General features: G+C 43.9%; 2 protein-coding genes and 2 long non-coding RNA genes across 6 annotated transcripts; 2 read left to right on the top strand and 2 right to left on the bottom strand.

Moving 5' to 3' along the window:
- Positions 1–1,723: 1,723 nt before the first annotated feature.
- Positions 1,724–2,917, bottom strand: LOC311315895. The gene is made up of 3 exons (XR_014630682.1): positions 2,783–2,917; positions 2,285–2,440; positions 1,724–2,049 (listed from the first exon to the last, which is right to left on the bottom strand). It is a non-coding gene; the product is annotated as an uncharacterized lncRNA (long non-coding RNA).
- Positions 2,918–3,672: 755 nt separating this feature from the next.
- Positions 3,673–19,502, top strand: LOC311315922 (EEIG family member 2-like; the record flags this gene model as incomplete). Its single annotated transcript, XM_084446645.1, has 10 exons — positions 3,673–3,818; positions 5,698–5,818; positions 6,006–6,035; positions 6,550–6,663; positions 7,464–7,510; positions 11,797–11,999; positions 12,185–12,401; positions 16,729–16,865; positions 17,418–17,481; positions 18,065–19,502. The coding sequence occupies 10 exons, from the start codon at positions 3,673–3,675 to the stop codon at positions 18,105–18,107; spliced, it is 1,122 nt and encodes a 373-aa protein (XP_084302771.1). The 3' UTR covers positions 18,108–19,502.
- Positions 19,503–25,883: 6,381 nt separating this feature from the next.
- Positions 25,884–27,257, bottom strand: LOC311316277. The gene is made up of 3 exons (XR_014630705.1): positions 27,208–27,257; positions 26,817–26,931; positions 25,884–26,338 (listed from the first exon to the last, which is right to left on the bottom strand). It is a non-coding gene; the product is annotated as an uncharacterized lncRNA (long non-coding RNA).
- Positions 27,258–36,472: 9,215 nt separating this feature from the next.
- On the top strand, positions 36,473–104,595 carry afg3l2 (AFG3-like AAA ATPase 2). Of its 3 annotated transcripts, none has more exons than XR_014630702.1 (17): positions 36,473–36,649; positions 42,343–42,442; positions 54,936–55,016; positions 57,270–57,409; positions 65,095–65,247; positions 67,334–67,408; positions 68,581–68,702; positions 69,428–69,701; positions 69,799–69,936; positions 72,534–72,687; positions 72,828–72,935; positions 80,052–80,177; positions 92,125–92,235; positions 93,339–93,454; positions 101,154–101,354; positions 102,552–102,685; positions 103,108–103,341. XR_014630702.1 is itself a non-coding variant. In XM_084446994.1 (17 exons), the coding sequence occupies exons 1-17, from the start codon at positions 36,557–36,559 to the stop codon at positions 104,049–104,051; spliced, it is 2,430 nt and encodes an 809-aa protein (XP_084303120.1). In that variant the 5' UTR covers positions 36,473–36,556; the 3' UTR covers positions 104,052–104,595. The 3 variants fall into 3 exon arrangements, 2 of the variants coding, with proteins under 2 accessions (XP_084303120.1, XP_084303121.1); XM_084446994.1 differs by lacking the exons at positions 102,552–102,685; positions 103,108–103,341 and adding exons at positions 103,517–103,711; positions 103,809–104,595; XM_084446995.1 differs by lacking the exon at positions 102,552–102,685.
- Positions 104,596–144,179: the final 39,584 nt, after the last annotated feature.

Raw genomic sequence — 144,179 nt, 5'->3', positions numbered from 1 at the left:
TATTGACTTAATTTGTCGATGGAAAAATTATTTTTCCGGACATATATCTTAGTTATAACGACACAGAGCTACAAATGCAGTTTTGTGTATATAGGTGGGGTAGAAATGACATTTCGAAAAAGAACGTCATGATAGCTAGCTGCTTGCATTGATCTCTGTGGTGGACGTTACGTTAGCTAGCTAGCCCAGCCAACGTTAATAGGCTGCTAACGTTACAGGTGTTCAGACGGCTCTTGCTCAAAACGTATTAATGTCATAGCTTAAATGTTATTATAGCTAGAATCAAGACAAACAGAGTAACATTTCCATGTAATATGACCATGATTGCTTAAGAAATGTATAAGAAATGTCGAAATTGTGATGAGTTGTTAAATGGCTGACCTAAGCCACCGAGCCTAACGTTACTTGAAGTTGTTTAAACAATTGTCTGTTCATTCCGTGATTTAAACGAGTTCAACTGTTCATATATCATATATTAATATATTAGTATTCATTGTCCCATAATACTTCTGGATGTATTACAGGGACCAACGACCACACCAGGGACGATGATCCTCTGGAGGACGGCTGCATGGGTGGCCCCCATCGCCTCTCCCAAGACCCCGTACCACTTCCACGAAGCGGCTGTGGCCTCCCCTCCCTCTGTGCTGACCCCAGTTCTGGGGCTCTTTAGGTCCTATGAGGTTAGATAACAGTTTTCTAGTGTCATACAAACTGTGAGTCCCTATCAATATATTTGCTATCATGTAGCCTGTAGATCAAAATCACCTTGTACATGACTACAAGGTTCTCTGTGTGCTTTATCCAGGCTGTCTCCGTCGTCCCCTGCAGCCCAGCTTCTAAGATGTAGGTCCTACATAAATCAATATTCAAAGTAAACAGACCGCTGGATTGCTTCTGAACAACAATGCATACGTTAGTTAACTTACTCCAAGCCTTTCAGCGTGGTGTTTCTCTTCCCCGTAAACAGGGAAGAGTTGGCCGTCCTCCAGAGGGAGGACCGGCTGATGTTGAACGGGGGAGAGAGAAGGCAGAGATGAAGGCTGAGTGGAGGGAGGAAAGGGGGTTGTTTAAGGAGAGGGAGGACCGGCTGATGTTGCTTCTAGAAGCCTCAGTCAAAAAAAAACTTTTATCTTGTTCCATTATTGTTTTTGTTATTTTTTATTAAATGTATTTTCTTGAATTAAATTGGTGTTTGTGTGTCATTCCTTGTAATGTATTCCCAGTCAAAGAACAAATGTCACTATACCTAAAACCAGTCATTAGAGTAAAAGAACATTCCTAATGGACATTGTAGTTTGCAATTAGGCATAAAAGACGGAACACACATGTTGGTTCACAATGCTTCATTGGAATTATTCAGAGACGGTTATGAAAGCATCACTGTTTAATGTGTCTGACTAACGACTACTTGATAAGGGAGTTACATGTCCAAAGCGCTCTGCGTGTTGTGTTAAGACCTTCCAAGTTACTGTACATGACCTGTACACATAAAGACAATGTGTCTGATGTGTAGATATTACACTTTGTTGAAATGTTAATACATCAAGAAGTAACCTTTACATGTATAATGGAAGAAACACAACCATAAACATTTCTTGGATATTTTTATTACACAATGGTCTTCAAATAATATACTTTTGACTTGTTTATATTTGGTCAGATCATTAGCTTTCCTTGCAAAAGGTACTGACAGAAGAACGCTGATCTGTTGTCTCCCCCTAAAATACTTAAACTGATTACTATGTACAGTGTTACACATAAATTTAAATACAAATACATTTAAACAAATGCCTCAAGGCTGCCTATAACCAACTGATCGGTGTTTAAAGCCTCAAGGCTGTCTATAAGGAACAAGGCAAAGCACACTCATGAACTGATAGACTGACTACTTATGGCAGGATGGGGGTAGTCGTGCTCACCAAGAGCTGCGATCCAGGCAGCTTGTGCTGGTGCTGATGCTGCCGCTGCGAGACACTTTCTGAGGCCATCTCCAGGGTTGGGATGATCTGCAGCAGCAGGACCATGGCCACCATCAAGGTCTTCAACCTTTAAATGGTTAAATGCAATTAGGGCTACTGTAAGTCGCTTAGCAGACACACAAAAGTGTCTGCTAAATAAATGACTAAGGTAATGCTGGACAAAAGTGTCTGCTAAATGACTGATGTAATGTTACCTCCAAAGACTAGCACCTGTGTGTGAATGACAAGACCATTGTAAAGGGTGAGTACTGAGAAAAGCTCTAAATGCAATGAATTATTATTGTTATTGCTATTATTAGCACCTCCATGGTCTTGCCCCATCCTCCTGACCATCACCAAGGTTCCTCTGTGTCGATTTTGACAATCTGAAGTCCCTCCTTGTGTCCGCGCCGTCAAAATAGGTCCTCAGCAGGGACGTGGAGGTTGACTTGGTGAGGACCTCTGTCTTCCATGTGAGCCTACAGGGGGAATATTATTAGGGCAAACTTTAACTCATTTGTGCGTATGGCATATACTTGTCTTTACAATATGATAATAGATAGATGTCATTATCTGTAGAGCTAAAATGTAACATTACAAAGCAGGCGTGTAGTGATGAGTAAACCCAGGTAAACTCAGTTTACCCACCTCTTTAAAATGAGTTGAGTTTTATTGTTTCGCTTACCTGCCTCTCAGAATCTATTTAATATAATATCCCTGGTACAAATGTAACAGTATAGCTAGCCCCAAGCCAGCACATGCGGGGCTATCAACTAACCTAGCTAACTAGCGTAGCTAGCAAGCTAACGTTCAATATTTACCTCAACTACAAGCATGTCGAGAAGATCTCATGACGGCTCTTCTCCTTGCAGCGTTAACACGTCTTCTCCTGGCGGCAGCAGCAGCCGCACATCCCATGACAGGAAAAGGCTACATTTTTGTGGATAATACACAAAATGATCACAGAAAACACATAATTGTACCACAGCTTCGCGGGAGTAAACAGTATCGTATCCCGTCACTTCCGCTGGATGACTCGAGTAGCATGCTGTATTTTCTCGCATACTACACGCGTTTTGTGGAACAGTAGGTACTATATAGTATGCAGTATGCATACTATATAGTGCCTACTATATAGCATGTAGCAGGTAGTATGCAATTCGGACACGGCCCAACTTGACCAGCTTGGAATTCAAGCTGGTCTATGCTGTTTTTTTCAGCAGGGCTAACAATGAATGAGTGAAAATTAATCATGTAGGCTAGGCTATACTTGACTGATGATTTTAAATGGCTGATGTCAGAATTCTAGTCCAATGTTGTGTTTGAAGTCTTCAAGTCTATAAATCTGGAAAATCATGTTGTTAGACTACACATTTTACGTTGTTACATGTGTCAGCACGGAACAATGTAACAACACATTATGGTCGAATGAAATCATGCAGCAGTTTAGCTAAACCAATCAGAATCACGGGGTGTATATTTATGAAGTACTTCCTCCCATTCGACGGTGGGGATTTCCTTCATTTCCGTCGTCACGAGATCAGCTGCCCGCCAGTAACAGCACATGAGCGCTGGGGAGGATATTTGAACTCTGCTTCAGTCACAGGAGCAGCCATGCAGAGAAGCAGAAGGGACCGACAGACAGCTGGGCTACTGCGGTAGTTACCATTCAACTCGCGCAGCTTTTTGCGACTGTGAGACGTGTAGCCTAATGTCTTTCATCATGATGAAGAAAAAGAAATTCAAATTCAAAGTCGATTTCGAATTAGATGACCTGTCCTCCGTTCCCTTTGTGAACGGGGTTATATTCTGCAAAGTGCGGCTCTTGGACGGTGGCTTTGCCGAGGAGTCCTCCCGGTGAGAATGTTTAATGTTATTTATAGCCTCTCAAGCGCGGCGAGGTGGGCACTGTCCTAACTAGACTAGCCTACTGTAGGCTAGCCTGCTAACTTGTTGACGGACCACCAAATTCAACTAAAACTCCTAATTACTTATGGCGGTAGGCTAACCTAATGAATGTGTAATTTTAAATGACTACCCGCTATTCAATTTCCTTCCAAACGTTGCCTTGACCGATGTGAATTGTTAACACCAACAAATATCCAATCGCAGCCCATGTCTAGCATATATCCATATAATAATCTTTTTAGCTTCTTGTGTGGCGAGGTTGTAGGCCTATTTATTTTACTTTTTAATCTCAGAATGTCATCTTCCCGTTCTGAAGCAGCTGATTACAGTCATTGAGTGGAGTGTTGCTCGCTGGTTGCATGCGGTCCCAACCCAAAATCTGTTTCATGGTGAATTTTGACCACTTGCAGGGACTGAGCAGTGCACGGTATTCATTCACTATCTCTTGGCAAGTCATAACCTAGGACACGACCTTCTCAGATGGCTGTATTCAGGATGCATGTCTTCTGGGAGTGAGTGTGCTTCATTCAGCCAGGGCGTTGAGACTGAGGCAGCAGGCAGATGAGAGATGTCGTCTGGACAGTGTTTGACCACTGGAGGAGGACATGGGCATAGTTTCATTATTATGAGTCACTCTGGAAAAGTGGACACACTTTGCCATGGCAACTGCCTGCATTTTTCGGTTTTAAACATACCATTAGGCTACGTTCTTTACCCATACTGCAAACCCCAGTGTTGTTATTATTTGAATTTACCCCAGTGGGTAAAATGTTTGTTAACTGCTGTGTTTTCAGGTCTATTTGAAGGTTGGTTGTTGTATTGTTAAAACAGTTTCCCAATACAACATGCATTTTCCATGGGAAGTACTGTAATAATAATAATAGATTTAATTTAAGAGACGCCTTTCAAGACACCCAAGGACATCGTACATGGGCAGATAAGAATACAGCAATAATACATAAAATAGGCATAAAATACAGTAAATATACATATAATATACAGTAAAATAATTGACGGGACATTAGAAGAATTGACAGGACAAGTTAAATAGAGGGGGAGTGTAGATATGTGGATAGGAGACCAGAAGAGGATGAGCGCAAGGAGCGGGAGGGAGTGTACTCATGGATGAGATCGGAGAGGTAGGTTGGGGTGAGGTTTTGGAGGGCCTGTAGGTAAGCAGTAGGATTTTGTAGTCGATACGGTAATTGACTGGGAGTCAGTGTAGCTGGATTAGAATAGGGGTGATGTGTTCGGATGATTTGGTGCGCGTGATGATCCGGGCGGCTGAATTCTGGATGATTTGGAGTCTGAGTAGTTTGGTGGGGAGACCGGTGAGAACGGCGTTGCAGTAGTCGATGCGGGAAGTGACGAATGTGTGGACCAGGACTTCAGTGTTGGACTGGGATAGGGATGGGCGGAGTCAGGCCACCCTAACCCTGACCAGGACTTCAGTGTTGGACTGGGATAGGGATTGGCGGAGTAGTGAGATGTTGCGAAGATAGAAGAAGGCAGTCTGGGTGGTGTTCTTGATATGAGGTTCGAAGGAGAGAGTGCTGTCCAGGATGACGGCGAGGCTTTTGACTTGGGTAGAGAGGGGGACATGAAATCCGTCGATAGCGATGTTAGGGGTGTGGGAGGTTATGGGCTTTAGTGAGAGTGTTTTTGGAGTATTAGCTGTAAGTTAATGTGTGTGTAATGCTGTCTGTACGTGCGTGTCTGTGCTGTGTGTGTGTGTGTTTGCTGTGTGTGTCTGTGCTGTGCGTGTGTGTGTGTTTTTGTGCGTGTGTGTGTGTGTGTGTGTGTCTGTACGTGTGTGTGTCCTCTCCAGGGAGCAGGTCCAGGCGAACTGCGTGCGCTGGAGGAAGATGTTCTCCTTTCTGTGCAAGATGAGCGCCAGCGCCGGGACCGGGGTTCTGGACCCATGTGTCTGCAGGGTCTCCGTGCGCAAGGTACCAACCAGCGGGGGTCAAGGTGTGGCTAACCTGGCCATGTTGACACTGCAAACACACTCATGCACACACACACACACACACACACACACACACACACACACACACACACACACACACACACACACACACACACACACACACACACACAGGTTGTGGATTGATTCTTTTATTTTCTCTCTCATAGGAATTGAAGGGTGGAAAGACCTTTGCAAAGGTAATGTTGTTCTCTGCCTGTCCTGAACCTGCAGTCCAGTCACAAGCTTGATTTGCTGGCATTTCCGACTGTGTACAAAACACACAGCAGCAGAATGCTTATCATAACGCCAATGACCGAGCCTGTGGTCCAAGGGTGCTTGAACACAAAGTCTTTGTTTCAGCTCTGAGTTACTCACCTGTGAAAAACGGAAAATAATTTGCCAATGTGTCCTCTGAGCTCGAAAGATTAAGGTTCTGAAGATTTGCTGTGTCTGGCTAGTTACTAATTGCTGCCAATATCTGTTCCGGTAACTGGTTAGTTACTAACTGTTGTGCAAACCAAACATTCAGTTTACTCAGTAAAAGTACAACGAAACCGGTAGACCTTTTGAAGTTGCAGATAGGGGCTTTCCACAAGTTAGAGAATCTTGCAACATACTGTAGAATATCATCTGCCACTGATTATATCAAGCTGTGAGTCACCTCACTTGGTGAAGAGCTCTGATGCTCCCCGTTCTCCTCCGCGTGTCCAGCTGGGCTTCACTGACCTGAACCTGGCGGAGTTTGCCGGGTCGGGCAGCACCACGCGCCGATGTCTCCTGGAGGGATACGACACCAAGAACAGGCAGGACAACTCCATCCTCAAGGTACCTCCAGAGAGGGGCTCATCTGGCTGGTAATGGCCTTTGGTACTACGGCTCCTAGATGTTAGAACACCCCTATACCTCCACAACACCAAAAATAATATAACTATCTCCTCGACGATTTCTTTGTGTGTATTTTTTTAAAGTTTGCTCACCTGTGGGCTACAGCCTGTTCATGGTTTTCTCAGCCAAGATTGCCAGACTAGCTACAGTAGCAACGCAAACGCATAATAGAGGCTGCTCCTCTAACATAGCCGCCAGAGTGTCAGTTCGGTCTATCTTTTAACTTAATCAGCAGTAGATACTGTAGTAGTGGGACATTTATTTATATGAAAAAGTTGGATATTAGATTATAACTAACTTTAACCCAGAAGCCTATAGGCCAGTGGTTGCTGTTTGAAGGGAAGGAGACGGAAAAGGGAACCCTGTGAGACTATTGAGACATGTGTTTGCTTGTGTCATGGCCCTGCCCCCTAGTCACCTATATTTACCAGAGTGAGTCAGTAAACAGTTGGTTGCTAGGGGGACAAACAGCAGCCAGTAGAGGATATGAGAGATTCTAATAGTCAACCGGTCCCACGTGTCACAGAGGACAGACCTGTCTAAGCCTAGTAGTGGAGGCCCAACACTGTCTGAGAAGAGAGGTTACCCTCTCCAAACCTTAACCTCAGCCTTTACAAAGAAACAAGACTGATCTCAGACCAGCCGACTTGTTAAGAGATCATGTTTTCCTTTAAGGGCAGGGGTCAGTATAGCTTGTGTTGACATTAATATTTCTCTCACCTCTTGTCACCCTGTCACAGGTTGTCATCACCATTCAGCTCAAGTCAGGAGACCCCTGCTTCAAAACGTAAGAACACAGTTTGCGTTTTTTCATTCATTCATTCATTCATTCATTCATTCAACACCAGCTAAAACCTTGGGAGCCAAACGGAGCAGATCCACACAGTTTGTTATTATAACTGGTCTGAATCATAATTCATGATAACTTAATTAAGGTATGGGTAGGTGTTGTTGTTCCAGTGTATCCTTCCTGTCTCTCAGTCAACTCAAATCCTGCTAGCCATCTGGGTCATATTTAGGCTCAAGGCAGTTTACTATCGTCTTATAGTTCTTAACTTTGTATGAACCCTCTCTCTATTTGAAGATTTGGTATAATCAGTTTGCCAGTTAATGTTCAACAAAAAATAGTTTTAACTTCCTGTAGGTGCAGGTGTTGTAAAGAAGAAATGGTGTGTGCGGGTGTGTGTGGGTGGGTGGGTGGGTGGACGCATGCATTTGATGAGTGTCTGGGCCGTCCTACTGAGTGTGACTCACTATGTGTCGGGTGTAGAAAACTAAAGAGTAAAGCTGAATCCCAATCTGAGTGCGCAAACCGCACTTGCGGCCCCTCGCACTTGTGGCCTGAGGCCTGAGCACTTAATTGACGTCAGCTGGAAGGGCCAGAGGGTGCAGGGCCGTGAATTAAATGGGACAGCACTCCCAGTTTCGCTCAATGCCCCTCCCACTTCGTTTTCATTGGCTGCCGCGTTCCTCTGACGCAGAGGCTGCTCTGACGCTCCCTTCAGCTCTGCAAATTGACCGATTGACGTCTGTTTTAATTTAATAATAATTAAAAAATTAGGTTGGGTGGGATATGTTTGCAGCATGTGGATTTCAAGATAAATGTTGTGTTATCTGCAAATGTCATCATTTATGTGTGATGCACTCGGATCATGACTCGGATGCACTCAAGCACTGTGTCACATGAGACGCGGTGGACTGTGGGTATTTTCTGCTCCTAAGTCCGTGAAATTGCGGACTTTCGGTAAGTGCGGTTAAAGTGCGCAAAATGGCGGCGTGGCGCACTTGTGGACCTAGCAATTCCGTTTTGGAACTACCCTGAGCCCTTGTGGACTTAGCGGGAACGCGCATGTAAGGCCACAAGGCCGCGAGTGCTCTGCACTTTCGCCTAAGTGCGCGATTTGGGATTCAGCTTTTGTCTCTGTGTGCCCTTCTCTTATTCTCAGTTTCTGTCTGTCTGTACTCTCCCTTGCGCCCTCCAATCCCATTGCAAATCCCCCGGCTCTACATGTCTGTCAGTTTGTCTTTAGTTTCTCTCTCAGTCTCGTCTCGTCTTGTAAACCATGTGCCTCCCAGGCTGTTCTGTGATGTCAGAGGACTGTTTCCTGTGTTACTTCCTGCTGCGCGGCTCCTCTGCTGACAGATGGGCTGATAACACCCGACCGCTGACTGATATGCATGAGGACGTGCTCCTCCAGAGAACCGGCAGAGACACTTCCGTCTGCTGAGGTTCCTGCTTTACATTTCAGAGACCGTTCCACCACAGCGCATGGCTCCATTCCAACACCCAGACTACCAACTAGGGCTGCACGATTATGACAAAACATAATAATTGCGATTATTTGCTTCAAAATGGTAATTGCGATTAATAATTGATAATATTTAACATATAATATTAATATATAACAACCAAAATGCTCCCAAATCACGGACGTGGATCCCTTTCTTGCTACTAACTCACTGACCTTGTTTTCGCTCATTTTTTCACTACTCGTGGCTGCGGGTACGCTTGTGACACTTGTCTTAACCTACTGCTATCTATTCTCAGTGAAATTGCTGCGCACAGCGCACTCAGCGGGAACGCATGTGATTGGTCAGAAGCATAAGCGCCTGTGATTCGTCCATGTCCTAGCACACTCAATTCAAAATTATTAATCACATTAATTGCGGCCTTTTGCGATTGGTTAATCGCCGAGGTCATAATCGCGATTTCGATTAATTCGCGATTAATTGTGCAGCCCTACTACCAACACCCAGACTACCTGTACCCAATCAATCAATCAATCAAGTTGGATTTATATAGCGCCCTTCATGATACCCAGAGCGCTTTAGAGTCCAGTATTCATTCAGACACAGTCATACCGGTGGTGGTAAGCTACATCTGTAGCCACAGCTGCCCTGGGACAGACTGACAGAAGCGTGGCTGCCAATAAGCACCTACGGCCCCTCTGACCACCACCAACATTCATTCACATTCATACGTTGCATGTCTTTATGATGGTGGGGGAAGCCGGAGTACCCGGAGGGAACCCACGCAGGCACTGGGAGAACATGCAAACTTCACACAGAAAGGAACTGGAACGACCGGGATTCGAACCCAGGCGAAAGTGCTAATCACTGAGCCACCGTGCAACACCCAGACTACCAACACCCAGACTACCAACACCCAGACTACCAACACCCAGACTACCAACACCCAGACTACCAACACCCAGACTACCAACACCCAGACTACCAACACCCAGACTACCAACACCCAGACTACCAACACCCAGACTACCAACACCCAGACTACCAACACCCAGACTACCAACACCCAGACTAGCAACACCCAGACTAGCAACACCCAGACTAGCAACACCCAGACTAGCAACACCCAGACTAGCAACACCCAGACTAGCAACACCCAGACTAGCAACACCCAGACTAGCAACACCCAGACTAGCAACACCCAGACTAGCAACACCCAGACTACCAGTACCCAGACCACCAACACCCAGACCACCGCATTATTTAGTACTTTATTTAGTAAAAACATTTAGTATGTCCCAAAAAATGCAGTTTTCCGAAAATACCAGGAGAATAGAACAGAATAGACAGTTTATTTGCCATGTGTAACACGTATGGGTACAGGTACATTGCACTTCCTGTAATCGCTTACAGTATCTTATCAGCGCTAATCAGGTTAGACCGGATGTTCTAGGACATCCAAGCCCCCAGGCAGCTTGGGGCAGTGAAGCAGTTTGAGCCTAGTGGCCAAGCGTGGTACTGAAAGTCACGTGACGTATTTGGGGCCAAAAATACTTTTCCCCAGACATACATGGGGAATGAAACACATTTTTCTGGGTATTGCTCAAAATCAAAAATGACTCAATGTTTTAAATCATTGGGTCCATTTTCTTCAGAAGTCACCAAGAGTTGACAGCAGTTTGGTCGGCGGCCATCTTTGTGCCTCATCCAGTTCTCTTAATGCATCCATGATGCCAGCAGCTGTTCCAGCTGTTCTGACCTCTGGCTGTTCCCCCTTTGAGCAGCGGAAGATCCGTCACATCAGCTGGGCCACTGGAAGAGCAAACAGATGACCGTGCATTGACAGTGCAATGATGAATTTGTGCAATGAATCCACTTACAGTAGCTTTGTGCAGCAATAGTATACTAATGTATTAATTATATAATGCATGCAACATGATGTACTTTATAAGAGCAACTACAGTTTGTACTAAGAGGCTTGTAAAAAGATAGAGTTTGCAATCTGGAACACAGCATAGCTGTGTTGGGAATCACTCCCTATTCACTATATAGTGCACTATATAGGGCGTCAGTCATTTTGTTTGTAGTGTCCGAATTCTCCACAGAATTTTCATTCTCTATATAGTCCGCTATTTATTACCGACAATTCACCTTGATTTCCAGGGAACAGTGCATGTACCCTACATTTTCTCTGTTCCCTAGGTAGTTCACTACATGGTGAACCCTATATAGGGAGTGAGGGAACGAGGGAGCGATTCCCAACACAGCTCATGGCTGCGTTCTGAATCGCATACTACCCTACTATATAGTATGCCAAAACAGGATGTAGTATGTCCCAATACATAGTATGCCACATGCAGTATGGCAAAAATACCAGGATGTCCTACTACATCCGGTCGTATTTTGCAGTATGCAAGTCAGCAGGCTTTTCTGGCTATTCTGACCCACAATCCTGTGCGCAGCGGAAATGTGCGTCACGTGCGAGTCCATGGTCGTGACAACTGTAGACGAATGTCGCGTTATGGACCGCGACGGATGTGGACAAATTTCAAGGCGCAATGTCATGACAAGGTAGTATGTCCCAATTAGATGCCTATTGCTTGCAGAGTACGTACTTTCTAAGGGCAGCTGTAGTAGGTACTGGTAGTAAGAAGTAGAAGTATGCGATTCGGAACGCAGCCCATGTCTCCATCTGAAAGGCTGTCCCTCACTGGTGATGCCACTGCTGCAGTCTCTCTGATATCATTGCTGCTCTCCCTCTCTGATGATGTCACTGCGTCGTCCCTCTCTGATGTCACTGCTGTCCCTGTGTGTCCCCTGCAGCCCCCCGTCCACGGCCATGACGCTGGGCTTCCAGCAGGCTGAGGCAGAGTGTCTCCTGGAGGACAGGAAGGGAGGGGACACGGCCACCCCCAGCCCCGCCTCCATAGACAGTCCCAGGAAGTGCCCGTCTGTCCCAGATGAGCTGATGCAGCGAGGACACTCCAGAACCTCCAGCTACGCCAGCCAGCAGTCCAAGATCTCAGGTACTCACTCACACACACACACACACACTGATTACAAATGTCCATCACATGAAGGGATGCATATACAAGGTGCCATTCATTTTTGGGGAGGTGCTTTGAGTCCTGAATGGTCTTTAGTCCTCGTGGGTGGTTTCTGTGTTTCTGACCGGCCAGGAGAGTCATGTTGTCGACTCTCTCTCCCATAGGCTACAGCACCGGTCACTCACGCTCCTCCAGCCTCACCGAGCTCTCCCATAGGAGGAATCCCTCCGCAGGCTCCGCCTCCACGGGCATCTGCAGCATTCCAGAGCCAAGTGAGCAGGCGGGGGAGGGGTGGGAGAGGGACCCCCGCGCCGGACCCCCGGTACCGGCACACCTGGCCCTCCCCATCAGGCCCTCGGCCTCCTCAGAGAGGCTCAGCAGGTACAGTCCCAGCCCTCAGAGCTCAGAGACCCCACTACGCTGCGGTCAGAACACCCTCACTATGCCGTCTTTGCTTGTTACACTCAACAGAGTTGGCATAATGCCGCCCGTGTATGATTTTACATTTCAGAGATGTGACCCTTTTTACAGGCAACGTTCGCTAGCTGTCAAATGAGACAACAAGCTGTAGTAGACAGACATGGCCCGAGCCCGGTATAAACCCCACATTGTCTTTGTAAGTTGGCTGTTTACAAGTTGGCTGTTTACAAGTTAACTAATTCCTAGTTGTTTGAATGACAAAAATCTGTTCATGCGGGATCTTGCTGAGTAGCTTCTTCCTTTCGCAAAGGACTCCCAACGTGAGTGTGGAGGCGTAGGCAGCAAAAACTCTACACATTTCAAATCCTAACCTTTGATTTACTGGTGATACATACATAATTGATGCAAGCAATTAACAGCTGGATTTGCGGATCACAGAGAAATCTGATTGACAGAAATCTTTTCAGAATCACGCAGGGGATCTTAATGAAGTGCAACATGGAAGCCAAACTGCGTGTTTGAATTCCAAAAAACAAGGATTAGCCTCCACTGCAATAACGAACAATGATCTAATTAATAACATCCAAAATTAACAATAATTAACTTTGGATAGCCTTAAAATAATAGAAAGATTGCGTCCACTGTAATTGGTTTCAGAGCACGCACAGGACCGATCTGACCAGCTTGGGCAGATGGGCTGCATAAGGTTAAAGATTATAATAGGCTTCATATAGGGGAAACACTGCAGTAAAAACATGGGGGCATCCAAAGTAGATAGACAGTGTTGGCTAGTCTAGACGACGCATGTTCAGCAGGAAATAAGCGTTCTTAAGGTGTGTTCACACCTACACATTTGATCCGTTTGGAATCGGACTATTGGACCAAAAAAGTTTGCTCCGCTTCGTTTGGAGAGGTGTGAACGCGTATTCGAACTCGGTCCCCGGATCAAACAACCGAACCATGGTCCGCCTACAAAGGAAGGACTCGGTCCACTTCGAAAGGGACCATGCTTTGGTTCGCTTTTGGTGTGAACGCGCATCGGACTATCCATAGGACCAACTGCTGGGACGTGGATTGACCCATAGGCTCCTGCCAAGAAAACATTCATATCATTTCTGATTAATTAATTGATTAATGGTACACATCTGTATTGTAAATCACTTTCATGTGATAATAATTTTATAACAAGTTCAAGATTGAAGAGATTCAATAACAATATGTAGGCTAGACTTTCGCAATATTTTGACTGACAAGGATAACTAGAGTAGGCTAGCCTACAACTATGGTTAGCCTACCCTAAAGCTTGATTAGTCCTACATGATGACATTTGACAGATTTGTTGAGTAGCCTATCTTTTACAATGTAATCAGTACATAAACTTTGTGAAATTGTAATAGAGATTTAACTGATCTAGTCAAAAAAGGATTTACCAAGATTCGCTCAAAAGGTTAAGTCTGGTTTATTGTGAAAAGCATACGAGCGCAAGGACTTCCTGAACAACGCAACAAGGGTGGTTTATTCAGCGAAGTGCCCGCTCTGTCTTTTGCTGTGCCTTATATGCAGTCAAACCACAGGTAAGGTGCTTCCAGGATGTGATTGGCTACTCCATTGTACGTCATATGAAATGGCAGGCGTGGCCAAGAGTACAGACATCTGACATGAGAAAAAGGCGGCAATTGGGGACAAAGGATGACAAAGGATGGTTATTCTGTTGTAGACAGATGGCCTCCTGGAAGCCATTTTGTATGTTAGCACAGCTATGTGAATATTTGGGGGAGGTGATGAATTACAAAAAAGGAGAGAGAGGACAAAGGTTTAAGGTGTTTGGATGTAAATTCCTCAACAAAATGGAGACACTGAACCACAATCAAAATGTGAGATTTCATTTTGCCCTGGTGCAGCATCTGGACACACAGACATATCACAAGAAATGGCGCTAAAACTGACTGATGGATCAATTGATAGATAGATTGATTGAAAGTTCCTAATCCATAAAATCGCTCTTCAAAAACATACTTAACCATCCACGTTACAGTTGTCTGGAGAGGACACTTTCTTGAAATCAGTAGCCTACGGCCTTAACGCACATCCCAGGACGGATATTGTCATCCTCTCAATCGAAAGGGGCATTATATCGTATTTGTATTACAATGCTGACATAATTCTTGTACTTGGTGAGTAGCGCAAATATTTGGCTATTAGTGCATCACTAGACCCTATAGAAAATTCAGATTGAGCTGTGGACACGTTGTTTGTTGGTGCGGGGTAAATGGATTCCAATAGAGGGGACTGGCATAGTGACGTTAAATGAAAAGCTACCTCCTGTGTGATGGGTACACGGAGAAGGTCTCGTCGGCATCCATCAGGGCCCGTATTCTGCGTCGGTACCAACTCCTACGACTCCTTTACATTGACAAAAGCAGCACACCTTCATAGTTTACACATGTCCAGATTCGGTCATTGGTCGCCGTTGTTATTTGGCAGACCACCAAATAATTAATTATTAAAGGGCAATGCTCGTTTTTGACAACCTGGACCTTATTTACGACATATTATAAGAAGTTTGACTCACCGAGATCACTTTGGTGTAGTCCGGAGGCCTGTAGAAGAAATTTAAAATCCAGCGCGAGCCAGTATATCCATGTAATGACGGTAGACGGGGCAACGAGAATGCAGTTTCTCAATCTATTTTCGGCCGCTAAACGGTTGTTTTCATCAATCAGATTGGATGAATCGACAGTTGAGATTCCTCAACGCGAGGCATTGTAGTGGTTTTCAAATACGGGGTCTTTAGCCTCTGTAATATGATCTTTACACGCCTTTCCCCACTTGCTCCAGCACGCATGCGCACAGGCCAGCGCGCAGACTGGCTATTCTCCGGCTCACATTCTCTGCGCTACGATCGGATTGTTGCTGACGAATGACGACGACAATATTCTCGGCACCAACAACGATCGTAGCGCAGAGAATGTGAGCCGGAGAATAGCCAGTCTGCGCGCTGGCCTGTGCGCATGCGTGCTGGAGCAAGTGGGGAAAGGCGTGTAAAGATCATATTACAGAGGCTAAAGACCCCGTATTTGAAAACCACTACAATGCCTCGCGTTGAGCAATCTCAACTGTCGATTCATCCAATCTGATTGATGAAAACAACCGTTTAGCGGCCGAAAATAGATTTTGAGAAACTGCATTCTCGTTGCCCCGTCTACCGTCATTACATGGATATACTGGCTCGCGCTGGATTTTAAATTTCTTCTACAGGCCTCCGAACTACACCAAAGTGATCTCGGTGAGTCAAACTTCTTATAATATGTCGTAAATAAGGTCCAGGTTGTCAAAAACGAGCATTGCCTTTTAAGTAGCGCCAGTATGGCAAATGCAATGCGCTGTTGCGGCTCCATTGTAATAGTGATTGCTTTTCCCTTGTAATTTTTCTAGCCAATAGATGAGCAACCTGTACGACTGCGTGACATTAGACATGTTTTGGTTCGATTACACAAATGACCTTGTGAACGCGAACCAGACCCAAAAAAACTGCAACAATGTTGCAACTTCACTCATTTGGTCTGGTCCTTGGTTCAGACTTTCTGGTGTGAACGCAACCTTACTGTGCGGCCTGCGAGTTTGAGATGGACATTTGATGGCTGTAGTCTCGCGGTCTCCTCGGTTTCCCCCTGGTTCATTCAAACTGAGAAAAGAGCACGTTCCTCCCAATTCTCTCCTCATTGGCAAATCATCAGAACGCCACAGCCCTGTCCCGCCATGCTAGCTGTCCGTTTTACCCAGAGGTCAGTTGGACTCTGTGACCACCTCCGCTGAGGCTGGAGGACAGAACTAAATAAGCCCCCATTCTACTAAATAAGCCCCCGTTCTGCGTTGCTTCCTTTTATATGGAACGACCAGCGGAATAAAGGCGCAACAATCCGTCTTGAAAAGGCTGTAAAAGAGGTTCGACACACACAAGCACACACAGACACTGCTATTTGGGCTGGGCTGTGGGCCGATAATTGTAACTGTATGTAGCCTAAATTATAGCCTGACTTAGATTCTGCTGCTTTTTTCCACGGAGGAGAATGTTTGTGAATGGAGCGGTTTAAAGATGGACTGCCTGGCTTCCTAAATGAACCATTCCTATGGACTTCTTCAGCTGGTTACAACATGTCCCATGTTTGACAATATTTCTAACCAGTAGATTCACTCTTTATCAGTAAAATAATCCACAATAAGCCCCTGATGTCCCTCTCCTGTGATCCCTGCTCCTCTCCTCCCCCCCTCTCTCCTCCCCTCTCAGACACTTAGTGAAGCAGAGCTCGGTGGAGAACCAGCTGAAGAGAGTGGATGCCACCAGGGTGGACGCTGATGACATTGTGGAAAAGATCCTCCAGGGCCAGGACTTCAGCCACGGCCTGCTGGACTCCTCCACTGAGGGTGGGCTCACTAGGGTCTCACACTTCAGCTCAGTAGGCTAACGAGGACAGCCTCACACTGACTGACATTAACAGGACTCTTGACCCAGACCAGGTATTTCTCAAGTCATGGAATGGTTCAAGGTGGTAACCAAGGTGGTCCTTTAACAGGCCCTGGTGGAGCTGTAGACCTCCTGTAACAGGCCCTGGTGGAACTGTAGACCTCCTTTAACAGGCCCTGGTGGCGCTGTAGACCTCCTGTAACAGGACCTGGTGAAGCTGTAGACCTCCTGTAACAGGCCCTGGTGAAGCTGTAGACCTCCTGTAACAGGACCTGGTGAAGCTGTAGACCTCCTGTAACAGGCCCTGGTGAAGCTGTAGACCTCCTGTAACAGGACCTGGTGAAGCTGTTTTTCCTGCTTTCACTACAGAGAAGAGCCAACTTGTCAATACTCACTTATTTATAGATTGCTTAGCAAACAACCATGAGCCATTTTCACAGCAGGTGCGTGTCTGTGTGTCTCTGTGTGTGTGTCTCTGTGTGTGTGCGTGTCTCTGTGTGTGTGTGTTCCAGAGGAGGGTCTCAGGCTCTTTGTGGGTCCTGGTGGAAGCACGGCGCTGGGAAGTCAGCACAGCAGGTGGGTGTGATTGCGTAACTCATCACATGTGTGCGGGGCCTCTCAACAGCCGGCGTTCCCGGCTATGCTGGTCACTGACAGGGCCAACGATAACAGACACTGAAATAAGATGGATATTTGTAATGTAACCCAGTTTCACATTTAATAGATGGCAATGCTCCATATTGACGTGATTGATTTATTACTGTAACAAAGATGTCTTTTAACATATCAAGCATATTTCTACCTCCTATAGATTTGTTCTAATTTCTGACTTTTTACTCACCACCAGGGGGCACTAATTCTTCACAAAATTCCCAACTTTTCTCACTTATTAGGGGGAACCTTAAGGATGTTTTTGTTATGAAGTATAGAGGGTTTTCACGGCCGGCCATTTTGGAGGTTTAAGCTTGGGGTTTATCAGGTTTAAGCTTAGGTTTAGGCTAACGACTAGATAGATCAATAGACAGATAGATGGATATCTAGCTATCTACATTCAGTAGCCTTAAACCTCCAACATGGCCGACTGATGACGGGCCGTGAAAACCCTCTACTGGGGAGTGTTTACTCTGTCAGCTGACCCGTGCTTGTGGCATTGTTTCAGGGTCGGGGCCGGATCCTACGAGCAGGTGGTCATCAAACGCTAGGAGGAGGGCAGGAGACTCAAATGGACCGGGTGTGCGGGGTGTTGAGCTGAGGAGGCAGAAGCAGGTGTCCCTCCCTCCCTCCATGCCCTGAGAGACTCTCCCTCCCTCCCTTCATGCCCTGAGAGACATGCGTTTCAAAGCGTGAACCCCAGCAGACAGATCAACAGCTCTTTGCACGACGGCTCTCCCTAGTGTTAATAGAGGGGAGCGGGAGAATGATGATTCCTCTGGCGATGGGAGGAGACTGTGCTGTAAACACCAGGCCGTGACGGTCAGTCTGTCCAGACTGGGACGTCTGTGGCTTCGCTGGCGTGTCGTCCACAATGCTGAACTAAGTTGGGGAATATGGCTGATCAGCTAGCTGCTGTACTCTTTCTATCAGAAATGCTCATATTTTTCAATGTTGAAAATTAACGGTTCAAGGTTATTGCTCGGGAACTAATGTTTTGATCTATTGTTTTTTTGTTGTTCAATTGCTGACGTGCGCTGTTTTAAATGTGCGCTTTTAAGACTGACACACACAGTGGCTTTGACTGATATACAAAGGGAAGCAAATGAGCTTTTGGAGCAAGGCAGTGAGTTGACGAGCTGGTTTCGCTTCTGTCCTTGACCTTAAAACTGACAATGGAAATGAACATCAGGAGATGATGTTACCTGGTAATAGGGCCCCCTGCTGTGTAAAGAACAAAAGAGGAAGTCACCTGATAGGTCTGTATCTATTCATCGGATAGGCCTGTATCTATTTATCTGATAGGCCTGTATCTATTCATCTGGACGACTGCAAAAGCAGCAAAGTGGTTTAGATTCTGTGGGCAGCTGTACATGATGAACCAGGGTGTGGCTCGGCTCCTTGTGATCAAATGATGAGGAGAGAGAAGGAGAAAGGCAGGGATGGATGAGGAAAGTGGATGGAGTGAGGGGGGAGGAGAGAGTGTCGACACCAGACAGAGTTGAAGGTGACCTTGCAGTCAGAGAACCCCATGCTGTTAGCCTGCCACAGTGTTTTGGCCCGTCTGGGGTTTAAGATGGCCGACCAGATCACAAGAAGAGTGGTTACAGCAGCCCTATTGTGGACCCAGATCACAAAACAAATGGTCCTTCTTACACGGTGTAGCGTACATTGTAAATGTCAAAATATACATGGACCAGGAAACAGAAATCCCCACAGACTTGGCTAAAGCAAGAAACTGATATTGAGCTGTGCTTGATGAGGGACGATTAACAATGTTAACTTTTCAAAAGGGAATTTCATAGTGAGTAAAGTGCTCATCTAACTGATATATCAGGAATTTTACCAACCACAAGTTGAAGTTCAAACGCAACCATTTTTATTCTACTGTATGTTGATGGAATTATTATACTGTTTGTAAGCTATTTGAATGATCTTGTTGAATTGAATTATGTTTGAAGAGTTTATGAGCGTGACAATACAATAATGCAAGTGTGGTCTCTTTCAACCACACTGATGGCATGGATTCTGTATGCTGATTCAGTCATTAAAGCCTACTGTAGTTGATACTGTATAAAGCAAGCTATGGCTGCCTCAAGAGCTATGGCTCATAGTTTGTCTTATACAGTATAAACTAGGCTTCAGTTGATCTGAAATGGAAAGAGAGAGAGGTGTTATTAGGTGGGCTAGCTTGTAGAAGCTAGCCCAACTTGTAATATTCCCACTATTTCTTTTATTAGGTTGGCTAGCTTCTAGAAGCTAGCCCAACTTGTAATATTCCCACTATTCTTTCTTATTATTCTAGTTCTCCCCAGTTTTTGTCTCCTTTATAACTTCTTCATACTTTGTGCTAGAAACTTCATTCTAACTTTAAAATGTGCACAATGTTTAGCTCTTTAACAGATGTATTCAGATTTTTGATATTTTTTATAGTTTTTTAGTAGTTTAACTTTTAATTGTAATTTTTGTGCCATTGAAACTGCTGGTGGAATGTTCAGTACCATTGTTTTTAGAGTGGTGGCAGCTGTTGCTTTGAAAATATTCACACACAAACTGCTGGCACTCCTACAGTTTTGAAAGCTCACACACATATATATACTGTACAACAAAACGTTCAGACAACTGTGCCGATTCATACAATGTAAGTATCTAAGCTGTGACTTATAGTTTTCGCTGTATGACGAATTGTTCAATCCTCCCCATTGAAACGTATGGTGCCGCACTTACGGGGGACTCACACGCTTGCGTTTGATGCGTCAACTTTGACGGATGGCGGAAGGCGTGTCTGCCGCACGCAACAACAACCAATCACATTGTCCAAAACTGCGCTCGCAACAGCCGAGTATATTCTCCGAACCTGCTAGCGCGAACTATTTTGAAAACCCACCCGGCTTTTCGTTTAGTGCCGTCATGGATGCTAATCTGGTCGAACGTGTGGCGATCGTTTATGCATTGTGGTTGAGGCAACGTGAACGTGGTGCCCGCAGGTATTGGGTACATCCTATCCTGAAAACAAACAATTCAAACAGCGATTGTCCTCCATCTTGGTATCGAAAAATGTGAAATCCCGCCTTGCGATGACGTCTTTCTCCGTCAAGACATCTGATTGGTCGGCAGCTCCGGCAACGCATCTGAAAGTTGAAAATGTTTTAACTTTCGACGCTAGCAACGCAACGCACCGGGACAACAACGGAACCAGAATGCCATTCGGCTGCGGCCATTGAAAGTGAATGGCATCCGTCAAAGTTGACGCAATGACGCTTGCGTTTGATGCCAACTTTGACGGATGGCGGAAGGCGTGTCTGCCGCACGCAACAACAACCAATCACATTGTCCAAAACTGCGCTCGCAACAGCCGAGTATATTCTCCGAACCTGCTAGCGCGAACTATTTTGAAAACCCACCCGGCTTTTCGTTTAGTGCCGTCATGGATGCTAATCTGGTCGAACGTGTGGCGATCGTTTATGCATTGTGGTTGAGGCAACGTGAACGTGGTGCCCGCAGGTATTGGGTACATCCTATCCTGAAAACAAACAATTCAAACAGCGATTGTCCTCCATCTTGGTATCGAAAAATGTGAAATCCCGCCTTGCGATGACGTCTTTCTCCGTCAAGACATCTGATTGATCGGCAGCTCCGGCAACGCATCTGAAAGTTGAAAATGTTTTAACTTTCGACGCTAGCAACGCAACGCACCGGGACAACAACGGAACCAGAATGCCATTCGGCTGCGGCCATTGAAAGTGAATGGCATCCGTCAAAGTTGACGCATCAAACGCAAGCGTGTCCCGGCTCACACGCTTGCGTTTGATGCGTCAACTTTGACGGATGCCATTCACTTTCAATGGCCGCAGCCGAATGGCATTCTGGTTCCGTTGTTGTCCCGGTGCGTTGCGTTGCCTGCGTTGCTAGCGTCGAAAGTTAAAACATTTCAACTTTCAGATGCGTTGCCGGAGCTGCCGACCAATCAGATGTCTTGACGGAGAAAGACGTCATCGCAAGGCGGGATTTCACATTTTTCGATACCAAGATGGAGGACAATCGCTGTTTGAATTGTTTGTTTTCAGGATAGGATGTACCCAATACCTGCGGGCACCACGTTCACGTTGCCTCAACCACAATGCATAAACGATCGCCACACGTTCGACCAGATTAGCATCCATGACAGCACTAAACGAAAAGCCTGGTGGGTTTTCAAAATAGTTCGCGCTAGCAGGTTCGGAGAATATACTCGGCTGTTGCGAGCGCAGTTTTGGACAATGTGATTGGTTGTTGTTGCGTGCGGCAGACACGCCTTCCGCCATCCGTCAAAGTTGACGCATCAAACGCAAGCGTGTGAGCCGGGCGTACGGGGACTCACACGCTTGCGTTTCATGCGTCAACTTTGACGGATGCCATTCACTTTCAATGGCCGCAGCCGAATGGCATTCTGGTTCCGTTGTTGTCCCGGTGCGTTGCGTTGCCTGCGTTGCTAGCGTCGAAAGTTAAAGAATTTCAACTTTCAGATGCGTTGCCGGAGCTGCCGACCAATCAGATGTCTTGACGGAGAAAGACGTCATCGCAAGGCGGGATTTTCCCATTTTTCGATACCAAGATGGAGGACAATCGCTGTTTGAATTGTTTGTTTTCAGGATAGGATGTACCCAATACCTGCGGGCACCACGTTCACGTTGCCTCAACCACAATGCATAAACGATCGCCACACGTTCGACCAGATTAGCATCCATGACAGCACTAAACGAAAAGCCGGGTGGGTTTTCAAAATAGTTCGCGCTAGCAGGTTCGGAGAATATACTCGGCTGTTGCGAGCGCAGTTTTGGACAATGTGATTGGTTGTTGTTGCGTGCGGCAGAAACGCCTTCCGCCATCCGTCAATGTTGACGCATCAAACGCAAGCGTGTGAGCCGGGCTGCCGCGTTCCAGATAGGATTTTGAGCCCCTAAGTTACGACTTCAAGTCACGACTCACGACTTCATAGCGTTCCAGGCAAACTGTCTGAATGCGTGGCATTCTGGATAAATGTAAACAAGCCGATATAGTAAAAGCTTGAGATTTGGCACATTGTCAGAGCTGGCAAGATAAATATTGTATGCCTAATTTCGCTATGCTAAGAAATCGTACTTTACATTTTATTTATTGACATCGACTTTTCGCCGTTTGCATGGTCACGTTCAGGTTTACTTTAATGTAAGCTAGCTAGCACTAGCTATCTCTTGTCAACATATTAGGGCATCATTACATACACATAGCAGGTTGTGGTGAATAATCGTTTGTATTATTTTGATTACAACGTACAAATTTATTTTACGTTGCCTTAAAGTTATCTTTGTCGCCATACCCATGGGGGCTGCCATCTTGTAGCCCCCGCAGACCGCATCCGCCACGATGTCGTACGACGTCGTACGACGGCGCACGGCGCTGTGTCCGGCTAGCCCCGCACACAGGCTGCGACACGCGACGCATTCTAGTGCACTTTAAAAAAACAAATCCCAACTGATCAGCCTTCGATGACAAACTGCCAACAACCTCGCAATGGGTAAGTCCATCTTATCATTTCTTCAAAAAAATAATGGTGATATTAGCTAAGCTATAGCCTTACAAGTGATTTCGTATCTTTTAGAAACAATTACGTTGATGCTGTATCAGCCACATAACCGTTGTTCTGTCTGTTTCACTAGGCAACATTGTGGCAAAAAATTGTAGCTAGTCTATATATATATAGACAGCCTGCACCTGGGCCATGTTTAATCTATAAACCTGTGTGCACCGTTTTGTTACGGTTCCCACTTTAACCCAATCAGCAGAGTGATTCAATCCACCACCTTTGAACTGTTTCAGTAAACGTTTTGGCTACATATTGTCGGGGCTGAACGCAGCCCTGGTGACTGGTGCTGTTTCTACTACCTCCATGCGATGAATGTAGTCGAAGATGATCGTGGCTAAAGATACTTTTCAAACGTGTCACCAGTTAACTAGCTAGCACTAGCTAATTTTACTCTACCAAGTTAGTATAAAGTTCATGGTCAAGACTGCCCAGTGAGTACTTTACCTGATAATCCCACGATTTCACCAATCTCTCGCCAGCACCGGTCTCTTCTTACGTTGTCTTTGTAGTGTTTGGACGTGGGGTCATAGAGCATTGGGTATTTCTGCACCTCTGCAATTATTTTCTCCTCCATTGTACAGCTGGGTGGACTAAAATAACCGTTAATAAAACCGTTATTTTAAAGCTACCCAAATGTTCTAAAGGCTTCACGTGAGATTCAGCATTGAACAGCTAGGTAATTTCAATATCCACCTGGATATGTAGCCTACACAATAGGCCTACTTAAAGGATGATATGATGATATGCTAGTTCCTATAGATGTAGGCTAACCTACATTTTAGCAAAACAATAAACACATGGAACAAGGACATGGAAGAGATGGGAATAAATCTAAAATGTTTAACTTTCAGTTATTAGCTTACTTTTAAATATATTTAATAGACAGGCATTGCAGGAAATCACATGCATTAATCCAAGTTGGATTACCACATGTGTCGGCAGCCGCATTCCAAAAAATAGAGCCGAGTCGAAATCAACCCGGGGCGACATTGTCGCCAGCTGTCGGCACGCCGCCGGTGTGCGGGCTTCCATAGGAAACAATGGGAGCTATTTATTTGGAACGTCGTTTTGTGTCGTGTCGTGGCGGTGGCGGATGCGGTCTGCGGGGGGCTTTAGAGGGCTGTGTGACGTCAGAGAGTGCAACTGGGAGTACATCGATCTGATACGAGTTCACGGGTGGGAAGTTACGGGTTTGACTGCCATTCCAGTATGGAACGCCAAATGGGTCATAATTCGCCTTGATTTTTCGCCGTCACCAGGCGTGTTTTCGTTGAAAAACGGCGTATTGGACGGCGCAAATCCTCGCAATGCGCCGTTTAATAAGCGCCTGGCGCCGCCAGGCGTCGGTTATGGTTAAATACGCCTGTCGCCGTCAGGCGTTTATTAAACGCCGCCAGGCGTCTCATAAGCAAATTTTTGAAAGGTACCGCCCACTGGCCTCTACGGTGACTCAGGTAGTACAATTTATCTCTTTCCTCCAGGCTTGTGATGTCTCTGTTCCAATCAGGCCATTATGGTCGTGAGTGTCATGTGACGATATGCTACTGTACACGTATTGACCAAGAAAGATGGCACGAAATAACTTTCTGCTTCACTGCAAAAGAACATTAAACGACTGCACACGTCTTCTACTTTCGGACAATATCCAAGCTGACAAAATCACTGTTTATGAATTTGCATACATAAATCTAGGTACGTTGGTCAACTGATAGTAGTGGCTAGTTAGTATTATGACATATTATGACAGAATAGTTATGGCATTATTCATGTTTTTTTAATTACTGTATGGGGGACATTTTAATAACCATTTATGTAAGATTTTGGGGACCTATTTCGATCGACCAATAGGCCTATATCAAATAATGTTCCCACTACAAAGTAGGCTAATTGTATTTCTCCATTAGGCTAGGCTACTGTAAGAATATGGGGAGCATATATTTTACTCTAGACTCAAGATATGTTTATTGGCTGTCTATTAAGACTTCAGGGGTAGCATCTATCGGCCAATATCCTCTTAACACTTTTTACCATCGATTTGATCGAGTAGAAGTACACTGATTACCTATGTTAAATGCAATTATAAGTCGTTTTGGATAAAAACATCTGCTAGATGATTGTAATGTAATATAATAAAAACAGCAAGGTCATTCCATTACTGATCTATAGCATGTTCTTAATGTCAGCAGTACTTTTACAGCTCCTTTTGTGAGCAATACTCTCCATGGGCATTTCAAGTAATGGTCCTCTATATTGTCTTTAGTAAGCATACTTTTGTCTGTGATTTCAGAAAAGGAATCATATCCTCTAACACTGTTACAGTGTTAGTCTTCGCATCGGGGGCTTCAGCAGTACCGGTCTGTGATTCCCAGTGGAGCCACACCTGGAGTTCCTGCATGTTCAGGGGGCGGAGCTAAAGCGCATCTTCCCAGAGGCCAACACCTGTATTATAACACTGAGACTGCCTATCCACACCTCGTATGAATTGTGGAGAGAGTACATGGAGAGTGGCATCTTACAATCTCCTCTCTTTGGCACAACACAGTTTGCCTTTTCTACTCTTCTTTTACCTTCCAGCCTTCCTCCTCCTGGGCAGGGCTCTATTAGTGTGTAAACATGTTAAAGCTGAGGCGTAGGTTATGTGTAATGTACCTGACCACAAGTTATGATGAACTGAGCTATGTAATGCTTAAAAAAATACTACTAACAAGGTTTGTGTGTTCAAGTTGAGGTGAGGTTTATTTTATCAATTAATCTTAATAAAGCAGTGTCAAAGATTTGAACAATTTTGGGGGATTTAATCAGAAAAGGTCCTCCTGCAATCTCCCTCCAGGTAGAACTTGGTGGCGGACTGGATAAGGTTATCTCTTTCCTCCAGGCTGGCGATGTCTCTGGTCCAATCTGGCCATTAGCACCCACCAGATCTCTTGACTCTATCATATCGTAGTAAATTAAACCATTAAGATGTTACAAGAAATCAGTCTCAGATCAACAGCTGTATTTATGGAATTACTGCTAGTACACAAAGTACTAAGTAACATATTATAAAAAAACAGAGTGAATAATTTTTCTAAAATATAGCATAAAACATAACATAAAATATAGCTCTTCCTTGATGTGGACCACCTTGTCCCAGGCCCACTCCAGGACACAGCGCAGGGTCACTACACCCTGCCTGATCTAGAGGCATACACACACACACACAACACATACAGAGCTCATTTTAGTGACAGTGACTGGTTGGCGGTGTGTCGGTGGTTTGTGTGCAGCCTCACCGTCAATAGTTTACGTAAGAAATAACACACGAGAGGGAGTGTGTGGTTATTGGCACGGCAGTGCTGCGGTCAGAAGCCCTCAAATGTGTTATTGCTTTTATGCAACAGCACTGCAGTCGTTACATTTTTTTTGTTGAAAAAGATGGGTTTATAGTGTTTGACCATGCAGAGCTCTAAAAGTTGAAGTACCTTAAACTGGGTCCTAAAACTGATGGGGAGCCAGTGTAAGGAGTCCAGGATTCGAGTAATGTGACAGGACGTTCTGGACCTAGTCAGTAGCCTTGCAGCAGGGTTTTGGACCATTTATGTGTGTGGAGGGGCATATATGTGCACATGTGTGTGTGAGAGTGTGCACAAAGTTGTATGTGGTGGGGCAGTATAACTGTTCAGGTGTGCAGGGCAGGTGTAGGCCAGTCCTCTGCTCAGGGTGCAGTCAGGGGGCCATCATCTCCACCACGCCGTCCAGGGACTCACCCGCTCTGGAATAAATCTCCCGCTCTGGAACATACAAGAAACACACACACACACACACACACACACACACACACACACACCACAATGGATACATCTAAGGATAAATCTGAGACTGTCTTCAGACATCCTTGACAGTTTACTTTAATTTGTGTACTGCTATTATGCACTGGCTGTACATGTTTTTTATTCTCCAATAAAGTCTATTAATCAGTCAAACAACGCTGGCCTTCACTACTAGCCCTGTAGAGTAGCAGAGCAGTTATATACAGGAGATAGAACTGGTCCGTCCGTTTCAAATACCTGAGAGCCAGGCATCTGGGCGTGGTACCAGCGGTTGATGTCAAAGACCCCAATGTAGGTGGAGGTGGAGGGTTTTCTCTGGCCATAGGCCTTCACCTGCCAGCTGCAACACCCAATAAAAAACAACCAATAAACAAAATACCACAACATCTGATAAACAACCCCCTTCAACGCTCTAACTTCCTCCCTTTCCCTCATAATAGGCATCACAGCGTATTTTTAGACTGAGACAATATATTGCATTGTATGTTTTGCTTTCTGAAGTCTCTGCAAATAATGAGGTGGTGATGATTAATTGCAAACTACCAAGAGACACAGAAGCACCAACTGTAACTTAACTTCAATATGTTTGTAATTGTTAAATGTAGACTATTGCTAGCTAATGGCAATCTGCCGGTAGGTTAAGTTTAGGCAAACATTGTATTAGCTATAGGCCTACTGTCTGTAGCCATCATTAGCTGACTAGTGTTCTAAATCTGTAGCTAGCTAGCTGGCAATCAAAGCTGTCTTTGCTAAATGCTTTTATTGAATCTATTTTCTATTAATTATTTTATCTTTTTTTTATTAAATGCTTTCGGTACTTAATGAGTAAAATAGTTCAAAGCTGGTGTAATATAATAGCTAGATAACACTGTAATATGTTATTAAAAGTAGCCTAGTGCACTTACCGTGTTCTGAAGTGGACCCTCATTCGGACAATTGTACTACCTGAGTCACCGTAGAGGCCAGTGGGCGGTACCTTTCAAAAATTTGCTTATGAGACGCCTGGCGGCGTTTAATAAACGCCTGACGGCGACAGGCGTATTTAACCATAACCGACGCCTGGCGGCGCCAGGCGCTTATTAAACGGCGCATTGCGAGGATTTGCGCCGTCCAATACGCCGTTTTTCAACGAAAACACGCCTGGTGACGGCGAAAAATCAAGGCGAATTATGACCCATTTGGCGTTCCATATTCCAGAGCATTTTCACGTGTAGGAGGTCGGAAAAACACGAGTTGCGGGTTGCCTGGAACGCGCCATCAGTACGTCTTTCGCGTTTCGTTCAGGGCGGGCCCAGCTGATTCAGTGGGCGGGCCTGGCCTCCAAATGCCCGCCCTTGGAGACGGGACTGCAGCTGTGGCCCAATGCCAATGTCCCCCCTAAACCCTCAAGCCCTGAGCCCTCACAGACTTATTGACGTCACCTGGTGAAGTGATCGAGTGCGCGAGGCTGCAAGGGCTCGAATTGGTATAACAAGGAATGGGACAGTACTTGTGACATCACATTACGTTGACGTGAAAACATATTTCTTACTATTGTGGGCGTGGGGCTTTTTTTAAATCAATTTGTAAATTGTACATGTTTTTCTTGTAGGCCTTCGTGTAAATTAATTTTGGCTGAGTCAAATCCCCTTTACATTATCAGAACTCTCTGTGTTACCCTCAAAACATTTGTTCAACTTGAAATCATTTCATTTTGTGGTCATATGCGATCGCATCTGCGATCAAATATCAACCCAACCCAGTATTTGTTAGAAGGATCGCATCGATCCTACATTACTGCCTGTGATTCTTGTTTGTGATGAATCCAAAAGTATTAACTTAAGAATGATAATATATTATGTATACACATTCCTGCACCTCACAACTCTTTCCATATTCATGTTGGAAATCTCAATTCAAAGAACACTGCACCGAAATGGGTAATTAATGTCATACTGCTTTTAACTGGGCAATCATATGATTTAGAGCAACAGAAATCGATGTAAATTATAACCATAGCCTACATATTTTTAAACAAATCACATTATACAAACCCATGGGGTTAATAACCCATACTTAAAAATAATGAAACCAAATTTATTATAAGGCTACTTGTGCAGATAAGCAAGTCCAGCTGAAAACATGAAAACATATTTTGTTCTGTAACGTGAACGTTACGGTTGGTTGATCTGTCCGTGCTTGTTTATTGGCTGTTCTTCAGGTAACCCCGTGTTTCACGTCACGACGCTATGAACTGTGGGTAATTCCCTTGGGCTAAGTCTGCAGAAATGCAGACTTACGGGAAGGGGGCATAAAGGGCTCGAAATGGCTGCCGGAGAGCCCTCGCGCACTTGCCGAGTTGACATTGGGACACCCCTAAGCCCTCGCGGACTTCGCGGGAGCGCGCCCTTAAGTCTGCGAGTCTGCAAGGGTGGACATTGGGGACTGGGCCTGCCTCTGAGGTGGCTAGAGACACACGGCCCAATCCCAAACCACCCCCTACCCACTCCCACTCCGCCACCGAGTGTCCCTCCAAATGAAGTGTCACTCGCAGCTGTGGAGGGCACTCTCAATCGAGGGGGAGGGTATATGGAAAGCCAAATGTGGGACGGACTCCCTACTCCACCGGAACCGACTGGGACAGGGCCGTCACCATGGCATGTTTAGTTGATTTATGGGAAAATATTGATGATTTATAATACAAATATAAATCACTATAATTAAATCCATGTATGATGAGAAATGGTCAAAAATCCAAACACAAATATGTTTTTGCAAATGAACTCTAATTAAATGAATATTATAACACTGTCCCGAGACAAATACATAAATAAATTAATAACTTACTCCCATGCCTCTTTGGCATCATTCCTTCTTTTGTGAAGAGGCATTTGCATATCGCAGCCTAATCACCTGCTTTGTCTGTTCCATTGTCCCTGTAAATAATGGAATATATGATGTACATTTGACGTAGACCTAGGCCTATTTAGATTTATTTTATGTCGGCTATGAATACAGGCTTTTAAGAGTTTGCTACAAGTCAAGTGATCTAGGGATAAAGTGATTGTATCACTTGGTTGTATCTTTTGACACCATATTCTGCGATTTTGTTTGATGCAGTGAAATCGGTGTGAGAAAAACAAATGTTTGAATGCTGTAAAATAATCTAAAATAATTGACAGTGTAGGAAGATGGAACTTAATTTATATGTGGTTTCCTGCGGCATCTATTTGGCACGTGCACTTCCTGCTTCGGCTATCGGGAGCTTGCACCGATGCAGGCTTGCTATTTAAGGGGTTGACAGCCCACTCGCACTCCAAGCGCACTCCGTGCTAATTGGTTTGGGATGGCCCTTAACATGGCGAAGCTCGGCGTGAACGCGCAAACGGAGGGGGAGTGGATAGGGCGAGGGCTTAAGGGGTGGTTTGAGATTGGGCCACGGTCTTCACTGTTGAAGGCAGGTGGGTAGCTCGGTGCGGCCTACACTGTCCAAGACCGGCTGTGACCCGAGGGTCGCCACCACACCACTATCCACGCCACAGACACCACAACTAAGACCATGTGTGAGCTACAGACACACAGGCCCAGTCCCAATGTCCACCCTTGCAGACTCGCAGACTTAAGAGCGCGCTCCCGCGAAGTCCGCGAGGGCTTAGGGGTGTCCCAATGTCAACTCGGAAAGTGCGTGAGGGCTCTCCGGCAGCCATTTTGAGCCCTTTATGGCCCCTTCCAAGCCCCCAGGATCAGCTTGGCGCATTGAAGCCACCATGGGCTTTCAGGCCAAGCCCGGTATTGCAAGTCACGTCACGGCATGCGGCCCAAGACCCTTATTTCCCATGGTTAGTGGATGATGATAGATAGGGCTAGAAAAGGAAAACAAATTTTTTCTCGGTATCATTCAGCATCAGAGACCAATCTAATCAATATAAACTTTTAATTCAATGGGGTTTTGTTTGTTTTTGAAGCCACCAATACCTGTAACGAGCCCATTTGAAACATGTGCTGTGCACGAGCCTCAGGGACGCTGGTCGCGCGTTCGTGAGTCCTGCGAGCTCGGGAAAGCACGTCACCATAGGAAGACCCGCCCTACTCTGCCTCTGATTGGATAGGAAGTCATGTAATGACGTCGGCTAACATGCTATGCTTTGAGCAATGAAGCTGCTATGATGATGCTAATCATAGATATGAACGTATGTCTATGATGCAAATGATCATGACGTGGTTACTTTAGGACATCGTTGGAAAAGATCTAGAGGGTAAGTGGGTCAATGTTGAATAACTTAGCTAACATTATCTAATGTTACATTTCTTTATATTAACATCAACTATATTGATAGGCTAGCTATGATAACGGTAGCTAATGCTAACGGCTTAGGGTTAACGTTAGTTAATGCTAACGTTACGTTCGGAGGTCTCATGTATTTCAATTTTAACATAATGTTGAGCATGATCAATGTGACATTGTTCATACATTGATTACAGTCTGTAATCTTGTCTGGCATTATTAAGCTATAGGGGGCTGATGCTACTATAGCATTTGCCACATTATACATCAAATTAATCAAGCATAGTTAGTGTTATTACCTGAAGGCATTATTACCATTGCAAGTAAGCATGCCATGTATATGCCATGCCTGGAAATCAAAGTAATAGTGTAATTCTTCCCCATCATAGCTCATTGTACACTGATATAATCATTCTCCTTGCCTTTGCTAATACTCATCTCTTTTATCAAACTTTGTGCTAGGAAAGAAATCTGGCTGTGATTCGTCGCTAGTGCTCATCCAGGCTGTTGTCATCTCCCGCCTGGACTCCTGCAACTCCCTACTTGCTGCCATCCTGCAGCGTTGGCCATCAGACTCCTGGAGAAAGCTGCTGCTGACCTGGTGTTCAACGGCCCCATGCTCTTCCACAAAACTTCCCTACTCCGTTCTCAGCACTGGCTCCCTGCGCTGTCCCATCCAGTTTAGGACAGTGGTGCAAGCCTACAGGGCAAATGAACAGCTCCCTCCGACCTCCAGGCTGTGGTCAAGCTCTGCTGCCTTGAGGTGATTGGTTCCCCAGTTGCTCCAAGCCCCCCTACGGCAGATTGTAACGGCCATGGCTCTTTTCTGTCCTGGCCTCACAGTGGTGGGAACTGTCCACTGATGTCAGTACAGCAGAGTCGCTGCCCATCTTTCGCCGCATGCTGAAAATTCACCTGTTCAAGATGTGCCCTGGACAAAAGCATTACAAATTAGACATTAAAAGCATTAAAACGAAATGTGAAACATTATATATATATATATATATATGTGTGTATGGAGCAATTGTTTTTAATGTCCGACTTTTGTCTGTGCTGTTCAGTAAATGTGCATCTGTCCTAATTTATTGTAGCCTATCTACTACACAACCTAGTTCAAATTTATGAATCTCCCGCGGAAGTCAGGAGGGTTGGCAAGTAGGCTATGGTCACTGCTCCCCAGTAAAATTGAATAATTGAGGGGTTACTTACAGTACAAAAAAGTACAGCATTTGTAGAACTCGGATGATACTACATAAATTGCCATGCAAAGCCAGAGACTGTTGCTTGTAGACGACAAGACTGCTGTAACCATTCAAATGTGGAGGCTACACTGCATTGAAGGTGGGTTGGCTTACTTGACACAGAACACAGAAAACGGACACCACAAAAAAGGGCTTAAAGCAGGTCCTAAACAGCAGCAGGTCTGGTTGAGGTGTGAACTGGTCTCCTAAAAATGGCTTGAGCTGTGAGGATAAGAGGAGGCACACTGTTTCTGTTATTACATTTCAATAATAGAATATGACACACAAAACACAAACCACATACATACACACATACACATACAAAGGCCCGTCTTGGTTTAAAGCCCACTCACCAACGTCAAGGTGCAAGCCTATCGAGTGGGAACACGAGACCAATCACGAACAGGACAAACTCAGACGGGACAACACAGCATACAAATAATCGAGGAATATACACAACATCTAAATATAAGACCTTAGATCCTGTATTCAGCCTATATCAGAAATAAATATCTGTATAATACGCCCCCCACACTCTCTCTCTCGCACACACACACAAAGTAATGAACGTAACTATATTTTATTATCTGATTATCTTCCCCATTACTTTAGTTATTTAATTCTGATTTAGCATTTGTTCTATAGTTCAATTAGTTTCCTCAAATATCCTAGTATATAATATGTTCTATTGTAGTTTGTCTTTTGTTTTGAGTGCTTTGAATATTGTGAAAAGCGCTATAAAAATGCATTATTATTATTATTATTATTATTATAAAAGACACAATGCCGGTATCAATATATAGAATATAACTTTATTGTATGACATACAGAATATTTTAACAAACAAATATCATATGTAATCAGTAGAAAATGCTAATGTGCAGATGTCACGGTTCATCGGATAAACTACTTTTCTATCGTTGTATTTTAGGACTAGGTCATAGGACTACAATCCCTTAACGAGCTGTCCCAGTGTATGACCCACATGTGCTCCATGGCCATGCGTCCCCACATTATTGTTTTTTTTAATTATATTTTTATTATCTGTTTTATTATTATAAATAAATACTTTAAAACTACCACTGAAGCTGTCTGTGCAAATTACAGTAGGCTAGGTATTTAACTATTACATTACTACAGCTGCTAAAGGCACATATTGTAGTGTTTCCAAACAAATTTTCTTAAACTATTGGAGACTTGGAAATAACAACTAGGCCTACATGAAGACTTTCACAGTTTCAGACTGCTGTAACCATTAAAGTTTGGAGTAGGCTGCATAAGCTTACACTTAACAATGCACACACACAAAACGCTCAAAAAGGGCTTAATACATACAACAAACTGATCAGGCTAATCATTTTTTAATGAAAATGACCACAAGACAACCTCCTGTGCATAGTTGAAATGGTAGTGGGATACGGTGATAAACTGGAGTGATCATTTGACAGCAATTATTAGCCTTTTCCAGGAATGGACAGAAATGGGATATTTTTAGAATAACAGGAATTTATTCACATACAATGTAAAGGAGTTGATGTGTAGCATGAAGATGAAACGATACACTGAGTTTGGGTGTTTTCAGTCAACGTTGGCGTTGACCGCTTCCAGCTATCGAATGGCCGACTGGTGTAAGATGGATAGCCTAACGTTAGAGAGATAAATGTAGGCTATGGTTATGTTAATAAAGCTAACAATGATGTTGTAACATGCATGCAGCACTGCCGATCTGATCTGAACGATTGATTCATTATTACCATGGATCGGTATTGGGATTGATCAAGGGCGAGTGTGAAATAGCAGCCACGAACTCAGCGGGTTATCCAAGATGCGGTAGCCGCGGCCAGAGCTCCTGCTGACGGGGAGTGAAGCTCTTCAACTCGCCGGTCACTGGCTCCCTGGAGGAATTTAGCCTGGCTGCAATAACGTTATCGCGAACGGAATGAATACCATCTACTAGCAAACAAAACATGTTCAATTATATTTAACCTGTTAAAACTAAGATGCCAGGATCAAAAAATAATTTCTCCAATTGATATATTTGACAAAAACAGGTTAATATGCAAGCCGGTTTTCATTGCTAAATCAAAGCGGGGAGAGCCGAGAGAGCCGGGAACGCGCGTCTACATTTCACATAAATGTGAACTTTTTCGTGGACGCGCGTCGGCCAGAGAAGCTCAACTGCGCAAGTCAAAAGTCACCGGAAGGCCAGAAAAGCACAACTGCGCAAGTCAAAAGTCACCGGAAATAGTCAAATGACTACAAATTTGCCAAGATGGCGCGGTTCAATAGGGCTTCATTGTTGATAGCGGCCAGTGAATGGAGTGGCTGTATCCAGTTTAATTAATACATCCATGGGAATTACCCACAGTTCATAGCGTCGTGACGTGAAACACGGGGTTACCTGAAGAACAGCCAATAAACAAGCACGGACAGATCAACCAACCGTAACGTTCACGTTACAGAACAAAATATGTTTTCATGTTTTCAGCTGGACTTGCTTATGTGCACAAGTAGCCTTATAATTAATTTGGTTTCAGTATTTTTAAGTATGGGTTATTAACCCCATGGGTTTGTATAATGTGATTTGTTTAAAAATATGTAGGCTATGGTTATAATTTACATCGATTTCTGTTGCTCTAAATCATATGATTGCCCAGTTAAAAGCAGTATGACATTAATTACCCATTTCGGTGCAGTGTTCTTTGAATTGAGATTTCCAACATGAATATGGAAAGAGTTGTGAGGTGCAGGAATGTGTATACATAATATATTATCATTCTTAAGTTAATACTTTTGGATTCATCACAAACAAGAATCACAGGCAGTAATGTAGGATCGATGCGATCCTACTAACAAATACTGGGTTGGGTTGATATTTGATCGCAGATGCGATCGCATATGACCACAAAATGAAATGATTTCAAGTTGAACAAATGTTTTGAGGGTAACACAGAGAGTTCTGATAATGTAAAGGGGATTTGACTCAGCCAAAATTAATTTACACGAAGGCCTACAAGAAAAACATGTACAATTTACAAATTGATTTAAAAAAAGCCCCACGCCCACAATAGTAAGAAATATGTTTTCACGTCAACGTAATGTGATGTCACAAGTGCTGTCCCATTCCTTGTTATACCAATTCGAGCCCTTGCAGCCTCTCACACTCGATCACTTCACCAGGTGACGTCAATAAGTCTGTGAGGGCTCAGGGCTTGAGGGTTTAGGGGGGACATTGGGACTGGGCCACAGTCTTCACTGGTGGGTGCAGGGAGATGGCCCGGATGTCTCGTCATCATGCCACTATCCACGCCACGGACCTCCCAACACAGCCTCTGAGGTGGCTAGAGACACACGGTCTTCATTGGTGAAGGCAGGTGGCTAGCCCGGCATGGCCTACAGTGTCCACGACTGGCTATGACTCGAGGGGGCGGAGTCTCGCCACCACGCCACGGACACCACAACTCAGCCCTTGAGTGGGCTTGAATGGACTACAGTGTCCACGACTGGCTATGACTCGAAGGGGCGGAGTCTCGCCACCACGCCACGGACACCACAACTCAGCCCTTGAGTGGGCTAGAGACACATGATCTTCACGGCTGGGTGCATGGAGATTGCCAAGAGGTTACAGTTTATCTTCCTGCTTTTGCTATTCCATTCAGCTGCTCAGCATTTACACGCATTTTCTGCAGGAAATGCAATTTTCTAGTTGCGAAATAGTGTTGCGTTTTCGCGAAATGTGTTTTCACTAAATGTTGTTGTGTTTTGGCGAAATGTTGATGTGTTTTGACGAAATGTTGTGTTTTCAAGAAATATAGTGTTTTTGCCAAATTGTTTTCACGAAATGTTCATGTTGTGTTTTTGCCAAATGTCGCTCTGTTTTGCAAAATGTTGTGTTTTTCGAAATGTTGTGTTTTGTGAAATCTCGTTGTACTTTGTAAATGTGTTTTGCGAAATGTGTTTGGCACTTCAGGGCCACCGTAGTGAGGAGCTAGTGCTAGCTAGCTACCTAGCTAACGTTACAGTTTTTAGACATACACCTACCCTTGGATACTGTTCGATAACACGGGGCAGGTGTGACAGAATGGCTCACGGATACCTTCGGTTGTCAAGAGGTTGCAAGAAGCTTTTCCAAATCCTACTGTCCCGAAATGTCACGACAAGCTGTGCACGACTGGTAAAGCGCTTTCTTATCTTGACAGCACAGTAACGTTAGCATGTTGCTAGACTAACGTTACGTCAGTAGGTCTAACGTAAGCTAGCTAGTTAGCTATGCCACTAGCGGGCAGTTTTGTATGACAGAGACTGTACAGATTACATTGACCAGAATGACTTACATTGACCAGAATGACTTGATTACCGTTAGTTATTAACGTTAGGTCTAGTGAGTCTAACATCAGCTACACGTAAACATTGACTCCTGATTGAAGTAACGTGAGCCTGCGCACGAATGGCTTAAGCTATTAGCTAGATCACAACTATCTATCTAGCTAGGCTAGTGTCATGAATAATTGAATAATAATAATAATAACTTTCATTTATATAGCGCCTTTCATAAAACCCAAGGTGGCTTTACATAGGGGCAGAACAGACAATGCTATACAACAACATTGCTGAGTGGCAGGTAATCATATTCTATATTAATTGGGTAGCAAGGCACCAGCTGTCCAGGTCAAACACTACGCAGGCCTGTAAACACTCAATTTAGTGTAAAATCAGTCCAATAAGTAACAGCTATAGCTTGCCTTGAAATAAAACGGTCCATTAGAATAACAAGCCCCTGATAATAAATGACCCAGCCTTATAGCTTAACCTCAATGGGGGTTGAGTGTAAAGCAAACTAACTGCCAGTCCATCTAACTTACACTAGTGATAAACTAGTGATCAACTCCATCAGATGGAGCCTGTGTGCCTTTGTGGAGCAGGTTTACCTTCAAACACACTTAGCAGTAAAGCTGGCTAATTTTTGGCCCTAGCTGTTTAACCCTGCCATTTATTCAACTCTGTCTAAAATTTTGAAGAAGAAAAGCCAGGGGAGCAGTTCTGTGAGAAATATGCCATCTGCCAGATGATGGTGGTACCACTCCACTTATATGAAAAAAGGGGACATGAAAAGGCTTAACTTCAATTACCTTCAACAACGTCTGCAAGGTCAACTCGTTGTTGCTGCTGACAGCATTGCTTCTAAGGTGGTCAACTGTATTGGGTCCCACAACTGGAATGTCCGCTCTAATCTGAGAAATCTTGGAGTCATCTTTGATTAGGCTATGCACCTTGACAAGAACATCAATTCCTTGACCCGTATGTGTTTTTTTCCACCTAAGAAACATTGCAAAACTAATACACTGAGTTAGAAATGATTATCCATGCCTTTGTCTCATGATCTCTCATCACGCTCAGATTATTGTAACTCTCTTTCTACTTGCCTCAGCAAAGCACCCTTGGACCGCCTCCAGCTGGTCCAGAAAGCTGCTGCCAGGTTTTTGACCAGGTCCAGTAGAACGTCTCATAATATTATTACTCCTGTCCTAGCGTCCTTGCACTGGCTTCCAGTTAACTTCAGGATCCAGTTCAAGGTTCTTTTAATGACGTATAGAGCCCTGCATGGTCAGGCACCTGTATATCTGTCTGACCTGCTCCATGCACACATGCTCCCAGCAGGTCACTGAGGTCTGCTGACCAGGCTCTGCTGGTTGTCCCTCACCAGGCTCAAGACCAGAGGGGACCGAGCCTTTGAGTCTGTGACCCAGACTGTGGAACGCTCTTCCTCAGGACTTGAGAGCTGTGGCCTCTGTGGACATTTTTAAGAAGCAGCTAAATATGCTTCTGTTTAGACAGGCGTATGCTTTTTAACCTGCACTCTGTGGTTCCACTCTTTGAGAGATGCTATATTTATAACATTCCGGCCCCCTCTGCATAGTAGTGCTCTAAGACTGCTAGATTACAGATAGTTAATTGTCTGATTGGCAACCTTATAATGTCTAGCTGTGCACCTAGGACTGGAATGAGGAATTGATTAGTTCTGATAAGATACTGTAAGGACAATGATAATAATTCCAATGTACCTGTACCGGTTATATATGGCAAAATAAACTTTCTATTTGGTTCTATTCTATTGTAGACTATATCTTTGAATCCCACAACCTATGCCACTGTGTCAACATGAGGATATTTAAATGAGGGTTATTCCATGTAATTTCATACACCCAAATTTGACTTTTATTTTGGTATGGGTCATATAATGTTCTGTAAATTAAGTACCTAATATCATATTTCTTTCTACTTCCTGATAATTATGATAGACATGAATTCCTCATAATGATGGTCAAAATCAACTCACTGATCCCCCCACCTCCAAGTAAGTAGCCTAAGTGAGTACATAAGTAGCCTTGAGAACCAGTGGTTCTCAAGCCTAGTGGCACATAGGGTAGGTGCCTGTCTCCTGATTCCTTAGCGTGGGGCAACTTGATGTACAAGTACACCCCCTGGACACGATGTTAGTCTGTCACTGGGATTCACCCCCAATCCAACCCTTGATTCTGCTTGCCAAGCAGGGAGGGATTGGGTACCATTTTTTACAGTCTTTGGTAGGACTTGGCTGGAGATTGAACCACCAACCTTCAAATCTCAGGGCGAACACTAACCACAAGGCCACAACGACCACTTTATAACATCAGTTCTCTATATTCAATAAGTAATATGGAACTGTGGTTTAGAGTATTGTATATTCATACTATGTAGGGTATTCCCAGTGAATATGGTAATTTCCCCCTGTACAGATTAATTAGTCATTGACATTTTGTCCCAACATACAGTGAAATAGTACCAGGTTTTGACTAGCAGATGGTGCTGTTCCTGCTATTAGATCAGGCCTAAAATGTGTCCAGTAAATGTTATTAAAGCTATCCTTTCACATTGTAATGATTTAGAGATGTATAGTTCTGGGCTATATATCCGGGCACACCTCCAGGAGCCATGTCACCGTTTCGTCATCCAAAACCATCAGGCCATGCATTCCGTTGGGTATCCGGTATATCGGACAATCCTGGATGACATGGTCTGCGGTTTAATATACTCTGTGTACATTGCATGTTTAATATACTCTGTGTACTGTCATTGGTCCCAGATTGTGTCTTTTTTGTTGTCCTAATCTAGCACAAAAGGTGCATAAAAATTCACCAGAATGCAGGAAAGTAGGCTGCGTCAAATAAACCCACGACATGTCCACGAAACCTGGGCCGCGACCCCAAATGTGCCCCCCAGGGGTGCTTACTGTCGGGCCTGAACATGTTATATGGGAAACACGGATGTGTCATTCAAGAGGCAGATCTAGCCTACTTCATGAGAGAAAGAGAGAGAGAGAGAGAGGGGGAGAGAGAGAGAGCACACCAGTTACAGAGCTTGTTATGGATGAGAAGCTTTTTCAAAAAGAAAAGGGATGACGGCACCAGGTCTCTAATGCAACCTTGGGTATCTCTAGTAAGACCTTGGGTATCTCTAGTACTGTAAGACCTTGGGTATCTCCAGTTGTAAGACTTTGGGTATCTCTAGTGCTGTAAGACCTTGGGTATCTAGTGCTGTAAGATCTTGGGTATCTCTAGTACTGTAAGACCTTGGGTATCTCTAGTACTGTAAGACCTTGGGTATCTCCAGTTGTAAGACCTTGGGTATCTCTAGTGCTGTAAGACCTTGGGTATCTCTAGTGCTGTAAGATCTTGGGTATCTCTAGTACTGTAAGACCTTGGGTATCTAATGCTGTAAGACCTTGGGTATCTCTAGTACTGTAAGACCTTGGGTTTTTTCTCTATCGAATCCCAAACAGGCAAAAACAAACAAATTAAATGACTGACTATTGAATCTGTACAGCAGAAAATACAGAGAACTCAAGAATGTCAGACAACTGATGGGATTGGTGTGGGGTTTCGGGGGTCAGTGCCATTTTTACCATTTAGCCTATTTGATTTACATTAGTCATTTAGCAGACGCTTTTATCCAAAGCCACTTACAATAATTGCATTTAACGTAGGTCAGTGTACTACTACTCACCAGAACTCACAAGCATATCTCCTTTCTAAACAATTGACTAAGAGCATAATTTAGTGCTGAAGGCCAAGTGCCAAAGGGTCAAGACGAATAAGGATATAAAAATTGGGGAAAAAATTAAAATGGCAAAAAATGCCAATTTAGGCACTTTCTATCTTTATTTGAGTGTTCTGTATACAACGCAACTAGTCTATCTATCTATCTATCTATCTATCTATCTATCTATCTATCTATCTATCTATCTATCTATCTATCTATCTATCTATCTAAAGGTTAAAAGGTTGTTATTGTATCCTTAACCCAAGAAAACAATTGTGTAATATAACATGAAAAGCTGGGGTAATTACCAGACTGTGTCATTGTTACCTGGAATTACATGCTGTTAGCCAGGAATGACACACTGCAAGATTTCAAAGTATTTCATTAGAGGCTGTCTCTGGAACATTTTTTTTTTCAACAATCATACATAGTATAAAGCACGAGACACTTGACCTGACACGCCAGATGTTTTGCTTCGCATAACCATCTTGGAACTCTCCGTTGTAAACTGTTTGGAAAAGGGCAGGTACTTTAAAAAATACTTAGCAGGTGATTAGATGAACCATCTCTCTATCACTGTTTATCATGCGCTAACTTCAACCGCTCCTCGCTGTCATAAACCCACCCGACGTAGCTGTATGAAATTCAAATTCCTCACAACCAACACTGATTGGCGAGATCGTTTTCTGATCTGGCACAAACTAATCTCTATGGAGAGTATCCAGACTGATTTGCAAGAGAATGTGAGCTCGTGAAATCAGGAAGGCTAAGAGACATTGGCAACTGTTAAAATTAGAAAAATGTTTTTTATTTATTTATTTATTTTATTTTTCATTTCAATCTTTCTCTCTGATTCCGATTGTTTATCATCCACTGATCCCTTTTCTTCCTGGCTGCAGAAGGAATCATCAGCCGTACGGGAGTTTTGGGCTTTGATTTGTGGTAGCTAGACAAAAAAAAGAGTATTAGATACAGGCTGCAATCACACTGACTCCATTACTTTAAAGGGATAGATCATTGATAAACAAGACAATATTCTCTTCTTTTGTATTACCTTGATCCAAATTGCTTTCTAAGAAATAGCCCCCACCATAATCTGACACATTGCTCAACAAAAAACAAAAACATCTAGTCATTTTACAAATAAGTGTAAACCTATTTTGATGTTAACATTTTTCCTTTTTACTGATCTGCGTTATCACTTCACTACTAAATCCCAATACCTTGCTCTCTTTTGCTCCAGAAACTCAGCCCTCATTTGTGGATCTGCCTTCTTCCTGGCCCTGAACAGTCTGCCTCTCTTTATTAGACAGCAGCATCTGGAAGGACAGAACTGACCATGAAACATCAAAAGCTATTAACTAAAACTTTATTAAATATTAGATTATAGCATTATTATTTGTTCCTTATTTGGACAACAACCAAACCAAAAGCCGATCAGCTAACTCCAGCTGTGTCCGTTGTTGTGCTTGATTTAACTTGCTAAATAGTTATGAATCAGGGAAATTAAGGTACCGATACTTAGAGGTGACAAATGTCAAAAATATAGTGGTGCAGCCAATTATTTCAATTGTGATGGATAACCAAGGGTTCTGACAGTCCGTGTCCCCCAAACAGTGGGCGGAGTCTCCAACTGAGGGCCGACTGGCTCTATGAGTATCTCATCGGTTGCTTCTAGAAAATATTTCAGAACAATCTGAGATGGTGGATGTCATGGCATGTGAAATGACTCATGAAGATCCTTTAAAATGTTCGTGCTGTACCTGATTTAAATCTGTCTTCCAAAAGGTCTCAAGCCAAGCAGATGCCCAAATAGGAATTGAACGATGGACTAAGATTGCCAGTGTCTTAAATGCCTTTCGAAGACTTTGCTCCAAACCCCCTAAAGGTATGCTTTCTTTTTCTTTTTCCTTTATCGTCTTAATTTTTATAGCCTATCTGTAGCACCAATTTAACCAGATTATGCAGGATTGCTAAAGTGAATGTGTCACTGTATTTCCTTACCACTTAATGTGATTGGCAATGAGCTGACATTTTCCTGGCCAGACAGCACTACTTAGCAAACATGGAGGCTAGATAATCCAATCTGGCACTGTTCCATCAACATTTTGTAAACAGTGAGGTACAGCCAGGAAAACTATTCACTTCACCAACCCTGCAGGTAGGGATGCGCATCAAAAACCGGTTCTTGTTGAGAACCGGTTCCCAGTGAATCGATTCCTTGGAATCGTTAGCCAAAATCCTTAACGATTCCGCTATCGATTCCTGTCGTTGCTGCGCATGCGCGATGACGTCGCACGCACAATGCCTTGTTTTGTTTTATTAGACCGCGGTAGAAGAGGCCAGCAACATGTCGTCGAGGCATAAAAGTTCAACGTCAACAAGATGACAACACGGCCACTTGCAATGCTTGCAAAAAACTTATATAATCAAAGGGGGGAAATACTACAAATATGCAAAAACATTTGGCCACACGGCATGCGATAACTTTGCAGGAATGTCCCGTTTTTGATGTGCTCCGGAGTGACGACAGCAGCGCAGCTTACGTTAGTGTAGTCGAAGGTAAACTCCTCCAGAGTCCCTGTCTATTGTAGTAGTGCCATTTGTTTAATTGTGTAAACCAGCTTTCACTATATGAATAATCTCCATTTCCATCCATGTAATTTAGATGATGGCGTTCAGAGTCAGGCTCGTGGTAGTCGGTCTGGGTCAGAGGCTACTTCTTGTAGAAGTAGTAGAATTGTTAATTCTCTGTTCAGTTCCATTTGGACTTCACTTGATTGTATTTGTTGCCAGTGGCCGCTGCAAGTTTTATTTTTGTCAGCTCAGCTCATATACCCTTTTTAAATGGAAGGAGCATTGTAATTTCTACTAGTAACATGTTAGACTGTTATTGGATTTAAAATTCAACAGAATAATTGTGTTTTATTTATCTTTTTCTATAGAAAAAATACTCATTTGTTTGTCAGTTTTATTTTTAGTTCAAGGTGAATACACCTAAAAAAAAAGCACTGTAATTGGCATGTTCAACGTATACGTATATAAAAGAAAATTAATCTTAATAAACCTGTTTGTACTCTTTTTCCCAATGAGCATCGATAAGAGAATCGATAAGGAATTGGATCGATAAGCAGAATCGAAAACGGAATTGGAATCGCTAAAATCTTATCAATATCCATCCCTACCTGCAGGTGGTTGATTTGCTAATATATCGAGAAAACAAATATTAGGCTTACATGTAGCAACACCTTTCATGCTTACTGTTGAGTTCATACATTATTTTTGTTGCATCTGTTTCAGATAGGCTATATTTTAATTAGGGCTATATTAGGCTACATTTTAGGAAGTAACTTGAAGTAGGCCTAACATTCTGAGAGGATTGGAATTGCTATTTTTATTGTCAATTTTTATCATTTTGGCACTGGCTAAAACGTCTGTGGCGGCACCGGAAAAACCTATCCTAGTGAGACCATCCTGATTTTGCAACACTTTCTGTTTCTCTCGCAAATCAGTCTGGATGTCCTCCATATAGATCCATTTGTGCCAGATTAGAAAACAATCTCACCAATCAGCCTTGGTTCTGAGGAACTTTAAATACAAACAGCTGCAGTACGCTGGGCGGGTTAAGATGTGACGATAGAGAGGAGCGGTTCAAGTTATAGCACGTGATAGACAGATAGTTCATCCAATCACCTGCCAAGTATTTTTGAAAGTGCCTGCCCTTTTGCAAAGTTTCCAGAGGAGAGTTCCCTCTGTAAACTCATATTCATATATTTTCTCCTCTTTCAGCTATTTAACTCAATAAAACTATGAGTTATGATGAGTTGTCTAATCCAATTTTGAGTGTAGTACTAGCAGTACTTATAACAAACACCTACTGCTTTTCACTGCTACTGCTTCTAACCTCAACTTCCATACAACACCTCCATAGCTACTGCTCGGCCCCGGAGTGGGCTATAGACACATGGTCTCCAATGAGGGGTGCCTGGGGATGGCCTGGCAATTACTGACCTGCCCCCCACAACCTCTGACCTGAGGGGGCGGAGTCTCGCCACCACGCCACTATCCACGCCACCGTCCCCACATCTCAGACCCTGAGTTGGCTAAAGATGCAGTTTTCATGGTTGGGTGCATGTGGGTGGCCCGGGGAGCAGTAGACTGTCCTCGACTGGCTCTGACCCGATGGGGCGGAGTCTCGTCACCACGCCACTATCCACGCCACTGTCCCCACATCTCAGCCCCTGAGTGAGCTACAGACACATGGTCTTCACTGTAGGGTGCATGGAGATTGCCCGGATGTCAGTGCACTGCCCCCGACCTGCTCTGACCGGAGGGGGCGGAGTCTCCCCATCACGCCACTATCCACGCCACGGACCTCACAACACAGCCTCTGAGGTGGCTAGAGACACACGGTCTTCACTGTTGGGTGCATGGAGATTGCCCGGATATCATTGCACTGCCCCCGACCGGCTCTGACCCGAGGGGGTGTAGTCTCCCCACCACGCCACTACCACGCCACGGATCTCACAACACAGCCTCTGAGGTGGCAAGAGACACACTGTCTTCAATGGTGAAGGCAGGTGGGTAGCCCGGTGTGGCCTACACTGTCCATGACTGGCTCTGACCCGAGGGGGCGCCACCACTATCCACCACACCACTATCCACGCCACAGACACCACAACTAAGACCCTGAATGAGCTACAGACACACAGTCTTCACTGGTGGATGCATGGACATGGCCCGGATGTCATTGCACTGCCCCCGACCTGCTCTGACTTGAGGGGGCGGAGTCTCGCCACCACGCCACAGACAACACAACTCAGCCCTTGAGTGGGCTAGAGACACATGGTCTTCACGGGTTGGTGCATGGAGATTGCCAAGAGGTCACTGTACTGTCCCCGCAGGGTTGTGACCCAAGGAGGCGGAGTCTCGCCACCATGCCACTATCCACGCCATGGACCACAGAACTCAGCCCACGTGGGCTAGAGACACACGATCTTCACCGTTGGTTGCATAGAGATTGCCCAGAGGTCACTGTACTGTCCCTGACAGGCTTCCAAGCTTTTAAGCTATCTGCTCCATCATTTATTCCATCTTTCAGCTTTGACAGTATTACTCTATTGCTCATGTTTGAAGCTAAAGGCTCAGTTCAAGGCTTAAACTACTCAGGTTGAAAAGTGTATACGTATTTAAGTTCTTAGCTTATTTAAGTAATGCATTTCCAGTTCTGCCAGTTTCACATTTCAGCTAAGCTTCCAGGTTTCCCAGCTTACAAGCCTTTTAGCAATACATTTCATCATTTATTCCATGTTTCAGCTTTGCCAGTATTACAGTTTATCTTCCAGCTTTTGTAGGAATGTATTTAAGTTCTTAGCTTCTTTATGTAATGCACTTCAGCTTCCAATTCTGCCAGTTTCACAGTTCAGCTAAGCTTCAAGGTTTTTCAGCTTGCAGGCTTTTCAGCGTTGAGGATTTTCAGCCGTTCAGGTGTGATGCATTTGACATTTCAGATTTTTCACATTCATGCATTTTCAGCAATGCTTTTGCTATTCCATTCAGCTGCTCAGCATTCACACGCATTTTCTGCAGGAAATGCAATTTTCTATTTATTATTATTGGGGGCCAAACAGCGAAGCTGCGAAGGCCTCCATTGTTCTTGTACCTTTTCTTATTATTATTATTATTATTGGGGGCCAAGCAGCGAAGCTGCGAAGGCCTCCATTGTTCTTGTACCTGTTCTTCTTCTTCTTCTTCTTATTATTCATCTTCTGTCATTGGAGTCTATGGCAGCCCATAGAACCGTATGGTAAAAAGTTGTGAAAATTGGCACACTCATTCATGACAGTCTTTATACCAAGACCCATGTCCACAGCTCGAACCCTCTAGCGCCACCAACGTGTCAAAGTTGGAGGTGCGTTTGCACACGCAACTTTTGACCTGTAAGCCCGATTTTCAAAAACAAGGTACAGTTGGATTCCAAGCTCAAGCCGAGTTCAACGCACCCTATGACATCATTTTCCGCCATATTGGATTTCCCGCCATTTTGGATTTTGTGAAAAACACTTAAAATATATCTCCTCCTAGGAATTTCGACCAATAAATAATTTCATAGCGGCAAGGTATTATAGAAGTTTATATAAGGTACGAGACATCACAGTATGCTGAAATACATACGAGGCCTATGCCTACTACAGTTCATGAACATTGCACGTTGTTCGTGCACGTTGCAGCACTCATGAAAGTAATGCAAATGCGTAACATAGCCTACACAAGGCATCGCAATGTTCTAAGATAGTACAACACTAATAATAAAATAGGCCTACTTAATACAACAATAACCGTAGAAGTGACCACAAAAGAAGGAAGTGATTTGCTACCTCTGGATCTTGTCGAGGGTCAAAATATCATGAGGATTTTGCTCATAGACTATGTCAATGTATGCAATACCATGTACAATATATAGAATATAATACAAATAATATACTAGTTTAAACTATAGGCAGAGGCAGTTATAGCCTAGACTACAGCTATAGCCTAGCGATAGCCTAATTTGAGAGATATGTTCGTAATAATTAAATTAAATATAGATGGAAAAAAGATGCGTTAGTTAATGTCTGGATATAATTCGCAATAATGAGTGATCTTTACTCATGGCGACTATGTCGATTTTGTCAAAATTAAAAATAAATGCATAAATAAATAAATGACTCAACAAATGACCAATAAATAAATGAATGAATAAATATGCACAAAAATAAATAAATGAATGAATAAATGCATGCAGTAATGTGTAAATACATTAAATTTGATATAAATGTATAAAATTATATATTTTTTTATTGTTTGATTCATTATGTCTTGCATTTATTTCCATATTCATTTATTTATTCATTTATTTATTTATGTATTTTTTTCCACATTCTTTTCCACATTTATTTATTCTTTTTTTGCTCGCTCCTTATATGCTAATTAGGGGGCTGTCCATCATGGTGATCCCTTACTCCCATTGGTTAATCAGTATCAGAGTGCATAGATCGACTGTGTATGCCTGCCGTGGATCGGTTGCATAGCAACTACAACGCAACTTGAAGCTGCCAACGATTTTGCCAATCTTCCGAACTGATGGTAAAGTTAAGCTAAAGTTATACATTATAACGCTATAAAGTCAATTATTTAAAAAAGCAACAGGGAGTGATATGCCTTCGTAGTGTACTCCTTGTATGTATAACAGTATAGCACTGTCACAGGTTATACAGTAATAGGTTTACCGTATGTGTGCTGTACTTGTATTGGATGTTTTTGACATGAATATAGGTCCTTCAGCATCCATTTTGAATGTGTAATACAAATATTATCCTAAGTGTCTCCACGTTTTAATGCAACTATGAGACAATAAACAATAAATATATATTGCTTATCACTGTCCTATCCTTTGTCCTTTTTTGCTTTATTGGGGGATATTCATGGAATGTTCTCAAAACATGACCAACCTTCTACATGAAGGTAACCAAACATGTACTGCTAGACCAAAAAAGAATTCCCTAAGATCTGGGGGTGATATTTTGGCTGCTCGGTACCTCAAAACAACGTCTGCTACATAGGCAGTATTGATTAGACATGTAGAGAGGTGACTCCTTAGAGACCGAGTTTTACTGCTAGACCAAAAAAGAATTCCCTAAGATCTGGGGGTGATATTTTGGCTGCTTGGTACCTCAAAACAACGTCTGCTACATAGGCAGTATTGGTTAGACATGTAGAGAGGTGACTCCTTAGAGACCGAGTTTTACAGTCACAGATTGTGGTCATCCTAATAATATCCAGTAGCCTAATGTTCTCTCCCTGCTTTGCTGGTGTCATACACCTTACACAAACAGGTTATTGTGAATTTACCCTGGCCAGGGCCCCGTACTACGAAGCTCGTTCAACATATCCAGGATAACTTTTCGCTATCTCGGTCGAGTAAACCGGACAACCGCAATCACGGATAAACGGTATTACGACGGTGGCTATCAACTCGTTAAGTCGACCCAGCTGGTCAAATCTAGCTATGAGCGCGTTCATGGTAAAAGGGGAGGTATTTGCTCAAAATGACCAATCGCATACCTTAGTATGGGTATTCGGACATGGCCATGGACAAGGCAAACAATACGCATAACCAAGTTCCGTCCACCGTATTTTACACAATAGGAGTAATAATATAGAAATATGAACTATAGGCGCAACACAGTAGCTACTGCCAAAGGCAGGAAGGAAAGCTTGAAAAATACTGCCTACATTTTATCATTATCCTCCACATGAACACGAGTAGGCTAGATCATTGGGCTATGCCTATTCTTATGGCATGTAAAGCAATTGTAGCCTATATCAATATATCTTAATTCAGCTGCAACCCCTAGACTGGCAGGGGACGCTTAAATAAAGCAAATGTAGGCTATAGTTTTTTATAGTTTCAGGTTGGAGTAGACAATGTGAAGTCTCTATACAAGAGGAACTAGAGATAAAACAGGCTATTAAAAAAAGTGAAGCTCGAGGTGGAGAAGTAGGCTATTTCATCGTCATATCGTATAATGTCATTGATTGTCAGGCATTGGTGCTATCACAATTCAATTAAAATGTAGCCTACTTGTTCCTAGGTACGGGAGGCTAGTCTAATAAATCAACATTAAGAACCTCTCGCTGTTCGCGCACAGCAGATTATTGTTTAATTCGCAAACTTAAATTCCATATAGAATCTATATGCCTTTTTCCAAGTGAATTGATCGGTCAGCGGGCAGTGCTTCATACGTTTTGATCCATAATCTGGAATTTAACCTGCCCCGCTTGGCAGCATAAGTTACAACGGCGATATAGCAAATAGCATAAATAGCATATAGCAAATAGCATATAGCAAAAAAAGTGAACCACCTTCGTAGTACCGATAAACCAGGCTTGAACCTGAAGTTTGAAGAATTTTGACAGGTTTGGTCCTCCATAATTTTGTATGGATCCACACCTCTGATCAAACTTATTTTTTCTTCATATTGTGATGAAGCCATACTGCGCTCAGCTAAACTAGCTGTTGCCCCATCTTTAAAGCTACTTCCGGGGTTTATGAATAAGGCCTGATGCTGCGTTCCATTTGTATCGGATCTCGGGATTTGGTGCCGGGACAGAAACAGAAACAAAACGCAAAAAAACCCAAGTTAGCCATTGTTAGCAATATCAGTTGATGACAATGAACTTTGCTATTTTGCACATATGACTTAACAGACATCACGTCTTGACCGGACGTCAGTTGCTGAGAGATACTGTAGATATGTGTTCATAATAATTAAATTACATCCAGATGGAGAAAAAATGTGTTTGAGAACAAGCTAATAATAACAATAAAACATTATTGTATAGCACCTTTCATACAGATAAATGCAGCTCAAAGTGCTTTACAACAGAGCATTTAAATTAAAGAAAGTGAAATTTAATGATGCAATGATCAGGCTTTCGTAGACTATAGGAGAAATACACTGTGAGCCAAGCCTGCTAAATCTGCTTTAAGACGCCACCTGGCGGTGGTGCATCACGAAATGGCACCCGTCTGAAATCCCACAAGAATTCTCATGGGATTTCCCTGTGAAATGCCGCTATGGTGAAATGCTGCAGCATTGATAAGTGCTAGAAACTCCCAACAGTACAAAGTTTGTAGGGCTGCTATTAAGTCATTAAGAGGCTGACTTTGTAGCAGGAATATTGGTTGCGAACGGTAGCAGTACCATTTATATAGGCTATTGCTATTGTTTGAACGAGATCTTTTGCTTTCCAATGGTCTAAAAAAATGTTCTATTGACTGCCTAACTCACCAAAGTCAGCTGTTTTATTCCCTTGACTTGACGAGCCAAGCATGCTGGCACACTGGTGCTCTGTCAGTGCTGTCAAAAGCGCGTATGGACATTTTTTTTTGTTTTTTTCTTCATCTCAAATGGTGAAATGATAAAACAGTAATACCATGTTTGCATATCATTTTCCTAAATAGGTAGGCATATGCTTCTTGTTGTTTTTTGGGAACAAAATTCAAAGGAATATATTGCATAATTTTTCTATATCTGCGCTGTACTTTGTTTGACAGGACTCTCCCATCATCAAAACACCAAGTAATAAACCAGGCCAGGTCCAGCCTGGCTTATGTGCGTGGCTGGCTTGTTTCTGTTCAGGACCGGTAGGAGGGAAGCTAGTCATGCCACTGAAATAGCTGAATTGAAATGACATTAAATAATGTCTGATAAATTAAGATAGGTCTTGTCGCTTGGACACATCAGTTCCAATGCTTTCAATGCTAATCCTGCACAATAAGAGCGAGATAGCCAGTTAGCTCATGAGCTCACAACAACTAGCAGCAGCTTCCATAACATTAATGGTAGCGGTCAGTGGCTGAAGCAGTTACACTGATGATTCCTGTAACATTAGCTATTTTGCTGCAATTGGTTCAACTTCTGTTTATGGACAAAGGTAAGGGATAAACCCAGATAAGCTAGTGGGCCTACAGCGGGTCCCTGATGGATGAGTTGGCAGACCTCCGGCGGAATAAAACACAAGGCTAGCGGACCTACAGCGGGTCCCCGATGGATGCTTCACCAACATTCCACCGGTAGTTAATTGTCTATATCCTAGGCCCATTGGCCTGGGGTCCGTGGCGTGGTGGCGAGACTCTGCCCCCTCGCGTCAGAGCGGTTTGGGTGTAGTGCAATTACTTCCGGGCAATCTCCATACACCCATTGGTGAAAACCATGTGTCTCTAGCCCGCTCAGGGGCTGAGTTGTGGAGTTCATGGCATGGAAAGTGGCGTGGTGGCGAGACTCCGCCCGCTTGGGTCAGAGCTGATTGAGCGCAGTACAGTGACCTCTGGGCAATCTCCTTGCACCCACTGGTGAAGACCATAGGTCTCTAGCCCACTCAGGGGCTGAGTTGTGGGATCCTTGGCGTGGATAGTAGCGTGATGGCGAGACTCCGCCCCCTAGGGGCAGAGCTAGTAATGGACAGTGTACCTCTCTCCGGGCCACCCACCTGCCCCCACCAGTGAAGACCCTGTGTCTCTAGACCACTCAAGGGCTGAGTTGTGGGGTCCGTGGCGTCGTGGCCAGACACCGCCCCCTCACGTCATATTGGGTCGGGGGCAGTGAAGCCCTCTCCGGGATACCCACCTGCCCCCACCGGTGAAGACAAGTGTGTCTGTAGCCCACTGAGGTGCTGAGTTGTGGGATCCGTGGGGCTGAGTTGTGGGGTCTGTGGCGTGGACAGTGGTGTGGTGGCAAGACTCCGCCCCCTCGCGTCATATTGGGTCGGGGGCTGTGGACCCCTCTCTGGGCTTCCCACCTGCCCCCACCGGTGAAGACAAGTGTGTCTGTAGCCCACTCAGGGGCTGAGTTGTGGGATCCGTGGCGTGGATAGTGGCGTGATGGTGAGACTCCGCCCCCATCAGGTCAGAGCTGGTCGTGGACACTGTACCTCTCTCCGGGCCACCCACCTGCCCCCACCCTCACCCCCACCAGTGAAGACCCTGTGTCTCTAGCCCACTCAAGGGCTGAGTTGTGGGGTCGAGACTCCGCCCCTTCGTGTCATATTGGGTGAAGACCGTGTTTCTCTAGCCCTATCAGAGGCTGATTAGTGGGGTCCATGGCGTGGACAGTGGCGTGGTGGCAAGACTCTGCACCCTCGCGTCGTATTGGGTCTATACCAGCCATCACCAACAGGCGGGCCGCGGTCCGGATACGGACCCAGAAGCCATCCAATCCGGACCGCGTCTATAACCCGATAAATCAATGAGAATTTCTCCCTTTGGACGGAGCGTAGGCAACTAGTTTGAGCCTGTGCAGCCTTTGTAGCATATTACGGCATTTGTTTACTATCTCACGCGCCGCTAGCCAATCGTATCTGCGTGTTCATTGCCTGACGTCAAACAGTCTACACGTGACAGCCTAGCTATCGTTAACGTTACTGTTATCAGAGCGATTCCTTGCTAACATTAGTTGGAGTTGGACACTGCATGACGAGAGAAACTTAACGACAAACGAAGAGGGTTGTATATTCATTCTCACCACGGGTAGCTCTAAACCTGTTCGTCTCATATATTTCAAAAGCTACCTTGTTTTTAAATGTAGACCTAATTTTACTCAAGATTATAGTAGCCTACTTTTTTGTGTGTGTGTGTTGGCTGTAAGCCAAGAAGAGGGAATCCTATTTGTCGCTCCCTTCCTCCTTCCCTGTTGGCGTTGTTGACCTGCAGTTCTGTTGCTACCACAAGAGGCAGTGGTCCCAGAACATCAAAAGAAAAAGACTCCACAGATTTCCCAGGTCAGCGGTGGCCGAGTGGATAAACATGAAACTTCACTTACCTAAGCAAATCCTTGGTGTGGACATACCAAAGTACCATGACATATTTCGTCAATGGATGTTATAGAAGTTATGTAACGAGCGTGGGTCATATTTGTTAATTATAGACCCTTTTACAGCCTAGTCAGCACAAGTATGCGCGTACATTCTTGAAACAGTAGCAGAGGAAGACAGACGAAATCGCCATTATTAAGCGTATGGACTGGATCGCGTTTGCGGTGCCCATTTTATATCAGGTAAGTTATTTTGACTACCTGGTTTCACTGGAATGTCTGGTTGAAATGTAGCCCTTCTCAGTCCCGTTGACGCATTCCGCTCGCTCATGCCAGACAACAGTCCTTTGCTGGTCCATTCACTTTGCCGTCAAAATAAATCGGTGTCGGCCTAGTTAGGAAAGGCGCTCATATTTACAAGTGTCAGATAAACATGAAACTTCACTTACCTAAGCAAAAGTGTCTATTTTAACAAATGCTGGGTTGAAGCTTCAAAGCACCGCCACCTCCACAGAAGAAGACTACCTCGGAAAAATAATTTCACTATTTGTTAAAATAGACCCATTTATTACAATTGACCTTTCAAGTCTGCCTACACTTAGGTTACTTAGCTAAGAACCATTTTAATTACAATTTACTTCTAAGGGCCAATGGTTTACTTTCATATCTTCATATCAATATAATATCAAGATCGTAGTAGATGTCCAAATAACCCACTGTGTCCTGGATCTACTTACTCACCACCTAAAGGGAAGTTCAAAACAGCAAGTCATGACCTTTATCTAGAAACAAAAGTTTAACCCATTGCAGCAAAATGGCACAACATTACAGGAATCATCAGTGTAACTGTTTTAGCCACTGACCGCTACCATTAATGTTATGGAATCTGCTGATAGTTGTGAGCCCATGATCTTACTGGTTATCCTGCTCTCATTGTGCTGGATTAGCATTGGAAGCATTGGAACTGATGTGTCCAGGTGACAAGACCCATGTTTATTTATCAGACATTACCGACCTACCAGTCCCGCACAGAAACAAGCCAGCCAACACACATAAGCCAGGCTTGACCTGGCCTGGTTTAATAATCCCTCCTAAATGTGAAATCCCTCCTAAATGTGAAGTGTCAATAAACAGGTTGAAATATTGTTGAAATGTAGCCTACTTCATTTGATTTTAAAGTAAGTTGGTGACCATACAACTGAAGTGAACAATATTTTAACTTCCATGTGTATTTCGCAGTAACATACTTGCTGCTATACAATAATCTTATAGGAATGCAAGGAAACAAATCTGTTGTGTTGAGGGCATAAAAAACGCATGCATCACCACCGGAACCTGGCTTGAGGCCACTTTGTCAAAATGAACCTCTTAGAACTTTACTTGATTACCCCTGGTCTATACTATAATAAACTAAATAGCCTAACTCAAATACTCATTGAATTGCTGAAACTGAACAGGGAACCACTGTCTACTATCTAAGCCTGTTGCTGCCCTTCTGTGGCCAAAAATGGTAAATGCTCTTGTGGTAGAAACATAGAACTGCAGGTTCTGGGACCATTGCCTCTTGTAGTAGCAACATAGAACTGCAGGTTCTGGGACCATTGCCTCTTGTGGTAGCAACATAGAACTGCAGGTCAACAACGGGGCAGAGGCAGGGAGTAAGCCAGGGAGGGACTGCAAATGGATATTTAATACCCTAGGTGCGCTGGCTTGCAGCCATGCACAAAAATACTTTCATGGTTAATTTTGATGAGGGATTTTGCCTATTTCTTTGCTTATAACTTGTCTATCTGGGGATAAGAGTAAGTGAGGAGGGTCATGGACTGTGTGTGGTGGGGGGGACATATCTGGCGATAGCCCTTGTTTAGTACCTCAACACCCTTGGCACACTGCTTGGCACACTGCAGTTCTAGTGTTGAGGATGTCTAGGGTCAGGGTTATTGCTGACCCTTTCAGTTGTTTGGAATTTCAGTGTTGATGCATGCTCTCAAATGTTAATGTCTCAAATGTTATTCATTCTTGTTTTAGGATTTGAAAAGTACTTTCCTAATGGTAAGAATACTCCGAAGAGCAGTGAACCGGACACATCCAGTGGAAGTGCATCCAAAGGTAATTTTGATTGTGTGTGTGTAAGTCATACAGAGGGTTTGGCCCCTAATATGGTAGCACAAAAACACTTGACGCTATCATCAGTGGCTATTGCAATAGGCAGATGCAACAGGTACACTCATCACATTTTGGTAATTCAAAGTATCCTGAAGTGAGTGGAGTTGTGTCCAGTAAAGGGGTGGAATAATTGAATGACGCAGCGCAGGTTAAATGAAAATGACAAAATATCTTCCACAATAATGATGATGTATTTGAGATTAATTTTTGATAGTTATTTTTTAGTCCATTTTCCTCTACCAACAAAAACACAACATATTTTTATAAAATAATAATAATAATTAAAAAATATATAAAATAATGTATATATTTGGAGCTAAATGATGTGCAAAGAAAAAAAATCCTTTGTATTTTTGGGAGAACGTCAACTGATAGCTCCACAAGAAAAAAAACAACACAGGCAGCCAATCATAGCCTACAGCAGAGAAACAAACACGTGGCTGATACTTGTTCACGGCTCCTCCCACTCACAATGATGACCTGTGAAATAGTAGGCTACAATACAGTATTTTCAGCCTAGAGTCAAGGTAGTTTGTGGTCTAGGCTAGCTAGCCATGGTTAGTGTAAAGGCTTTTACTAGCTGGCACTAGATAAGCTAACTAGCAACTAATCCTTGTTGACCTGGCACTTCATCAGAGATTCTTGTCCTGGCTTAGCTAACGTCAGATAACTGGCTCCCTACTCTAAAGTAGCTAGCTACCATGGAATACTACGCTTAGTTAGCAAGCTTCTAGATACTAATGTAAGGTCAACACAGAGCTATCTATCTACCGGTGGTAGTTAGATTCATGTTGTGCATCTCCGTGATACAGTAGTGCAAGCTATTTTAGATGTTAGCTAGCTGGCAATCATTTTTTCCTGTCGAATGGTCAGAAGATGTTGAGTGCTCGGAAGAGTGGGTGGGGGACTGGTCTTTGCTCTGCCTGGTACTTAAATGGATAACACAGTGATTGAATGTGACACATGCCAGTTATCTTTAGGTAACATGTCAATGACAATGTTTAGGGCTGTACCCAACTCTGAGTTATGTGAGTCGGAACAGCTGTCAAACTTTAAACTCAAACTTGCAGGCAGCACAATAAAAGATTCCTATTTATGAATCATCTAACCCACATTGTCCATCTACTTCGGATGCCCCCATGTTTTATGCAGTGTTTCCAATAGCCTACATTATAGCTAGTTTCAGCTTGTTAAAGGTTGTCTCTCTGCTAACATCAGCTAACGTTAGCAGAGTGACAGTGATGGAAGAGTTTCTAACTATCGCTAAGGTATCAAAATATGCAGCTAGCTAACGTAGCTTACCTGAGGCTGAAGATGTTTCAGCAGTCACAGTCACAGATGTGCTTGCGATGGAGACAAGGGATGAGGAAGAGGATGCTTGACTAGATCGGGTTTTAAGCCTATCGAACTCACAACAACTCTGTCTGAATATTAATCCTGTGTATTAGAGGGTGCTTCATTAAATTGAAAGTATTTCCAGATTAAGCAGCAGGCTTTTTATTACATATTGCACTGAGCCGAGTTGGGATCAGTTCTGACTAAGTGTAGCCACACTTTTGACCGTTTAGGCACCATGATTCAAGATGTCTGCTCATGCTAGATTTAGTGAGAGGTATCTGCTTCACGCTAGTTTTTATGTGATTTATAAGTACTGACGTCATTCAGTCGGTGCCAAAAAAGCACTGCAGTTCAGTATACAGCCCTAATGGGAAGAATCCAGACTGATCGTAATATGTTACTATGTATATAGTATGTAGTATGGAGTACAGAGCCTTTGATTTTTGGGTGTGGGTACCCATAAGGCCATTGAAGAATGGACCATGTCGCTATTTGCATCTCAGCATATGCAAACACTTTGAACTATGTGTGCCGATGCTGCTAATTAAAAAAAGTAAATAAATAGTAATAATTATTATTATTATTATTTTTAGAATCCTCCGGTCGACCAAAATCAACCTCGACCTCTCCAATTATCATAACAGTATAACGAAATTGAAATGTATAAAACCACATGGAAATCTTACCTCTTGCTGTAGCTTTAATGTAGTATGACAGATCATTCCGATCAAATTTTGTAGAATCATTGTGTGTAATGAGTAGAATAGGGAATAATACACAGCTGTATTATTATTATTATTGTCTGTAACAAAGCGAACTCTTCTGCTCACTGAATGGTCATTGTCTAACTTTACTCAGAGGCCAAGCAAACCTATGCACAAAGAGCCACTGGTAGATCTGGTGGTGGAGGAGGAAGTGGGGGTGGAGGTACCTCAGGTGGAGGAGGAAAAAGAGGAGGCAGGAAGGAGGAATCTACCTGGTATAGCCGACTTCAGAAGGTGAGACATTATACCAAACTTATTGGGTTGGTAACTTTTTATCTAGAAGTCACCAATTTTACATTAGTTAGCCGTGTTTGACTTATTTTTCTAATTCCATTGAAGCTTGAAATTGAGAAATGAAGATCGGGTTGTTTATTTTTAGGGATGCCCGAATATTGAATACCAAGTACAGTGGGATTTTTTCATTTAATTTAGCAAATTTTTGTACCCACATTATTGTGTCTGTCAGAAACCTTGAAATGTTTCCAAACTGCTGACCTGTTTGCTGCAATTATTATGGCTAGTTACGTTTGACAGTCATCACTGAAAACACTTTCACAGAACAGCAACACATCATTGCGTCATCAAAAAACGTAAACTATTCGTATACATTTTCTGTCTTTTCACTCATTCGGCTGAATACCGAATGTGCTTTTTTACTTGTGCTTTTTTACTTGCATCTGCTTCTCTACATGACACATGTGCATGTGTAGCATGAGATTTAGACCAATCAGGAGTCACCAATACTGTTGCACACCAGTACTAGGGGCAGACATGAGGAAAGCATGGCTGGCTTTAGACAGCTCTATCTCAAGAAGTATAATGTCGCAGCTTAGATATTTGCACTGTGGGAATCCTGCAAATGCATACATGTTTTCTGTTTCATTTAAATGTTGACTGCTTTTGACTCCCAGAGAAAATCAGTAGAGATTGCTCATAAACCTACACCGCTTACTTCACCACCTGGGTGTGATTTTTGATCATTAGCCTACTACACCACCATGGCAGTATATAAAATGTGTCACCAGAGGAGACAAAACAATCAACCTCTGCTATTGCAACTTGTATAGCTGATCAGAACATCATACATCTAGTCCCTACCTACCGCACAAAATTACGAAGGGAGGGAAAAAAGCAGGTTACGGAGTAATGAGGAAGTTATAGAGACCCTGCGAGCCTGTTATGAGTGCACTGACTGGGGAACACTCACCGATGGGGCGAGTCTGGAGGAGGCTATGAACATCACTGGCTACATCCTTTTCTGTGAATATATGATTGTCCCAGCTAAAACTGTTAATGTATTTTCAAATAATACATGGATCACAAAGGAACTGAAAAACATACTCAATCAGAAGAAAATAGCCTTCACCTCGGGCTGCTAGTGGATTTCAGGCGTGACCAACCCGCTGCCCCGACTGGAGGTAAATGTCCAAACAATAGAGCGCGCTGAGGAGTATAAATATCTTGGTACTACCATCGATCACAAGCTCACCTTTAAGACCAATGGTGAGACCAGTAAGATCACCGGGCAGGAACAGACAGAAGCCACTCAGCAGCATCCATACCAAACGGACAGTGAATAAGGCCTCACAAATAGCTGAAGACGCCACACACACCCTCCATACCTACTACAACCTTGTGCCCTCCAGATGCCCCTCAGAACCAGTTAGGCCACATCTAGATTTGTATGTACCTCTATCTGTCTACTGAGCTCTTAACCACCAACCCCCACCCCTGACCCTACTCCAGGAAAATGACCCAAGGGGGGCGCCACAGAGCCACCCAAACATTCACCTCCAGTAATGTTTTGGTCATTTTGTGGGCTCAGGACCACTTATTTCTCCAGGCTAAAAATAAGCGCGGGAACTCCAAACTCCGAAAGGGTGCTCAGAGAGCACAGGGCTCCGCCCATTAATGCATTTTGTTGGTGTAATCGAGTTGAAATGGTTAAAGTCACTCCTCAGTATAAATATAGCACACTTGCGCCAGTGAAGAGTAAGCTTTTATTGGTGTAACTGATTGTGGTGTTTATGAGAGGTGGTCATGTATGAACACAACTGAACATACTTGTGTACTTGTGTTATTTTTTCAATATGCCATTATAGACAATAACAGAAGACATAAGTTACAAAACTATATACAGAAATTAAGTCCTCTGGGGTGTAAAAAGGACGGTACTAGCCCAGTGTCCGTGTCTCTGGGAGGGGTAGAGGGGCACTAGCCCAGTGTCCATGTCTCTGGGATGGGTTCTAAGTTGTATTATGCTTCACCCCTCCATCGAGTTTCGTGAAAATCGCTCTGGTAGTTTTTGTGTAATCCTCAGATATTATTTTATTTTACATGCATAGAAAAATGATAATATTGGTTGCTTAAGGGGAGACACCCCAGGTGAATAGGAAAAAAAAAATCCTTAATAGGTATCACCATCAAACTCCCCCAGTTTGTTAGGTACATTAAGGAGCATCTTTTTTGTATTACAAGTTTTCTGAAATCTTATGGATTAATATACAAATTAGGCATTATATGCGTATTCTTGTTTCATTTTGTTCACATATCCCTATTCAAAACTTTGTCCAAGGGGGATTTTTGATATCTCTTTTCTTCACTTCAGAAATCAGAAAATACTGTCAACAGTCATAAAAAGACCAATTTTCGCCATGTTTTAGGGATAAACTGTTATATAAATCAGGCTATGAATGAAATTTAAAAAATCCCCCTTGGCCAAACCCTTCAGAATATGGATTGGAACAAAATTGGAAAGTTAGGTGTATGTAGGTGCTACTCAAGTGGTGGTCATTTTGAGAAAACGGGCTTTGAAAATTTGTATTGTAAAAAACCATACATTTGCATTGGAAACCAATATTTACAAACACAATATCCAATCACATTATTAGTAACAACATTACACAACATCTGAAAACACAGATGTTCTATCAAATCTGAATAACACAGCATGTTGTGGATTCAGAATAGTCCAGGAGTAGACATTTTGTATAGAGAAGCAAGACCTGTTTAGTTGGAAGCCCACTCACCACGTCAAGGTACAGCCCACGAGTGGGATGTTAGTAAGACGAGACTAGAGACGAGACAATGTTAGTACGGAAGAGAACATTCCCTTTTAGAAAGCTTGTATTATTTTGTTAAACAGATCATGGACAAAGATAGACACATTTGACGAGGACATGCATGAGAAAACAGATTATCTAACCTTTTGTGTTTTTTTCCAGTGTTTAAGTGTTTTACATGGAGAAAACATGAATGAATGAATGAATGAATGAACATGAAGAGTAAGCTGATTCATAAATACACAGGACAAGATGTGGTAAACAATGCAGGGTAAACACCAATAGAAGCTAAATATAGATTGCCAAACAAACAAGTGATATAACCATCGTCAAAAGCAACACCATAGGAGACATCAAGCTACGCCGTCATAGGTCTACAGAGTCACTCCTCAGATGGCACCACACTAGCTAACCACAAAACTGTTCTAGGCAGCTGGTTTGTAGAACCCACTCAGCTGCAGTCCACAAAACTGTCCTAAAACCACAATATGTTCCTGGTGCGCATGGGGTTGTCATCAGTGAAGCAGACTACCCCATATTGCCGCCTTCGTGTTGTCCACTGAACGCTGGTTATTGAGAATTATTGTAATAATTCTCAATAACTGTAATAATTTTGTAACATTTTGCATTTATTGGCAGTCAGCTTACCTACCTCTGGGTCAACATCTGCATATGCCTGCCTAATCTGCTCTCTGCTTCTGTGCAAGAACTCCAGACCTCTCTCTATTTCAGCAACTGAAATTAAAACAGTTTATTTGGTCAGTTTATGGATGCATGTAGAAATGCCACAGGTAGAGAGAGGGAGACTACTGTGCATATGTATAGGCTTCTGATATTGGCTAGAGAGAGAGAGAGAGAGAGAGAGAGAGAAAGAAAGATGGAACACGTTTCAATAGCCTACCTGTCACCCTCTTGTCATGTTTCTGATACGTTTTCAGATGAAGCCCTGGGATCCCTAACACTTTACTAATCTTTTGGAGAGCTGCATACCCCAACCCTAACTCGTGCGCTAAGAGGACCATCCTCACATTGACATCAAATGCAACATCATTCCTAGTTGTATCATGAAGCCGAGTCGATGTGTATACACTTTTGCGATAGCCATTTCTCACAAAAACTGCACTCTAAGAGCAAAGTACTACAGAACCCACTATTCTGAGGATCTATGTTAATTTTAAGACCAGTCCCTGCACAATTAGGACAAATCAACCCAGTTATCAGCTCATTCAAACGCGCCGCATCTCTCTGCTGCTCACTGGACATGCTAACGCTAGCCTCATCTCCCTGCTGCTCACTGGACATGCTAGCACCGGCTAATGACAACTTGCACGAATAGGCACTTTTTGTCTCATAAATGTAAACCTTTCCATTTGTGACCGCCGCTGGTAATTTGGTCCTCAACTAGGCAAAGGTCATTTTTCAGTTTTTTACAGATTATGAAAGTGCAGATTGTAAGCTTTCAAATGAGGTCTCATACATTGAAATCTGAACATAGTTGAAGAAGATATGCTTATTTGAATGCTAGTACTGCCAAATCAACTTAGCTGAGAAATCCTCCTCCAAAGTTCTCCAACATTTTCACACCTCTGACTGCCAGGTAATGGGCGTGAACAATAGCCTGGTAACCCCACCCCCAGCCACTCCCCCACTGGACGATCTGTCATTATCTGTCAGAGTGGCTGTCAACTTGGGGTATTAACTGAGAGTGGCTGCCAAGTGGGGTGCTCTCTCACTGATGACCCCACACTCTTTGTCAGTATTAATCTTGTTCTCAACTGCATTCACAACACAATATAAGATGAAGTTCAAATGTAACATTCTTTATTGTCACATACATGATATAAAGTACAAGCATAAGTAGTAAAGTGTACAAAAAAAGGCAACAGTCTAAGTGTTAAAGTGTACAGTCAGTTGTCTGTTTTATAGACAAGGTGCATAGTGTTCATTGTGATCAAGTGTACAACAAAGTAATAACAGTCCCCAGCTCAATACTCAAGGTAATAACAACAGTACTCAGCTCAGTATTCAATATTCTGACAATGCAGTCTGTGCAAGTGTGGGCAAGTATGTGCAAGAGAACAAGCAACGGTTCAGTATACAAACAGGAAAAGGCTGTGGCCTTTCTCCTGCAGTGCTGTCCGTCCTGATGATCTGCAGTGAATCTACAAGCGGACAGTCTTGTTCTGAGCTGCTGTGGAGTTTGGCGGGGGACATGTGACGTCTCGTCCCTCATCAGAGCAGAACTCTCTGATCTTGTCAAAGTGATACGTCTGTCTGGCCATGTTCAGTCTGGGTGGGGCTTGCACAAGAAGACCTTCTCTGGGGGGCAGGACATCAGGCTTGCGCAGCAGCTGAAACTCGACTGCCGGTGCATCACGGTGTTCTCTGGCCACAACCATGCCAGGTCTCTCAGCATCAAAACTGCAATAGAATAGAAGGAAGAAAGTACATTAAACTATTGCCCACAGTATTGGCACTCCATATAGATAAAGGCAGCTGGCTGGATATTAGCTGCCTCGCTAGCTAGTTTAGGAACAAAGGGCTTGCTCACTAGCTAGCCATGTCCCTGTGCTAGGCAGCTGGCTGGATATTAGCTGCCTCGCTAGCTAGTTTAGGAACAAAGGGCTAGCTCACTAGCTAGCCATGTCCCTGTGCATGTTAGCTAACGTTAGTTAGCTAGCCTTTGTTAGTGCTAGTGCCTTTGTTATGATAGCTAGACTTAGTCACTTGTTTAGAAAGGAGCTACTGCTAAACGACTAACATTAATGTAATGTAAACAGCACAGATAGTATAAAGATAGCTTTCCCCAAAGCAAAGCAGAATGCTTGGCGGCAGACAACAGTGGTGTGAATCTGGTACGTCCTTCGACGCAACTTTCGCTTGGTAGCAACTTGCTTTGTTGATACAGTCATCTCTGTATCACAGGTCATCAAGAATAAAACTCCGTGTACGAACGAGTCCTGCTCTGCTGGAGTTTTAGCTGCTCTTAAAACTCTTTCCATGTCCTGGATGCCATCCCCGTCTATTCTTTAGCAAAAGCTGTAGCATCCATGGTTAAACTTGGGACTGAATGTAAACAAAGCCGGCGTGTTGGGGAAGGGTGGGGGGGTGGAGAACCCGGAAGCAATAGCCAATGAAACCAAATCATGCTAATCGATCTGCCCGCCCCCAAACCCGACTCGAAATCAGCTAAAAACGAGCTTAGTTTGCAGACTAATTATACGTATTTCGTGAACCTAAAACTGTTGTCTGTTATAGTAAGTGGGTTCTTCACAACTTCAACTTTGGTAATACAAAAAAAAAAAAAAAACTTTTTTTAATTTATTTTGCCCCCTAGCGCATTTCGGGTTTGCCGAGTTGCGGACCAAATCACCAGCCGCTGTCACATTTAGTTTCTCTTGTTTTCTGTTCAACCTTGCGGGCAAACACTGTTGTCGTTGTTGCTTATTACGTTTAGAACGCTTTACAGACGGCATTGTTTGGATTAGATATCAGGAAATGGAAATGTGTCACATGACGCGCTGAACCAATCACGTTCTCAGAAATCAACAACAGCCAATGAGATTTCACGCTTAGCATCAAACCCGCCTTTGTATTTCCACGATTGGTTGCTGATACAAATGAAACTATCAGGTTTGGTTGCGATAACATTGCGCTTGAGAGAGAGACCTTTCTAATGATACCTCACATGAGCCGGTCCAAATAACGCCCGCGGTTCGGCTCGTTTTGAAAGAAGGCTACCTTTTGGTGATTTTCGGAAGAATCTACAGACGCAAACGGGCTAAATAAAGTAAAATAAACATCTAAATGCGTATTTTTGATGTTTTATTTCCACTAGTATGAAAGAAGACATGTTATGGAAGCAAACTAGCACAAAATCTCAAATTTGACCAAGGCATTGAAAAACGATGTTTTCACCTACCGTGTCTCCCCTTAAGTGTTTTACACAAAGTACAAAATGGCGGGAAATCCAATATGGTGGAAAATGATGTCATGGGGTGCGTTGAACTCGGCCTGAGCCAAGGAATCCAACGGTGCCTCATTTTTAAAAATTGGGCTTACAGGTCAAAAGTTGCATGAATAAAAGCATTGCCAACTTTGACACGTTGGTGGCGCAAGAGGGTACGAGCTGTGGACATGAGTCTGGGTGAGGAGACTCAGGGGACTTCCTGAATGAGTGTGCCAATTTTCATAACTTTCTACCATACGCTTCTATGGGCTGCCATAGACTACAATGGCAGAGGAATAATAATAAGAAAAGGTAGAAACTTAATGGGGGCCTACGCAGCTTCGCTGCTTGGCCCCCAATAATAATAATAATAATAAGAAGAAAAGGTACAAGAACAATGGAGGCCTTCGCAGCTTCGCTGCTTGGCCCCCAATAATAATAAGAAAAGGTACAAACACAATGGTGGCATTCGCAGCTTCGCTGCTTGGCCCCGAATAATAAAGAATAAATATTAAGAAAAGGTACAAACACAATGGTGGCCTTCGTAGCTTCGCTGCTTGGCCCCCAATAATAAGAAAAGGTACAAGAACAATGGAGGCCTTCGCAGCTTCGCTGCTTGGCCCCCAATAATAATAAAATAGAATAACTTAAGGTGCCTACACAGCTTCGCTGCTTGGCCCCCAATAATAATACCAACAATTACAATAGGGGCTTCGCACTTTCAGTGCTTGGCCCTTATTAAAAAACCTACTATGATCATGCACAGCATCTGTGAAGTGATGCATAATGGCTTTTAAACCCAACATATGTTGTGTATCTAGTGAAAATTTCACAAGTGGTTGTAAAAACATGGTGGATCTCTAACTGGTATTATCTGTGCTCCTTCCCTCCCAAACTATCATCCACAGGGTGATATGCCATGGGATGACAAAGAGTTCCGTATGTACTTTCTAAGTGGGGCAGCTTTTTGGACAGCTGTTACCTACTACTTCTTCCTCCGAGACGGGGGCAAAGAGGTCACTTGGAAAGACTTTGTCAATAATTACCTCTCGAAAGGAGTGGTAAGTATTTCAGTTTTCTCTTAGTCTAGAAATGTGAAGTGTTGTGTGCCACAATGATGCTTGCATTTCATTAGGTCTAGTCTTAGCTGCTCCAGACTAGAGGTCTTCACAGGTCCAAAAATTAAACCCGTTCTGAAATGGACCACTGGCTTTCTTACCCAAACCCGATCCGCATCCTTTTTTTTTTTTTTTAAATAAAGAGACCCGGTCCCTAAATGGACCTGAGGATAGTCAGGACCCAGACCGAAACGGACCTGAGGACAACCAGAACCGTGCCCTAACAGATAAGATCCGAACAGACCCGACATAGAGATTCCAGCAGCAGCATGCACGAAACGGTTATAGCAAAAGAGCGATAATGTAACTATTGATTTAAAGGAGTAGTAAAGGGAAAATGCATGTTTAGCCCTGTTTTAAGGTTACTTATGATCATATACAATGGTTCAGATCAAAACGTTGACAAAACTAGCACTTTTGAGAAAGTCTGATAATTGCTCTACCACCGTTTAGGTCATACAATGGATGGGCACCTTGAAAAATCATTCAAAAACATGTTAAACTCTCAATTTCAAAGAAGAAGCTCACCGAGGGGGTAATTGGGGTCCGTTGGTGTTCTGACATCAAATTTGTCGCAAAGTATGATTCCTGTAGGGTTTTATTGATCATTTTATGAAATCCATTGACTTGTATTGAAGCGACCGTTGTAGATGTGTAGATCAATCTGCAGAGGGGATTCAGGAAGCGGAACTACTTATGGTAGCTATTGTTATTGTTTATGTTGCTAGGCTACCTAGTTTGCGGAAGTTTACACATGTATGTGCTGCGACTAAATAGTACTATGCTAAATATTTAAAAAAGCCTTTCCAGATGTACTAGAATCTTACTTTATAGCGAATTATATGTCAGAACGCCAACTAACACCTCGGTGAGTTTCTTGTCTTTGAAATTGAGAGTTTAACATGTTTTTTAATGATTTTTCAAGGTGCCCATCCACATCCATTATATGACCAAGACGGTGGTAGAGCACTTATCAGACTTTCTCAAAAGTGCTAGTTTTGTCAACGTTTTGATCTGAACCATTGTATATGATCATAAGTAACCTTAAAACAGGGCTAAACATGCATTTTCCCTTTACTACTCCTCTAATACCAATGTAATTCCAAAATAAGTAATTTATTTGTTTCAAATGGAATATTTTGTTTATCGAAATAATTACCTACAAAAGTTAAGAAAAACAGCAGAGCTCCTATCAAGAAAATCTAGTGATGTTTTTTTCATAAGGAAACATCTTTTGCGCAAGTCATCCAGCCATAGTCCTACTACAGCCTTTCTAAAGAAAGAACTGAAGAAATCTATATCTTATATTAGGCTAATTAACTCAGCACTGGTGATAATCGATCACGTTAGTCTGATTACAGCATTTAGATGGTTATATATAGGATGATAACTTTAACGAAAAGCTGCTACTGTAAAGTTCTCACTTAAACAGGTGCCAGAGCTGGTTTGTGTGGCTTTATGCGCCATGCAAGATGTGCTCAGCAGTTTGGCTGAAAGATGTGCTCATTTCCAAGAGAGATTACCAGTAGTTTAAATGTCTCATTTTAAAACGGGATTAAAGATTTGATATGAAAAAAAGATGATCGATTTCAGATGTGTTTACCCGCGGCAATGTATAATAAAACCCAACTCTTACCTGTGAGACATGCCAATATTTTGGAACCAACCCGCTCGGGTATCTGGTACGGTCTCAGGTTTTCAGGTTTGGGTGGACCCATGAAGACCTCTACTCCAGACTAGTAAATTCCACTTACTGTACCAGCAGGACCACAAGAAGCTGCTGGGAAATAAATAGCCAATAGTTCCTCTCAATGTCTGTTTGCCATTCAGTCACCCACAAAGCTGCCCACATCACTCGTATGATGTGAACAAAACAACACTCCTCTGTCTGAAGCCACACCATAGATGGTGGAATAGGGGAGAGTTAATGGCTGCTATAGACTGGCTGATATAATTGAACAGACGGAACTCCAGATCTTGTATATCTAAACGTATTCAGCAGGTAACTTCCTGGTTCTTCTTTCCACAGGTGGACAGGTTGGAGGTTGTAAACAAGCGCTACGTAAAAGTAGTGTTTTCTCCTGGAAAGACTCCTGTTGATGGAGTAAGCTCTTGTTTTGTTTTTTATATTGTTATTGTTATACTGTTTATTTTCATACTGGGTATGTCAGTATATATATATATATATATATGTGTGTGTGTGTGTGTGTGTGTATATATACATTATGTGTATATGGAGAAAGGTATTGGGACACCTACACATCACACCTACAGGAACATTTATGACATCCCATTCTAAATTCATAGGCATTAATAATCAATCAATCAATCAAAGCTTTATTTGTGTAGCGCATTTCATACCCAGAGGCAACACAATGTGCTTTACAGAGAACAAGGGAGGTGGGCATACGTCCAACCCCTACATATTCCAGAGGGAAGCAAAATAATAATAAGGTGTTGGTCCCCCCTTGCAGCTATAACAGCTTCCACTCTTTCCACGCTTTTTACAAGATTTTGGAGTGTGTCTGTGGGAATTGTTGCCCATTAATCCAGAAGAGCATGTGTCAGGTCAGACACTGATGTCGGACGAGAGGGCCTAGCTCACAATCTCCGTTCTAATTCATCCCAATTATGGGGTTGAGGTCAGGGCTCTATGCGGGCCAGTCAAGTTCTACCACACCAACCTCACCCAAGCATGCCTTTATGGACCTTGCTTTGTGCACTGGGGCAGAAAAAGGCCTTCCCCAAACTGTTCCCACAAAGTTGGAAGCATAGAATTGTCCAAAATGTCTTGGTCAGCTGAAACATTAACATTTCCCTTCACTGGAACTAAGGGGTCTAGGCCAACCCCAGAAAAAGACCAGACCGTTATCCCTCATCCACCAAACGTTATAGTTGGCACAATGCAGTCAGGTTCATGGCATTCGCCAAACTCAGACTCAGACTTTACGCCACTGCGTCCAATGCTTGGCATTGTGCTTGGTGATGTACAGTAAGGCCCTCTTATCCAACATCAGTGTCTGACTTCACTCGCTGTTCTGGATGAATGGGCAAAAATTCCCACAGTATATATATACATATACACATTATATACAGTGTTTCCGCTGGTAAGGTTTTGCCGTGTTGTTTATTTTATTTTTCATACAAAAAATAATAATACAAATTAGCCTATATTAAGTCTTAAATGAAAAATCTTAAACTTTCTAAATATTTCTGCCTAAATGCACTTTAAAAACCATGATAATAATGTCTATTACATATTTTCTGTGTCATCAGTATGTATGGTTCAACATCGGTAGCGTGGACACATTTGAGCGCAATCTGGAGACGGCCCAGTCTGAGATGGGAATCGAGGGGGAGAGCCGCCTGCCAGTGGTCTACTCCTCAGAGAGTGATGGGTAAGACTAACCAGCCGCCTGCCGGTGGTCTACTCCTCAGAGAGTGACGGGTAAGACTGACCTGTTTCAGCCTCTCCTTATTTACACGGTCAGAGCTATGGTAACGTGTGCTTCCTTACAGAAAATCTCTAAGAATTATGGGTTAGTTTGGTTTTATTTCGCAAGATCAGGATGGTCTCACGAACTGTGCTGCGAGCCAACGACTTCGCTCTCCTCTGCCTGCGCTGGGAGAGGGGAGGCAGCAGGCTACTGCAGCCCACTAATAATATTAAGTATGCAAGAGAACAATAGTGTTCTTGCTTTCAGCAAGCACACTTATAATACGTGTGCAAGAGAACAATGATCATGAAGGAGGAAGAGGAGAAGAACAATGACAAATGCATGAGGGTCTCTGCCCGGACCCTAAGAATTTAAAACTTTTTAAATTAAACAATCTTTAAAATTATGTGTCTAAGAGAACGTCCACGTTCTTGCTTTCAGCAAGCACACTATTAACAATAAGTATGCAAGAGAACAATAATGTTCTCTTTTTCTGTGTTTGTATCCCTTGGGAGGTGTTTGAAGGTAGCTGCTGTCAGCTTGTGTCTAGTATTGGAATAGCAGGTAATATGAATATGCATGACGACCCAAACTTTGTTTCCAGGCTCAGGTAATTTGGTAGCGAACAAGGGGAGGAGACATTTATGGACTAATGGGATAATAACCAATCTGTTCTCTACCACCAGCTCCTTCCTTCTGAGCATGCTTCCAACGGTGCTTATCATTGGTTTCCTGCTCTTCATGCTGCGGCGGGGGCCAGCGGGGGCAGGCCGACCAGGCCGAGGCATGGGGGGTCTCTTCAGCGTCAGTGAGACCACTGCAAAGGTGCTGCGGGATGAGATTGATGTCAAATTCAAAGACGTGGCTGGCTGCGAAGAGGCCAAGCTGGAGATCATGGAATTTGTCAACTTCCTGAAGAACCCCAAGCAGTATCAGGACCTAGGTGCAAAAATTCCCAAAGTGAGTTGAAAGAGGGAGCTCAAGTTTATCAACTTGTCTCACTGCATCTAAACTTGAGGGGAGGTACCATGTAATACCCTATTTTCTCTGTCCCCAGGGGGCCATCCTGACTGGACCACCTGGGACAGGGAAGACCCTCCTAGCCAAAGCTACTGCTGGAGAGGCTAACGTCCCTTTCATTACCGTGAATGGCTCAGAGTTCCTTGAGATGTTTGTTGGAGTCGGCCCTGCCAGGGTAAGCCACTCCCACCCAATAGCGCAGCAGACCCAATACTGCACCGGCCCATTTCAGCTCAGGCGTCATAAACCGTATTTCCATATAGTTCATGGGCCGACCTGGCCTGGCCTGGCGCTGTCTGACTTGGCGCGTCAGCCCATCGCAGCCAGGATTTGCATTCCCATTACGACAAGGAAATTCCGCTTGAAGATGCATCTTTAACTGATGACACACTGATCATGTTACACTGTACATGGAAACAACAACAACTACAGGATGAAATTCACACAGGTCTTGGTTTTAATTTGAGATTTTGTTTATTTGTAATTTACTCACAACAAATCTTCAGATTGACAGCTAGTCATGTGCAATAGTTTTTATCCTACACAATTAAACACAGATGCAGCCTAAAACCCCAGCCTAACACCAGTGCATTCAACAACAAAAATACTTTACTAAATAGACTGCACTTATATATAGTTTTCAACCGAAGCGCTTCTCATTCACCCATTCACACACACACATTCACACACCAGTGAAATAAAAAAATATTTTCATAGCGCATTATACTCAGAGATGAAGGGAGGGGAGCTGGGGCAGAGCTAATGGTTCGTTACAGAGGGGGCAGGGACCTCATACTGAGCCCCTATAGGCTGTAAGGAGATGCAAGACAGATCCAAAGGGAAACTTCCGTAGACGGAGTGGAAAGAAATGGAGATTGCATTTAGGTGTCCTATTTCAGCACTATGGACAGTGCCATGGATTTATCAATAAAAGGTGGTCTGCTGATATTTAAGCAACGCACCTGCTGATAGGCTATTTCAGCACCATGGATTTTACCCAATCCATCCATTAATTTGCTCAAACCTCCGTCAGATAAAGGATGAAAATATGGCAGGCTAAACTAGCAGGCAACCAAGGATAGGGGGACGCAACTGGGTCATGGGGTAATGTAATTCTCCTGAATTCACCATCAAATATCACCATAAAAGTCATGAGGTTAAACAAAGTTAAACAAAGTGTCTAACACATTTTGTGGTAAAGTTTGGGTCTCTTTTAAGAAATATCTTTATTACACAACACATTGCACAGTAATGGTTATGGGGCGGCTGTGGCTTAGGAGGTAGAGCGGGTTGTCCAATGAACGCAGGGTTGGCGGTTCTAATCTCGGCTCCCCCTGTCCACGTCGAAGTGTCCTTAGGCAAGACACTGAACCCCAAATTGTTCCCAATGAGCAGGCTAGCACCTTGCACAGCAGCTGCTGCCATTGGTGTGTGAATGTGTGTGTGAATGGGTGGATGAGAGGCCATTGTAAAGTGCTTTGGATAAAAGTGGTATAGAAGTGAAGTCCATAATGGGACCTGCTTTAAAGGGTCTGCGTGGTAATGGGTATGCTGCGTTATTGGGCGGACATGGTTTGATGGGATCACCTGGCACACATTTACCTGGCCTATATACTTAGAAAAGAATGATAATGTTATTTAGTAGGGATGCATGATATATCGGCAATCATATCGGTATCGGCCGATGTTAGTCATTTTTTTATATATCGGTATTGGTCCAATGTGCAAAACAGGGCCAATGTAAACAACCGCTAATTATTTCTGTCTAGCTGCTGTTGTCTGTTGTTTTTGAGAGGAAACAATGTGATACATTTATGATTAATCGGCTTTTCCAAATGTTTTGGAAATGGAGAATGTTCCATGTGTTTTTCAGTATGTATAACATTTGATTATCATAGAAACTTGTTTTTATACAGATCATATCAGCATGGGTAAAGATCTCAGCTCTAATTCATCCATGTATCTGTTCGTAACATGAGATTAAGACCAATACCGTAAGGCAGTAGAGTAGAGATTGCTCATAAACCGGTTACCTGTTACATCGCTTATTTACAGTAACCACCTGGGTGTAATTTTTGATATTTCAGTAAATCGTGGACGACTGCCCTATGGCGCTCTATAGTTAACGTTTGGAAGCTTGCCATTCTTTCTAGATAATTAGCTTCAGACAGTATACTGTAGTGTCTTCTACTGTATGCAATTATTTATCAGTTCCCAACAGCACAGGTATGTGTAGCTATGTGTTCAGTTGTGGACAGTGGCTTTCAAGTTAGCTAACTAGCTACTGTCGCTCGCTGCTACAGGGTACCGCTGCTGTCAAGATTCTTTCAAGCACGTACACACATCATACTATAAAGGAAGTGAAGGAAGTCATGGCAAGTGCATATTTAACGGGCACTTTTCACTAGTGCTTCAGTGCAATTCCAGTTGTCAGAAAAGAGGTCCCTGATTGAATTACCCTAGTGTCACTAGTGTGTACAATTTTAAGAATTGTTCCAGGAACTGGAAAATAACTTTCCCAACTCTGAGGTGACCAAAGGGATTCCCATAATTATCCATCCCTGAGATCGAGTGTGGCGCATGGTATGACAAAAAAGTCAGTGCTAGAGGGATTTTTCTCATTCACTTATCATTAAATAAATTGGATGGTGTTTAATGACAATGATCTACTTTTACTGACAATCTGCTTTTAATCAGCTTTAATGTTAATGATTTAGTTTTTTCCCCTCCAGGTCAGATGTAATGATAATGATGTGTTTTTTTGCCCTGCAGGTCAGAGACCTGTTCGTCTTGGCCCGTAAGAACGCCCCCTGCATACTCTTCATTGATGAGATTGATGCTGTGGGGCGCAAGCGAGGAAGAGGGAACTTTGGTGGTCAGAGCGAGCAGGAGAACACACTCAATCAGTTACTGGTGGAGATGGATGGTATTTACTACTGCTTTTGACCAAAACTAGAGACAAATGAAAGGTTCAATTAGCGAGTCATATTGTGAGTATAGAGGGAGATTGGTTTATAATGACGTTCTACTACAAAATGATCAGCAATTTCCTTCATTTTCCCACAGGGTTCAACACTGCAACCAATGTGGTGGTGCTTGCAGGCACCAACAGACCGGATATCCTAGACCCTGCGCTGATGAGGCCTGGGCGTTTCGACAGGCAGATCTACATCGGTACATACAGATCACAGTTATACTTTATATCCACCTTGTACTGCATCAATGTTCGTCACTGTTTAGAGCGGTCTATAATTTGACAGAAACTATGGCATTGGCTCATTATTTCTGCATTGTTTCCCTAGTCTGGGGCCGTTAATCCTGACATTTTCAGAAAATGTCCTTTCATCATGGAGGAATGTCAGTCCTGTGCCAGGCTTGAGCCGCTGCACCTCAGCAGTAGGCTAGCTGGTGTTAAATGCTCAATTCTTATGGTCTGGCGTTGTCCCAAATACATGACCTTCAATTGACTAGAGTGAAAACACAGCGGGCCCAATGCAGGCTGATCACTGAACACAAACATCTGCTTTGTCTTTTCATAATTCTCACAACTACAAATGGAATTACCTGAGATTCCACACAGTTCAGTTCAGTTTACTTTATTAGTGCCTGTATTTAGGTTTGGTTTGCAGTAAGTCATCCACACAACAACACAGACAGTAGACAAACATAATATAAACAATATAACTTTAGATTACTATTGTAACCCTGGTTCTTTGATAATATGAGTGAGGTGTCTCACCTGTGGGATAAACCTCACACATGATTCCTTGGGAAGCCTTTCAAAGTGTCTGTCCATGATTGGATAGACCAGTTCACACGATTCACAGGGACGTGGCGGAACTGCATTCTCGGCCCTATCTCTTCCCCGTGCAATGCAAGCAAGGAAGTGCGATGAGACACCTCACTCATATTATCAAAGAACCAGGGTTACGATGGTAACGTAAAGTTCTTTCTCTAATATTTGTTCAGTGTCTCACCTATGGGATAGATGTAATCTACTCCCGAATTGCAGATAAGCCATCCGAAACCTGCGAAGGCTGGAAACCTGCCCCCTAAGATCAACCAACACGGAGAACCGTGTGTGCCAACAAAGGTGCAGTCATGTCCAGTTGGTAGAATATGATAAATGTGTGAGGAGTCGACCAACTCACAGCAGCACAAATATTCTGCAATGACAACCCCCTGAACAGTGCCCAAGGACTATCCAGACCTCTGGTGGAATGCGCCCGAAGGTCCACCGGAGGCTGCAAACCTCTAATCAATCAATCAATCAAAGCTTTATTTGTATAGCGCATTTCATACCCAGAGGCAACACAATGCGCTAAGCCATGCATATGGCCGCTACTATCCAATGGGACAGTTTCTGGCTAGAGATAGGTCTCTCATTATGAGGGGGAGCCCAGGAGATGAAGAACTGGTTGCTCTGTCTCAACACTCTAGTCCTATCAAAGTAAGCGCACAGCGCGCTCACCGGACAGGGACAGTGGAGAGGAATTCCTCAGGAGAGGAAAAGGATGGAGGATGGAAAGCCAAGAGCTCGAGAGCAGAGCTACCGGAAGCGTTAATGACCTAAAAGGGCATAAAAGCATGGTTAGGTCATGAGAGCCCACACACCCAGGGCAAATTGCATGCATAGGGGGTGAACACATGCAGCTCACTCACTCGCTTAGCCGAGGACAGAGTAAAGAGCATTGCAGTCTCGAAATAGAGCACTTTCATATCAACACTCTCCAGACGTTTGAAAGGCTCTTGGGACAGTGCCTTCAACACAATGGAAAGATCCCAGGAAGGGGCCAAAGATTTGCACCCTTAATGTAATGGCACACCAGCGCATTCACACTCACCATGGTGGAGCTGAATCGATAGTGGGAAGCAGAAATAGCAGCCAATTATATAAATATATATAAACAGTGGAGAAGGCTCTCCGATTTTCCAAAAAGCACTGTATACTGTAAAAGCATAACACCTCTGGAACAGCATTGGAAGGGAATGATCTGTTTCAGATCACACCGTTTCTCGAATACTCTCCACTCATTACCAGTGGAGGCAGCCCCAGCACATTGAAATTCTTTCTTTCTCTTTATTAGGATCCCCATTAGCTGATGTCAATGAGATCAGCAACTCTTCCTGGGGTCCACACATAACACAGAACAACAACAGATAGGACACTTATAGACAAAACAGTTACACACAAATTAAAAACATAAAAACTAACAGTCCATTCTCATAAAAAAGGTCATACATTACATTAATATTACAGTACCATGTCACATACTACAATACTAACGTGCAATACATTTGCCTACATATGAAGGGCTATGAGGTGGTGCTTCACTTGTTTGTTTTTTTATTTTTTATTTTACTATGAGCTTTAGCTATCTGAGTTGGAAGTGAATTCCACTCAACCATGGTTCTATACATTACTGTGCGTTGTTTTGATTTAGTTCTTGATTTTGGAACTGTGAAGAGATCTCTGGTAGCATGTCTGGTAGGGTAGGTATGTGTGTTAGAGCTGAACATTAGTTGGCTGTACAAACATTGAGGAGTCTTTGACATAATTATGTTTCTTACAAAAACAAGAAGTGAAGCTGTCAGCCTCTCCTTGGCTTTTAACCAGTGAAGATTTGCATGCATGTTGTTCACATTTGATCTTAATGTACACCGTAGGGTAAGACGAGCAGCTTTGTTCTGAGCTAGCTGGAGTTTCCCAAGATCCTTTTTAGTTGCACTTGACCATATCATTAAGCAGTAATCTAGATGTGATAACACCAGAGTCTGCAGAACTTGTTTCAATAAGAGTGGTGTTAAAAAATAAGAGCATCTTTTAATAACAGATATGTTCCTACCCATTTTTCCAACCAGATAGTCTATATGCCTGGTCCAGGATAGTTTGCTGTCTACTATAACACCAAGAAGCTTGGTTTCCTCCACCTGCTCAATAGCTGCATTGCCCAGCGTCAGGTTCAATTCAGGTCTCATTTTCAAAGAGTGATTTGTTCCAAATACAATGCTCTTAGTCTTTGATGTATTTAGGACTAGTTTGTTGGTGGTAACCCAGTCTAGCACTGTGTGTAACTCTTTGTTGAGATCTGCAGTGATTTCATAGACTGTGGGTGCATGCACATAAACTGTTGTGTCATCTGCGTACATGGACACAGAGGCTTTATCCAAAACAAGTGGTAGATCATTGGTGAAAACAGAAAACAGTAAAGGGCCCAAAGAGCTCCCTTGCAGAATTTCACACATAACAATTTGAATGAGAAAAACTACCATTCTAGAAAACTCTTTGTGTTCTATTGGATATGTAGCTTTCGATCCATAATGGGGCAGATGGAGCAAAACCATAACACATACGTTTTTTCAACAATAGTTTGTGATCAATCACATCAAAGGCTGCACTGAAGTCTAACAGTACTGCTCCCACAATGTTCCTTTGATCAATTTCTGTCAGCCAATCATCTGTCATTTGTGTAAGTGCTGTACATGTTGAGTGACCTTTCCTATACGCATGCTGGTAGTCACTTATCAAGCTGTTCACAGATAGATAGCATTGTATCTGGTCAAATACAATTTGCTAAGAACCGGTAACAGACTAATTGGTCGGCTGTTAGGTCCCGTAAAAGCCGCTCTAGCATTCTTGGGAAGTGGGATGACTTTAGCTTCTCTCCATATTTGTGGAAACACATTACACTCAAGACTCAGATTGAAGATGTGGCAAATGGGAGTTGCAATATGGTCCACAACCAGCCACAGTAGTTTTCCATCCAAGTTGTCAATGCCAGGTGGTTTTCCATTATGTATAGACAGAAGTAGTGTTTTCACATCATCTGGCCTCACTTTACATAGCTCAAATGTGCAGTTCTTGTCTTTCATGATCTGGGGCCGGTTGCACAAAACATCTTAAGTTAATATTTCCCTTAAGTTCTGACTTAAGGTTTCCTTAAAATAAAATCTGTTGCACAAACACCCTTAAGTATTCCCCTTAAGGTTTCCTTAAGATGTCCCTCAAGTATTTAAGGTTTTCTACTTATCTCGGTATAATACTTAAGGAGTCCCTTAAAGTCAGTTAAGGTGTTGCACAAAAGACCTTAGCAGGCAAAATAAGGGAAAAAACATAAGGGACCTCTACCCCAACCTTAGCTAAGTTATGGCTGCGTTTATTAACATAAACGATGGGAATCGAGTCCCAAGAAGAGTGTTCCGCGACAGGGAGAACCCACTAGACGCTCTTAGTGAGGAACAACTGATATTTAATTACAGATTTGATCGACAGTCCATTTTTGACTTGTCCAACCGCCTGGGCTTGGACCACCCAACCTTCCGAAGCTATGCGCTTCCAGCCCCGTTGCAATTGATGATTGCGCTCCGATTTTATGCGACGGGATCTTTTCAGTCGGTCCTCGCAGACATTATTCATGTCCACCATTCTACTGTGTGCCGTGTGGTTCACCGGGTATCAAACGCCATTACCGGTCTGCTGGATGAGGTGGTCAACTTCCCATCTAAACGGGAGGAGGATGCGGTAGCGGCGCACTTTTTTTAATGTTGCCGGCTTCCCGAAAGTGTGCAGGGTGATAGACGGGACGCACATCAAGATTCAAGCACCCACCCAGTACGAGGAGCAATTTATTAATCGGAAAAATCAACACTCCATCAATTTTCTCTTCCTCAGACCAGTTTGGCTTTCTCTTTTTCTCCTCAGACATTTTCCCCAGCGTCTCAGGACGTCCCAGTGTAGTGTTGTGACAGATAGCCGGTCACGTGCAAGCAAACCAATGGTCACCATGGAAACTACAATTTTACTGCTGTAAAATCTCTTTCCTTGTATGAAAACCCTTAACGTTTCTCCTTAGCTAAGGAAACCTTGTAAGGGATTCTGTGCAACACCCTTAAGTAATCCCCTTAACTAAGGGGAAATTAACCCTTAAGGGTCATACTTAAGGGAAAAACTTAAGATGTTTTGTGCAACCGGCCCCTGGTATTTAATGCATGAATATGATGACTCACAACTGGTTGTCATGTTTTTCCTTAAATTGTATACTTTGCCAGTAAAGTGGTTATTAAAATAATTGCCAATATCTACAGGCTTAGTGATGAAAGACCCATCTGATGATTCTATGAAAGATGATGTTGAGTTGCTGTTCCTTCCCATGATATTATTTAGGGCACTCCATAGCTTTTTTCCATCATGCTTTACATTGTCTAACTTTGTTAGTAATATAATTTCTTCTTCTTTTTGTTCAACTTAGTTACATGGTTTCTTAATTTACAGTAGGTCTGCCTATCAGATGTGCAGCCAGATTTATTTGCCACACCTTTGCCACATCTCTTTTAACCATGAATTTTTTTAACTCCTCATCAACCCAGGGGGAACTAGCAGATTTGACAGTTAGTTTCTTAACAGGTGCATGTTTATCGATCACTGAGAACAACAATTGCATAAATACATCAAGGGCAGCATCTGGGTCTCTCTCATTACTCACAGCAGACCAACAAATGTTTTTAACATCATCCACATATGAGTCACAACAAAATTTCTTGTATGATCTCTTTAACACTATTTTAGGCCCCACTTTTGGAACTTTGCCTTTCCTGGATACAGCTACTAGATTGTGATCACTAAATCCAATGGGCACAGATATGGCTCGGGAGCAAAGTTCTCCAGCATTAGTGTAGATGTGATCAATGCATGTGGATGATGTTCCAGTACTGTTAGTGCACACTCTAGTAGGTTGTTTGATTATCTGAGTCAGACTACAGGCACTCGTTACAGTGAAAAGTTTCTTCTTTAGTGGACAGCTTGGTGAAAGAAAGTCAATGTTCAGGTCTCCCAATAAATACATCTCTCTGTTCACATCACACACTCTATCAAGCATTTCACACAGATTATCTAGATACTGACTGTTCGAACTTGGTGGCCTGTAACAGCATCCTATCAGCAATGGCTTCAAATGAGGCAGGTGCACCTGAAGCCACAACATTTCAACATCACTTGACATGAGGTCCTCTCTGATCTTAGCAGGGATGTGATTTTGAATATATATTCCAACTCCTCCCCCATAGGTGTCTCTGTCCCTTCTGTAGATGGGTAATGGTTCCTCAATGTAGCCTACTTTCCTTTAGTAGCCTAAATGAATTGATTCATTCATTTAAAACAGATCACAAACAAGTAGGCTATCATATAACAAACACAGAGACTGAGTGATCAGGAGGATTCAATAAAATGACAGTGAATGAAGTTGCTTCTTGCTTTATTCTAGAAATACAAACAATAGCTTATCACCGGGGTGTAGTCAAAGGACAATGCTTCCATAATAATTGCCATTATGCTAAACGGAATTAGTTTTGTGGTTTTTGGAAGAATCTTTTGGGAAAATATTGTTTGAAGTAGGCCTAGGCTATATTGAAACGAATTCCACATTTTGTGCTAATGGATGGCACAGCGGAGGCGCAGTTGAACGAAACGTGGATATTGGAAAGAATACGCACTGTTTTGAAATGTTGTGGGTCAATCATGCAACTGTAACAGAATATGCGCATTCCAATGTTCGTGCAGGGCATGTATTTTTTTTATTTTTACCGCTATTATAATCCCTATTTGATGAGGGGGGGGGGCTGGGCCTGGGACTGACTGCCCCCCCGATCAAAAAGTCAAACTGCGCGTATGGTTTGCCGTTGTAGAGGTCTCGGACTTCAACCTGACTGCCCTGGTTATTGCAAAGTGTAAGCGTTTAGGAACCACAGCAACTCAGCCACGAAGTGGCAGACCATGCAAAGTTACAGAGCGGGGTCGCCGAGTGCTGAGGCGCATAGTGCGCAAAAATCGCCCTGCTGTCTCAATAACTACCAAACCTCCTCTGGCATTAACATCAGCACAAAAACTGGGCGCCGGGAGCTTAATGACATGGGTTTCCATGGCCGAACAGCCGCATGCAAACCTTACATCAGCAAGTGCAATGCCAAGCATCGGATGGAGTGGTGTAGAAAGTGGAAACGTGTTCTGTGGAGTGATAAATCACGCTTCTCTATCTGGCAGTCTGATGGACAAGTCTGGGTTTGGCGAATGCCAGCAGAACGTTATCTGCCTGACTGCATTGTACCAACTATAAAGTTTGGTGGAGGAGGGATAATGGTCTGGGATTTTCTGGGTTTGCCTAGACCCCTTAGTTCCAGTGAAGGGAGATGTTAAGGCTTCAGCTTACTGAAACATTTTAGACAATTCTATGCTTCTTAAATCTTAAAACTTAATGCTGGTCATTAGTTATACTGTTGATTTGCTTGTTTCCACAGGTCCTCCTGATATCAAGGGTAGGGCATCTATTTTCAAAGTGCATCTTAGACCACTGAAACTGGATGCAAAGATGGACAAAGATGCTCTTGCAAAGAAAATGGCTGCTCTCACTCCTGGCTTCTCAGGTAAGCATATCAAGCTGGATACTAGAAGGTGGTCATCACCATTAGTGAGCTTGAAGGGGAACCACTAATCCAAAAGTCCATATGTTGAATGGCATTTAGTAGATCTGCTTAACATTCACAGCTCTCCCGGAAGACTGTTTACAGTGATTTGTTTTGTTGGATGACACAGGGCATATTTTTTGGTTCGTGCAATGTTTTGGCAATACAAGTCCTGAAATTAAGGGATTATGTCCATGAGAGTTAAATTTTAAGAAATAAAGGCCTGCCTCTAATATAGGCCTACCTTCTATAAAGGCCTGGGGCTATCTGCAGCTCAGTAAATAAAGGCCCCGGCCACTATTAGAAGATTAAGCCTAAATTTCCCACTATAAAATAGCTATAGCCATAGCTACCATGATAAGCACTCATGTTGGGAAACTGAATTTTCACAAACTAGCTAGCACTAACGCTAGGCCCTACTAACGTTAGACTAATCTTATAGGCCTATCAAGTAGACCTATTTATACAGGGATATTTTCACCTTTTGGCGAAATTTTGAATCCAAAATTGGTCATTCGTGTGATTTGTGTAGATCCAGTGAGTTTTTGAAATGGGGGGTTTCTGGATCTGTGATTACAGAACCACGTGGAATGAAATAAGATGTAGCTAGCACTTGTAGCCCGTTTAGCTAGACATGGCGGGAAGCACCAATGTGTTTTTGTGCAGTGTTAGTGTTGCACACTAACCACCAGGAGGCATCGTTGATCAAGAAGCAACTAGTGGCAGAGGAGCGTACCGACAATACGGTAGATTAGGCTATCAAGGGACTGGGAACTGTAGGCTGGAATGTAGCCTATTCAGCGAAATCAAACTATAACTAGCCTATATAGGAACTATAATTACATAACATTTGAGATGTACAATGTATGTACATGTAAAACATTTGAGAACCTAGCCTATGGTGATGTGAACTTGCAAATCTATTTGTGGAATGCAGAAGAGAGCACAAAGAGGGACTCATTGAATGAATGAGCTGAGGTAGGTCTAGTGTATCCAGAGGAGACTCCACAAGCTGATGTGGGCATGCTGATGTGGGCTAGGCTACAGTATTTTGACACAAATGGGCTAATATGAATTGATCTGTTAACCGAATGCGTAAGACGAGCGATGTCAATTGCGGAGCAAAGAGCGAGACAACAGATTGTGATGCAATTTTGTTTGCAGAGATGTGGCAGTGACGGGGGAAGTGTCTAGACCTACCAGTGAGGTTGTTAAGGATGCTCCATGCCTTGCAGCTGGAGTGTGAGAAGTCGATGGAGTTAATGGCCTCCTCCCAGCGCCTATTTTCCTGTTACGGTTCCTACTGTAGCTGTCTAGCTCGCTAGCTACGGTCAAGCTGTAGGCTAAATGCATTTCTTCTGAGCCAGTCCCGCTAAACTCTAAGCTCTGACATCATATTTATAGCATACCTCATTATGTGCTATAGTATTTATTGATTGTAGCCTATTAATGTCTTAGTAGAAAGTGTCTATCAGAATGCTGTGACACAATAAATAGAAGGGAATATGAATTAATGTAATCAATTACACCTGTTGCGCTGTCCGCTCTTGATTTAATCAGGTTTGAGAGCGTGAAGGAAACAGTGTATTGTCAGTACGCTCTGCTGCCACTAGTTGCTTCTTGATGAACAATGCCTCCTGGTGGTTAGTGTGCAGCACTGCACGAAAACATATTGGTGCATCCCGCCAACGCGCTGACACCACAGCTCCGCTACTGGCATGCCACGCCGCCACTTTTTGCGCCTTCCAAAATTAGAGGCTCAGGCATTGTAAGGTAGTGCAGTTTGTGTAAACTTGCAAACCATGTGTAAACTGCACTAACTCGAACTTACTTTCACTTTCAAATAGGTGCTTAATCTATTTTGTACCATGATAAACTATAGGGCTGATAGTAGCCAACAAAATTCAAAAACTAAAAATGGCTTAAAAAACGTTTTTGGCTATGTCTACCAAATAGGTAGGTTCACAATGTTGTTAGCCTGATATTAGACAGAATGTCAGTTAACGTTGAGTTGAATATCTGGACCCAGGTTACAAGGATGTCTCACAAGAGCACTACTGCTCGCTCAAACTCCTGCACATTCATACCATTTCATAGCATTGAGTGCCCCCATCCTCCATGTGAATCTTACTCTGAAAATGTAATTTAATGTAATTTATTGATTTATAAATGTTCTTAGCCGGTAGACAAACATACTCCAGGAGCCTGCTCGATCGCCTTTTTGAGAGGGGTCAGGGAAGAATTTTTACAGCTCACTTATCTGGCCCCTGGGTGATACTGTTTTTTTGCTTCCCTCTGGAATATGTAGGGGTGGGTTGTATGCCCACCTCCCTTGTTCTCTGTAAAGCGCATTGTGTTGCCTCTGGGTACGAAATGCGCCATACAAATAAAGCTTTGATTGATTGATCCAATAACAGACCTACTTTTCTGTTGTGTGAAAGCACAGTGTGTGTATGAGTTAGGGAATTCTAGAGAAACTCTTGAATAATGCATTACACTTTAACTAAACCTGTTAGACTTTAGATTTAGTCAATTAAAATCTTAATGATATCCATCCATCCATCGTCATCCACTTATCCGGGGTCGGGTCGCGGAGGCAGCAGTTCCAGCAGGGGGCCCAAGACATCCCTTTCCCTAGCAGCATCAACCAGCTCTGCCTGGGGAATCTTTAGCCGCTCACAGGCCAGTGCGGAGATGTAGTCCTACCACCTGGTCCTGGGTCTACCCTGCAGCCTCCTCCCAGCCGGAAACGCCTGGAACACCTCCCTAGGGAGGCGCCCAGGAGGCATCCTCACTAGTTGCCCGAACCACCTTAACTGGCTCCTTTCGACGCAAAGGAGCAGCTCTACTCCGAGTCTCTCCCGGATGACTGAACTTCTCACCCGATCTCTCAGGGAGACCCCAGCCACCCTCTGGAGAAAACGAATTTCGGCAGCTTGTATCCGTGATCTCGTTCTTTCGGTCATGACCCATCGTTCATGACCATAGGTGAGGGTGGGGACGAAAATAGACCGGTAGATCGAGAGCTTTGCCTTTTGGCTCAGCTCTCTTTTCGTCACAACAGTGCGGTAAAGCGACTGCAGAACCGCACAAGCTGCTCCAATTCTCCGGTCAAACTCCCTCTCCATGGTTCCCTCACTCGTGAACAAGACCCCCAGGTACTTGAACTCCTTCACTTGGGGTAAGGACTCATTTCCTATTGCAGCTGTCCATTTCAAGGTGGGAGAGGAGATTCTGCGGCGTGGGCCAGAAATGTATGTGCCCCTCCCAACCGGGGCTCCCAATCACCAACCCCCTCTTCTGATGCCCCTGGTTCTTGTCCACTGACACAGAGGTTTTTTTTATTTTTTTTTATTAGACTTTGATTTCCAATAAATGTCTTGTCCAGACTGGTGTCACGTTTTCAACACACTTCACAGAATTCCAATATTTACAACCATTCGGAACAATTTAAATACATGTAAATATTTTACAGACAAAATGGCTGATTAAAACAATGACCGTGTTTGTAATTACTGTTAATTGAGTGTTCCATAATGTAAATTGTCATCAATTCACTTGACTGTGAACTTATCTGAACACGGGTATTTTTGAAGCCGGGTATTTTCTTCGTGGTTTGGCCTGCCATCCACACGCAAACAGCGTTATACTGTAGGCCACTGAAACCAGACTTCTTTGAAAACTCTGTCCATGGTGAACATTTTTTACGATACGATAATACTTTATTCATTCCGTCAGGGAAATTCAGTAACTAGAAACTTTGTGTTGTGTTGACAGGAAAATCTGAGTTTTTGTTTGGTAACCCTTTAAATTACAGGTCCCTAACAACGTATGAACTATTTTGTAACAACATATAAATTATTTTGTAACAACGTATTAACTATTTAATAACAATGGATGAACTATTTTATAATTTACTAGTTAATTGGAGTGAATCTCTGTTCTACAATAGTTCATATGTAATTACTTGTTACCGGACCTGTAAATTAAAGTCAGGCGTTCTACCGTAGTTCATATGTAATTACGTGTTAACGGACCTGTAAATTAAAGCCAGGTGTTCTACTGTAGTTCAAATGTAACTACTTGTTACCGGACCTGTAAATTAAAGCCATGCTCTTTTCTTAAGTTCTACAGTAGTTCACATGTACTGTAATTATATTTTTCTAATTACACAGTCTAGGTTTATTTTCTTTATTAGCAAATTGTAAGGTCAAGGTCAAGGTCAACTTTATTTATAAAGCACGTTTAAAATCGACCGAAGTTGCACCAAAGTGCTGTACAATATATAAAATAAACTAAAACAAAAAACAGAATAAAGTGCACATAATCATAGAACAATAAAAGGACAGGACACAAAACAGGACAAGGGATGTAGGCTATCAGGTCTCAAAAGCCAGTGAAAACAAGTGCGTTTTAAGCTGAGACTTAAAGAGCCCTAGGTTCTGTGCGTGTCTAATGTGTGGAGGGAGGCTGTTCCAGAGCTTTGGGCCAGCCACTGCAAAAGCTCGGTCACCCTTGGTCTTAAGTCTCGATCTAGGGACTGTTAAAAGAGTCTCGGAGGAGGACCTCAGGGTTCTAGATGTCGCCCGAACTTGAATCAGTTCAGCCAGATAGTGGGGGGCCAAACCATGTAGAGCCTTAAAAATAAACATTAAGATTTTAAAATCAATCCTGAAGCGAACAGGAAGCCAGTGGAGGGAGGCCAGCACCGGTGTGATGTGGTCCCGCTTCTTGGTTCCAGTCAGGAGGCGCGCAGCAGCATTCTGGACCAATTGCAGGCGCCTCAGTGACCGCTGGTCAAGGCCCACATACAAGGCATTGCAGTAGTCCAATCTCGAAGAAATGAAAGCATGGATGACTGTCTCCAGGTCCTTAAGAGAGAGGTACGGTTTCAGTTTGAATAAGCCTTTAACCACAGAGCCGATTTGTCGCTCAAAATTAAAACCAGTATCAAAAGTGACACCAAGACTTTTAATAAAAGAGCAATTCTTTGCAGCGAGGGGCCCTAGGTTGCTAACATGGCTGTCTTTATGACCAAACAAAATAACCTTGGTCTTCCCATCATTCAGACTAAGGAAGTTTAAGTCCATCCAGGTCTTGATGTCATTTAGCGCAGATGTTACAGGCTTAAAGGAATCCTTACAGTTCAATTTCAGGGGGAGGTACAGTTGTACATCGTCAGCATAGCAGTGGAAAGACACATTGTGTTTCCGTAGAATGGAACCCAGGGGCAGCATATATAAAGAAAATAATAAAGGGCCTAAGATGGATCCTTGGGGGACACCGCAGGTGAGGGGGGCCACACTAGAGGAGAACTCACCCAGCTGGACAGAGAAGCTCCTATCAGTCAGGTAAGACTGTAGGAACATGAGAGCAGCACCTTTAATGCCAGCACACTGTTCAAGGCGGGTAAGAAGGGTCTTGTGGTCCACAGTGTCAAAGGCCGCGGTCAGATCTAGTGTAACCAGGATAGCAGCACACCCAGAGTTGACAGTAAGAATAATATCATAAAAAATCCTTAAGAGAGTCGTTTCAGTGCTATGAGCAATTCTAAAACCAGACTGGAACTTCTCATACACATCATTCATCGCTAAAAAAGAGTGCAACTGAATGGAAACAATATTTTCCAGTACTTTGGACAAAAAAGGCAGTTTAGAGATGGGCCTAAAATTAGAGAGGACAGTTGGGTCAAGACTAGGCTTTTTGATTAGTGGTTGCACTATAGCATGTTTAAAGGAGGCTGGAAAGACTCCAAAACTAAAACATGCATGGACCAGAGTAAGAATAAAAGAGCCCACTGAATCAAGCGCATCTTTTAAAAGGCGAGAGGGAACACTGTCGGAGGGGCAGTTTGTAGGCCGCAGCTCGTGGACAACGTCAGACAGTGATGTCAGGGATATGAGTTTAAACTCATTGAGACTAGCTGGGCATGAGGATGAGGCAGAGGGATCAGGGGCAGCAATGGGGGGTGCGGACCGAAGAGACACGATTTTCTCAACAAAGTAATTAAGAAAATCATTACAGAGAGCAGATGACGGTACAACCGGGGCAGTATCCCGAGGGTTGACGAGAGAGTCCAGAGTGTCAAAGAGAACCTTGGGTCTCCCAATGTTATTGGAGACAAGGTTGGAAATGTACCCGGTTTTGGCTGCCTTCACAGCTCTCTGAAACTCCATTACACAGTCCTGCAGAATCCCGAACAAGACATGTAGCTTGTCCTTTTTCCACTTTCTCTCAGCACGCCTACAAGAGCATCTGGGCGCACGGATAGAGTCAGTAATCCACGGTTCAGAACGTGTCTTGGGACTTCTACTCCTCAAGGGGGCGACAGAGTCCAGTATAGAGGTGCAAGTGGAACTAAACAGCACCACAAGCTCACCCACACTGAGCGCACCAAGGCCATCCACATTCGAGAGGGTAGAGCCATCGACAGCTGCCGAGAAAAGCACTGAGATGTCCCGAGTTTATCACTTGAAAACGGCGCACAGGAGCACGTGAGGGGGCATCAGCGCATGGGACAACAGCAGTGAATAGAACAGGCATGTGGTCAGAAATACAGGCGTTATCACAAATTTCATTTACACAGACAGTAAGGCCATGCAATAACACCAGGTCCAGCGTGTGGCCTTTATTATGCGTCGGTCCCGAGACCCACTGAGTGAGGCTGAAGGAATCAGTCAGAGCCAGGAAGTCTTTGGCCAGAGGACTGGATTCACAGCAGACATGGATGTTCATATCACCCGAAATCATAACGTGATCATAATCCACCATGGTTCCAGACAGAAAACTCTCAAACTCCTGGATAAAAACCTTGTTGTATTGAGTGGGCGATATACAATCGCACACAGCAGAGGGGGAGACGCGTTTATTTCAAAGAGTTGCAGCTCAAAGCTTGAGTAAATGACAGATGGAATCTGCCGACAAGCTGGACTTGAAAACACACGCAAGCCCACCACCTTTCCCAGTGGTCCAAGGGGTGCTGGGATACATACAGTCGGGAGGGAGGAGTTCGGAGAATGGTATAGACTCACCAACGTGTAACCAAGTCTCGGTTCAGGAACATAAAATCAAGCCCACGGGAAGTGAAAAAGTCATTTAGTTGGAACGTCTTATTCGCCAATGACCTGGCATTAATCAAAGCCATGGACAAGATCAAGTTGGGAGTCAGACTGGTCGCAGCCCATCTAACTGGGCGCAGGTTATTGGGGACAACCCCATCAGCATGGGCTCTCACCTGCCCGGACAGCGGTCCTGTTGTCGGCTACACCAGCCAGAGGCAGCCGGCCCAGAGCGTGGAGTGGGCACTGTCATCAGCGAGCCAGGCCGCCCGTAAGTCCGAGGGCATTCGGGCTGTGCACGCACCCATGGCCTCTTGATCTGCAGCGATCGCCTGACAGTAGAGGAATAACAATATCCCCCACGCATGAGTCACGGATTTTCCAGACAAGACGACGACAGGAGAGCCTTGACTTTCACCAGAACACCACTCCGCTTTCCCCGTCTCCTCCGGCGTTTGATCCGGGGAGAGGCACCAGGTGACCGGCGCAGGTAAGCAGGAATACCTGCTAACGGGGGAGGCATTCTGATCTCTCATGTCAGCTCTAAAAAACATTTGCATCGAATCAGAAACTCGGATGCTTTGTAAAGTTTGACGATCGTATGCAAATAGAGCCGAAACATCCCGACAGCAAACATTTAAAAACAGAGCAATGACAAACAGAAAACTGAGTAGACGCGGCATGCCGAACATACTGGCGCCATCTTGCTTCACGATGGACTGACACAACTGATTGTACAATCAAAAAGAACAGTAGCATACATTCCATAAACACCAGACAGGGTAGCCATCTCAATCTCATTGACAAGGCCATTGATAAAATCAAGCGGTAGGCTATGTTTTACGTAGCAACCACTCGCAGCAACCTCGCCTTTTTCGTATCCTATTACAATAACGCACTCATCAGTTCGACTCCAACACTTCCACACCCCTACCAGCAAAAACGAGTGCTCTGGAGAACTGTTTTAATAATTGCAGCATAGCTAGAAATATTCTAAATAAACGGGAACCACCCGAATTGTGCCTTATGGCTTACGTGAACAAGGCCAAAAATAGGCTAGATAGCCTATGTTGCCTGGCAACCATTTAATTCAGAACTATAGCCTATCGCGTCGGACCTAACAACGCCCCGTAGCTGTGGTAAAATCCCCTGTAACCCACTGCCTCTCTTAATTCTACATTCTAGCTTTAGCGGTCCGCAAAAGGCACCATAGCGGCCGCCAAAATGTAATATGGCGGCCGCATGCACTCTCCCTGGCTTCTTTTCTCATCCTAGTAGCTAGCTAGCTAGCTAAAGTTACCTCTAGCTGACTGCTAGCCAGCTACAACACTTACGAAAAGGCTAGCTAAAACGCTAGTAGGCTAATAATGTCAGGTACTACTAGCTAACGTTAGCTACTACCGAGGTCGAAGTTAAATGAAGTGAAAAAGTTTGTTGAATACAATGTGTTGAGTAGTTTAGCCTACTAGCTATTGTGTCCAGCTAACTATTGAAGCTATTTGACGAAGTTGTGACAGGTGGTGTACAGGCCCCCAGGATTCGAAATCTGAAGTGAAGCTCTATTGAGCTGCGCCATCTTGGCATCTTGGCAAATTTGTCATCATTTGACTATTTCCGGTGCCTTTTGTCCTTGCACAGTTGTGCTTTTCTGGCCTTTGCGCGTCCACGAACAGGTTTACGTTTATGTGAAATGTAGACGCACGTTCCCGGCTCTCCCCGCTTTGAGTTAGCAATGAAAACCGGCTTGCATAACCTGTTTTTGTCAAATATATCCATTGGAGACATTCGTTTTTTATCCAGGCATCTTAGTTTTAACAGGTTAATTATAGATGAACATGTTTTGTTTGCTAGTAGATGGTATTCATTCCTTTCGCGATAACGTTATTGCAGCCAGGCTAAATTCCTCCAGGGAGCCAGTGACAGGCGAGTTGAAATGCTTCACTCCCCGCCAGCAGGAGCTTTGGCCACTGCTACCGCATCTCGGATAACCCGCTGAGTTTGTGGCTGCTATTTCACATTTGCCCTTGATCAATCACAATACCGATCCATAGTAATAATGAATCAATCGTTCAGATTGGCAGTGCTGCATGCATTTTACAACATCATTGTTAGCTTTATTAACATAACCATAGCCTACATTTATCTCTAACATTATGCTATCCATCTTACACCAGTCGGACATTCGATATACAGTAGAAGCTAGAACAACGCCAACATTGACTGAAAACACCCAAACTTAACCATGTAAGCTAATTATTGTGGATTGTTTAATGGCAGTGTATCGTTTCATCTTTATGCCTACACATCAACTCCTTTCCCTTTTATGTGAATAAATTCCTGTTATTCTAAAAATATCCAGTTTCTGTCAATTTCTGGAAAAGGCTACTTGCTGTCAAATGATCACTCCAGTTTATCACCGTATACCCACTACCATTTCAACTATGCACAGGATTTGTGTTTGTGTTGTGGTCATTTTCATTTACAATTGATTAGCCTAATCAGTTTGTTCTATGTAATAAGCCCTTTTGAGTGTTTTGAGGATTGGCTTGATTTCAGGCTTAAAAGTAGTTAGGATTTTATAAGAAATATCTTTGAAGGAAGTGAATGGGATTTTCCACTTTTGGACTCCGGAAGTGGATGGTCACTGTTGCGCAGAAAGCAAACTTTTATTGTGGAAATTAGCGGCACTTGTAAGCGCGCTACACCACCTGTCACAACTTCGTCAAATAGCTTCAATAGCTAGCTGGACACAATAGCTAGTAGGCTAAACTACTCAACACATTGTGTTCAACAAACTTTTCATTTTTCAACTATAAAGTTGTTAGTACAATTTGTTGGAAGTGGTGTTGTCAGAGCAAATCTCGCTCGCAACGGCGCCATAGAAGACCAGAGTCAGCTACCTGCACGCCACGAGGAGGCCGCTCAACCCAGCTCTATCCACTGCTTTCAATCATCCAACAAGTCGACGGCCTTCGCAGTGGAGTTTGGAGAGCAAGACTTATCAAGCTAGCTAAGCGGCAAACCCGCAGAGCTAGCTAGCCACATTGGGGACATTCCAGCACATGTTCTAGAGTCTAGAAGCCAGTTGTGCTTGTTAGCTAGGATTCAAACAGATTAAGCCAATTCCTTACGAACCAGCCGTCAGCAATGACCAGCATTCACTTAGCTAGTAGCTAATGTTAGCTTGTAGTACCTGGCATTATTAGCCTACTAGCGTTTTAGCTAGCATTTTCGCAAGTGTAGCTTTTTGTAGCTGGCTAGCAGTCAGCTAGAGGTAACTTTAGCTAGCTAGCTACAAAGAGGAGAAAAGAAGGGAGAGTGCACGCGACCACCATGGTGCCTTTTGCGGACCGCACGCACATACCCATTGAAGCCAAATTCCTCGAGTGTCACACACGCTGGTTAAGCTAAAGCTAGAATGTAGAATTAAGCAATTGACCACGAGAGGCAGTTGGTTACAGGGGATTTTACCACAGCTACGGGGCGTTGTTAGGCCCGACGCGATAAGCGATAGTTCTGAATTAAATAGTTGCCAGGCAACATAGGCCATCTAGCCTATTTTTGGCCTTGTTGACATAAGGCATAATTCGGGTGGTTCACGTTTATTAGAATATTTCCAGCTATGCTGCAGTTATTAAAACAGTTCTCCAGAGCACTCGTTTTTGCTGGTAGGGGTGTGGAAGTGTTGGAGTCGAACTGATGAGTGCGTTATTGTAATAGGATACGCAAAAGGCGAGGTTGCTGCGAGTGGTTGTTACGCAAAGCGTAGCCTACCGCTTGATTTTCCAATGGCCTCGTCAATGATATTGACGGTGCATTAATACTAATTGTTATGCGGTCGCGGCCGTGGGTTAGTATTTTACCACGGCTTCTAGCCAATCAGAATCAAGTATCCAAACTCCGTTGTCGAAACTGAGATTAGGCTACCCTGTCTGGTGTTCATGGAATGTATGGTACTGTTCTATTTGATTGTACAATTTGCTAATAAAGAAAATAAACCTTGTCACAGAGTATGATTTGCGGACCGTGCAATTAGAAAAATATAATAAAATGTGAACTACTGAAGAACTTAAGAAAAGAGCATGGCTTTAATTTACAGGTCCGGTAACAGGTAAATTACATATGAACTACTGTAGAACACCTGACTTTAATTTACAGGTCCGGTAACAAGTAGTTACATTTGAACTACTGTAGAACACCTGGCTTTAATTTACAGGTCCGTTAACAAGTAATTACATATGAACTATTGTAGAACGCCTGACTTTAATTTACAGGTCCGGTAACACGTAATTACATATGAACTATTGACCTGTAGAACAGAGATTCACTCCAATTTACTAGTAAATTATAAAATAGTTCATCCATTGTTATGAAATAGTTAATACGTTGTTACAAAATAATTTATATGTTGTTACAAAATAGTTCATACGTTGTAAGGGACCTGTAATTTAAAGGGTTACCTTTTGTTTTTATGTCACTGTTACCTCCTGTTTACATAGACTGTGTGGAATTAATCACACAACTCTGCAGCTCTCGGTTACCAAAATGCTGTTCGTCTTGCGTTTTCTCCTGGAGAATAAAGGGCTTAAAACAATAACAAAGTTGTAGTGGAGCAGAAGTCAGAGAGTGAATGTGACAGCGAGCCTATTTGACGTCCTCTTGAAAGCGTGTTACAGCCTCATTACCATGGTGCCATTTAACACAATAAGCCAGCAGCAGCCTAGGCAATGTGTTTTTGCGTTTTCATATGGACAGATTTTTTATTAAGAACGAAAGAGACAAAACCCCGGTTTCAAAAATACTTGTGTACGTGTGGACAAGGCCTTGAAGTATATTTTATTTGTCATTAGGTGCTGATATTGCTAATGTGTGCAATGAAGCTGCACTAATTGCTGCTCGCCACCTATCGGATGCCATCAATCAGAAGCACTTTGAGCAGGCCATTGAGCGTGTGATCGGAGGTGAGGACACACACCAGCACAGTCTATAAGTAGGCTACCCAGTCAAATACTCCTTGTTTAGCGTATTTGGCAAGAATACATATGGTGTTAAAATGTATCTTAGTGTAATATTCGGGGGATAGTCAGGAATCAATCAACCATGGTTTGACACGTTACAGGCAAGCCTACCAAACTTACTGTTTCATGTCCATCAGTCAAATAAGTGCACCACCACTAATTGATAGCTGCAATCCTCCATGGATTTATTATTTTGTTTTAAGTGCATAGAGATAGGATAATATTGTTTGCAAAAACAGGTAAATAAAGTTGATATCTATATAAAGCTGAATTCCTGTATAACAAGTCACTATACCGCTGAGCAACTATGCGACCACTGAGTTTGCAATGGAAAAATTGGTATTAGGAAGATGGCGTGGTCTCAAACAGTTAGTATTTAGTACATGGATAGATGGGACAAAGTGTGAAAAACCCTGCGAGATTCCACACGAATTCACATGTGCAAATTGGTCTGGCGAAGTGATAAGAGGTTTTCTGATGACTCTGTTCTGGGCTATTGTTATCGTTGTTGTTCTTAAAGCTATTCTCAGTGCCAAGACACATATGGTCAGATTCCTCGGAATAGAGAACAGACCAGGTGCAAACAGTCAAATAGGTTCTAAAGCAAACATGTATAAGGGCGTAAAACTAAAGAACTTTGTATAGGATCCACCATGACTATAAAGCTAGCACAAACTCAATGCTATTTTGTCTGATCCGACTGAGTTTGATCTGCAATCCTGTCCGGCGTAATACTTCCTCTCCTCGGCCATTGAATCTTCAATACCAAATCTCTATCATATAAGCCACGCTATCAATTCAACTCATTATTACTGAAATTTGATTAATTACAAGGATTAAATACACATTTTCAATAAGTCGTACATGACTTATCTCGTAACTATGAATTAGTGAGTTGTTGTTTTTTTCTCCGCCTAGAAGCTCCATAAGTCTCTAAAGCAACAAAAAGTGAATATTTTTGAAATGGTTGTAGATTTCTCTGAACAGGACCAATCTTTTGAAATCTTTGTCCACTCACATACTGTATAATGTGTTTCAACATCAAGGTCTTGAGAAGAAGACTCAGGTCTTACAGCCAGAAGAGAAAAAGACCGTGGCCTACCATGAGGCCGGGCACGCTGTGGCAGGGTGGTACCTGGAGCACGCGGACCCTCTGATCAAGGTAGGCCCCTCAGTCCCAGGCATGGAGTTGAGCGCTACTGGAGAGGAGGGGAGGGGGCGTGTAGCTCACTTCATCCTAGTGTTATATATAAAAAATATAGATTTTTTAATACATATCGATTATGAATATTTAAAACTGTTTCAATACTTGTATTCTGCTCTATCGTTTGACGCTGTAAATGAGGTGCATGCACCTCAGTGTCCTTTCGAGTTTAAATAAAGGTTTGAATGAATGAATGATTATTTCCACACTATCGATAACAGCTGGCTTTTTTATGCTCTCTCTTCTCTCTGATCGTGTTGACACACGCACACATTACATTACAGTCATTTAGTAGATGTTTTTATCCAAACACATTGACCCGCCTCTCACTCACAGAGCTGTCTTCTTGACAACAACTCATCTCACTTGCTCTGGTAAGATGGCAAGCCTACTCCGCGACTCGTTGACAAAGAAAACAGCAGAAGTACTGTTTGGAAATATTTAAGATTTGAGGCAAATAACGCAGGAAAAGCAAAAGATACAACAAAGCTCATATGCAAGCAATGCTACCGAGCAGTGCCAACAAAAGGTGCTAACACCAGCTATGTGGACACAGGCTGATCTACTGTGCGAAATTGGATCCAAGAGTGTTCTCTTATGGAACGAGGCATCAGGACGAGTAGGCTTAAGCACAGTTGTTTCAAGACCAGCAGTAGTGGTTTAATTTCTGTCCTCCTTAGCTTGAGCGAGGTTAATAACTATAAAACAAGGCTATTCTTGTCGGGGTGAACTTACAAGCTGTTTCAAATCACCGGTATAAACAGGAAGAGATGCCCGCTTCTGATATGACTGGATCTACACAGCAAACAACCGGCGCCACGAAGACCGACCTCGACTTACTACAGTACCTCCTGGAATACCCCACTTAAAGGTCATTCATATTGAAATACCCTTGATAGACTAGTGGGTTGCTAGACGTGTTGCGTGGGGAGTCATGCACAAGGCTTCGTTGATAGGCGGGTCGATGAGGCGGGTGTGAGCGCTGCAACACCAAACTGGGTCGCAGTATTCACTGGTCGAGTATACCAGGGCTAGGGCTGCCGTATGCAGTGTTTTTGCGCCGGCATCCCAGCCTGATCGGACCAGTCGCCTCATCAACGCCACACGAGCTGTTAACTTCTTGGGATGTGATTAGAGCTGTCGCCGGAATGTGAGCGACGTGTCCAAAGTCATGCTGAGATAGGTTGGTTCGGCGCTATATGGCAGGAGTGTTCCATCGACGTGGACTCGGACCTCACGTTTGGCTTCCTTGTTGTTAAGGTGGAAGGCCGCCGACACCGTTTTTGCCTCGCTGAGCTTCAATCTCCATTTCCGGAGGTATAACGCTAGTATCTGCATGTCCTGGCTCAGGGTCTCCTCCACGGCCTGCCAGTCTCCAGCTGAGTACACCAGCGTGAGGTTGTCTGCGTAGGCCTACTTTTGGAGACTGTGATCGGCAGGTCATAGGTGTAGATGTTATAAAGGACTGGGGCCAGGACAGATCCCTGGGGGATGCTGTTCTTAAGGCGTCGCAACCTGCTTCGCTGTCCGCTACCGGTGGAGAGGGTGAGGATGCGGTTTCGGACAAGCTCCATGATCGTGCTGACCATGTGCCTGTCCGGCAGCAGTCGTGCACGTTGCAGCACTCATGAAAGTAATGCAGATATGCAACAGAGCCTACACAAGGCATCACAATGTTAGATAGTACAATACTAATACTAAAATAGGCCTACTAAATACAACACTAACTGTAGAAGTGACAGCAAAAGGAAGAAATTATTTGATAACTCTGGATCTTGAGGGTCGAAATCTCATGAGAATTTTGCTTAGAGACTATGTCAATGTACACAATATACAATGCAATGTACAATATGTAAGGGATAATCAACAAGTAGGTGTGCGTTAAACGGTTTTACGTGGACGAAGAACCACCCGACGCGCAGCCTCCGTGAAGTGCCTTAAAACCATTTAATGCACACCTATGAGTTGATTATCCCGCTTATACCATGGCCCCACATGCCAAAGACAAATACATATGTGCCATATACGCGCATTTTCTACATTAAAATATAAAGAAATGTTATTTATGTGTTGCTGAGTGTCATTATAGTCCCTAACTGCTAAATCACGTTGCTATGGAATTACAAATTGAATATCATATTTCTTGGAGGAACAGTGATGACTTCCAATAGTTAACATGGGTTTGGAGCCGTAAGTGAAATGGAAAGTGTCCGTTACCTTTTCTTTCAGCAATGTCTCTCAACCCTGGATACGACCTAGCAACCAAACAATGAGCCTAGCAACCCAAACTAGCTAATTCCATAGCCTACTGTACCCATATATATATGACTGTAGCTGTGCAACATATAAATCGTCCAGCTGTCAAACCTAGTTGCCAACAAACTATGTATGATGGCCAGATTGTCCTCAACTCCAAAAGTATTGTTTTCATGTCGTGGTATATCACTGTCAGTCGTATCTTACGTTCATTGTGAGTTGATTTGCGAGGACGGAATGTGTCATATCATTATGTGAAGCTGTCAAAGAATGTGACGTAGCCTACAACTGACAGTGATAGACTAACGTTATAACACAAAGTGAAAAAACAGTTTTTGATTTGGGGACAGTGAGGTGTCTGGCTATCATAAAGAGTTTGTTGGCAAATAGATTTGACAACTGGACAATGGATGCGTTGCACAGCAAATATGCAGTATCTAACACATGGCTAGCTAGCAATGGTACAGCAGGCTATGGGATTAGCTCATTTGGGTTGCTGTCAAAGCCGGCGCATTAATTTAGATCGGTGATTAAACTTCAGCCGAACTACGTGTGCACATACACGGTTTTACATGTCTGCTGGCCAATCAGGAAAGAGTATTAACCCAGGCCATGGTATAAACACAATATAATACAAATAATATACTAGTTTAAACTAGGGCTGCACAATTAATCGTGAATTAATCGAAATCGCGATTATAACCTCCGCAATTAACTAATCGCAAAAGGGCGCAATTAATGTGATTAATAATTTTGCTTTGAATTGAGTGTGCTAGGACTACACAGACGAATCACAGGCGCTTATGCTGTCTGACCAATCACATGCGTTCCCGCTGAGTGCGCTGTGCATAGCAATTTCACTGAGAAGACAGATAGCAGTAGGTCAAGACACAAGACCTGCAAGACAAGCTGTGAGTAGTGAAAAAATTAGCGAAAACTAGGTCAGTGAGTTAGTAGCAAGAAAGGGATTAACGTCTGTGATTTGGGAGCATTTTGATTATTATATATTAATATTAAATATTAATCGCAATTATTAATCGCAATTACAATTTTGATGCTAAAAATCACAATTATAATATTTTGTCATAATCGTGCAGCCCTAGTTTAAACTATAGGTAGTTATAGCCTAGACTACAGCTATAGCCTAGAAATAGATAGCCCACTGTAGATAGATACGTTCGTAATAATTAAATTACATACAGATGGAGAAAGATGCGTTAGTTAATGTCCGGATATTGGCAATAATGAGTGATCTTTACTCATGGCGACTATGTCAATTTTGTATGGATCCACACCTCCGATCAAACTTTGTTTTTCTTCGTATTGTGATGAAGCCATACTGCGCTCAGCTAAACTAGCTGGTCTCCCGTCTTTAAAGCTACTTCCGGGGTTTATGAATAATGTCTGATGTATTGGAGCTTGGGATTTGGTGCCCGGGACGGCGTCATATCCAAGTTGAATGTATTCCAGAAACAAAACGCAAAACCCCACTGTTGCCCAATCTTTGTAGTGCTAAGAAAGTTAGCTATTGTTGACTATTGTTAGCAATGCTAGTTGATAACAACGAACTATGCTATTTTGTGCATATGACTTAACAGACACCATGTCTTGACTCGACGTCAGTTACTGAGATAGATACTGTAGATGGATATGTTCGTAATTATTAAATTACATCCAGATGGAGAAAAAAAGTTTGAGTACAAAGTACTAATAACAACAAATATAGCTGCAAGCAGCAAGGACAGGGCCAAGCCCTTATGCATCAAAGACAACAAGACACCTCCTCCTCTACCCCTCCCCCCTCCTCTACACCTCCTCTATACCTCCTCCCAACCCTACACCTCCTCCTCTACACCTCCTCCCTCCTACACCTCCTCCTCCTCTACCCTTCCCCCCTTCTATACACCTCCCCCCTCCCTCCACTACACCCCCCTGCCTTACACCTCCTCCCTCCTCTACATCTCCCCCTCCTCTACACCTCCTCCCTCCTCCCCCCTCCTCTACACCTCCCCCCTCCAATACACCTCCTCCTCTACACCTTCCCCCTCCTCTAAACCTCCCCCTCCTGTACTCCTCCCTGAATGAATGAAACTGCAACCGGTGGGGTGTTGCACAAAAACGCTTATATCAATATCATAATTTAATCTGACTATTTTGTGTCCAATTAGTAAATTGTAGAGCATGCCATCACCTACCATAGAAGCAGGATGAGCCCCATCCGGCCAAAGCGGGCGCTACAGCAATCGATTGCATTTTAGCCATTTTTAAAGAAATAGTAAAGGGAAAATGCATGTTTAGCCCTGTTTTAGGGTTACTTGTGATCATATACAATGATTCAGATCAAAACATTAACAAAGCTAGCATTTTCGAGAAAGTTGATTATTGCTCTACCACCGTTTTGGTCACGTGCTTGGCCCCTAATAAAACTACCAATAACAATAGGGGCTTCGCACTTCGTGCTTGGCCCCTAATAATAGGAAAGCTACCAATTACAATAGGGTGCCTGCGCCCCTTCGGGGCTTGGCCCCTAATAATACCATCAATTACAATAGGAGCTCCGCACCTTCGGTGCTTGGCCCCTAATAAAACGTTATTTGTATAGCACCTTTCATACAGATAAATGCAGCTCACAATGCTTTATACCAGATGCTTTATATGCTTTCTGTCCCCAGAGTTAAAACAAAACATGGAGAAGCAGCGCTCAGTTTTTATGCCCCACATATCTGGAACAAACTTCCAGAAAACTGCAGGTCTGCTGCAACTCTTGGTTCTTTTAAAACAAGCCTGAAGACTTTTCTTTTTGCCACTGCTTTCTAAGAGGAGTTATGTTTATAGTTTAGTATACTGCACTGTAACTTTTATTCCTGTATTCTATTTGTCCTGCTTTTTGTTTTAAATGTCTATAATGACTTGCTTTTTGTTTTAATGCTTTTAATGTCTCATGTAAAGCACCTTGAATTGCCCTGTGGCTGAAATGTGCTATAGTAATAAACTTGCCTTGCCTTGCCTTATACCAGAGAATTTACATGCAGTGCTTCACATAAAAATAGACATAAGGTACTCATCTTATGTCATGCTGTGTATCTGTACTGTGTAATCATGCAATGATCAGGCTTGTCTTAATTCGTAGTCTATAGGAGAAATACACTGTGAGTTCAGCCTGCTAAATCTGCTCAAAGACGCCACCTGGCGGTGGTGCATCACTAAAATGAAATAATGCCCGGCTAATTTCCCTATGAAATGCTGCGATGGTGAAATGCTGCAGCACTTATAAGTGCTAGAAGCTCCCCACTGTGTGTCACCAGTACATTGATTGATTGGTGTTACATTAATTTCGCTTTCATTTTAAGACTTGGGAGGCTGCACCCCAAGTGAAGGAGTTCAAGTATCTGCGGGTCTTGTTCACGAGTGAGGGAACCATGGAGAGGGAGTTTGGCCGGAGAATTGGAGCAGCTGATGCGGTTCTGCAGTCGCTTTACCGCACTGTTGTGACGAAAAGAGAGCTGAGCCAAAAGGCAAAGCTCTCGATCTACCGGTCTATCTTCGTCCCCACCCTTACCTATGGTCATGAAGGATGGGTCATGACCGAAAGAACGAGATCACGGATATAAGCGGCCGAAATGAGTTTTCTCTGGAGGGTGGCTGGGGTCTCCCTGAGAGATCGGGTGAGAAGTTCAGGGGTTCATCCGGGAGAGACTCGGAGTAGAGCCGCTGCTCCTTTGCGTCGAAAGGAGCCAGTTGAGGTGGTTTGGGCATCTAGTGAGGATGCCTCCTGGGCGCCTCCATAGGGAGGTGTTCCAGGCATGCCCGGCTGGGAGGAGGCCGCGGGGTAGACCCAGGACCAGGTGGCGGGACTACATCTCCGCACTGGCCTGTGAGCGGCTAAAGATTCCCCAGGCAGAGCTGGCTGATGCTGCTAGGGAAAGGGTTGTGTGGGGCCCCCTGCTGGAACTGCTGCCTCTGCGACCCAACCCCGGATAAGCGGATGACGATGGATGGATGGATGGAGGCTGCATAGTCTAAGTAGGCTCAAAATGAAAGCTTAATTAGCCTACTCTTGCATAGGGTTCAGACTGGACACGAAAGCGCAGCGAAGCCCAGCCCGTTTCCTTTCGGCTCCCATGTTAACAAAAGTGACTGTTCACCCCGGACACGTTACGCTATGTTCACACAGGCTTTCCGAAGCGCAGCGCAGTGCAAGCGCGAAACATTCACACGCGCACAGGAGTGTTGTTGTTCACACCAGAAGTGCATTTCTCCGCGCTCGTCAGAGATTTTGAACTGAACTTGTGTTGCGACTTGTTGACAGTGGATATAAATAGAATATACCTGGCTCTCCAATGACCTTCGCAGTTACATCCCAAAGCTTCATTTATTTGTTGGTGTCTTTGTAGAGCATGTGCTGGGGATCATACAGCTCCCTATATTTTTCCACTTCGAGGACTAACTTGATGTTAGTTATGATCTTCAAAAATTGCACTAGTGTAGTTGGGGTTCGTCTCTCTCTGTCTCACTTTCATGTGTTTGGTCACCCCAACCCCACCCCCAGCTCCTCTCTCTCATTTAAATTCAAAGGCGCTTTATTGGCATCGAAAGCTTACAGGCTACATTGTCAAAGCAAGTGTGAATCCTAAACAATGAATACGTAGGCTAGTATACAATCAGGCCTACAGATTTCGGCTACTGAAATCAAATCTTTACTTGACAGAAAAAAGATAGACGTGGAAATCAGTTTGAAAGCCTATTCTTACTTGCTACCTACTTGAGAAATGACAAATATATGTTTGTGTCTACATTATATACAAACTGGACGGCCAACACCTTGTAGAAATAGGTTTTATTTGGAAAAAAAATCCCTTTTCCCCTGTCCGACGTTTGCAAATTTGCTTGCGTTCACTCGCGGCTCGTGCAAAAAAAGACCAGAAGAGTAAACTATCCGCTGCAGCGTGTGAGCCAGCCGCGGAGCTCCGCTACGCGACGCTTCTGGTGTGAAGTCACGTTGGTTAACATGGGCGCCGAAAGGAAACGGGCTGTGCTGCGCTGCACTGACGCTTCCGGTGTGAACCCGGCGTTACGTTGCGAAGCTACACGGCCTGCTCGCACTCTGCAGCAGATAGCTTTGCATCCAGTCTATTTCCGCGTGTGTTTAAAGTGCAGAGGAGTGGTAGAGTAGGCTTCATATTTTGAAGTGATGAATCGGCGTGGCTGCCCTTCAGCCAGTCAGGATCAGTTTCATGACAATTCTCAAACTTGCTTACACACCCAGTTTTCTGTCGTACAGTCACTTAGTAAATGAGGGCTATTGTCTCCAGCGTACTGATCACCGTTGCGACCATCTGTCTTATGGACTACCAGCATCAGTTCTGTAATATTTGTGAGTAACAATGGTTGTCTTCCACAGGTGTCTATCATTCCCAGAGGAAAAGGTTTAGGCTATGCCCAGTACCTGCCTAAGGAGCAGTATCTGTACACCAAGGAGCAGCTGCTGGACAGGATGTGCATGACTCTGGGCGGGCGTGTGTCTGAGGAGATCTTCTTCGGCCGCATCACCACCGGGGCTCAGGATGACTTACGGAAGGTCACCCAGAGCGCCTATGCACAGGTTTGAGACGTATAATGCATGTGTTGGATATCTTCAGTGTGGTTTTGGATAACTGTGTTAAAGGGTTAGATCACTATGGTCAGATGCGTATCTCTATACAGTAGTATCCATAGAACAGTAAATAATAATAATAATAATACATTTTATTGTATATAGCACCTTTAAAAACACATGCTTTACAAAAAAAGTGCTTTACAGAACAAGACAAAATAGTACACAGTCAAGATTAAAAACAACTAAATGTACTAAAAACATGAACATGAAAACATAGGTAATACAAAGAACTTATATGACCTGATAAACAAAAAATGAGAAATAAATGTAAATAAGAGTAGTCAAAGAGGGATAGGGATGTAACAAACCACGGATATACAATAAGAAAACCTTCCTGTAAAAGAAGGTTTTGAGAAGTGATTTAAAGGAAGGCACTTAGTGTTCTGACCTAAGTTCTTCAGGTAGGGAGTTCCACAGTTGAGAGGCTCTAACAGAAAACAACCCTTTAGTAACAAGGTGGGCTGTGGGAACAGTTGGGGGTCCTACCAGAGGAGCGCAGGCTCCTAGGTTCGTAGGGCATGATTAATTCTACAATTTAAAAAGGTATTAAGTAGGAGTTTAAAATCAATTCTATACCTGACAGCTAGCCAGAGTAGCATTGCAAGGATAGGGGTGATGGTCTTGTCTCTGGGAATTTGTTAAAAGTATGGCAGTCGAGTTTTGCACAAGCTAGAGATGAGAGATGGCCTTTTGGCTGAGCCCCAAATACAGAGAATTGCAATAATCCAATTGTGACAAAATAAAATCAAGGCTGGCTTTTTTCAAGGTCCACTTGAGATGAAAAAAAGAAAACGGTTAACTCTTGAAATGTTCCTGATTTTGAGAAAGTATTATTGTACTACCTTAGTGATTTGTTTGTCAAAGCTCAGAGTCAAAGATCACGTCCAAATTAAGGCGGAATGCTTCACATTGGAGGACAGGTATCCAAGGGGCATTTACTGGTCACTGGTCAGGTTAGAGGGACCAAATAAAAGGACCTCAGATTTGGATCCATTGAGTTGAAGGACGTTTTGTGACATGCAACATTTGATTTCGGAGAGACAAGCCATAACCTCAGAGAATGTGTCCGAGTTGCCCTCAGTAAGTGGTACATAAAGTTGTGTATTATCTGCATAACAGTCGAAATCAACATTGTGGTTACAGATGATCTGGCCTAAAGGAAGCATATAAATAGAAAATAGTAGAGGACCAAGAATTGACCTCTGAGGAACACCACATGAGAGGGGGGCAGGAGATGAGAATTCTCCCATTACCACAGACAAAGATCTGCCTGTGAGGTACAGTATGAGCAAAACCAAGAAAGAGCAGTGCCCTTTATGCCAACACAGTTTTCCAGGCAATTTAAAAGAATATCGTGATCGACCTTATTAAATGCAGTACTCGGATCGAGCAGAATTAAAATTGAACAAGCTCAAGAATCAGAGGCAAGCAGTTACTCATTCACAACCTTAATGAGAGCTGTTTCTGTGCTTGGCAATGCAACAGACTTTTCTAAAATTGTAGATAACAAAAGGTTTTAACAAAGGGTCAAAAATGGTTTAAAACAAGGGGGTTGAGTGTAGGTTTCTTCAGGAGAGGACGGACTATTGCATTTTTAAAACTGGATGGAAAAGAGTCACTATTAGGGTGGTCATCTATTTTATTTATAAAATGGTGGAGAAGCTGCTCACAATTTACTTCTCAATTGATGCTTCCATAGGTTGGCTAGGAGGAGGGCTAATCGCAGCTACTAAAAGCGGCTGCTTCTCAGTGTCATTGCCACTGTACAGATTGCACACTCAAAGCTGTCACAAAGTCTGTCACATTGGATTGTGGAGGCTGTCACATTAGTTTACGGTTGTGTGGCCAAACAGCCCCCTTGGACATGCATGCTCACTATACCATAAGTATGGCTACATCATGTGACCAACACAGGCCAGGAGACCAACACAGGCTGTTTCTCACAGGTAGGGTGGGGCTACCTGAGTGTTGGCATGTCCTTTCTGCCTAATGATGTGTATAAGAGAAATCGTAAAAAAGGATGCTATACCATCAGTGAGTTGTATCATTTGATTCATAGAACCAAGGTTACAGATACAACAATCTGCTCCTCTCCTTTATCTGCTCAGATTGTGCAGTTTGGCATGAATGCCAAGGTCGGCCCGGTGTCCTTCGACCTGCCCCGCCAGGGCGAGATGGTCCTGGAGAAGCCGTACAGTGAAGCCACCGCACGTTTAATCGATTCGGAGGTGCGCTCGCTTATCACAGAGGCCTACGAGCGCACTCAGAGCCTTCTGTCTGTGAAAAAGACAGATGTGGAGAAGGTATTGTAAAAGATGGGTCAGTAATACTGTCACACACCTGCTTTGTTCAACACAAAAAAACTAAACCTGCTGACACATACAATTCTCCTTCCCCTAGGTGGCGCTGCGTCTACTGGAGAAGGAGGTTCTGGACAAAAATGACATGGTTGAGCTGCTGGGGCCACGCCCGTTTGCAGAGAAATCCACATATGAGGACTTTGTGGAGAACACAGGGGGTGTAGATGAAGACACTTCCCTGCCCAAGGGCCTCAAGGACTGGAACAGGGAGCGCAACAAAGACCAAGAGGAGAGCACCCAAGAGCAGGTGGCCCGACAGATCTCCGGCGGGATGCCCTTCTAGACCTCTGGCACTCAAGAGTTTTAGTGTGGAGAGACAATGCCCTAACTCTGCATACGGGTCGTCAATTAATTCAAAATTATATTGGAATCCTGCAGGTAGCTGGTGTCACATGTAATTGAAATTGCAGACATTGCAGACATGCTTGTTCACATAATCACATAATATGGGTTATGTCGGTACTATACATATTACCCAGTGCACTGAAGAGTGTCGCTCAAAGATTAGAACAGATAGAGTGGATCCTTACAAAGGACGCCAAATACCACCTACATGTATGTCTCGATGCACTGGGCATGGAAAAGAAAAAACTTCCCAGTTATATTTGTGCATGCATATACGGGACATACTAAAATGCTTGATGTGGAAATGGCTCAATGAGTTAATCTTTAACAAAGATTATTTTACTATTGCCACAATTATGTACAGGTACAGTATGCCTTCCTGATGATGCCCGTCTCCCCCATGGTGTTGCTTGGGCTGGCGGTTGGACTGATGGCTGAGAATGAAGGGTGCTGGAGCATTAAAATATGTTTGCCAATCTAGTTTCAAAGCAAAGAAGTTCAGAATCCATGTTTCAAAAGTTTTTACAAATGCACATTGTTACGATTAGGGTTACTGCAAAAATTCTGGACAACAGTCCAGGGAAAAGAAGTTTTGGATTGTGTAAAAATGAAAGGTGAGTAAATGCATAGATATCATTAAGAAAATGAACTATGGGAAATTTATAAAATAAATATAGCTGCAAGCATATATACATGGTGCAAGCCTGGTCTGTGTATGATGTATCTGCTATATGCACATTTTCCCTGGACACTGTCATCCTGATTGCACTCATATGTGGAACAGGTATCTGCAGGGGTCCCAGACTGACAGTGACAGATTTTTAATCTAATTAATTTTTAAATCTCCCAGGGTGGCCAATTGTGCGAATTTTGGTTAACCCTTGTGTGGTGTTCGGGTCTGTGGGACCTGTTTTCATTTTTTATCAAAAGAAAAATGATATGATGAATTATTTTTTCAAACTCAGACTCACTGGCCTTGGCTCATTTTCTGTTTAGAACATATATCAGAACACATTTTCAATGACCACACGCCGTTTCCGCACAAGGTTGTAACATTGTTTCAAAACGCAAGCATCGACACCTGTCACCTGCGCTCACATTCCCGCACATTTTACCCTCTGTCTTGCGGGAACCAATCTTTATTTTCTCATACTCTATCCCAGCTGCAAATTGGGGGCGGTACACAATAAATATTGATTTGCCAGTGTGGTTCCCTATCACAACTGATCAAGATGGCCAAAAGATTCTCTGCTCAGAGGGCCTTGCAACTGATTTTGGAAGAGAGAGAAGCTTTTGATGATTATGTAGAGCAGGGGTGTCAAACTCAAGTACACAGTGGGCCAAAATTTAAAACTTGAACAAAGTCGCGGGCCAACATTGAACAAATGAAATTTTTAATATGGACCCAGACAAGTTTTGCTTTAACATTGAATATGCACTTATCACCTTCGCTTTTGGTGCGCATCAATGGTGTGCACTAACATATGTGAATACACCCTCAGACACAAGTGTTGGTGCTCCATCTGCTCAGTAGAGAAGCTTGTAAAACCCTGACTGTCCTACAGACAGGCAGGCAGACAGGCCGGCAAGACGGCAGACAGGATTGAATGAACAGGAACAGAGCAAACACAGCGGCCGGCTAGGTCAACACAGGTGTCTCTATCACAGTGAGACGTTACATAACGTAAAGCTTCTGTTTTCTGCCCTTCTTTTCACCATTTTTAAGAAGGGGTAACACGGTTACAGTTGTAGTATGAGATTGCTATGACTACTGTCACAGAAGAGAGGGCGTTTCTGGGTCCTGTCTTTATTGACGCGCCAAAACAACAGCAGAGCCTTATGGGATTTGTAGTATTAGCGGTGAATGCGCTGTATAATACTGGCCCGCGGGCCAGAGTTTGACACCCCTGATGTAGAGGATGAGTTTTCAGAATGTGAGGATCACATTTCTAAAAATTCAGAGTCTGACAGTGACTTTGAAGAAGAGGATGAGATTGAACATCAGCTAGTTCCAAAACGAAGACGAGCCACAGAACCAGCCCGTCAGCAGCCAGCCCCAGGACCAGCCTGTCAGCAGCCACCCCAGGACCAGCCTGTCAGCAGCCAGCCACAGGACTAGCCCGTCAGCAGCCAGCAAGTGAAGAAATATACATGTCAAAAAACTGGGGAAATTGAAAGGTTTTCTTGCCCAAGAAATGAGCCACCCCGCATGGCTGCCAATGTCATAAGGATGCAACCAGGACCAACAAGGATGGCGGTTACTCATGTGCAGGACATGTCTTCTTTTGAGCTTTTCATACCAGATTCCATCCAGAAAATTATTCTGGATTGCAGTAATCATTTGGAAGGAAGTCGTATTTTTGGAGAGAGGTGGAAGGAGATGGACCAAACCCATTCACAGGCCTACTTGGGGGTTCTTATCCTTGCTGGAGTTTTCAGGTCCAAAGGGGAATCCACAGAATCCCTGTGGGATGCAGAAACTGGCAGTGAAATGTTTCATGCCACAATGTCTCTGGAAAGCTTCCACATCATTTCCAGGATTATCCGCTTTGATAACCGAGACGACAGACCAGCTCGTCAACAGAGAGACAAATTAGCTGCCATCAGGACAGTGTGGGACAAGTGGGTGCACCGCCTGCCCGTGTTTTACAACCCTGGGCCTAATGTCACCATTGATGAGCAGCTGATGCCATTTAGGGGCCGCTGCCCCTTTAGGCAGTATATACCATCTAAACCTGCAAAATATGGTATCAAGATATGGGCTGCCTGTGATGCCACTTCATCATATGCTTGGAACCTACAAGTCTACACAGGGAAACCTGATGGAGGAGCCCCTGAGAAAAATCAAGGCATGAGAGTCGTCCTGGACATGGCTCAGGGACTAAGTGGACACATCACATGTGACCATTTTTTTTACATCGCACAAGCTGGGACAGGAGCTCCTAAAGAGGAAGCTGACCATGGTGGGAACGGTACGGAAAAACAAGCCTGAGCTCCCACCCCAACTGCTGACTACAAAGAACAGGCCTGTCAACTCTTCCAAGTTTGCGTACACGGCTGACAAGTCCCTGGTATCCTATGTGCCAAAGAAAGGCAAGAATGTGGTACTCATGAGTACACTGCACAGGGATGGGAGAATCTGTGGCCAGGAGCATCAAAAAACAGAAGTCATAATGGATTACAATGCCACAAAAGGAGGGGTGGACAACATGGACAAGCTGGTGACTGCCTATAGCTGCAAAAGGAGGACCCTACACTGGCCACTGGTGATATTCTTTGACATACTGGACATCTCAGCTTACAACGCCTTTGTCATCTGGATGGCACTGAACCCAGAGTGGAACAGAGCGAAGCTCCAGAGGAGACGCCTCTTTCTCGAGGAACTGGGAAAGGCACTGATAAAACCTCAAATCCAGAGAAGACAACATGTTCCAAGAACCCCAGCCTCTGCAGCCATCATGAGGAGGATTCAGGAGGAGAATGCTGGTGCCCCATCCACCCAACCGACAGAACCACCATCTGCAGAGCCTGAAGTAAGTGTGTGATGCTGTTGCAGTATATGTCTGACACTCATGCCTTGTGAGTGTCAGACACCTAACCTCAGTGTCCACACATGTATGTGTGTGTGTGTGTGCGCGTGCGTGCATGCATGCATGAGACAGAAGAAAGAAAAAGAGAGAGTGAAAGAAAGAGACAGAGAAAGAAAGAGAGAGAGAGAAAGAAAGAGAGAGAGAAAGAGAGAGAAAGAGAGAGAGACATGTTAGTAAAATTCCTGATCTTTTCATTATTCTAGGTTGCGGCCAGCAGCAACAAAAAGAAGCGCTGCGAAGTGTGTGGACCCAAGATGGACAGAAAAACACAATATACATGCATCAAGTGCAAGAAGTACATACAGTTTGCAACACACACACAGTCAAACTCTGCCCCTCATGTGTTGTATAGGCTGTAGTGAAAAGACAATGTGTTCAATGGGGCTGATGTTTTCTCTAGACTGACATGAAAAACCTTGCTTCATTTGTAAATTTGTTGAAGATAAATATATTTTTTCAACTCAAATCTTGATTATAATTGATTTTCTTTTTTTTTTTTATTACATTTTATTTTAAAAAAAAAACAACCAAAAAACGAGTAGCACTTTTATTCATAAATGTGATCTAACAAAGGTAAAGGGCAAATATTAAACATATATGCTGTTTATATTGCTTGTAATTGGGATGAATGAAACAGCTGTTGAGTATTTTAATATAAAATTGTTTGATTGTGTCGAATTAAAAACCCCAAAATGCAGCGGGTCCACCGGACCCACGAACATTGGCTGAGTAACAAGGAAGGAAGGAATAGTAAAGGGAAAATGCATGTTTAGCCCTGTTTTAGGGTTACTTGTGATCATATATAATGATTAAGATGAAAACGTTGACAAAGCTAGCATTTTCGAGAAAGTTGATAATTGCTCTACCACCGTTTTGGTCATACAATGGATGTGGATGGGCATCTTGAAAAATCATTCAAAAACATGTTAAACTCGATTTCAAAGACAGGAAACTCACCTAGGTGTTAGTTGGCGTTCTGGCATATAATTCGCCATAAAGTAAGATTCTAGTTCATCTGGAAAGGCTTTTTTAAAATATTTAGCATCAAACTATTTAGTCGCAGCACATACGTGTGTAAACATCCGCTTAAGCTGATTCCGATATTGAGCAATACCTTGATCTCCCGGTAGGCGACGTCCGTGAATTCTGCTCAGCTTCCTTATTTGAAAAGCTAGCCGCAACAACAAGACAGGCTCGTGCAAAGCATTTGTTTGGGATCTCTACAATGACACGCGTGCCGTTGCCAATTGTGGCAAAATCCGTTCATCTGTAACTTGTCATAGACTTCCCTACAACGATCCCGCAAGATTGAAGTTGTGGCTAGAATCTCTTTACTTGGACGTAAACACACCCGTGGATATTCTTGGGGTCTTAGATCACTGTGTGTGCGCTTTGCATTTTGAGGACAAATGTTATAAGCCTAGGCTATTCTCGAAGAAATCTCCCAAAAGGGTCTTCCTCAAACGTGATGCTGTTCCGACTTTGCATAGAGGAACGACAGAATTCGAACGAGTGGAAGAAATCTTAAGTGGTGTATGTGTGCACCCGTGTGTGTGTGTTGAAGCATAGTAATAATAATGATCCCTTTGCTAAGACTTACTTTAGAAAAATAGAATTTTAAGAAGGTCTTGCAGCATGAAATTATCATATTTATTCATAATTAATATTTTCTCAGTTTTGTTCATAAAGCAGGTTTTCCTGCTTTAAGATGGTCTTACAGCATGAAATTATCATATTTATTCATAATTAATATTTTCTCAGTTTTGTTCATAAAGCAGGTTTTCCCTATGGATAAAAACCCATTATTGGAATTCTAAAGCTCCAACAGTGACATCTATAACATGCAGCTGGAGGACCCATAGATATCTATGGAAGGGAGGCTAGCCTCCCTTAGGGCGGGTTCTTTTCTCTTAAATCAATGTAATGCCTTTTTTCTTGCTAATTTGTGATTGGCCAAAACGCTGAAAAATTACCGCAAGGGAGGACAGTACTCCGGCCCTGTCTGAACAGGATTCAGATATTGACATTTTGTTAGTCCAATCACATTCCAGATTTACCACAGTGAAGGCTGATTGGGTCGGCGTTCATGTCTGTGTTTCTCTCATGGATGTAGTAATAGAACGGTTTGTCTTCCCTGTGCCATTGGAGACTTTTTGTGTGTTCGTAGCTCCATAATATAAAACATCCGAAAGTATTATGGGACATATTATACATTAAACTGTTCGTCTATTTGTCTTGATTCTAGCCATCTAAATATCTAAGATGACATAAATACTTTTTGAGCTAGAGCCGTCTGAACACGACATTTCCACTGGCTGGCTATAGCCGGTAACGTTAGCTACGAGGTGCCCGTCAGGCTACGGCATAGGCAGGCGCGCAGATTGGCTGGAGGCGCAAACTGTCGGCAACTCGTCCAAAACATTAAGAGACTGGGTCGCAACAACGGATCGGAGAAATCCACAGCCTAGCTCCTGCTTGCGTGAGAATTGATCGCTTTTCGGTGCTTATTCCTCATCCAGTGATGGATCGGTGGATGGAAAACTTTCAACTGAATGTTCATATTGTTCTGATAATTGTAGGCTATAGCAACATAAGAGTGGCAGCTTTGACAGCAACCCAAATGAGCTAGTGCTAATCCCATAGCTGTACCATTGCTAGCTAGCCATGAGCGAACTGTTGGATACGGCATTTGCTGTGCAACGTATTCCATTGTCCAGTTGTCAAATCTATTTGCCAACAAACTGTTTGAGAGCCAGCACACCTCAGTGTCCCCTAATCAAAAACATTTTTCATATCACCTAACCTCTCCAGCACCTCACCAATATCAATTATTTTCTCTCTTTAGAGAAGAGTACAATCCATTACAACAACTATTGCTTACAATGTTTTATTGTTGTTTTGTAATATTTTATCATGAATATGATAAATAAATGCTGCATGTAGTTAAAGTGTTATTCAGTTTTTCATATACTAAAATGGACTGTAAATCCACTTTAAAGCTGATATTTCAAATAATAACTGACTGAGGGAAAGTGCCCCCCGGCGCCCATGGGCGGTTCGCCTCTCTTCCTCCTGTCCTCATCAGTTTTTTGAGTCACCAGCCGCCACTGGTGAGCAGTGAGCAAACTAGCTAGCCTAGCTAACAACATAAACAATAGCTACCGTAAGTAGTTCTGCTTCCTGAATCACCTCTGCGGATTGATCTACACTTCTACAACGGTCACATCAATACAAGTCAATGGATTTCATAAAATGATCAATAAAACCGTATAGGATTCATACTTTGCGCGAATCTGATGTCAGAACACCAACGGACACCAATTACACCCTCGGTGAGCTTCTTGTCTTTGAAATCGAGGGTTTAACATGTTTTTGAATGATTTTTCAAGATGCCCATCCACATCCATTGTATGACCAAAACGGTGGTAGAGCAATTATCAACTTTCTCGAAAATGCTAGTTTTGTCAACGTTTTGATCTGAATCATTGTATATATGTTACGGTCAATGTGAGAAAACGGGGAATGTGAGCTTTTCCCGGTTATTGCACACATTCCCCGACCTCGCGGGGAATGTAGGAGAAACATGTGCGTTTCTCACATCTCCCGGGTAATGTGCACATTCCCCGACCTTGCGGGAGATGTGAGAAATTGGTTAGTATTTACCGGGAAATGCTAGCAATTCCCGACCTTGCGGTAAATCTAGGAAAGCGCAACCGTATGCAAAACCTCTGCGCAGCCGGGTGGTGGGAGAGGGCTCATGTGACGCCTCGGAGGGCGTGCACCATAAGAGGCACCCACGGTAGTTGGGCTATCGTTAGGCTACTGACGCACACCTGTGAGAGATTTATCGTCTTTTCGTCTGTCTTTCGGCTAGCTAACGTGTAGGGTTCCTTTGGAGGTTCCCACCTTCCTGTTGTTGCAATGTTCTTTTTGCGTTTGTTAACTTGATCACCAGTGTAGGCCTATCCTCCTAATACTACTTACACTGTGTGCAGCATAGGCTATATTACTGTTCAAGGTAGACCACAGACTGTTATTAACTGTAGGGGAGGACCGGGACGAATGAAACACTTTTTGGTTTGATCAGATTTACACAGAAAATTAATAAAGATGGAGATTACATTTTTTGATGATGACAAACAACTTGTACATGTCCTTTACTAACCTATTAGTTGTAAGTTTCGTTCTGTGGTGTAACAGTTCAATTCAAGACGGCCGAGAACAGAAGATGTGCATTGTTTCTCTTGTCGCTGCCGTGCGGGGCGAGTGAAACAGATGAGTGGGACGAGTGAAACAGTGAGATTGTTTTGCTTATTGTGTTGCGTAGCCTCGCGGCTTGTAGGCTAATTATCTTAACTTTCAACACATGTATAATTAGACCCAATTTAATGTTTCCATTAATGCAATTGATGCTATGTATTCGAAAACCATGGGCAAAATGTCAAGCACCTCTCGTTCTAAGCGCACAAGCCCTCTCCCACCACCCGGCTGCGCAGAGGTTTTGCATACGGTTGCGCTTTCCTAGATTTACCGCAAGGTCGGGAATTGCTAGCATTTCCCGGTTAATGTGCACAATCCCCTACCTTGCGGGAGATGTGAGAAATACTAACCAATTTCTCACATCTCCCGCAAGGTCGGGGAATGTGCACATTACCCGGGAGATGTGAGAAACACACATGTTTCTCCTACATTCCCCGCGAGGTCGGGGAATGTGCGCAATAACCGGGAAAAGCTCACATTCCCCGTTTTCTCACATTGACCGTAACATATATATCACAAGTAACCCTAAAACAGGGCTCAACATGCGTTTACCCTTTACTATTCCTTTAAGTGTTCAATGGGTAAATTAACCTAAATCAGCTACAGTTGATTGACATTGTCACGTTGCATTGTTTTTGCTGGTCACCTCATGTAGCAATACCACCAGTAACCAGATGGCAATACAAGACAAGGATTGTTCCTTAGGTTACATAGCCTACTGTAGGCTACAGTATTTGTGGACAGCTATATCCTGGAGTTCATTGTCAGTCTTGAACAGTGCTCTACAATGAATGAAATTGAATGAAAACGCTTGGCTCTACAAGGAATGAAAAATGAATGAACATTCCACAGTGATCATCAACAGATGGGCTGCCATTTATCAGTTCACCCTCAAAGACACATTTGGATGTAAAGGTAACTACTTGCATATTAATGAAAAACTAGAAAGTACATTTCGTGGAGAAAATGTGAGGTGAGCTACCTGCTGCAGCTGTATGTAACAGCTCCTGCTAGAACTACTATGGACAGGGCAATCTCCATGCACCCACCGGCGAAGACCGTGCGTCTCTAGCCCACTCGGGCTGAATTGTGGGGTCCGTGGCGTGGACAGTGGTGTGGTGGCGAGACTCCGCCCCCTCAGGTCAGAGCTGGTCGGCGACAGTGTACCCCTCTCCAGGCCACCTACCTGACTCTACCGGTGAAGACCGTGTGTCTCTAGCCGACTCAGGGGCTGAGTTGTGGGGCCCGTGGCGTGGATAGTCGCGTGCTGGTTAGGCTCCGCCCCCTTTAGTCACAGCCAGTCGGGGACAGTGTACCCCTCTCCGGTCTACCTACCTGACTCCACCGGTGAAGACCATGTGTCTCTAGCCCACTCAGGGGCTGAGTTGTGGGGCCCGTGGCTTGGATATTGGCATGCTGGTTAGGCTCAGCCCCGTTGAGTCACAGCTATTCGGGGACAGTACAGTGACCTCCGGGCAATTTCCATGCATCCACCATTGAAGACTGTGTCTCTAGCCCACTCAGGGGCTGAAAAGTGGGTTCTGTGGCGTGAATAGTGGCGTGGTGGCGATGCTCCGCCCCTTTTGGTCATAGCCAGTCAGGGACGGTGTACTCCTCGCCAGTCCCGCATTAAAGCACCCATGGGCCCCGGTGCTAGGCATTTTCCTAGGCCCCCCTCCCAGTAACAGTACCCTCACCACCACCAGCAACACCACCCCCGCCACTGCTACCAACACACACACACAATTTCACTATATTGTAACAATCTCTGCAACTCAGCATATTGTATTATTAATTTGCTTATTATTTGAGCCAAGTTTCATATTTATAAGTCAAAATTTACAATTCTACTCTTAAGCCAGGCGCACACACTCCGGTCCAGCAACTCAACATCCACACTCTAGCGCCAACATCACTCTGAACTAATGACGCAGGCACGCTCCCTTAAACCCCCCTCCCTCACCAACACAAGCCCTGAGCATCAATAACAAAAACGTATTGATCACATACAACCTGGCTGCACGCATCATTCTGTCCACTCACAAGTAGAGCAAGCATAAGATAGCCTACTGATCAATAGAAACGCGCAGGTAGGCTAATAATGCCTTAGGTTTAAATTTGATTTGCATTCAATGCATTCTTACCTTTAAAAAGGCTTCTTCCTGGCTTTATGCCTGGCAAAGTTCTTAATTAGAGCGGTAAAGTGCTCTAAGAATGTCATTTTCCAAAGACATCAATGTCAAGTGGTTGAGTCTTTCTTGTCCCATTGTAGAGCGCAGTCTGTTTTTGAGGTCTGAGTTTTGAAAAGGAGCGCTCTCGAGAGGCATTGGATACAGGCAGAGTTAAGTAAATCCTTAAGGCAGGGGTGTCAAACTCTGGCAGTGTAATTATATTTGGCCCGCAAAGCAAAACCAAATGACTAATAGAGCTGGCCCGCCAGTATTCTACAGCGCATTCACCACTAATACTACAAATCCCATAAGGCTCTGCTGTTGTTTTGGCGCGTCAATCAAGACAGGACCCAGAAACGCCCTCTCTTCTGTGACAGTAGTCATAGCAATCTCATACTACAACTGTAACCGTGTTACCCCTTCTTAAAAATGGTGAAAAGAAAGGCAGAAAACAGAAGCTTTACGTTATGTAACGTCTCACTGTGATAGAGACACCTGTGTTGACCTAGCCGGCCGCTGTGTTTGCTCTGTTCCTGTTCATTCAATCCTGTCTGCCTTCTTGCCGGCCTGTCTGCCTGCCTGCCTGCCTGGCTGTCTGTCTGCATGCCGGCTGTCTGTCTGTCTGCCTGGCTGTAGAACAGTCAGGGTTTTACAAGCTTCTCTACTGAGCAGATGGAGCACCAACACTTGTGTCTTAGGGCGTATTTACATATGTAAGTGCACACCATTGATGCGCACCAAAAGTGAAAGGGATAAGTGCATATTCAATGTTAAAGCAAAACTTGTTTGGGTCCATATTAAAATTTTCATTTGTTCAATGTTGGCCCGCGACTTTGTTCAAGTTTAAAATTTTGGCCCACTGTGTATTTCAGTTTGACACCCCTGCCTTACGGCCATATCCATGTTTGGAAATACTGAAGACAGGTCCATCTTTCTTATTAATCTGAATGGTATTTCCTATGAAGCATTGCAGCAGCTGAATTTAGCTAAAGCTTTCGCTACATTTTCAAAATCGAGTAAAGCTATGCTAGCTATAGAGCATAGCCCTGTTGCACAGCCAGGCAGGTAGCTAGCTACTTTGACAGGGCATCCATCGTAGGTGTAGCCTACATCGGTGTAATTAATAGCTTTGATTATGGCCCTGTTACAATGGAGTAGAACGTTAATCAACCTTATTAATTAAACTTGTCATTCTCGTTTACAAGCTCAAAATATCTGGTGTGCAAAAGGCCTAGTGTTACGGCTCGCATGCCCTCGCCTCCACAACCGCCTCCCTCTCTCCCCTCTGGGCCCGCTGCGCGCTCGGGGCGTCCTACGCGCTCTACCGCACGTCGCATCGGCCCAGGCATACAACGCTCTGACTCTCCGGAGTTTCCCCCCACTACCGGGCGTTCCCCGTCTCCGGCCAGCTCCGCGGACTCGGCAGTCTCCTCCCTCTCCGGTGACGAAGAGTCGGATCCCGACATGCCCAGCACATCGGCCCGTGCGCAAACACAAGAACGGCGCGCTCGTCTCCGACGATGACGCGGGCGCGGCTCTACTCACCGGTTTTCAATTTATCATCACCACACCTGTCCCTCGTTCTGCAATCACCTTCAACCCCTACAAGAACCTGGTCTACACTCCACTCATCGCCAGATCTTACCATAACCTTTATGTGGTAAAGTATAGCCTACAATTTACTTACCTGTATTTTATAGTGCTTTTTCGCGTTCCCTGTTAGTGATTACTATCACTCACCCTGCCTCTCCTCCTCGTCTCTCCAGTTTCCCGGACCCCCTTTGCTGAGTGTACCAGCTAGCAGAGCCCTCACCCTGCTCCACCTCCCGATCCCTCCGGCTCCCTTGAGCCAAGGACATTTATTATTTAGTGGCATTTTAGTGGCTCCTATTATTTCATCCTATTATATTTTTTGGCATCCTCCTTTTGTGGCTCCCCCTTTATGTTATCTTATTAAATCGCCCCTCCGGGCTTTACCGTTCCTTGCCTCCTCCTTTCCTGTTGCGCCTGGGTCCCAAACCGAAACCGTCACAGTAAGATCTGGCCAGTTTTGACCCAGCCAACATGGAGGAGAGACCTGCACCTTCCGGACCACTTCAAGCCCAGGGCGAGCAACTGACGGGACTCGCTACTCTGGTCAGCACCCTGTCCGACCAGGTCACCGCGCTCATTGCCCGCCTGGCTCCGTTCCTGGACCCCGCTCCTCCCCAGCAAGCCCCTGCACCACCCGCGGTCCCCGCTCCTGCCGCTCCACCAAACCGGGAGCCCCATCTCGCCTCCCCGGCCCTCTACGACGGGACGTTCACCCTCTGCCGGGAGTTCCTCATGCAGTGTGAGTACGTGTTTGATCTCCAGCCAAGCATGTACTCCACTGCGTCGGCTCGGATAGCCTACATCGCCAACCTAACCATGGGACGGGCTCGCCGTTGGGTCATGGCGGGTCGCGAGGGCGCAGCTGCCTACATGCAGGACTACACTGCCTTCGTGGCTGAATTCAGGACCGTGTTTGACCACGACGTCCACGGACAGGACGCGGACGCTGCTCTCTCCGCCCTCACCCAGGGTCCCAGTTCCGTAGCGGACTACGCCACGGAGTTCCGCATCCTCGCTGCCCGTTGCCCCTGGAACGAGTCTGCCCTGTACAGCGCTTTCCGACGGGGCCTAGGGGAGGCCATGAAGGACAGCCTGGCTGGAAGAGACAGACCAGCGACCCTGAACCAACTCGTCTCCCTCTCCATAGCCATTGACGAGCGCCACCGGGAACGCAGGTGCGAGCGGGCGCACCAACACCACAGCGCACCCAGACCGTCTCCACCTCCCTCTACCGGTCTCTCTCGGCCTGTCCCGGCCTCCCTCGCCCCCCCAAACACCGCTGGAGAGGAATCCATGCAACTGGGCCGGACCCGACTGACTCCTGCAGAGCGTGAGCGCCGGAGTCTGGACGGACTATGCATATACTGCGCTAGCCCAGCGCACGCCGTCGACTCCTGTCCCTCTGCGCCTCCCAGGGCGGCAAAGAGTGTAGGCTCACTCGCCGGGGAGTACCGAGTAAGCCGGCTCATCCATCCCCAATCCCGGACCCGTGCCGCCAGGTTCACTGTCACCCTCGCCTGGCAGGGGCAAACGCTCTCCGTCCCTGCCCTCATCGACTCCGGTGCCGACGAGAGCTTCGTGGACGTCCAGTTCGCCCACAAAGCGGCGCTCCCTCTCTCCCCTCTGGAGAGGCCCCTCTCGGCATTCGCCCTGGATGGCCATCCCATGGGCCCCATCACGCACCGGACCCTGCCCCTCACCCTCACAGTCTCGGGAAACCACGTGGAGGACGTCCGCCCCTTCGTCATCCACTCTCCCGACGCTCCATTCATCCTAGGGAGGCCCTGGCTGGAACTCCACACCCCTCATGTCTGCTGGAGCTCGGGACCACCTGCCACGCCCGCTGCCTCCGAGCTGCTCAGACCTCCACTCGGGTTGACCGGCCCCGTCCCGCTCCTCCGGACCTCTCCACGGTCCCTTCGATGTACCACGACCTCGGAGAGGCCTTCAGTAAGGAGCGCGCCCGCACACTCCCCCCTCATCGACCCTACGACTGCGCCATCGAGCTCCACCCTGGCGCCCCTCTCCCAGCCAGTCGTCTCTACAACCTCTCCCTCCCGGAGAAAGCAGCCATGGACACCTACATCTCCGAGTGCTTGGCCGAGGGTCTCATCCGACCATCTCGATCCCAGGTGGCAGCGGGGTTCTTCTTCGTTAAGAAGAAGGGAGGAGATCTGAGGCCGTGCATCGACTACAGGCTGCTCAACAACATCACGGTCAAGAATAAATATCCACTCCCCCTCATGAGCTCCAACTTCGAACCCCTCATCGGTGCCACCATCTTCACCAAGTTGGACCTCAGGAACGCTTATCACCTGGTGCGTATCCGTGAGGGGGACGAATGGAAGACCGCCTTCAAGACCTCCCGTGGCCACTACGAGTACCTCGTCATGCCCTTCGGCCTCACCAACGCCCCCGCCGTCTTCCAGGCACTTATGAATGACGTGCTCAGGGACATGCTGGACGTTTTTGTGGTCCTCTACCTGGACGACATCCTGGTATTCTCCAGGAGCGCTGAGGAGCACGTCCAACACGTCCGCATGGTCATCCAGCGTCTCCGGGAGAACCGCCTGTATATTAAGGCGGAGAAGTGCACCTTTCACTCCTCATCCGTGGAGTTCCTGGGGCTCATTGTGGAGGGAGGCCTGACGCGACCCGACCCCCGCAAGATCAAGACCGTGGTCGAATGGCCTCAACCCACGACCCGGAGGCAACTTCAGAGCTTCCTTGGCTTCGCTAACTTTTACCGCCGTTTCATACGGGACTACAGCCAGGTAGCAGCTCCCCTCACCCACCTCACCTCATCCCTGCGTCCGTTCGTCTGGACACCGGCTGCCAGCGCTGCCTTCTCCGCGCTCAAGGAGTGCTTCACCACCGCCCCGGTCCTTCTCCATCCTGACCCCTCCAGGCAGTTCGTGGTCGAGGTGGACGCATCGGACACAGGCATCGGTGCTGTTCTGTCCCAGCGGTCAGTGGAGGACCAGAAGTTGCACCCCTGTGCCTTCCTCTCCCGCCGGTTCACCCCAGCTGAGGTGAATTACGACATCGGGAACAGGGAGTTGTTGGCGGTGGTGGGGGCCTTGGAGGAGTGGCGCCACTGGCTTGAGGGCGCCGAACACACCACCCTCGGCTGGTCAGACCACAAGAACCTGACCTTCATCCGGGCGGCCAAGCGCCTCAACTCCCGCCAGGCGCGGTGGTCACAGTTCCTCGGGAGGTTTGATTTTACCCTCACCTTCCGGCCCGGCTCCCGCAACGCCAAGGCCGACGCGCTGTCCCGCCTCCACGCGCCCGAGGCGCCCCCCGCGGAGCCTGAGACCATCCTGCCGGTCTCGCGTGTCATAGGGGTGGTCACCATGAACATCGAGGCAGTGGTGAGGCAGGACCAACGCGCCCAACCCAGTCCGGCCAACGTTCCTCCTCGCCGGCTCTTCGTGCCTGACTCGGTCCGGTCCCGGGTGCTCCAGTGGGGCCATGCCAGCCGGTTTGCGTGCCATCCCGGGGTTCACCGCACCCTCTCCTTCCTGAGCCGACGGTTCTGGTGGCCCTCCATGAGGTCCGACGTCCGGGAGTTTGTTGTCGCCTGTCCCGTTTGTTGTCGCAGCAAGGCGTCCCACCAGCCCCCGGCTGGCCTCCTGCGTCCTCTCCCGGTCCCCAGCCGTCCCTGGTCCCACATCGCCCTGGACTTCATCACCGGTCTTCCCCCCTCCAGGGGCAACACGGTCATCCTCACCGTGGTGGACCGGTTCTCCAAGGCGGTCCATCTGGTGGCGCTCCCCAAGCTCCCGTCCTCTGCGGAGACCGCTGAGCTCCTCGTCCAGCATGTCTACCGACTCCACGGTCTCCCCGGAGACATTGTCTCAGACCGTGGGCCTCAATTCACCTCCCAGGTCTGGAGGGCCTTCTGCAGGGAGATAGGCGCCACCATCAGCCTCTCCTCTGGCTACCACCCGCAGACCAACGGCCAGGCCGAACGGGCCAACCAGAGCCTGGAGTCCGCTCTCCGCTGTGTGTCGGCTCTCCACCCCACCTCCTGGAGCAAGGACCTGCCCTGGGTCGAATACTCCCTCAATGCCCTGACCAGCGCTGCCACTGGCAGGTCTCCGTTCGAGTCATCCCTCGGGTACCAGCCCCCGCTGTTCTCTCTCCAGGAGTCGGAGGCCTCCGTCCCCTCCGTCCAGGCCCACCTCAGCCGCTGTCGCCGTGTCTGGAGGGAGGTCCGCAGGGCCCTGCTCCGCTCCAACGAGCGCTCCTGCCGTGGGGCCAACCGCCGCCGCACTCCTGCTCCGGCGTATCGGCCCGGTCAACGTGTCTACCTCTCCACCGCTGATCTTCCGCTCCAGGTTCCCTCCAGGAAGCTGGCTCCGCGCTTCGTTGGGCCCTTCGTGATCGACCGTGTCCTGAACCCAGCTGCGGTACGCCTTAAGCTCCCTGCTTCCATGCGGGTACACCCTGTGTTCCACGTGTCCAAAGTCAAGCCTGTCTCCTCGAGTCCCCTCATGCCTTCTGCCCCGGCTCCTCCGCCTCCCCAGATGGTCGACGGGCATCCCCAGTGGACGGTTCGGCGGCTGCTGAAGGTGCGCCGCCGGGGTCGGGGTTTCCAATACCTGGCGGATTGGGAGGGGTACGGCCCCGAGGAGTGCAGCTGGATCTCCAGGCAGCTCATTATGGACCCGTCTCTCCTCCGGGACTTCTACCGGGCCCATCCTGACGCCCCCGGTCGGTCGCCAGGTGGCTCCCCTCGGGGGGGGGGGTCCTGTTACGGCTCGCATGCCCTCGCCTCCACAACCGCCTCCCTCTGTCCCCTCTGGGCCCGCTGCGCGCTCGGGGCGTCCTACGCGCTCTACCGCACGTCGCATCGGCCCAGGCATACAACGCTCTGACTCTCCGGAGTTTCCCCCCACTACCGGGCGTTCCCCGTCTCCGGCCAGCTCCGCGGACTCGGCAGTCTCCTCCCTCTCCGGTGACGAAGAGTCGGATCCCGACATGCCCAGCACATCGGCCCGTGCGCAAAGACAAGAACGGCGCGCTCGTCTCCGACGATGACGCGGGCGCGGCTCTACTCACCGGTTTCCAATTTATCATCACCACACCTGTCCCTCGTTCTGCAATCACCTTCAACCCCTACAAGAACCTGGTCTACACTCCACTCATCGCCAGATCTTACCATAACCTTTATGTGGTAAAGTATAGCCTACGATTTACTTACCTGTATTTTATAGTGCTTTTTCGCATTCCCTGTTAGTGATTACTATCACTCACCCTGCCTCTCCTCCTCGTCTCTCCAGTTTCCCGGACCCCCTCTGCTGAGTGTACCAGCTAGCAGAGCCCTCACCCTGCTCCACCTCCCGATCCCTCCGGCTCCCTTGAGCCAAGGACATTTATTATTTAGTGGCATTTTAGTGGCTCCTATTATTTCATCCTATTATATTTTTGGGCATCCTCCTTTTGTGGCTCCCCCTTTATGTTATCTTATTAAATCTCCCCTCCGGGCTTTACCGTTCCTTGCCTCCTCCTTTCCTGTTGCGCCTGGGTCCCAAACCGAAACCGTCACACCTAGCCTGCTTGTGGCTGATGTTGCCCGTCTCCTCAGCTCTAACTGCCGGCGACTCATCGGCCAATGTTGACGCAGGGTCTTCGTCCTCAGGCCCGGCACTTGCAGCTACTTTGAAATACCCCGTTAACTTTGGGATTTTTGTCAGTAAATGTGTTTCCCTTTCTAATTTATATATTTGTTTTTTTACGTTTAGTCGACCCACTTTCACTTTTCTTTGAGTTTCACAGCGCCTTGGCTCAAAGGACCCGGGCGATGAACATCTACTGCCGAGTAGCTAGATGTGAGATGAGCGAATTAGTGAACTGAGTACATGAGTCTTCAGAAAGTCCTGAGTTAACTGTAAGTGTGCAAATATGCATAGACATTTCACCAACACAAACATGCATGGATACCTGCATTGATAACTGGCAGAGCAGGCCTTCCGGCTCTGGCACCTGACATAGCTGGTCTGGTCTGAGTTCTGCCGACCGGCTGCCTGGGCACTGGAATATATAGTAGAGGTAAATTAGCTCAGATTAGTCAACTCAAGTAGTACTCTTTTGGGACTGTTGAATGCACTTTATTATATTACCTTCGTCACTGGAGTCATAGCGCGTGTTGCGCTGTCTCTTCCTTGTGTCTTGGGAGTTAATCCATTGATGACTGCTGCTCAAACCTTCGCCAAGGCACTGGCTACTTCAGAATGCTCTGTGTGTTCCTCAGCAGAGACAGAGGTTGACATGGCTCCTCTTGATGTGCTTGTGGAGGTAGATCTGGGAGGTATAGGAGAATGGGCACTCAGAGCAGGAGAACACCCAAGTCTTGCACAACTCTAACATCACAGCTAGGAGAGCGAATGAGAGAGACCATTAAAAAGGATTATCTCACCTGTAGTACAAGTTCAAATATAGAGTGATTATACGTCATTGTAAACGAGAGCTTACTCTCAATTGATTCACGAGGTTAAATAAAGATTGAATGAATATGTAGCTAGTGGGGGGTTACAACCACACAACTGTGGAGAGAGAATGAGACACTTGGTTCCCTCCTCTACTGGTGTTCATGGCCATGGCCACACACCTGGAATACTCCAAACCTGATTTAAAGGCATAAAAGTGGGGAACACATTCTTGAGACAGTTCCTAAAACTGGAGGGAAAAAAAACGGGAAAATGATCTTCCCTCTCCTCATCACTCACTTCTGCATGGGGCTGAGCTCTACCCTGTCAGCAGTGGCAATACATGGGATAGCGGCTCAGCACACAGGAGAACTGCACAGAGAGGAAGGAGGAGAGAGAAAACCAACAACAAAAAAGGCAAGAAGGTAACTGAGCGAATCTTGCAAGTTTGCACTACAGGGAAGCAATTGCTCAATTTCCCTGATATTGTGGCGTCACTGGCGTCAGTGATGCGTCTTATGAATCTCACATGTCTACCGCTAACATTAACTCAATATCAATATCCCCATTTGTTTATCCCGTCTATGGACACGTATGTGCATTTGTACTTACGTGTGCCTGCCTATATTGATGATCAGGTGTTTCTCCACCTAAGGGCTGGCCAGACAGAACCATCAGAGACCATTGGGCTGAGCTGAGGAGAGAGCGACATGTTAGAGTGTATGTGTGCATATGTTTATGGTGCTCTTCTGTTAATACTCATGAGGGCATTCAACTGAACAAGACTCACAGAGCCTGTGGTGCTGTCCCAGGACTGCCCCTGGCCACGCCTGTCCCCGTCTTAGCGCCTCTTCCTGTCCCGCTCACCTGCTTCTTGCTCAGTTCAAACAAGAACTGGGAGGTTGGCAACTGAGAGCATGGGAGGGGAGAGAGGGAGAGAGAGAGAGAGTGGGTGGGTGACCCTCTCGTTGGCTGACATGCACACTCCACAGGACCACGTGATTTCTGACACGTTTAGAGGAACAGGGCAACATGTCTACCACCCTTCACACTCAGTAATTAAATAGATTTTGCAAGACACTATATTAGTAGTCCACATCATGAGTACCTATTATGCAAAATTTGGATTTGTATGTGAGTGAAAACGTAGTACACAATTCTTTACCCGTTTGACAGCATGAGCAACCATTTCAACAGTTAAGAGTAACATGAAATCACATCCCAAAATCACCAAGATGGCTGCTGTAACCAAAAAAGCCAAGATAGCTGCTATAACAAATCCTGCTAGCTAGCCTAGCTCCGTTGTTGGGGCTTCTAGTATTCTGTTAACGTTAACTTCGGAAAAATGAATGCCTAAAAACAAACACATACTAACGGTGTCGTGGGTTAATGCGAAATCAATGAGTAAGCTAATTATCGCATTTTATTCCAAGCGATGAAACAGTACGAACGTGCATGAGCTCGCGCGAGCCTGCTAGACTCGAGAAGACTCCACCATTGCCCGTAATTAGGAAACAATGGCCCACGACAACACTTCATAAAAGTTATAGTGTACACAACTGAAGTATTCTCACGTTGCCAAGCCAACATTATAATTTAAGCTACAATTACACAAAAGCGAAAGTTAAAACAATAATTGCGACAGAGTAATTTTATGTAGGCTACTTAGCTAGCCATGATGTACAGAAAAAGGCTAATCACGTTAGCTGGCTAGCTAGTTAGCTTACATTGGAAAGAGAGCATCTGCATATAGATAATCATTACAAAAGGGTAGCTTGCACATAACGTTGGTGTTTTATCTGGGACGATACCAAAATACATAGCTAGCTATGTATACATTGAAATTGAGATACTTACAGGATCTGTGTTGTCGCGGGGACAAAGACAGCGTGTTGGTCTTTCTCAATCGTTTCTGTTTCAAACGGAGCGGAAGTTTAACCCGTCGTCGTCTTCTTCTACTTCGCTGAGTTTAGTGGCGGATCGCAAACAACTTTAATGTGCATACAGCCACCTACTGTACCAGAGTGTGTAACTTGTTTGTCTAGTTCTTCAATTGTGTCACCTAAGAAAGTAGCCCAATGCCTTGCATTCTACGTTCACTGCTCAGCGTTCATTGCTCACATTTAGGTTGCAAAATTAGGACTTTATTCATAGGCATATTTTTTATCATTATTTTTATTAGGCCTAGACTGCAAATCTTTAGTGTTAATATTAACTGTAAATGAGAAATTACACACAAAACAGACATGCAGGATTTCTCCTCATTATTACAATTCTGTAACTGTATGACTTCAAAATTTATTTTAAAACCTAAGTAATTTACAAATGTTCTGACCCACTGTGACACATTTCCAATAAAGTCAGATTGGGACTGTGATGTAACCACATTGTCACGTTATTTAATTACATCGTAGTTACGGATTTAAGCAGCAGTGGCGGCTACGTTCCCTTACAGTGTCCTTGAGGACGGCTATTTTGGTTATTTTGCGACTGAAAAGGCAAGTGTCAGCTAGGTGTCAGCTAGGTCCGCTGCTGGTACCGTCGCAAAGTTACCACAATTACACCAATGTGTCCCGTCAGTTTTACGTACTGTGTTAGTAGGGATGTCCGTATAGCTTAAACACCGTATCTTCTGCCCTGACCATGTGTAATAGTAGCCTACACAGCTCAGACAGAGAGCTAAACATACTCCAATAAACACCTGAGACGGCAGTGACAGTTTAGATGCCTTTACTGTAGCCTTTTTGTGAAACTGCAACATAAGAATGAGACAACAAACAACCATATGGATATACATGAAAACGCATGAGACAATGCAACTGATAATTACATGACATGAATGCATCCTAATTAAATGTTCCATGTGACAAGATACACACCAAATGAACCACCAAACTACCAAGGCACAACACTTAATATCAATAATAATCTCTACACAATACAGGTAGCTAACGGCAGGGCTAGGGTTAACAGCTAGCTAGTAACGTTGCATTGCTAGCATAAACAACAGCTAGAGTGGCTATAACATACTAAACAAACAAAACTGACATCTTATCACAACAATCCAAGCAATAGACAGATAAATATCGCACATTATGCGTTAATATTTATTGAATTGCTGTCAGTCTGTCCTGCAGAAAACCATTCAGTTACAGCGCTGATTTGTTTTGGAACTAAAGAGAGCAACATGAACCACGTGACCATCAGAGATCAGAGTGTCGCAACTCTAACATAAAAAATGGACTAGATTCTTTATGATATATGTAATTGTAGGAGTCGTTTCCGTTACAGTTTAAAATGTGGCTAGTGAGGCAGAAATTAGTCTTGTCGCAGTGCTTGTGGCGTAATAGACACCCATACGCTAATGTTTTCCAGTCAGGTAACCTGCTGTATTGTTCTTTATGCGGAAACATAGCCTAACTAAAGGGTAGGGGTGTTCGATAATTTAGTAAACCTTATGTAGTTTGTAGCAAGACCCAGAATAAAGTGATTTATTGCTTTTATTCATATGAAAAAACGGTTTGGACACCGCTGATGTAGAGATAGGCCGATACATGTACTGTTGCTTTAAGAATTATCCTCCCCCTCTTGCTGTCCGTCATACTTGATCTAGTGTCGCTTATCCAGTTTCAGCACCAGCAGTCATGGCCGAAATAAAGACGGGGATTTTCGCGAAAAACGTCCAAAAACGACTGAGTCGGGCGCAGGAAAAGGTAAGACGTGTCTAATGTGTAAACATGTCTATTCTATGTTATAGAACGATGGGGTACACATGTCAAGCCGTTTTCGCATCACGGGGAACCGCTCTTTAGCTTGGAGGAGCTGTCCACAGGATGCTACTCTAGGGTTTGCTGGAGCAGGTGTATGATGTTTGTGTGAGATTAGGTGTGGGGCATTAGTGCCTGTGAACATTTGTCTCTCTCTTAACCTTATGTAAAAATGTTGCTTTAAAATATGATAATCTCGGTCGCATTTGCATGCCGTCAGCCGTGAATGCAGTAGGCTATCCCCTAGCATGTTAGCGAGGCTCCATGACAGTAGTCTAACGTTACTTAAACATCCTAGATACACCAATAATATCAACCGAATTATCGGTTGGTTCTGCATCAAAATTGCCCGTTTTCTCTAGCATACAGGGGATCATGGACACTGTTGCTGGTCAGGATACAATTTCGAATAACGTCGCATGCGGCTTGAGGTAGCTAGGCTACGCGTCGAATTTCTTCATTCTGTGTGCGCGGTGTTAGTGCTGATTATTTGAATTCGTTATTTCTTGTGGCCTCTGCAGTCGTCCAGTGATACTTGATTCACGTTTGCGACGAAGCAGTGTTCCCCCCCTGCAAGGTCAGGGGAAGGGGAGTTGGGGGATGCCCGTCTCTGCAGCGTTTACGATAGCAGGGCTGTCCCTCTCGAGCTCAACTACTTGTTTTTAATCTGTGGCGTAGCACATTCGGGTTCAGTAGACTAATGTAGTAGGCCTACAGCCCAATGAGCCTGTCAATCCTTGCTATTTAAGACCGGATACCTACTGTATAGGGTCTTGCTCGTATTTGTTGACGCAAATAGTAGAATTTAAATGATCATTGTGGTAAATGTCTATCTGTCCATTGTGGCGAGATCAGGCTTCCACTGTGAATGGAGGCCTACGTACAGTAGGATGTACAGTATGGTACAGTATGATGTATGGCTGCTGTTATTTCCTTCCATCATTTTGTTAGGCGATGTTCGAATTGTGTTTTTAAAAGTATATTCCGAGTTAGGCCTAAGTAAATATACAAATATTATACAAATACAATATACACATCATAGAAAATATACAATATATAATGAAATCAATATATCAAAAACAAAAAGAGAATTTGATAAAGCTATAGGCCTAAATTCAAGCAAAACAAGCCCTCCAGAAGGGCACATTCTCTCTGAATTCTAAAATGGCCTAGGGGGGCACTATCAGTCTATGGGCTAACTCCAGTGCAAGCTGGAGTATTTCATAGCTTGGACTTGATGGTTAACCACAATGGTTAAAATAATATCTACCCAGTTAGTTCTGTGGTTCACAGCACAACAGTATTGGTCACAGATAACTTGGGAGTTGTAGGAGAATGATTTTAAACAAAAATAAGGCAGTGTTGGGACTGTTTGATAGGTAACCAGACAATATTTTGATATAGCCTAAAATAAAGTTTAACTCTGTCCTGGTTAGATTCTGACTCTGCAGAGGGGTTCAAGCTGAACTCTGTAGATTATTGTCATCAATTCAGGTTCCCATATAATAAGTGGGGTCCCTATCAACATCAAGATACATCACATACATCACATTACCTCAATCCACTTTGAGACTTTGTCAGCGCAACGAGGGAAATAGGTTTTGAAGCCATCACGTTCAACTTTTGAAATGTAAGTAAAATGCGAAAATGCAAATATGTTTTAACGTGAGCTTTTCTTCGGAAAATTGATGGTGGTAATGTAATAAATGTTGGGTGACTAGTTTAAGGAGCTGAAATCATATTTAGATTGGTATGGTCCTTTAAATTTAGGACGGAGCATGCTACCAGTTGCCCCCGAAGCAGTGTGCAATGAAATGTATGTCCTGTAGCTTTCTTTCAATGATTTTCTAAATAAAAGTAACAGAAAACAAATTCTTCTTTTTATTTATTTATTATTTCTTTTAACTTACTTGGCATTGGTCCGAATGATATACTGTATAGGGCCTATTCATCAGTTAATGAGTGATAATAATGGGCAACCTGAATCTAAATCTATACAAGCAAAGAGTGTCATAGCGTCAATAATATGGACCATTCTAAGAGGAATAGTAGTTTTTTGTGTTTTTTAATAAATCGGTATAGGCCGATCCTAAGGAAAATAATCGGTGATCAGTATCGGCCAAAAAAATTCAGATCGGAGCATCCCTAATGTCAAAGACATTCTGCAAATTATTCATAGCCTGGCTCTAAGATGGGGCACATGAATTAACTACTCAGTCATCAGCTTAGGTACAGGTGAGGCATACCTGTTCTAAGAGCTAATATTCATATACTAGATAGCTCCAGTATATTGCAAATACTAGTGGAGGTTTTTACTGTATGTTATAGTAATTGCTAAACGCTACTGGCACCTATATACAGGTACGTACAGGCTGAGTGAGGCCAGCAAATGTAACTTATGATACATTTTTTCAAATCCTCATCTCTTCAGTTTAGATTCCTACAACGAGATGAGAAGCTGTGAAGACGATAAGGCGGTAAACAGAATATAACATTTATTTTCCCTGACACACACACACACACACACACACACACACACACACACACACACACACACACACACACACACACACAGCGCTAGCCACAGTAAGAGGATTGTATTTCTTTTAATATCCCTTCGTGCCAAACCAATCTACACTACAAGGCTAGCGTTGTACTGAAGGTAAACACTTAATTTGAATGTCCCACCATAGCCAAAATGACCTTTTACACCTTTAGAATACCTGCCATCCCCATAAATCATGACAAACACAAGTAGCCTTCAGCTGGGGAAAGTCGTAATGGTTTGCGCTTGAAATAGTTAATGACCAACTTGATTCTTGTCCACTGTTTGCCACATTAATAGGTCTATGACACTGCTGGGTCAGCATGATATCAGGGAATGAAGTCAACTAAGCGTCGGCTGAGGACCAAAGTGTGCTGTCCATGGTGCTGAAATCACTTGCTGCTATATTTGGCATCAATGTTTACTATACCAATCTCCAGGGGGCTTGTTTTTCAAATGTGCGCGCGTAAACTACTATGCATGCGATAATTTATCATTAAGTGTGATATTTTCACACTTGTATGAAAGTCTGCTTTAGAGTGTGCATAAATCTAATCTACTCACAGCCATGGCCATGCGTATGCACAGCACCAAGTGTAGGGGTGCTTCTAAGAATCGATTTGTGAAAGGATCGCGATTCTTAAATCGCTGGCTAAACTGGCTTCCTGTCTGTCAAAGAATTGACTTTAAAATACTGCTGTTGGTTTATAAAGCACTGAATGGTCTAGGGCCAAAATATATTTCTGATCTGCTCATATGCTATGAACCATCCAGACCACTCAGGTCATCTGGCACAGGTCTGCTTTCTGTCCCCAGAGTTAAAACGAAACATGGAGAAGCAGCATTCAGTTTTTATGCTCCACATATCTGGAACAAACTTCCAGAAAACTGCAGGTCTGCTGCAACTCTTGGTTCTTTTAAAACAAGCCTGAAGACTTTTCTTTTTGCCACTGCTTTCTAAGAGGAGCTATGTTTATCAGTATACTGCACTGTAACTTTTATTCCTGTATTCTATTTGTCCTGCTTTTTGTTTAAATGTCTATAATGACTTGCTTTTTGTTTTAATGCTTTTAATTTGTCCTGCCTTTTGTTTTAAATGTCTATAATGTCTTGCTTTTTGTTTTAATGCTTTTAATGTCTCATGTAAAGCACCTTGAATTGCCCTGTGGCTGAAATGTGCTATATAAATAAACTTGCCTTGCCTTGCCTTGCCTTGCCTTAAAGGGCAATGCTCGTTTTTGACAACCTGGACATTATTTACGACATATTATAAGAAGTTTGACTCACCGAGATCACTTTAGTGTAGTTCGGAGGCCTGTAGAAGAAATTTAAAATCCAGCGCGAGCCAGTATATCCATGTAATGACGGTGATCGGGGCAACGGGAATGCAGTTTCTCAAAATCTATTTTCGGCCGCTAAACGGTTGTTTTCATCAATCAGATTGGATGAATCGACAGTTGAGATTCCTCAACGCGAGGCATTGTTGTCGTTTTCAAATACGGGGTCTTTAGCCTCTGTAATATGATCTTTACACGCCTTTCCCCACTTGCTCCAGCACGCATGCGCACAGGCCAGCGCGCAGACTGGCTATTCTCCGGCTCACATTCTCTGCGCTACGATCGTTGTTGGTGCCGAGAATATTGTCGTCGTCATTCGTCAGCAACAATCCGATCGTAGCGCAGATCGTAGCAATCAGTCATCCCCCTCTCAAGTAATCTCAGTTACCAGAAGCTCTTGCTACGGTACCTCTGAAGTTGCATTGTCCCAACGCACAGCAACACAACGTTCGACAACCGCTTAACAACAGCATTAGTTCCACCCTTGGCGCTCATTGGCTAATCGTTAGAACCAGCAGTGCTCATTAGGGGACAAAAAATCACCAAAATGTGCACATAGCTCCAGTACTATACCCAAAGTCCTCAACCTGCATTGTAGGTCAATAAACCTGAAGGTGGCGCTACAGCAACAGTCTAAATTTTAAAACTTAAAAAAATCATAACAAATCAGCCATAGGTGCTATCACTGTAAAACCACCACGTGAATGTAATCCCAAGTGAGACAAAAATTGCATACGCTCTGACCTTGCAGGAATTTTGAAGTCCATCACTCTGATTTCTTCATAAACTGTCAAACCTATAGCCTCCCACATTTTTTGTTCAATTGACACCAAAATTGATATACTGTATCTTCAGACTGTCCTTACCAAACGATCCTCAAACGATCCTCACAGATTTTTGAAATATGAAAAATTGAGCCCACAGCACATCAAAAAGTTTTACTGTTAACAGTTCTGTATACAGTTCCTATTAATTCTCACCAAATCAATGTCTGATCATCCTCATAAAAAGTGACAACATTGGCCACATATCCAAGATGAAGTGTGATATTTTTCAGAATTTTATCTCAAAAATTGAATTTTTAAAAATATGTTTAATTCTGTCCTCTGAAACCAACACTTCATACAAAGAAAACTACATTACCCACAATCCAACGCAAGCTCCACGAATCGGAGACATCGCTGTTGGCAACCCTACCCAACTCCCGCCGAGGATTACAATGACTAAATCGATTGATTGGCAACTGACTGAGTACACAGCTGCTGAAGTTAATGTTCAATTATGAAGAAAAGCAAACAATACCTGTAAAAATTAATAAACATATCTCATCCCACATTTTACAATCAATTAACACCAAACTTGCTACACTGATCTTCAGACTGTAATTCACAAACTCATTGACCAGATTGTTGAATTATCAAAATCGAGCTTACATCAAAATGTTTTACAAATGTTTTACGATACGATACGAATGTACAAAATGAACATTGGAATGTCAACTTTCTTGTTGTCCTCCTATTCTCTCGCTTATTACTCCTAAACTTGTCGGAAACTGCCTGGCCCTGCCTCATCGCTGCGTAGCAGCTTTAATTTGTCGATTATATTTTAATTTGGCGCACTGTTAGAACATGCCCTAAGAAGGATTTTTGGCTATAGACACATCACAGATTTGTCACCTGGTAACCATAGCAACCATTTTTCAAAATGGCCACCACTTGCTGCTATTTTACCAATAACTCAGTTGTTAGACCACATACGATCTTGATTCTAGTGGCTAATCCTACATTATAAGGATGAAGAATCCATTGGTACAATCAATCTATAACATTCTAGCAACTACATAACTACATATCTGCCATACAGGGAACTACATAATACAAAAATCCATCAACCACTTTATCTAATATTGGCAGAGTATAGTTGTTTTCGAACTGTGACATCTAAGAGTACAATACAGTTCTTCTTAATGCTTATTTTAATAGTAGTAGTAGTATTATATATTTTCAAGTGTTATATCAGTCTATGGTAGGAAGTACAAAGGCTCATTAGAATAATGGCATATTTAATCAATTATCAGGGCAATAAACAAAAGTAAAATAGGAGGAATTGTAGGGAGTGTATGGTGTGCTGGTTGTACTGTTTGTATGTGTAATGACTGGACTTTGCGTCTGGACTATGTGTCTGTGTGTTAACTCTACGTGTGATGCAAATGTGAATAGCAAGACCAATGTACTGTATGTTAATGTGTGTCGGCTAAGGTTTCGGTTTGTCCAAGGTCTGAGGGAGAGAGGTTTAGGGGATTCCGAAGGCATAGTATCTGGGTTCTGTGATGCCGATGTACTCCATGACTTCACGCTGGAGTCAGAGTACCGTGCAGAGGCTGAACTAGGGTTGGGCGATGTGTACTCCAATATGACATCACAAAGTGCACATCCAAACTTCGCGATGGATGATGACATTGTCTATTGTAATTTTAAGAATAAAAGCCCAATCCTATAAAATAGACAACTGATTTTCATTATTTTATAGGCCTGTTACTTATGCATTACATGGTATACTTTGTCTTTTGATTAAGGTAGGCAAAGCTACCTTTTAATTACAAAACGATAACCGGGAATTTCATAATAATATTCTTTATCTTTAGGAAAGCCTATAGGCCTCTAGGTTTCAGGTCCCGTTAGCAGATCTAGGTTCTGATTGACTGACAACCTAGAAAGAGCCAATCTAAACCTGCCAATCAGAAATAGGCCTAAAGCTTGAAGTAGGGCCCTATGATTTCAGCGGGCAGAATCGTGGAATTAGCCTAATAAAAATGGAATCCTGTAAAACGTGGAACACTACGGAATTTTCCATAATTTACCTATAATTGATAAATTAAACATACACAGACATGGTAGCGTAGACTACTTACAACTGCTTCTGTTAAATTTAAAAAGTGAAAGAAGGCTGAGGGCTGCTCTAGACTCACGTTATGTGATAAGTGAAGTCGGATAGCGCTGCTCTCGCAAGGCTGTCACTCGCTGCCTGGTGCGCGAAGGAGTGAATGAGCAGGTTTATAGCGTCCGTTGTCTCATAATGATTACATGCTTAGTATTTTACAAATCAGATTTGTTGTTTTTTATTAACCTGGGCGCTGATACATGAAATTAACTGAATGTAAAAAGCAACATGCCATGGGCAAGCAGGATAATAGGCTATGCCCCAACACAGAGACGCTGGTAACAGCGGCAATCCTAGCAGTCACTGAGCTCAACAGAGGCTGACAATCATACAGGCTACTTCAATGGAGATGTGCGTGATAGATGGGAAACTTAGGGAGCTCATAGTTCCATAGGTTGCCCATTCTACATTACTACATCTACTGCCTAGATTCTTCCATTACTTGCATTACTTTTTCAGGTCAACTACAGTAGGATAACTCTGTATTGAAGCACTTGCCTTGATAAAAGGGGAATATTGTGTTGCATTTAAAACACAGTAAAAACTGTTATAATAACTTTTTATTGCAATTTTCTGTTCAACAGATGAACAACCTGTATTCTGTGTGTGTCATTTATTGACAGCTGGTTTGTTTAGGACTGTCGGAAGTAGGGGTGGGCAATATGGGCCTAAAATAATATCACAATATTTCAGGGTATTTTGGTGATAACGACACGATACGATATTTTTTACAATGTGACAAAATACTTTGTTATTAATTTCAAGAACATACAATTGCACAAAATAAGTGTTATAATAATTGTATTTATCAAAATTTGCAAAGTGACAAAACTTAATATATTCCACCTCAAACCTAAAGTGCTGGTCACTGCAGTAAAAAAAGAAATCAACAAACATGACAGTTTGCCTTCAAATATTCAGTAAAACTAAAAAAATATCTCTGTTCTTTGGTATGAAAACAGTATGAGATTCAGATTCTGTATATACTATGTGACCGCCGCTGGTAATTTGGTCCTCAACTAGGCATTTTCATTTTTCAGTTTTTTACAGATTATGAAAGTGCAGATTGTAAGCTTTCAAATGAGGTCTCATACATTGAAATCTGAACATATTTGAAGAAGATATGCTTATTTGAATGCTAGTACTGCCAAATCAACTTAGCTGAGAAATCTCCCTCCAAAGTTCTCCAACATTTTCACACCTCTGACTGCCAGGTAATGGGCGTGAACAATAGCCTGGTAACCCCACCCCCAGCCACTCCCCCACTGGACGATCTGTCATTATCTGTCAGAGTGGCTGTCAACTTGGGGTATTACCTGAGAGTGGCTGCCAAGTGAGGTGCTCTCTCACTGATGACCCCACACTCTTTGAGTCAGTATTAATCTTGTGTTGTGAATGCAGTTAAGAACAATATAAGATGAAGTTCAAATTTAAGGTTCTTTATTGTCACATACATGATATAAAGTACAAGCATAAGTAGTTAAGTGTACAAAAAAAGGCAACAGTAAGTGTTAAAGTGTACAGTCAGTTGTCTGTTTTATAGACAAGGTGCATAGGTGCAAGGTGCACATTGTGATCAAGTGTACAACAAAGTAATAACAGTCCCCAGCTCAATACTCAAGGTAATAACAACAGTACTCAGCTCAGTATTCAATATTCTAACAATGCAGTCTGTGCAAGTGTGGGCAAGTCTGTGCAAGAGAACAAGCAACGCTTTAGTATACAAACAGGAAAACAGGAAAGGCTGTGGCCTTTCTCCTGCAGTGCTGTCCGTCCTGATGATCTGCAGTGAATCTACAAGCGGACAGTCTTGTTCTGAGCTGCTGTGGAGTTTGGCGGGGGACATGTGACGTCTCGTCCCTCATCAGAACAGAACTCTCTGATCTTGTCAAAGAGATACGTCTGTCTGGCCATGTCCAGTCCGGGTGGGGCTTGCACAAGAAGACCTTCTCTGGGGGGCAGGACATCAGGCTTGCGCAGCAGCTGAAACTCGACTGCCGGTGCATCACGGTGTTCTCTGGCCACAACCATGCCAGGTCTCTCAGCATCAAAACTGCAATAGAATAGAAGGAGGAAAGTACATTAAACTATTGCCCACAGTACTGGCACTCCATATAGATAAAATAGTACCAGAATGTGTTGATTAAATAGACTAGCTGGCTAGTTTAGGAACAAAGGGCTAGCTCAGCTAACTAGCATGTTAGCTAACGTTAGCTAGCTAGCCTTTGTTAGTTAGTGCTAGTGCCTTTGTTATGCTAGCTAGACTTAGTCACTTGTTTAGAAAGGAGCTTCTGCTAAACGACTAACGTTAATGTAATGTAAACAGCACAGATAGTATAAAGATCAGCTTACCCCAAAGCAAAGCAGAATGCTTGGCGGTGGTGTGAATCTGGTACCTCGTTCGATGCAACTCTGCGCTCGGTAGCAACTTGCTTTGCTGATACAGTCATCTCTGTATCACAGGTCATCAAGAATACAACTCTGTGTACGAACGAGTCCTGCTCTGCTGGAGTTTTAGCTGCTCTTAAAACTCTTTCCATGTCCTGGATGCCATCCCCGTCTTCTCTTTAGCAAAAGCTGTAGCATTCATGGTTGAACTTGGGACTGAATGTAAACAAAGCCGGCGTGTTGTTTGGGAAGGGTGGGGGCGGAGAATCCGGAAGCAATAGCCAATGAAACCAAATCATGCTAATCGATCTGCCCGCCCCCAAACCCGACTCGAAATCAGCTAAAAACGAGCTTAGTTTGCAGACTAATTTAACGTATTTCGTGAACCTAAAACTGTTGTCTGTTATAGTAAGTGGGTTCTTCACAACTTCAACTTTGGTAATACACAAAAAAACAAAAAACGACAAAAAACGTTTTTTGATTTATTTTGCCCTCTAGCGCATTTCGGGGTTTGCCGAGTTGCGGACCAAATCACCAGCCGCTGTCACATATACATAGAACGAAATAGAACAAACCTCAAATCGAAAGTGCTCACTGCACAGTTTGAAAATAATAATTATCAGTGCAGAAATGTAATGATCTTCACATCAACAGTGAAACAAAAACTGAGGCATAATATGCAAAGCTGAAAAATAATTGTTGCCAGACTTGCCATTATCAGGTACAGTAGGACCCCACTCATCCGAACTTCAGAGATCCGAACCTCCCGGTCTACCGGACAGGCTTAAAAAACTTTTTTTTTTTTTTTTTTAGCCTGCTATCTTGTTACTGGTGGGATTTTCATTACAGTACTGTATCCTACTTTGAATAAAAACAGAACTGTATGTTGCCTGTAGGCTGTAGCCTACTGTCACGTTTCATTTCTTTGTTACTCTAATGTCGAGCATAAAACGCAAACGAGTCTGCTGCGCGAGAGCTGCATTCCTTGGTAGCCAGAAAAAACGTCAGCAACCTGAAGCAGAGGAACAACGAGTCATTTTTCGTTCCCAGTTAATGGACTTCAGGAACACAGACGTCTTGTGGGCATGTGGATTAGCCTACTAGACCTACTGTATTTGTTAAATAATAGCCTACAGCCTAGGCCACGTTAGCCTACATCGGTTGTTTTAGAGACTTTCTTTTAGGCTACAATAGCCTAAGACACGACAACTTGTCTGTCATTTCATTTATTTATTTCTTGATTATCATTTGCTCTAATTGTTCTAATGTTGGGTTGTTTTTAGGCTATACCATTTTGTTCTGCGAATACAGTAGCCTATCGATGCAGCGTACGCCTCATTTGAGAATAAAGTACTGTATTTGATCAAAGCACTGTAGGTCTATTATAGGCTAGGATATATGAGTTTAGTTGGCTATTTGATTGCAATTTTTATGCATTTTCACAAGTAATTAAGGGTATTTATGAGTCTATTATGAGTCTATATGAAACAAGTATACCACTTGAATTTGGTGCATTTTAACATAAGTTTCAGTCATCCGGACATTTCAGAGATACGAACGACCTTCGGTCCCGTTGGGTTCGGATAAGTGGGGTCCTACTGTAGTTCAAAACAGAGGAAAACTGCTTTCAGAGCATTGCCTCTTCCCTTGAAAAAACACTGCTACCCTTACCCCCCCTACACACCACACACACAGAGCTGTTTGCATCTACCCCACCCTTACCCATCTTGTGTGCATCTCCCTCACCCTTACCCAATATTGTGTGCATCATCCCCACCCTTACTCCACTATCTAGCTGCCTTTGCATGCACACACATCACAGTTTCAGATTCTTTGTCAAGAACACAAGCATATTCACTTTAGCAGGCTTCAGTGATGACCTATGGGAGGTCACTATTGCCTCCTGTGCTAAACAGCCATTTAGATGTTGCACTTGTGGCTTGGATGCACAGGTATTTTTTTGCTGAATGGCTGACCCGAGGAAAGTTAACCTCATGCACCTCCCACCAAGTGAGAGGATCACTCTCACTGTCTGCATGTGGACACTGTAAGTAGCTATTTAGTTCAGCCTCGATCCTCTCTCTTTCCGACACTCCTGCCGTGTCAGCTGCTGCTCCTGCCCTCTTGAAAAAGCTTCCAAGAGTCTTCTTTGGTCTCTTTTCATCACTCTGTCCATCTTCTGCTGATCCGGAAGCTTGTGTTGATGGTGTCTCAGAGTCAGTTGTCACTCTGCTGCTCTGAGGGAAATGATTCCATCTCTTATTCTGGCTTTGATGACCTGGATCTCTTCTGGGCTGCTCATGTTTTGAGGGGCGAATTCACTAAAGGATTGCGCAGCTTTTCCTGACGCAAAACCTGTGCAAATAAGTCGAAAATAAACTTTGATATTCACTAGGGCTTGGTATCGGTACTCGATACCTTGTAGTACTGGATCGAAACAAACTGATACCAAGTAGCATCGAAACGTCTTCAGTCAAACCAGTACTTCATTCGATCCTTTTTGTATTGAGATCTAGGAAAAAAAGACGTTGTAATATGATCTAATCACCGCAAACTTTCTTCAATTTAATGCGACGTGTGATTGGCCCATTACAGCAGACAGTTACAATCCATCTGGTGAAATCGACTGCAGCTGCGAGTTGTTGACACAGTTAAGCACGCTGAGGTAATGCCATCAAAATGCTCAAAGGTATGGTTATACTACACGCTTATGGCGTATGGTAAAAATAAATGCATAAAAACGTGGATTTCACCCATTACCTACTGTAGCTAGCTAGCATTAGCAACCCTACTGTAATGCATTGCTTAGTGCATTGGTTACTTAGTGGTAGTTTTAACTTCTGTAGCAGCGAAATGTGTTTAGGCTAACGTTATTAACTAATGTTATGCTTAATGTTAAGACCCCCTAGGCCTACTACCACCACAACTGCTATTGCTGATGTTGCCACCCCCAGCAGCAGCCTTGACACACCGTTCACATTTGCTGCAAGGTCACGGATGACTAAAACATGTGTAGTCACTGTCAGTAGTTATATTGTAATAAATGCAGTTTGATACTCTTTTAAACACTTTCAAAATGTATTCTTGTAAAAATTTGAATGTGGGAGGATTGATAGCATTTTACACAACTGAATGCTTCCATTCAAATGATGGTTATGGAATGGAAAAAATGCAAAAAATAAATTCAAAGTACAGTATCGATTGAAGTATTCAATTGGTATCGGTATCACTTTAAGGGTATTGGTACTGGTATCGTAATTTTTGAAATGATACCCAGCCCTAGTATTCACAAAGCCCTCGCAAAGGGTGAAATACAGTGTTAACTGCGTTGCCTTGGTCATAGTGTTTCTCTGCACCGGTATTATTAGCTGATATTTAAATTATGTAATATGGGCGGAGAATGTTCCCCTTTCTATGCAAATGAACATTATTGCAAAATCCGCCCAATTCACAAAGATCAGCGCCAATTGCTTCACGCAGTTAAAGTGAAATTCATTCCGTTTTCAGTGACGTGGTGGTATTTAAGCGCAAGGGGTGTGTCATGGGCAGCCTTTGCGCTGATTTCCGGTAGGCTAGGCCTATTCGTCTTGTGATTACAGATGCAGCATAGAACTTCGATGTTTAATAATTATCTAATAAAATTAATAATTATGTAATTATCTAGTTGATATATGAATAAAACAATAAGCTGTTTTATTGGCTAGTTGTAGGCTATACACAAGTTGATGCACTCTGCTCTTACGCGCGGTTGAGGCGGCAGCTCAAATACACTTTGCACATATCCTCTGCACCTTGGCAGTGCAACTGCCACAGACAGCTTTGGTGCACTTCGTGCTTTGGTAGACAGTTCTGTTCTTGCTGCAGCTTGTCTAAACCATGCAGGTATTTTTTTTTGGGGGGGGGGGGGGGGTAGTAATCTTCTGTGGACACTGCGGGGCGCCGCCGGTAGCTGTTTGGACGCCAGAGCGCACAGCTCTTCAGCCAACTGGAGGATGAAGTCGCATCTGGGGAGGCTCTGTAGACTATGCGTCTCTCCACCAGTCCCCAGCGAGTCCAAGCTCCCCCAATGAATAATACTTATTTATAATAGCCTACATAGTGCGAAACTGTGCAAATTATAGGCTATACGCGAAACTGCGCATTCCCTATAGCCGTTCATTGAACGGCTGGCAGCCGATATAGGTATAAATTAAAAAAAAACACAATTATGAAAATATTTTGCTTTTGTATCATAGGTGATGGCAGGTATCATCTTCAGCCATGGATGACTCCCGTGCGTAATCCTTCCAACGTTGGAGAGGCCGCGTACAACCGGGCTCACATCAGGACGCGCGGTGTGATTGAGTGCCCATTTGGAATCCTGAAAAGCCGTTTAGATGCCTAGATCGTACCGGTGGGGCAAAGTTATACACTCCCCCAAAAGTATGCCAGATCATCGTAGCGTGCTGCATCTTGCATAACATAAAATGACAATTTTTCCTTTGTTCGTCTTTTCAAATCATTCCACCTCCGTTTGCAGTCTTCAGCGTTTACACACACCAATGGCACTGACTGATTGGGAAATTAAACCCCAAATATGATTTTTTGCTGCAGCCGTGATATTTTTTGCGGAAAGCTGTGAGACATGTTTTTGAACCTTGTCTGTGAGGACTTCAAGTTTGCGGTCTGAAAATCATCTTTCTTTTTCTGTCTGCCATCGTCCAATGATACGAGTTGTATGCGCTGTATGCGCAGTATTTATAGTCATTTCCTATATCAGCAGCAAATTGCACTCAGCCGCAAACACAGAATGGCGTGTTTGCGCTGGGATATTATAAGCGCAATGTCTTTAGTGAATAGGTTTTTACAACGGACCACATAGCTGGAGCAACTGACGTGCAATGTAATGGTGCAATTAACGGCCGCAATTCCGCTTTAGTGAATTCGCCCCTGAGTGTGGAAGCGTGGGTCAAGCATAGTTGCCAGACTTATCAGTTCCTCAAACTCAGGGTCTTCTTCATACTTGCTCTTCAAGTACACCAGGATTGAGCTCTTGGTTGTCTTTTGAGGTCTGAGTCATTCTCAAACAGTAACTACAGTTGTGCCTTTGATATTTGTAATATCCTCATAAAAGTCATTAATATTTAGTAATTCAAGTGGGATCTGTTAAACATCAACATCAAACATCAAAGCAACTGGGATCTTATCTGCTACTTTAATTAACATCCATTCATGGGATCATGAAGTATTCAGCTACATACAGCTCGCCGGTGGATACACAAAATAACCTAATGTAAACTTACCGATGGCAATGTGAAGACGATGCCCAAAGCATGATAGTCTTGTCCAGGCATTCAGTCTGACAGCTTTGACAACATTTTGCCCCGCTATCTGTTGTCATGCACACTTGTTTCTCTTCATTTAGATTCCAGATCTGGAGAAACTCCCTCAAACCCTTGGCAATATTTTCTCCGGTGTGGTCTTCGGGGAAGTAGTGTAACCCTTCACTTCTCTCTCTGCCTCACACACCAGTCAGGACGCCAGGTTCATCGCTCATCCAGCTTTTATTGCACACTGTCTGTTTTTAACACAGATGGGATGGTTGCTGTCACTCAGATGTGCTGCGCTTTACATAAACACTCGTCCGTTGTCACAGTCAAAAGGGACGCAGTTTACTACTGATTTAACTCATTTGAACAGATGCAAAGTGATTGTATAGTTTCCTAACTTTCCTAATTTATCTAAATGTATCTATGCAGACTCAACAATATCAAACTTCATACACATACATTTCTCCACACAAACATACCTGTTTTTAACACAGATGGGATGGTTGCTGTCACTCAGATGTGCTGCCCTTAACATACTAAGAACAAAATGAAAGAAAGAAAGGGGGAAAAGATCCCGCCGTCAAAACACCAGTCACGCGACGGGCAGTAGCCAGCCTACTGTAGCTAGCTAACGGCTCCAAGACAGACACGTTAGCTCACTCGCTAAAATAGTAAAATACATCACACAAGAAGCAAATTAACCGTCAGAAAACAAATAGAAAACAAACATCTGACGAATCATACAATCTTAGATACTCTCAATAGGATCTTATTCGATGATATCTACAAAACGGCAGAGCACAATCTCAACTCGCCACACTCGTCCGTTGTCACAGTCAAAAGGGACGAGCAGGCAGCTAAACAGTAGATATACATATAGCAACCACCCACTCCCAACCACACGGGGGCGCTCCAATACATGGTCACATGTATGGTATGCCTGTATGGACAACCAGAACAATTCTAAGGTGAAGATAAAATAAAACATAATTTTGGCGAACTTCAATTATCAATAACAACTCTGTTACAGTAGCTTGTTTTAAGGCAGGCATTACGGAGCTTCCAATCACTGTTTATGTAGTGGACGGTCAAGCTTAGATATGGCTCTGTGGTTCTACTCGACCATAAGTCCATGGTCGAAGCGTAGTAGTCTGCAGAAGACAGGGAGGCTGTAACTTTATCACGCTGTTCTTCATACATAGTCAGGGCTGTACATTGCGACATATGTCGGACGTGCTATGAAAAAAAATGTCTGCGATTAATTTATTTGCCCTGTAGCACGCGTGCGACAGACAGCGAGCCGCTTGTATGTAACGTTAGCTTTTTTTTCCCGTGTTGAAGCCGGGAGGACGAGTGAGGTGAAATTAAGTGAGAGCAGTCAGGTAGGCTAGCCTAAAGCTTCCCCCGGACCAGTAAACTCTGTTCGGGTAAGTGCCTCATGCAGTTGTCTGATAGGACAAGTAAAAAATAGCCTATAGTTGAAGTGTTATAAATATGTAACGTTATCTAAAAAATACAGTCTAGAAACACGACGTGGAGCTACACCCAGTAGCCTAGCCTACTACCTAGCCCACACCATAAGCGTGAGTAGCCTACAACATGCGAATCACCCTGACTGACTGATTGAGCGACCGTCTTTTTGGCTGGCTGAACTGAAAGTTTAAAGTTTATTTTGGCTGTCTTCAGCTTGGCACCACCACACCAAGAGATCAATTCCACAGGAAACACTGGTTCCTTGCTCAGATCATAGAGAAAAACACAAACAAACGAGCAAATTAAAAATATATATAAATTATTAATGAAAAAGAAGATAACCCAAATCATGAAGACACAGCAAAATCAAAAGCCGGGAAAACCTAAAGATGCTTGTCTGAAAACATTTGTTATTATTTCATATTGTACAGTAACATCCCTTTCCAGGTGGTTTTAAGTGGTGAACTGCATAACTTGTGTTCAGTAGAGGTGATAATGGACATTTTATACCTGTGCTACAACTTTCTTGCTCTGTGCTACAGAACTATCAACCCCTGTAGCACCAGTACTATGTGCTAAAAAAGTTAATGTACAGCCCTGATAGTGCTATCTTGGAAAAATATTTCCTTGACGGGATGTCGTATCTGGGATCCAGCTTTTTAACAAGCTCTTTGAAGTCAGCCTTCTCCACCGTTTGGATTGGCATCATATCTTTTGCCAAACAAATTGTGACTTCTTTTGTGATTTCGCTTTTGCTTTTGTAGTCATACGGAGTACATCTAGCCTAAGACACAGTGATCCCATGTTGTGTTGCTGGCATTAGCCGCTGAGCTCTCCTCTCTGGCTTTTACACTTGCCTCGTACTGGACCGGGTGCTTCTTCCTAAGGTGGTGAAATAAGTTTGATGTATACGGTCTTCTTGCACTGTTTGCATATGACCATGGTTTGGTCTGTATCTGTTCTTTTTAATCCAAATCACTTCCACACCACCAAAGTAGCTCCATTTTTGGGAATGAACTCTTCCTCTGTAGCCATGCTTACTCTCTGCCATCCTTGTTGTTGTTGTTGAATGCCTTGCGTCGTCGTATAATTCCAAAATAAGTAGGCCAATTTATTTGTCTTGATGCATATTTTGCTTATCAACATAATACATATTATATTATATAATAATTATATAATTAAGTAAAAAATCTATCCTAAAATATAGGCCCTTACTTTTCACAATGAAAGTCATTCAGCCAACAAACACAAGTCAAAGTTACTTAACTTATTGTATTTTGTGTGTGACATCATTCTCACCAGGGCCCGTTGTTGATCACTGTGTGTTAGGCTATTTCAGTAGGCCTATTTCTTGTTAGATGGCGCATGCATGTGTGGACACTGTATTCTGTAAAACTTAAAAAATAAAAGTACATTCAACATTCATTGGAGAGGTCCATTTGGATAGGCTAGCCTAATATAAATAAATTGAGGACCTGTACTTTCAGTGTTTGCTGGTAGCGAATGCCACAGAAAGACAGGGAGGAAATCTATTTGTTTCATTGTTAGCGATTTGATTGTTCAATTAATATCATTCGCTCCTCGGTCGCGAAAAGCCTATTGGATAACGACGCACATTATCTCCTACTCCACTAGGCTAGCTATCCGAAATCGCACTCTAAATGTCTTGCTTTTGAAACAGTAGGAAAATAAAAGCATCACAATGTAATAGGCTACATTTTAATAAATGCTATTTATTAAAATGTAGCCTATAGGCTGTAGGAAAGTAGGCTGTAGGCCATACCAGTAGGGAAAGATAGAGGCAGTACAGTCTACTGTAGATAGAAAAATACATTGATTGCATTATTGGTGCAATAAGAGCACTGTCCTTGTGCGCTTCCTCAGTATAGATGACAAGTCCAGCAATTGCAATGCCGTGGTTCACATAATCTACATTGGATTATTCTGCTTTCGTGTCCCTTGCTCCATTGTACAGAGTCAAGACACTGAACGTGGTACAGATGTGGGAACATAAGAATGTAACTTGACCCGCGGTATTCTAACAGGCGCTTTACGTCATTCCGCACCACCGCTCGCCTGCCCATAGGGGCGCAGTAATACCACTCATTGACCCATTGCTGGCTCGCACATTAGATTAGCCTACCGTTCTCAAACTCCTTGTTGTCTGTCTGGTTGTAATTTAATTATTACGAACAAAGCCTATCTATTTATAGTTTCTATCTCTGTAACTGTCGCCGGGTCTATATCTGTTAACTGTCG

This window comes from Borostomias antarcticus (genome assembly GCF_949987555.1).
Source record: "Borostomias antarcticus genome assembly, chromosome: 12".
NCBI lineage: Eukaryota > Metazoa > Chordata > Actinopteri > Stomiiformes > Stomiidae > Borostomias > Borostomias antarcticus.
This window is presented reverse-complemented; position numbering and strand designations above follow the sequence as displayed.

What these genes read in the sequence shown, in the direction of transcription:
- afg3l2 (XM_084446994.1), top strand. Translation starts at nt 36,557, where the DNA reads ATGGCTCACGGATACCTTCGGTTGTCAAGAGGTTGCAAGAAGCTTTTC. An exon ending in TAGGTGCAAAAATTCCCAAA is followed by an intron (nt 69,702 to 69,798) that starts GTGAGTTGAAAG and finishes CTCTGTCCCCAG; the next exon opens with GGGGCCATCCTGACTGGACC. An exon ending in GTTACTGGTGGAGATGGATG is followed by an intron (nt 72,688 to 72,827) that starts GTATTTACTACT and finishes ATTTTCCCACAG; the next exon opens with GGTTCAACACTGCAACCAAT.